Source organism: Crinia signifera, chromosome 2 (assembly GCF_055691185.1).
Source record: "Crinia signifera chromosome 2, ASM5569118v1, whole genome shotgun sequence".
Lineage (NCBI taxonomy): Eukaryota > Metazoa > Chordata > Amphibia > Anura > Myobatrachidae > Crinia > Crinia signifera.
In genome coordinates, this window is record NC_139218.1 from 108,924,626 (window position 1) to 109,068,063 (window position 143,438).

Consider the following 143,438-nt stretch of genomic DNA (forward strand, 5'->3'; position numbering starts at 1 on the left):
GCCTAGCTGGAAAAAAACCCTAACTGACCGGCACCGGGCCAAGGACGGGACAGAGCGACCCAGTCGCAAACACCAAATACACGGGGCCCACAGAATACGACAACTACTCCCCAAAACCAGGGAAAGGTGGAAAAGAGGGGAACCCCTGCCTGACGACACTGGGGAGACAGAGAACTAGAGAGACAGAGAAATGGAGGGAGGAACGCAGAGGAAACAATAGGATAACCTCCCGGGGGGGTAAGGCCACGGCGGGCCAAAGATGTAAAGAGAAATATCACCGGGCTCCCAAAGAGCACTTACGTGACCCACTAAAGATGAGAACCGTGGAATCCCCGAAGGCTCCGACCCGGGATGAGATGGAAACAGGAAACCCAAACGGGACCAGAAGACTAGAGAATCCAGGCACACCAGGAACCAGGCAATCTTCAGGCACGGACAAGAGAACTGGAGACCAGGCAAAACAGGACTACCAGCGACCGGGTATATAAGCTGCAAAGCTATAACCGGCGCCATCTTGGTTGCACACATCCCTTAAAAGGGATGGTGCAGCCTATCAGCGCCCCTTGTGCTGCCGAGCCCCCTGCCTGTAGCGTGGCCGAGCGTAACCCTCCCGGCGTCCCCCGTTGTCTGGCAACCGCTGATCGGCTGCCGGAGGACGCCGGGGAACACGTGACGCGGGACTCCGTCGGGCGGAGGTGACGTCACCCTGCCGGGCGGAAGTCCCGTCCAGACGCTCGGTGGAGCGGGGCGGAAGCGCTGTGTGCGCTGCCCACACAGCCTCCCCCTGCCGTCGAGCGCGAGCGCTCCTGACAGTACCCCCCCCTTGAGGAGGGGTCAACAAACCCCTACCACCGGGTTTGCCAGGAAACTCCCTAAAGAAAATTCTCTTAAGATTGGGAGCATGCAGATCTTCATCCAAGACCCATGATCTCTCCTCCGGACCAAAACCCCTCCAGTGAACAAGAAACTGAAGAGAACCTCTGGAGATCTTGGAGTCCAGTATCTTTTCAACCCAAAACTCTTGCTGTCCCTGAACGGTCACAGGAGAGGACCTAGCAAGAATCGGACGTGGGAACCTCCGTGAAAAGAATACTGGTTTAAGTAAGGATGCATGGAAGGTGCTGGCGATCTTGCGGGAGTTAGGCAGCAGAAGACGAAATGCCACCGGATTCACCCTCTTGACAATCCGATAGGGGCCGATGTACTTCGGCCCTAACCTCGCCGATGGTTGGTGAAGCTTGATGTTACGGGTGGATAACCAAACCCAATCTCCCACCTTAAACCGGCAAGGCCGCCTGGATCTGTCTGCGCACACCTTTACCTTAAGGCCCGCCTCTTTAAGGGCCTCATGGGTTCTCTTCCAAATTCCCCTTAAACGAGCAGCCGCAGAGGTTGGAGGAACAGGGGTTTCCGGTCCAAGAGCATTAGCTCGAGGATGATATCCATACACCACGAAGAAAGGTGAGGCCTTCGAAGCTGAATGGCAAGCGTTATTATACGCAAATTCCGCAAAAGGAAGAAGACCCACCCAATCATTCTGTAATTTGGACACAAAACACCGTAAATATTGTTTTAATGACTGGTTCAAGCGTTCCGTCTGTCCATTTGCCTGTGGGTGGAAAGCAGACGTGAGACTGGTCTTAATTCCAAGAGAGGCGCAAAAGAGTCTCCAGAACTGAGCCACAAACTGTGGACCACGGTCTGACACAATATCTGCGGGTAAGCCATGGAGTTTGAAAATATGTTGAAGGAACAACTCCACCAATTCTTTGGCCGAGGGTAGCTGTTTCAAAGCCACAAAGTGCGCCATTTTGGAAAATCTGTCCACGACCACCCAAATGAGTTGACAATGGGAAGAGACAGGCAAACCAACTATAAAATCCATGGCCAGATGTGACCAAGGCCTGGAAGGAATGGGCAAAGGTAGCAATCTCCCCAGTGGCCGGGCTCTAGGGACTTTAAATCGGGCACACACCGGGCAAGACAGAACAAATTCTCTAGTGTCCCGTGACATCCCTGGCCACCAAACCGACCGGGAGAGAAGATCAAATGTCTTGGCCACCCTAGGATGCCCAGCGACTCTAGACTCATGCAGCTCTGACAATACCTTGCGCCGCAAGGTCTCGGGGATGAATAATCGAGACGCAGGCGTCTGGACTGGCGCTTGGGACTGCGCCTGATGGATGAGATCCATCAAGGACTGATTCAACCCCACAAGGAAAAAAGAAGAGGGCAAAATGGGAATTTTGCTGGTCCTACTCTCGTGTTTGGGAAGAAAACAGCGTGAAAGGGCGTCCGCCTGTATGTTCTTAGAGCCCGGTCTTTAGGAGATAACAAAGTTAAACCGCATAAAGAATAGCGCCCAACGAGCTTGGCGAGCATTGAGTCTCTTGGCAGTCTCGATGTACTGTAAGTTCTTGTGGTCCGTAAGAACTAAGATCTGATGAACCGCACCCTCCAACCAGTGCCGCCATTCATCAAAGGCCCATTTCACTGCCAGCAACTCTCGATTGCCTACATCGTAATTGACCTCGGCGGAAGAAAATTTCCTTGACATATATGCACAAGGATGCAATTCGAGAGATTCAGAGTCCCGTTGAGATAGAACAGCTCCAGCCCCAACCTCGGAGGCATCCACCTCCACAATGAACGGGAGTTCCGGATCTGGGTGTCTCAAAACCGGGGCAGACATGAACGCTTTCTTCAAGGTCTCAAAAGCTTGCACCGCCTTAGGAGACCATGTAGCCGGGTCCGCTCCTTTCTTCGTCAAGGCCACAAGAGGAGCCACAATAGAGGAAAATGACCTGATAAAGCGTCTATAATAATTGGCAAAGCCCAAAAAACGTTGGATGGCCTTCAGATTAGTGGGTCTAACCCAGTTCAAAATGGCTTGGAGTTTCTTCGGATCCATCTGAAATCCTCGGGAAGAGATGATATATCCCAAGAAGGAAACTTGTGGCATCTTGAACTCGCACTTCTCCAACTTGGCGAACAAACGATTCTCCCGCAGTTTCTGCAAGACTTGTCTGACCTGGTTTCTGTGCTCCTCCAAATCCTGAGAAAAAATCAAGATGTCGTCCAGGTAGACGACCACAAATCTACCCAGAAACTCACGGAGGACATCATTGATAAGATCTTGAAAAACGGCGGGGGCATTGGAGAGGCCAAAGGGCATTACTAAGTACTCGTAATGCCCCGTCTGAGTACTAAACGCCGTCTTCCACTCGTCTCCCTCTTTAATCCGTATAAGATTATAAGCCCCTCTGAGATCAATCTTGGTAAAGATGGTGGCAGCACGTAGCTGATCAAAAAGGACCGAAATCAAAGGAAGAGGGTACGTGTTCTTGACAGTAATCTTGTTGAGAGCACGAAAGTCAATACAGGGTCTAAGGGATCCGTCCTTCTTGGCCACAAAGAAGAAACCCGCACTAAGGGGGGACTTAGAGGGTCGGATAAATCCCTTCTGAAGACTCTCCTGCACATAGTCCTCCATGGCCTTCGTCTTGGGAAGGGAAAGGGAATATAATATCCCCTTGGGTAACGGAGCATTGGGAATCAAATTAATAGCACAGTCATAAGAACGATGTGGGGGAAGACTGTCAGCCTCCCCTTTAGAGAACACATCCGCAAAATCCCTATAAGGGGTAGGGACCGAAGAAATTGATACTGAGGCTTGCAACAGAGAAAACTGAATACAATGCTCCGAACAAAAAGGACTCCAGCGGGCAATCTGTCCTGCTTCCCAATCGATAACTGGATTGTGTCTCACCAACCAAGGATGACCTAAAACAATGGGGACCACCGGACACGAAATGAGAAAAAAAGAAATGACCTCAGTATGAGTGAGCCCGACAGTGAGACCCACCGGGGGGGTCTGATAGCAAACTGCCCCATTGGGAAGAATATTCCCGTCAATCCCTCTAAGGGTAATGTGCCCTTCGAGCTTAAGAAAGGGAATACCCAGCCCACGGGCTATCGAAACATCCAAAAAATTCCCGGCCGCCCCGCTATCAAGAAAGGCAGTACCAGAGAAGACCTTTTCAAGAAAGGAAACCTGACAGGGAGCTAAAATCGAGTTTTGGGAGGAGAAAAGCTGCAGGCCTAAGTGAACCTCCTCCTGATTCACTTGGCCTGAGCTTTTACTGGCTTCACTGGACAATTCCGCAGGAGGTGACCCTTCCCTCCGCAATATAGGCACAGGCCCGTACTAAACCGCCGAGCTCTCTCTTCGGCAGGAATACGGGTGGCTCCTACTTGCATAGGCTCTTCGTCCTCGTCAGAAACAGCCGAGACAAAGGGAAGAGGCCTAGCTTGCGCACCCCGCTCTGACCGTCGCTCCCGGAGACGGCGGTCAATTCGGATCGCCAACTCCATGAGTTTATCCAAGGAGTTGGGAACCGGATATTGAATTAGGCTGTCCTTGATGTCATCGGACAGACCGCAACGGAACTGACTCCTGAGAGCCGGGTCATTCCAGCCACAGTCGTTAGACCAACGCCGAAATTCGGTGCAGTACACCTCCGCTGGATTTCTACCCTGCTTGAGAGCCCGCAGGTGAGTCTCTGCAGAGGCCTCCCGATCAGGATCATCGTAAAGGAGTCCTAAGGAGCTAAAGAAATTATCCACTGAGGACAGAGTGGGACTATCAGCGGGTAAACCGAATGCCCAGGTTTGTGGATCGCCTTGTAACAAGGACATAACCAACCCCACCCGCTGGGACTCGGTACCAGAAGACCGGGGTCTAATCCGAAAATATAACTTACAACTCTCCTTGAAGTTAAAGAAGGCCTTACGATCACCAGAAAAACGATCAGGCAAATTCATCTTGGGCTCAGCGGGCCCAGAGTCCGGGGAGCGACCCCGCTGTTCCTGGGAATTCACCTTAAGGGACAACTCCCGCACCATCTGGGTTAACCCCTGGACCTGATCTGCAAACGCCTGCTGTGTTGGATTCATAACGGAAATCCAACCTAAAGTTGCTATATAAGAATACTTTTATATAACCTGTATGGCCGGTTATAATGTCACGATGCCTGGCGAAGCACCCCGTGACGCAGTGGACTGAGTGGGGTGTCACGTTGCCTGGCGAGGCACCACGTGACCTCCCAGACTGCGGAAGATGGACAGATAGGCGTGAGCCCAGCAGCTGGGACCGCTGTTTAGGACGGCCACAGCGAAACCTACTCTGACTCTATTGAGTCCCCCGGGTAGGTGGTAAACCCCTGCAGAGAGTTAGGCTTCGCCTGTAGCCGCCGCGTTCGAATGAGCTGGTTAAGCCGGCTCAGACCCCGATGCAGCCAGGTGTTAGGAAATGACAAGGGGAAAACGACCACCAGGGGGTGACACAAGAGGAAACACTGACTAACGGGCCTAGCTGGAAAAAAACCCTAACTGACCGGCACCGGGCCAAGGACGGGACAGAGCGACCCAGTCGCAAACACCAAATACACGGGGACCACAGAATACGACAACTACTCCCCAAAACCAGGGAAAGGTGGAAAAGAGGGGAACCCCTGCCTGACGACACTGGGGAGACAGAGAACTAGAGAGACAGAGAAATGGAGGGAGGAACGCAGAGGAAACAATAGGATAACCTCCCGGGGGGTAAGGCCACGGCGGGCCAAAGATGTAAAGAGAAATATCACCGGGCTCCCAAAGAGCACTTACGTGAACCACTAAAGATGAGAACCGTGGAATCCCCGCAGGCTCCGACCCGGGATGAGATGGAAACAGGAAACCCAAACGGGACCAGAAGACTAGAGAATCCAGGCACACCAGGAACCAGGCAATCTTCAGGCACGGACAAGAGAACTGGAGACCAGGCAAAACAGGACTACCAGCGACCGGGTATATAAGCTGCAAAGCTATAACCGGCGCCATCTTGGTTGCACACATCCCTTAAAAGGGATGGTGCAGCCTATCAGCGCCCCTTGTGCTGCCGAGCCCCCTGCCTGTAGCGTGGCCGAGCGTAACCCTCCCGGCGTCCCCCGTTGTCTGGCAACCGCTGATCGGCTGCCGGAGGACGCCGGGGAACCTGTGACGCGGGACTCCGTCGGGCGGAGGTGACGTCACCCCGCCGGGCGGAAGTCCCGTCCAGACGCTCGGTGGAGCGGGGCGGAAGCGCTGTGTGCGCTGCCCACACAGCCTCCCCCTGCCGTCGAGCGCGAGCGCTCCTGACAGCGACTCTATCACTTCCAGCACTCGACCAGGTCAGGATTTGACCTCACAGTAAATCCTGAAAGATTTTTATCAAGCAATCCCAAAAATTTCATGATTATACAGTACATGATTACATGTATACACAGTATTATGCACGCTATATACAGTTATTATTCCCGTTATATACAGTTATATTTTTAACAATTACATTCATTATTATACAGTACATGATTATACATAGTATTATGCCCGCTATATACAGTTATTATTCCCGTTATATACAGTTATATTTGTAACAATTACATTCATTATTATATAGTACATGATTATACATAGTATTATGCCTGCTATATACAGTTATTATTCCCGATATATAGTTATATTTTTAACGATTACATTCATGTTATTTTATGACAAAACAAATATATGCGATTATTATAACAAAGGACAGTGTAACCACCTTTTCACCTGCAGGTATGTGGCTACCACATAAATAATACTGATATTATACTTATTTCCTTTAAGGCTCTAAACGAACAGAGGTACAACCGTATTTATAAAAAGGTAAGTTTACTTTCTTAAAGCAATAAGCATAACTTTACAGTGAAAACATTTAAAATTCAATAAATAACTTTTACATAACATACGGCTTCAATTAATGACTTCAACATTAGAACAAGCAGAATATGGGGGGCGTGGCTAGCCGGCCAACAGGGAGGACGAAGAACCCCGTGAGCTCCTTCATAGTGCAGTCTAAAAGGATCTTTCCATCGCCTGCTGCCAAGCCTAAAGTCTCCCCCACAGCGCCCTTGCCTCACCCTACATCCAGAAAGCCGTCGGGCAGTGCTGCGGAGCCGGGGAGTGTATTTATACACTCCTGCGGGTTGCGGCCTAGTCCGGCGACGGGAGCCGCGGCCTCAATTTCTGCGCCGATCGGAAGCCGGAAGGACCTGCGGGCGCCCCTTCTCCACGCCGGGAGCTTCCCCGATACGAGCGGACACCTGGACGGAAGCGGGTGAGTGTCCGGAGTGTGCGCCTGGTGGTAACCTCTGTGCCCCACCGCCCCGTCCCTCACGGAGCTGCTCGGCAGCGGGGGAACCTAGCCACCAATCTACCACCCTATCCCTGGTACCCGCACCTCCCCATACCTGGCCTGAAGCAAAGCACAGCGGAGACCCCATCCATCTCCCTGGTGCAGCAGGACCTGTACCATCTGGGCAGCTCTCCCCCATCAGAGTGCACACACACTCCGGCCGCCATCTTGTCCCCGCAGCTGCATCCATTCAGCCCGCAGCCAGAGTCCTCCACAAGTGCTCCCAAGAGCCCAGGCTCTATTAACCCTGTGCTCCCTCTACTCTCCCATCCCTCTTCAGTATTGAGCTGCCCCAGGTGTACTACACTGGGTGTTGCTCCCCTCCACCACAGCATAAAGCAGCCAGGTACAGAGAGGAGCCCTGGGCCTGCTATATGTTACTCTGCACCTCCTCTGCCTTTCACCAGCTTAAGCTAACCCAGTCTTTCCTGCTGTAAGGCTCACATTATAAGACCGCAGGAACTACAACTATCCATCTGAGCCCTTGCCGCTGTATGCATAACGTACCACTATAGGTTGCACTATGTAGCCTAGATGATGTCCTCCCACCCCCCACGGGTTTAATGCCTATCGGATACATTTAACTGAATATTCACGGGCCTCCGCCTCCAATTCTCCCTACTCTAATTGTTACTTGCTTGGTCATTGTGATATATTACTATGCCCTCCAAGAGATCCAGAGGGGTCCTCCCCCCGAGGGTGACCTTCCCTGCTCAGCAGCCAGCCCCTATTACCAATACACTATCAGGAAATTCTCCAAACCAGCCGCCTAAGTCTACTGCCTCTCACTCCTCCTCGTCTGCCTCGGGATGTGACCCTGAATCTGAGGCTCCTCTCACCGTGAAAACGCTTTATCAAGCTTTGTCCACTCTCAAATCTGAATTGTCACAAGACTTTACAGCTGCTCTTCGAGAGGTCAGGTCTGATGTGAGAGCTATTGGAGAGCGCACCGACCATCTGGAAAAGAAGCTGGAAGAACTAGTTTCTTCCCACAATGACCTCATCACGGCCCATGACCAACAGCAGAGTGACCTTGATGCCTTCAAGGACAAGATTGCAGACATGGAAGACCGTTCTAGACGGAATAACATCAAAATCCGCGGGATCCCTGATTCTGTGGCAAATGATGAACTGGAAGGCTATGCCCTCGCACTATTTCACAAATTGCTCCCTGACCTAGACCGCAGAGATCTCCTGATTGATAGGATTCACCGTTTGCCGAGACCCCGCTCGATTGCCTCCTCACTCCCCAGAGACACCCTTCTGAGGGTTCACTTTTTCACGACAAAGGAGCGCATCCTGAGGGCGGCAAGAGAAGCGGCTGGATCGGATACCCTTGGAGGCCTCCAACTATTCCCTGATTTCTCTGCCCTCACACTTGCCAAGAGAAGAGCCCTATTCCCCATCACATCTGCTTTGCGCTCTCAAGAGATCCCATACAAATGGGGATTCCCTGTTAAATTAATTATCTCCCATGATAGCTCGACTTATACAGTCGCCTCATTGGATGAGGGAGTGAAGCTCCTTCTAGAGTGGGACATATCGGTGGACCTCCCTGCTGGAGCGAAAAAACGCCAACGAATCCCACCAGACTGGGCTGTTACCTGAGTCGCTTCCCCGACTGGAGCTGTCTTGTCTTAATGTGAGTTGGACTTCACTCTGCTGGAACTTTACCTCTAATTGGTTGGGACCCCCCGCCAAGTACTTATGTTTATGTAAGTGTATGATGCTTCCAGTTCAGTTGATTGGAGGCCTTTAATCCTGTATTTTAGACCTTACATACATGTTGAATGTTTCTCTAATGTGCGCTTTGCCTCATGTTGTGCCTTGTTTTCTGTAGGCATATTAGAGTATGTTTATGTATCCTATTCTCTATCGGTTTATTACACTACCCGTGGGTGGCGGCACTACGCCACATGTTACACCCCTCCATAACACTACTGCAAGTTTTCCCTACCCCTGCAGTAGTCACTCCGTCCCGATATACTGGGATGTTTTGGTTTTTTCTATCTCCCATTATTCCCCCTCCCTTTACTACCCTCCCCTTGGTCACCAGTCACTCAAAACAGATTATTAATTCATTATTGTACACCCTCAGCCCTCCAATGTTTACCAGAGGTTACTCGTTATTTTCTATAGAACTGTACCAATTCACTTATGATCCAGATACTCTCTCTTAACGTGAAAGGGCTGAACTCTCCCAACAAAAGGCGAATGGCACTAAAGTTCTTTGCTAAACAGAGAGCGGATATTGTCGCCCTCCAGGAGACCCACTTTTCGTCTCTAAACCCCCCCTTACTTAAAGATAACCAGTATCATGCTGGTTTTTTCGCTAATGGCCCCTTCAAAAGGAACGGAGTTGCAATACTATTTAATAAGTCTCATACTTTTGCATTGAACTCCCAAGTGGCAGATAAAAATGGTCGCTATCTTATCCTGACAGGCTCCCTTGATGATAGAGAAGTCACTTTAGTCTCTGTCTATGCCCCAAACTCAAACCAGGTGTCTTTCCTTCGCAAACTCTTTATAGAAGTTCATAAAGTCCGCAAGGGCCCCCTCCTTTTCCTAGGTGATTTTAACTTAGTATTAGACCCTCAATTGGATAAGTCTTCTAACTCCCCTTCAGTCTCATCCTCCCACCTCAAATCCACTTCATTAGCATTTCGTAAATTACTCACAGAATTTGATTTATACGACATTTGGCGGGTACATAACCCCTCTGGACGGGAATACACTTACCATTCTCCAGTGCATAATACGTATTCCCGTATCGACTATATTTTATCTGACAAATGGACACTTCAGCAGGTGAAAACCAGTGATATCCTCCCCATTACTTGGTCGGACCACGCCCCGATTACTATTCATTGGAATTTGCTGAATCAGTCTCCCCAATACCGCCCCTGGAGATTATCCCCTCACTTACTGACTGACCCGACATCTAAGAAACTAATAGAAGATACTATATCGCAATTTCAACAATGTAACACCCCTCATGACACCTCTATACTGAATCATTGGTGTGCTCTGAAGGCGGTTACTAGAGGGGTTGCTATTCAGGCAGGAGCTAGGCTAAAGAAGGCACATCAGCAAAAAGTTGCCGATCTAGAGGCCTCCATAAAAGATTTAGAGAATCTGAATAAAAAGAACCCCTCCAAGCGGCTCCAAAAGCAACTCACTGAGACTAGAGCCCAGCTCCATAAACTCCTCCTTACACGAGCACAAGCCGCCCTGAACAGACTTAAGCAGAGGTTCTATCTTGTGGGGAATCGAGCTGGGAAAATGCTTGCCCGTAAACTGCGAGTCCAACAATCTAGAAACAGAATACAATACATCAAAACCCCAGCCAATAAGAAACTCTCAAACCCATCCGATATTTCTAACCAATTTGCCTCCTTTTACTCTCAACTCTATAATCTATCGTCAGACGCCACTACTCCCCAGCCCACTCTCCCCACCATTAACTCCTTTCTATCGGACCTTAACCTTCCCTCTATTACTGAAGACCAATTACAGACTTTAAACGCCCCGTGGACCTTATCAGAAATTTGCGAGACCATTAAGTCATTACCTAAAAACAAAGCACCTGGACCAGATGGGTTTACTAATGATTTCTTTGCCCTATTTCACTCCCAACTTGGCCCTATCCTTCTAGAGGTATTTAACGAGATTGCAACTAGTGGTAAAATCCCCGCAGAAATGTTAGAAGCTCAAATCGTCACCATTCCCAAACCGGGGAAAGACCCCTCCTCCTGTCAAAATTATCGCCCCATATCTCTGTTAAACAGTGACATTAAAATCTATGCTAAACTAATTGCCTCTCGCTTGAATGCCCTTCTCCCCTCCCTGATACACCCAGATCAGGTGGGTTTTGTCTCCGGAAGACAGGCATCTGACAATACCCGCAGAGTCTTCGATTTACTTGATTCCCTCCCAAGAGACCAGGGCCTCCTTCTGTTATCGCTCGATGCGGAGAAGGCCTTTGATCGCCTTAACTGGACTTATATGCGCGAAGTCCTTCTGAAATTCGGCTTACGCGACAGGATTCTCTCAGCAATTCTAGCTCTCTACAGTTCCCCATCCGCTAGGGTTTATAGTAATGGCTTTCTGTCCAGCCCCTTCTCGATTTCTAATGGAACTCGCCAGGGATGTCCTCTCTCGCCACTGATCTTTGTACTAGCAATAGAACCATTAGCAGCTAAAATACGCGCAGAGGTTAATTTCCCTGGGATCTCGCTAGGGTCAGCCCCTCATAAGCTTTGCATGTTCGCAGATGATGTTCTCTTGCTGGTCTCTGACCCATTGGTATCTCTCCCATATCTGCATAAAATCTTAGACACATATTCACTGGCGTCCTACTATAAGCTCAATACCTCCAAGACCGATGCTCTCCCTTTAAATTTAGATCACTCTATAGATAAGCTACGCTCCACATATCATTATAATTGGCAAACAACTAAAATCCGATACCTTGGCGTTCAGGTTACTCCATCCTCCTCCTCAACCTTTGAAGCTAACATCCCTGAGCTCCTAAATTCGATTTCTGCCCTGTCTAAATCCTGGCTCAATTATGACATCTCCTGGCTGGGTCGAATAGCGGCATTTAAAATGTCCTTGCTTCCCAAATTGATGTTTATTTTCCGCACCATCCCTTACTCCTTCCCAAAGAAATATCTGAATAAAGCGAATTCTATCATGACCTCCTATATATGGGCATCTCGTCCCCCCAGATTATCTAGAACTAAAATGTGTATGCCCAAAGCACGTGGCGGAATTAATTTACCTAATTTAGCATTATACCATGAAGCGGCTCTATTGGCCCAATTGAGACATTTCTTCTCAGGTTCTTCTAGGGGGAGTTGGGTGGGACTGGAAGAGAGGGCATGCCCTAAATTTCCATTAGGTGACCTGCTCTGGCTACCTCCAGGTTTGCGTCCTAGCTCCCTCAAGCTTCTTCCATCTACTCAAACCTCCCTTGCTATTTGGGATAAATTGACCCATTCCGTTTCTAGCAAATTCCATAATCTACCCTCAATTTCCCTTTACACTGTGGCTCATATCCTCCCTAACTTCAATGCGTCCAAATGGTTTAAACTAGGTATTAAAACGTTAGGAGACCTCTTAAACGGCTCTCTTCTAAGCTCCTTTATGGATCTACAGCATCGTTTCTCAATTCCGGATACGGATAGGTTACAATACTACCAGATTAAACACTGGTGGACCAGCCTCTCTATCTCTTCAGTTACGTTACCACCGATCCTTTCGCGACTAGTCGATAGACTCCTTGGAGATATACACAGAGGAGAGATCTCCTTCTGGTATAAATCCCTTGTAGAACTGATACCCTCCCCTAAGTCTAAGGCACAAGTTAGGTGGGAAACTGATATTGGCCACTCCCTGCAGGAACCTCAATGGGAAAAAGTTTTTACCTCTTCTTATAAAATGTCCAGATGCCTAAACCATTCCGAAATGCACATTAAACTTCTTCATAGATTGTATCTCACACCGGATAGGCTCCACTCGATTTGGCCTTCATGTTCCAAATTTTGCTGGCGACTATGTGGGGAGGTAGGCCACCAGTTCCATGTGTTTTGGTCATGTCCTAGAATTACCCTTTACTGGGAAGCAGTATTCGACCTAATAAACAAGGTCTTAGCCCTATCCCTCTTACCTTCACCCCTCATAGCCCTACTAAACTATCTCCCCAATACAGTGCCCTCCCACCTCCACTACGTATTAGGCCACATTTGTATTGCAGCTCGCGCCGCGCTGGCGCAGTGCTGGAAGCAAGCAATCCCTCCCTCCCATCTTAGAGTTGTGCAGAAAACTCACATACATTTTCTGATGGAAACTGACGACCCCCCAGGTTCCCTCTCTCCCCCTATCTCTACGGCTCGGTGGAACCCCTGGAAAGAATTCTCGAATACGATAAACGGTGCAGAATTAATAAAAAAGAGTATGAAGGATTCCCCTCGCCCCACCACCCCTGACCCACAGTAGGCAAAATGTGATTGCTTTATTCAACTTTAGTTCCTAAGCTACGACAGTACGGTATCTCCCTGTCATGCTAGGCTGTATTGCATCGCCGCTATATTGCTTGACTTGTTATATTATGTACGAAATCAATGGCTATTATTGGTGACCACCCACTCAGCGTTTGAATGCTCGATTATTATTGAACTGTTCCCTTTCCCCTCCTCTTTTCATTTCTGTCTCCCCCCCCCCCCCCCATGTTCAATGTTTATGTTTCCTTTTGTATACACTGAAAATTCCTCAATAAAAATTTATTGAAGTTAAAAAAAAGAACAAGCAGAATATGACTTTACACAGTAACCTTGCATGACATATATATTCAATTAATAACTACACTCTCTATATTTCCTATACATATATTAATGCATGCAATTACACAAAAAGTTACCATGCGCTGGCCAGCATAACAATCACTACATATAAATACACTTGTTGGCGCGCGTTGGGGCCCTTGGACTACTGAAGGTGTGAATGGATTAGTAAGCAACCTGTCTAAATATAAGTCTCTCCGCTGGCCAGGCACAGGGGGGACCCCTTCTGGCTTCTCTTCTCCTCCCCCCCCCCCCCGTGCCTGGCCGCTTGTCTACAGCTCAGATGCTTACAGCTCCAGCTGGCCAGGCACAGGGGGGATCACTGGGGAGAGGTGTATCCAGATCTCCCTCCGTGCTGTATTGACAGCCCTTTTATACTCCTTCAGCAGGGTCAGCTGACCTGTCCCTGAGGCCAGCTGAGCGGGAAAATCAACTGGCTCGAGACACCCTTTCTTTCCTGCCCAGCAACAGCTGTTTTGATTGGTAGCAGATGTTCCCCCCAGTACTCCTTCAGCAGGGTCAGCTGACCTGTCCCTGACCCCTTCTGGCTTCTCTTCTCCTTCCCCCCCCCCCCCCTGTGCCTGGCCGCTTGTCTACAGCTCAGATGCTTACAGCTCCGGCTGGCCAGGCACAGGGGGGAGCACTGGGGAGAGGTGTATCCAGATCTCCCTCCATGCTGTATTGACAGCCCTTTTATACTCCTTCAGCAGGGTCAGCTGACCTGTCCCTGAGGCCAGCTGAGCGGGAAAATCAACTGGCTCGAGACACCCTTTCTTTCCTGCCCAGCAACAGCTGTTTTGATTGGTAGCAGATGTTCCTAGGTGTTCCTAGCACTGTAGAAGTCTATGTCTCTGTCCCTTTGATGTGTGATATTAATCACACAAAGTATTTAAACCACTGAGTTTAGTTACAATAGCCTAGCTTTCCCTTAGATGATTGAAACTTTCTGTGCTTTCCTATAATCGTTTGGCTGTAAGCCCAGGGGGCAATTGCTACATAGTCTCCTGTCCTGTGCAGTAGGAAGCTATTAGGCTATTTCTATTACAGCTCGCTGTCTTTAAGTGGAGCCGATATAAGTGTCCGGGGATCCTATGGTGTTAGAGTGCATAAGCAACATTAGCTCACCCGATCTGGCAGCTGTTATAGGGATGATGCCCGTAAGTCTCTTTCTTGCTTGGCTTTAAGCCTGAAGGTGCCTCCTCCCGTCTCCCGCAGGTAGTACCTGGGTGTAGAGGGGCACAGGCTTTAATGCTGGGCGGTAGGTGGGGAAGCAGTATGTGCCTGCTGGGCAACAGGGCCTCCCTGGCAGGTGGGCTGCGGCTTCACCCTCAGCAGGTTACCTTCCCCACGCCTCCTCCCGTCTCCCGCAGGCAGCGCTGCTAGTGAGGCAGGCGGAGCCCGGGTGTAGAGGGGCGTGGATGGGGCGTCTCACTCTCCTGGCGTCTCAGCTGGTTTGTGGGCGGCTGCAAAGAGGCGGCTCCCTTCCCCTCTTGTCGGCGCCTCTCCTCCTAACTTGTGCGGCGCTGCTGGCAGTGGGCGGCGTCTTCGGATGGACGGCGGCGCTTCCCTCTTGCGGCTGGTGAACTGGTGAGCGGCTCCTCTCCTCGCTTGTCAGCACCTCTCCTCCCATCTCCCGCTGGTGACTGCCTATGTCACCAGGGTGTAGAGGGGGCGTGACAGGGGCAGCGCTTCCCTAGTGCTAAGCGGCGGCTTCTGGCTTCAAACAGCGGCGTTTGGGAACAGCTGGTCAGTGGGCGGTGAGCAGCTCCTTCCCCAACTGGACAGAGCCTTCTGTGATGGGCGTTAGAGGGACGTCCTTCGGCTTCTCCCCGGCAGCAGCGTCTCTGAGGGGCAGCGTCCTGCAGCACCCTGTCAGCGGCTCCTTCAGCGGCTTTCCTTCCAGAGAAGCTTGAAGGCACCCCTTCTGGCTTCTCTTCTCCTTCCCCCCCCCCCCCCCGTGCCTGGCCGCTTGTCTACAGCTCAGATGCTTACAGCTCCAGCTGGCCAGGCACAGGGGGGAGCACTGGGGAGAGGTGTATCCAGATCTCCCTCCATGCTGTATTGACAGCCCTTTTATACTCCTTCAGCAGGGTCAGCTGACCTGTCCCTGAGGCCAGCTGAGCGGGAAAATCAACTGGCTCGAGACACCCTTTCTTTCCTGCCCAGCAACAGCTGTTTTGATTGGTAGCAGATGTTCCTAGGTGTTCCTAGCACTGTAGAAGTCTATGTCTCTGTCCCTTTGATGTGTGATATTAATCACACAAAGTATTTAAACCACTGAGTTTAGTTACAATAGCCAAGCTTTCCCTTAGATGATTGAAACTTTCTGTGCTTTCCTATAATCGTTTGGCTGTAAGCCCAGGGGGCAATTGCTACATAGTCTCCTGTCCTGTGCAGTAGGAAGCTATTAGGCTATTTCTATTACAGCTCGCTGTCTTTAAGTGGAGCCGATATAAGTGTCCGGGGATCCTATGGTGTTAGAGTGCATAAGCAACATTAGCTCACCCGATCTGGCAGCTGTTATAGGGATGATGCCCGTAAGTCTCTTTCTTGCTTGGCTTTAAGCCTGAAGGTGCCTCCTCCCGTCTCCCGCAGGTAGTACCTGGGTGTAGAGGGGCACAGGCTTTAATGCTGGGCGGTAGGTGGGGAAGCAGTATGTGCCTGCTGGGCAACAGGGCCTGGCTGCGGCTTCACCCTCAGCAGGTTACCTTCCCCACGCCTCCTCCCGTCTCCCGCAGGCAGCGCTGCTAGTGAGGCAGGCGGAGCCCGGGTGTAGAGGGGCGTGGATGGGGCGTCTCACTCTCCTGGCGTCTCAGCTGGTTTGTGGGCGGCTGCAAAGAGGCGGCTCCCTTCCCCTCTTGTCGGCGCCTCTCCTCCTAACTTGTGCGGCGCTGCTGGCAGTGGGCGGCGTCTTCGGATGGACGGCGGCGCTTCCCTCTTGCGGCTGGTGAACTGGTGAGCGGCTCCTCTCCTCGCTTGTCAGCACCTCTCCTCCCATCTCCCGCTGGTGACTGCCTATGTCACCAGGGTGTAGAGGGGGCGTGACAGGGGCAGCGCTTCCCTAGTGCTAAGCGGCGGCTTCTGGCTTCAAACAGCGGCGTTTGGGAACAGCTGGTCGGTGGGCGGTGAGCAGCTCCTTCCCCAACTGGACAGAGCCTTCTGTGATGGGCGTTAGAGGGACGTCCTTCGGCTTCTCCCCGGCAGCAGCGTCTCTGAGGGGCAGCGTCCTGCAGCACCCTGTCAGCGGCTTCTTCAGTGGCTTTCCTTCCAGAGAAGCTTGAAGGCACCCCTTCTGGCTTCTCTTCTCCTCCCCCCCCCCCCCGTGCCTGGCCGCTTGTCTACAGCTCAGATGCTTACAGCTCCGGCTGGCCAGGCACAGGGGGGAGCACTGGGGAGAGGTGTATCCAGATCTCCCTCCGTGCTGTATTGACAGCCCTTTTATACTCCTTCAGCAGGGTCAGCTGACCTGTCCCTGAGGCCAGCTGAGCGGGAAAATCAACTGGCTCGAGACACCCTTTCTTTCCTGCCCAGCAACAGCTGTTTTGATTGGTAGCAGATGTTCCTAGGTGTTCCTAGCACTGTAGAAGTCTATGTCTCTGTCCCTTTGATGTGTGATATTAATCACACAAAGTATTTAAACCACTGAGTTTAGTTACAATAGCCTAGCTTTCCCTTAGATGATTGAAACTTTCCGTGCTTTCCTATAATCGTTTGGCTGTAAGCCCAGGGGGCAATTGCTACATAGTCTCCTGTCCTGTGCAGTAGGAAGCTATTAGGCTATTTCTATTACAGCTCGCTGTCTTTAAGTGGAGCCGATATAAGTGTCCGGGGATCCTATGGTGTTAGAGTGCATAAGCAACATTAGCTCACCCGATCTGGCAGCTGTTATAGGGATGATGCCCGTAAGTCTCTTTCTTGCTTGGCTTTAAGCCTGAAGGTGCCTCCTCCCGTCTCCCGCAGGTAGTACCTGGGTGTAGAGGGGCACAGGCTTTAATGCTGGGCGGTAGGTGGGGAAGCAGTATGTGCCTGCTGGGCAACAGGGCTTCCCTGGCAGGTGGGCTGCGGCTTCACCCTCAGCACGTTACCTTCCCCACGCCTCCTCCCGTCTCCCGCAGGCAGCGCTGCTAGTGAGGCAGGCGGAGCCCGGGTGTAGAGGGGCGTGGATGGGGCGTCTCACTCTCCTGGCGTCTCAGCTGGTTTGTGGGCGGCTGCAAAGAGGCGGCTCCCTTCCCCTCTTGTCGGCGCCTCTCCTCCTAACTTGTGCGGCGCTGCTGGCAGTGGGTGGCGTCTTCGGATGGACGGCGGCGCTTCCCTCTTGCGGCTGGTGAACTGGTGAGCGGCTCCTCTCCTCGCTTGTCAGCACCTCTCCTCCCATCTCCCGCTGGTGACTGCCTATGTCACCAGGGTGTAGAGGGGGCGTGACAGGGGCAGCGCTTCCCTAGTGCTAAGCGGCGGCTTCTGGCTTCAAACAGCGGCGTTTGGGAACAGCTGGTCGGTGGGCGGTGAGCAGCTCCTTCCCCAACTGGACAGAGCCTTCTGTGATGGGCATTAGAGGGACGTCCTTCGGCTTCTCCCCGGCAGCAGCGTCTCTGAGGGGCAGCGTCCTGCAGCACCCTGTCAGCGGCTCCTTCAGCGGCTTTCCTTCCAGAGAAGCTTGAAGGCACCCCTTCTGGCTTCTCTTCTCCTTCCCCCCCCCCCCGTGCCTGGCCGCTTGTCTACAGCTCAGATGCTTACAGCTCCGGCTGGCCAGGCACAGGGGGGAGCACTGGGGAGAGGTGTATCCAGATCTCCCTCCGTGCTGTATTGACAGCCCTTTTATACTCCTTCAGCAGGGTCAGCTGACCTGTCCCTGAGGCCAGCTGAGCGGGAAAATCAACTGGCTCGAGACACCCTTTCTTTCCTGCCCAGCAACAGCTGTTTTGATTGGTAGCAGATGTTCCTAGGTGTTCCTAGCACTGTAGAAGTCTACGTCTCTGTCCCTTTGATGTGTGATATTAATCACACAAAGTATTTAAACCACTGAGTTTAGTTACAATAGCCTAGCTTTCCCTTAGATGATTGAAACTTTCCGTGCTTTCCTATAATCGTTTGGCTGTAAGCCCAGGGGGCAATTGCTACATAGTCTCCTGTCCTGTGCAGTAGGAAGCTATTAGGCTATTTCTATTACAGCTCGCTGTCTTTAAGTGGAGCCGATATAAGTGTCCGGGGATCCTATGGTGTTAGAGTGCATAAGCAACATTAGCTCACCCGATCTGGCAGCTGTTATAGGGATGATGCCCGTAAGTCTCTTTCTTGCTTGGCTTTAAGCCTGAAGGTGCCTCCTCCCGTCTCCCGCAGGTAGTACCTGGGTGTAGAGGGGCACAGGCTTTAATGCTGGGCGGTAGGTGGGGAAGCAGTATGTGCCTGCTGGGCAACAGGGCCTCCCTGGCAGGTGGGCTGCGGCTTCACCCTCAGCAGGTTACCTTCCCCACGCCTCCTCCCGTCTCCCGCAGGCAGCGCTGCTAGTGAGGCAGGCGGAGCCCGGGTGTAGAGGGGCGTGGATGGGGCGTCTCACTCTCCTGGCGTCTCAGCTGGTTTGTGGGCGGCTGCAAAGAGGCGGCTCCCTTCCCCTCTTGTCGGCGCCTCTCCTCCTAACTTGTGCGGCGCTGCTGGCAGTGGGCGGCGTCTTCGGATGGACGGCGGCGCTTCCCTCTTGCGGCTGGTGAACTGGTGAGCGGCTCCTCTCCTCGCTTGTCAGCACCTCTCCTCCCATCTCCCGCTGGTGACTGCCTATGTCACCAGGGTGTAGAGGGGGCGTGACAGGGGCAGCGCTTCCCTAGTGCTAAGCGGCGGCTTCTGGCTTCAAACAGCGGCGTTTGGGAACAGCTGGTCGGTGGGCGGTGAGCAGCTCCTTCCCCAACTGGACAGAGCCTTCTGTGATGGGCGTTAGAGGGACGTCCTTCGGCTTCTCCCCGGCAGCAGCGTCTCTGAGGGGCAGCGTCCTGCAGCACCCTGTCAGCGGCTCCTTCAGCGGCTTTCCTTCCAGAGAAGCTTGAAGGCACCCCTTCTGGCTTCTCTTCTCCTCCCCCCCCCCCCCCCGTGCCTGGCCGCTTGTCTACAGCTCAGATGCTTACAGCTCCAGCTGGCCAGGCACAGGGGGGGAGCACTGGGGAGAGGTGTATCCAGATCTCCCTCCGTGCTGTATTGACAGCCCTTTTATAATCCTTCAGCAGGGTCAGCTGACCTGTCCCTGAGGCCAGCTGAGCGGGAAAATCAACTGGCTCGAGACACCCTTTCTTTCCTGCCCAGCAACAGCTGTTTTGATTGGTAGCAGATGTTCCTAGGTGTTCCTAGCACTGTAGAAGTCTATGTCTCTGTCCCTTTGATGTGTGATATTAATCACACAAAGTATTTAAACCACTGAGTTTAGTTACAATAGCCTAGCTTTCCCTTAGATGATTGAAACTTTCTGTGCTTTCCTATAATCGTTTGGCTGTAAGCCCAGGGGGCAATTGCTACATAGTCTCCTGTCCTGTGCAGTAGGAAGCTATTAGGCTATTTCTATTACAGCTCGCTGTCTTTAAGTGGAGCCGATATAAGTGTCCGGGGATCCTATGGTGTTAGAGTGCATAAGCAACATTAGCTCACCCGATCTGGCAGCTGTTATAGGGATGATGCCCGTAAGTCTCTTTCTTGCTTGGCTTTAAGCCTGAAGGTGCCTCCTCCCGTCTCCCGCAGGTAGTACCTGGGTGTAGAGGGGCACAGGCTTTAATGCTGGGCGGTAGGTGGGGAAGCAGTATGTGCCTGCTGGGCAACAGGGCCTCCCTGGCAGGTGGGCTGCGGCTTCACCCTCAGCAGGTTACCTTCCCCACACCTCCTCCCGTCTCCCGCAGGCAGCGCTGCTAGTGAGGCAGGCGGAGCCCGGGTGTAGAGGGGCGTGGATGGGGCGTCTCACTCTCCTGGCGTCTCAGCTGGTTTGTGGGCGGCTGCAAAGAGGCGGCTCCCTTCCCCTCTTGTCGGCGCCTCTCCTCCTAACTTGTGCGGCGCTGCTGGCAGTGGGCGGCGTCTTCGGATGGACGGCGGCGCTTCCCTCTTGCGGCTGGTGAACTGGTGAGCGGCTCCTCTCCTCGCTTGTCAGCACCTCTCCTCCCATCTCCCGCTGGTGACTGCCTATGTCACCAGGGTGTAGAGGGGGCGTGACAGGGGCAGCGCTTCCCTAGTGCTAAGCGGCGGCTTCTGGCTTCAAACAGCGGCGTTTGGGAACAGCTGGTCGGTGGGCGGTGAGCAGCTCCTTCCCCAACTGGACAGAGCCTTCTGTGATGGGCGTTAGAGGGACGTCCTTCGGCTTCTCCCCGGCAGCAGCGTCTCTGAGGGGCAGCGTCCTGCAGCACCCTGTCAGCGGCTCCATCAGCGGCTTTCCTTCCAGAGAAGCTTGAAGGCACCCCTTCTGGCTTCTCTTCTCCTTCCCCCCCCCCGTGCCTGGCCGCTTGTCTACAGCTCAGATGCTTACAGCTCCGGCTGGCCAGGCACAGGGGGGAGCACTGGGGAGAGGTGTATCCAGATCTCCCTCCGTGCTGTATTGACAGCCCTTTTATACTCCTTCAGCAGGGTCAGCTGACCTGTCCCTGAGGCCAGCTGAGCGGGAAAATCAACTGGCTCGAGACACCCTTTCTTTCCTGCCCAGCAACAGCTGTTTTGATTGGTAGCAGATGTTCCTAGGTGTTCCTAGCACTGTAGAAGTCTATGTCTCTGTCCCTTTGATGTGTGATATTAATCACACAAAGTATTTAAACCACTGAGTTTAGTTACAATAGCCTAGCTTTCCCTTAGATGATTGAAACTTTCTGTGCTTTCCTATAATCGTTTGGCTGTAAGCCCAGGGGGCAATTGCTACATAGTCTCCTGTCCTGTGCAGTAGGAAGCTATTAGGCTATTTCTATTACAGCTCGCTGTCTTTAAGTGGAGCCGATATAAGTGTCCGGGGATCCTATGGTGTTAGAGTGCATAAGCAACATTAGCTCACCCGATCTGGCAGCTGTTATAGGGATGATGCCCGTAAGTCTCTTTCTTGCTTGGCTTTAAGCCTGAAGGTGCCTCCTCCCGTCTCCCGCAGGTAGTACCTGGGTGTAGAGGGGCATAGGCTTTAATGCTGGGCGGTAGGTGGGGAAGCAGTATGTGCCTGCTGGGCAACAGGGCCTCCCTGGCAGGTGGGCTGCGGCTTCACCCTCAGCAGGTTACCTTCCCCACGCCTCCTCCCGTCTCCCGCAGGCAGCGCTGCTAGTGAGGCAGGCGGAGCCCGGGTGTAGAGGGGCGTGGATGGGGCGTCTCACTCTCCTGGCGTCTCAGCTGGTTTGTGGGCGGCTGCAAAGAGGCGGCTCCCTTCCCCTCTTGTCGGCGCCTCTCCTCCTAACTTGTGCGGCGCTGCTGGCAGTGGGCGGCGTCTTCGGATGGACGGCGGCGCTTCCCTCTTGCGGCTGGTGAACTGGTGAGCGGCTCCTCTCCTCGCTTGTCAGCACCTCTCCTCCCATCTCCCGCTGGTGACTGCCTATGTCACCAGGGTGTAGAGGGGGCGTGACAGGGGCAGCGCTTCCCTAGTGCTAAGCGGCGGCTTCTGGCTTCAAACAGCGGCGTTTGGGAACAGCTGGTCGGTGGGCGGTGAGCAGCTCCTTCCCCAACTGGACAGAGCCTTCTGTGATTAGCGTTAGAGGGACGTCCTTCGGCTTCTCCCCAGCAGCAGCGTCTCTGAGGGGCAGCGTCCTGCAGCACCCTGTCAGCGGCTCCATCAGCGGCTTTCCTTCCAGAGAAGCTTGAAGGCACCCCTTCTGGCTTCTCTTCTCCTTCCCCCCCCCCCCCGTGCCTGGCCGCTTGTCTACAGCTCAGATGCTTACAGCTCCGGCTGGCCAGGCACAGGGGGGAGCACTGGGGAGAGGTGTATCCAGATCTCCCTCCGTGCTGTATTGACAGCCCTTTTATACTCCTTCAGCAGGGTCAGCTGACCTGTCCCTGAGGCCAGCTGAGCGGGAAAATCAACTGGCTCGAGACACCCTTTCTTTCCTGCCCAGCAACAGCTGTTTTGATTGGTAGCAGATGTTCCTAGGTGTTCCTAGCACTGTAGAAGTCTATGTCTCTGTCCCTTTGATGTGTGATATTAATCACACAAAGTATTTAAACCACTGAGTTTAGTTACAATAGCCTAGCTTTCCCTTAGATGATTGAAACTTTCTGTGCTTTCCTATAATCGTTTGGCTGTAAGCCCAGGGGGCAATTGCTACATAGTCTCCTGTCCTGTGCAGTAGGAAGCTATTAGGCTATTTCTATTACAGCTCGCTGTCTTTAAGTGGAGCCGATATAAGTGTCCGGGGATCCTATGGTGTTAGAGTGCATAAGCAACATTAGCTCACCCGATCTGGCAGCTGTTATAGGGATGATGCCCGTAAGTCTCTTTCTTGCTTGGCTTTAAGCCTGAAGGTGCCTCCTCCCGTCTCCCGCAGGTAGTACCTGGGTGTAGAGGGGCACAGGCTTTAATGCTGGGCGGTAGGTGGGGAAGCAGTATGTGCCTGCTGGGCAACAGGGCCTCCCTGGCAGGTGGGCTGCGGCTTCACCCTCAGCAGGTTACCTTCCCCACGCCTCCTCCCGTCTCCCGCAGGCAGCGCTGCTAGTGAGGCAGGCGGAGCCCGGGTGTAGAGGGGCGTGGATGGGGCGTCTCACTCTCCTGGCGTCTCAGCTGGTTTGTGGGCGGCTGCAAAGAGGCGGCTCCCTTCCCCTCTTGTCGGCGCCTCTCCTCCTAACTTGTGCGGCGCTGCTGGCAGTGGGCGGCGTCTTCGGATGGACGGCGGCGCTTCCCTCTTGCGGCTGGTGAACTGGTGAGCGGCTCCTCTCCTCGCTTGTCAGCACCTCTCCTCCCATCTCCCGCTGGTGACTGCCTATGTCACCAGGGTGTAGAGGGGGCGTGACAGGGGCAGCGCTTCCCTAGTGCTAAGCGGCGGCTTCTGGCTTCAAACAGCGGCGTTTGGGAACAGCTGGTCGGTGGGCGGTGAGCAGCTCCTTCCCCAACTGGACAGAGCCTTCTGTGATGGGCATTAGAGGGACGTCCTTCGGCTTCTCCCCGGCAGCAGCGTCTCTGAGGGGCAGCGTCCTGCAGCACCCTGTCAGCGGCTCCATCAGCGGCTTTCCTTCCAGAGAAGCTTGAAGGCACCCCTTCTGGCTTCTCTTCTCCTTCCCCCCCCCCCGTGCCTGGCTGCTTGTCTACAGCTCAGATGCTTACAGCTCCGGCTGGCCAGGCACAGGGGGGAGCACTGGGGAGAGGTGTATCCAGATCTCCCTCCGTGCTGTATTGACAGCCCTTTTATACTCCTTCAGCAGGGTCAGCTGACCTGTCCCTGAGGCCAGCTGAGCGGGAAAATCAACTGGCTCGAGACACCCTTTCTTTCCTGCCCAGCAACAGCTGTTTTGATTGGTAGCAGATGTTCCTAGGTGTTCCTAGCACTGTAGAAGTCTATGTCTCTGTCCCTTTGATGTGTGATATTAATCACACAAAGTATTTAAACCACTGAGTTTAGTTACAATAGCCTAGCTTTCCCTTAGATGATTGAAACTTTCTGTGCTTTCCTATAATCGTTTGGCTGTAAGCCCAGGGGGCAATTGCTACATAGTCTCCTGTCCTGTGCAGTAGGAAGCTATTAGGCTATTTCTATTACAGCTCGCTGTCTTTAAGTGGAGCCGATATAAGTGTCCGGGGATCCTATGGTGTTAGAGTGCATAAGCAACATTAGCTCACCCGATCTGGCAGCTGTTATAGGGATGATGCCCGTAAGTCTCTTTCTTGCTTGGCTTTAAGCCTGAAGGTGCCTCCTCCCGTCTCCCGCAGGTAGTACCTGGGTGTAGAGGGGCACAGGCTTTAATGCTGGGCGGTAGGTGGGGAAGCAGTATGTGCCTGCTGGGCAACAGGGCCTCCCTGGCAGGTGGGCTGCGGCTTCACCCTCAGCAGGTTACCTTCCCCACGCCTCCTCCCGTCTCCCGCAGGCAGCGCTGCTAGTGAGGCAGGCGGAGCCCGGGTGTAGAGGGGCGTGGATGGGGCGTCTCACTCTCCTGGCGTCTCAGCTGGTTTGTGGGCTTCTGCAAAGAGGCGGCTCCCTTCCCCTCTTGTCGGCGCCTCTCCTCCTAACTTGTGCGGCGCTGCTGGCAGTGGGTGGCGTCTTCGGATGGACGGCGGCGCTTCCCTCTTGCGGCTGGTGAACTGGTGAGCGGCTCCTCTCCTCGCTTGTCAGCACCTCTCCTCCCATCTCCCGCTTGTGACTGCCTATGTCACCAGGGTGTAGAGGGGGCGTGACAGGGGCAGCGCTTCCCTAGTGCTAAGCGGCGGCTTCTGGCTTCAAACAGCGGCGTTTGGGAACAGCTGGTCGGTGGGCGGTGAGCAGCTCCTTCCCCAACTGGACAGAGCCTTCTGTGATGGGCGTTAGAGGGACGTCCTTTGGCTTCTCCCCGGCAGCAGCGTCTCTGAGGGGCAGCGTCCTGCAGCACCCTGTCAGCGGCTCCTTCAGCGGCTTTCCTTCCAGAGAAGCTTGAAGGCACCCCTTCTGGCTTCTCTTCTCCTTCCCCCCCCCCGTGCCTGGCCGCTTGTCTACAGCTCAGATGCTTACAGCTCCGGCTGGCCAGGCACAGGGGGGAGCACTGGGGAGAGGTGTATCCAGATCTCCCTCCGTGCTGTATTGACAGCCCTTTTATACTCCTTCAGCAGGGTCAGCTGACCTGTCCCTGAGGCCAGCTGAGCGGGAAAATCAACTGGCTCGAGACACCCTTTCTTTCCTGCCCAGCAACAGCTGTTTTGATTGGTAGCAGATGTTCCTAGGTGTTCCTAGCACTGTAGAAGTCTATGTCTCTGTCCCTTTGATGTGTGATATTAATCACACAAAGTATTTAAACCACTGAGTTTAGTTACAATAGCCTAGCTTTCCCTTAGATGATTGAAACTTTCTGTGCTTTCCTATAATCGTTTGGCTGTAAGCCCAGGGGGCAATTGCTACATAGTCTCCTGTCCTGTGCAGTAGGAAGCTATTAGGCTATTTCTATTACAGCTCGCTGTCTTTAAGTGGAGCCGATATAAGTGTCCGGGGATCCTATGGTGTTAGAGTGCATAAGCAACATTAGCTCACCCGATCTGGCAGCTGTTATAGGGATGATGCCCGTAAGTCTCTTTCTTGCTTGGCTTTAAGCCTGAAGGTGCCTCCTCCCGTCTCCCGCAGGTAGTACCTGGGTGTAGAGGGGCACAGGCTTTAATGCTGGGCGGTAGGTGGGGAAGCAGTATGTGCCTGCTGGGCAACAGGGCCTCCCTGGCAGGTGGGCTGCGGCTTCACCCTCAGCAGGTTACCATCCCCACGCCTCCTCCCGTCTCCCGCAGGCAGCGCTGCTAGTGAGGCAGGCGGAGCCCGGGTGTAGAGGGGCGTGGATGGGGCGTCTCACTCTCCTGGCATCTCAGCTGGTTTGTGGGCGGCTGCAAAGAGGCGGCTCCCTTCCCCTCTTGTCGGCGCCTCTCCTCCTAACTTGTGCGGCGCTGCTGGCAGTGGGCGGCGTCTTCGGATGGACGGCGGCGCTTCCCTCTTGCGGCTGGTGAACTGGTGAGCGGCTCCTCTCCTCGCTTGTCAGCACCTCTCCTCCCATCTCCCGCTGGTGACTGCCTATGTCACCAGGGTGTAGAGGGGGCGTGACAGGGGCAGCGCTTCCCTAGTGCTAAGCGGCGGCTTCTGGCTTCAAACAGCGGCGTTTGGGAACAGCTGGTCGGTGGGCGGTGAGCAGCTCCTTCCCCAACTGGACAGAGCCTTCTGTGATGGGCGTTAGAGGGACGTCCTTCGGCTTCTCCCCGGCAGCAGCGTCTCTGAGGGGCAGCGTCCTGCAGCACCCTGTCAGCGGCTCCTTCAGCGGCTTTCCTTCCAGAGAAGCTTGAAGGCACCCCTTCTGGCTTCTCTTCTCCTTCCCCCCCCCCCCGTGCCTGGCCGCTTGTCTACAGCTCAGATGCTTACAGCTCCGGCTGGCCAGGCACAGGGGGGAGCACTGGGGAGAGGTGTATCCAGATCTCCCTCCGTGCTGTATTGACAGCCCTTTTATACTCCTTCAGCAGGGTCAGCTGACCTGTCCCTGAGGCCAGCTGAGCGGGAAAATCAACTGGCTCGAGACACCTTTTCTTTCCTGCCCAGTAACAGCTGTTTTGATTGGTAGCAGATGTTCCTAGGTGTTCCTAGCACTGTAGAAGTCTATGTCTCTGTCCCTTTGATGTGTGATATTAATCACACAAAGTATTTAAACCACTGAGTTTAGTTACAATAGCCTAGCTTTCCCTTAGATGATTGAAACTTTCTGTGCTTTCCTATAATCGTTTGGCTGTAAGCCCAGGGGGCAATTGCTACATAGTCTCCTGTCCTGTGCAGTAGGAAGCTATTAGGCTATTTCTATTACAGCTCGCTGTCTTTAAGTGGAGCCGATATAAGTGTCCGGGGATCCTATGGTGTTAGAGTGCATAAGCAACATTAGCTCACCTGATCTGGCAGCTGTTATAGGGATGATGCCCGTAAGTCTCTTTCTTGCTTGGCTTTAAGCCTGAAGGTGCCTCCTCCCGTCTCCCGCAGGTAGTACCTGGGTGTAGAGGGGCACAGGCTTTAATGCTGGGCGGTAGGTGGGGAAGCAGTATGTGCCTGCTGGGCAACAGGGCCTCCCTGGCAGGTGGGCTGCGGCTTCACCCTCAGCAGGTTACCTTCCCCACGCCTCCTCCCGTCTCCCGCAGGCAGCGCTGCTAGTGAGGCAGGCGGAGCCCGGGTGTAGAGGGGCGTGGATGGGGCGTCTCACTCTCCTGGCGTCTCAGCTGGTTTGTGGGCGGCTGCAAAGAGGCGGCTCCCTTCCCCTCTTGTCGGCGCCTCTCCTCCTAACTTGTGCGGCGCTGCTGGCAGTGGGCGGCGTCTTCGGATGGACGGCGGCGCTTCCCTCTTGCGGCTGGTGAACTGGTGAGCGGCTCCTCTCCTCGCTTGTCAGCACCTCTCCTCCCATCTCCCGCTGGTGACTGCCTATGTCACCAGGGTGTAGAGGGGGCGTGACAGGGGCAGCGCTTCCCTAGTGCTAAGCGGCGGCTTCTGGCTTCAAACAGCGGCGTTTGGGAACAGCTGGTCGGTGGGCGATGAGCAGCTCCTTCCCCAACTGGACAGAGCCTTCTGTGATGGGCGTTAGAGGGACATCCTTCGGCTTCTCCCCGGCAGCAGCGTCTCTGAGAGGCAGCGTCCTGCAGCACCCTGTCAGCGGCTCCTTCATCGGCTTTCCTTCCAGAGAAGTTTGAAGGCACCCCTTCTGGCTTCTCTTCTCCTTCCCCCCCCCCCCGTGCCTGGCCGCTTGTCTACAGCTCAGATGCTTACAGCTCCGGCTGGCCAGGCACAGGGGAGAGCACTGGGGAGAGGTGTATCCAGATCTCCCTCCGTGCTGTATTGACAGCCCTTTTATACTCCTTCAGCAGGGTCAGCTGACCTGTCCCTGAGGCCAGCTGAGCGGGAAAATCAACTGGCTCGAGACACCCTTTCTTTCCTGCCCAGCAACAGCTGTTTTGATTGGTAGCAAATGTTCCTAGGTGTTCCTAGCACTGTAGAAGTCTATGTCTCTGTCCCTTTGATGTGTGATATTAATCACACAAAGTATTTAAACCACTGAGTTTAGTTACAATAGCCTAGCTTTCCCTTAGATGATTGAAACTTTCTGTGCTTTCCTATAATCGTTTGGCTGTAAGCCCAGGGGGCAATTGCTACATAGTCTCCTGTCCTGTGCAGTAGGAAGCTATTAGGCTATTTCTATTACAGCTCGCTGTCTTTAAGTGGAGCCGATATAAGTGTCCGGGGATCCTATGGTGTTAGAGTGCATAAGCAACATTAGCTCACCCGATCTGGCAGCTGTTATAGGGATGATGCCCGTAAGTCTCTTTCTTGCTTGGCTTTAAGCCTGAAGGTGCCTCCTCCCGTCTCCCGCAGGTAGTACCTGGGTGTAGAGGGGCACAGGCTTTAATGCTGGGCGGTAGGTGGGGAAGCAGTATGTGCCTGCTGGGCAACAGGGCCTCCCTGGCAGGGGGGCTGCGGCTTCACCCTCAGCAGGTTACCTTCCCCACGCCTCCTCCCGTCTCTCGCAGGCAGCGCTGCTAGTGAGGCAGGCGGAGCCCGGGTGTAGAGGGGCGTGGATGGGGCGTCTCACTCTCCTGGCGTCTCAGCTGGTTTGTGGGCGGCTGCAAAGAGGCAGCTCCCTTCCCCTCTTGTCGGCGCCTCTCCTCCTAACTTGTGCGGCGCTGCTGGCAGTGGGCGGCGTCTTCGGATGGACGGCGGCGCTTCCCTCTTGCGGCTGGTGAACTGGTGAGCGGCTCCTCTCCTCGCTTGTCAGCACCTCTCCTCCCATCTCCCGCTGGTGACTGCCTATGTCACCAGGGTGTAGAGGGGGCGTGACAGGGGCAGCGCTTCCCTAGTGCTAAGCGGCGGCTTCTGGCTTCAAACAGCGGCGTTTGGGAACAGCTGGTCGGTGGGCGGTGAGCAGCTCCTTCCCCAACTGGACAGAGCCTTCTGTGATGGGCGTTAGAGGGACGTCCTTCGGCTTCTCCCCGGCAGCAGCGTCTCTGAGGGGCAGCATCCTGCAGCACCCTGTCAGCGGCTCCTTCAGCGGCTTTCCTTCCAGAGAAGCTTGAAGGCACCCCTTTCTGGCTTCTCTTCTCCTCCCCCCCCCCCCCGTGCCTGGCCGCTTGTCTACAGCTCAGATGCTTACAGCTCCGGCTGGCCAGGCACAGGGGGGAGCACTGGGGAGAGGTGTATCCAGATCTCCCTCCGTGCTGTATTGACAGCCCTTTTATACTCCTTCAGCAGGGTCAGCTGACCTGTCCCTGAGGCCAGCTGAGTGGGAAAATCAACTGGCTCGAGACACCCTTTCTTTCCTGCCCAGCAACAGCTGTTTTGATTGGTAGCAGATGTTCCTAGGTGTTCCTAGCACTGTAGAAGTCTATGTCTCTGTCCCTTTGATGTGTGATATTAATCACACAAAGTATTTAAACCACTGAGTTTAGTTACAAAAGCCTAGCTTTCCCTTAGATGATTGAAACTTTCTGTGCTTTCCTATAATCGTTTGGCTGTAAGCCCAGGGGGCAATTGCTACATAGTCTCCTGTCCTGTGCAGTAGGAAGCTATTAGGCTATTTCTATTACAGCTCGCTGTCTTTAAGTGGAGCCGATATAAGTGTCCGGGGATCCTATGGTGTTAGAGTGCATAAGCAACATTAGCTCACCCGATCTGGCAGCTGTTATAGGGATGATGCCCGTAAGTCTCTTTCTTGCTTGGCTTTAAGCCTGAAGGTGCCTCCTCCCGTCTCCCGCAGGTAGTACCTGGGTGTAGAGGGGCACAGGCTTTAATGCTGGGCGGTAGGTGGGGAAGCAGTATGTGCCTGCTGGGCAACAGGGCCTCCCTGGCAGGTGGGCTGCGGCTTCACCCTCAGCAGGTTACCTTCCCCACGCATCCTCCCGTCTCCCGCAGGCAGCGCTGCTAGTGAGGCAGGCGGAGCCCGGGTGTAGAGGGGCGTGGATGGGGCGTCTCACTCTCCTGGTGTCTCAGCTGGTTTGTGGGCGGCTGCAAAGAGGCGGCTCCCTTCCCCTCTTGTCGGCGCCTCTCCTCCTAACTTGTGCGGCGCTGCTGGCAGTGGGCGGCGTCTTCGGATGGACGGCGGCGCTTCCCTCTTGCGGCTGGTGAACTGGTGAGCGGCTCCTCTCCTCGCTTGTCAGCACCTCTCCTCCCATCTCCCGCTGGTGACTGCCTATGTCACCAGGGTGTAGAGGGGGCGTGACAGGGGCAGCGCTAACCTAGTGCTAAGCGGCGGCTTCTGGCTTCAAACAGCGGCGTTTGGGAACAGCTGGTCGGTGGGCGGTGAGCAGCTCCTTCCCCAACTGGACAGAGCCTTCTGTGATGGGCGTTAGAGGGACGTCCTTCGGCTTCTCCCCGGCAGCAGCGTCTCTGAGGGGCAGCGTCCTGCAGCACCCTGTCAGCGGCTCCTTCAGCGGCTTTCCTTCCAGAGAAGCTTGAAGGCACCCCTTCTGGCTTCTCTTCTCCTTCCCCCCCCCCCCGTGCCTGGCCGCTTGTCTACAGCTCAGATGCTTACAGCTCCGGCTGGCCAGGCACAGGGGGGAGCACTGGGGAGAGGTGTATCCAGATCTCCCTCCGTGCTGTATTGACAGCCCTTTTATACTCCTTCAGCAGGGTCAGCTGACCTGTCCCTGAGGCCAGCTGAGCGGGAAAATCAACTGGCTCGAGACACCCTTTCTTTCCTGCCCAGCAACAGCTGTTTTGATTGGTAGCAGATGTTCCTAGGTGTTCCTAGCACTGTAGAAGTCTATGTCTCTGTCCCTTTGATGTGTGATATTAATCACACAAAGTATTTAAACCACTGAGTTTAGTTACAATAGCCTAGCTTTCCCTTAGATGATTGAAACTTTCTGTGCTTTCCTATAATCGTTTGGCTGTAAGCCCAGGGGGCAATTGCTACATAGTCTCCTGTCCTGTGCAGTAGGAAGCTATTAGGCTATTTCTATTACAGCTCGCTGTCTTTAAGTGGAGTCGATATAAGTGTCCGGGGATCCTATGGTGTTAGAGTGCATAAGCAACATTAGCTCACCCGATCTGGCAGCTGTTATAGGGATGATGCCCGTAAGTCTCTTTCTTGCTTGGCTTTAAGCCTGAAGGTGCCTCCTCCCGTCTCCCGCAGGTAGTACCTGGGTGTAGAGGGGCACAGGCTTTAATGCTGGGCGGTAGGTGGGGAAGCAGTATGTGCCTGCTGGGCAACAGGGCCTCCCTGGCAGGTGGGCTGCGGCTTCACCCTCAGCAGGTTACCTTCCCCACGCCTCCTCCCGTCTCCCGCAGGCAGCGCTGCTAGTGAGGCAGGCGGAGCCCGGGTGTAGAGGGGCGTGGATGGGGCGTCTCACTCTCCTGGCGTCTCAGCTGGTTTGTGGACGGCTGCAAAGAGGCGGCTCCCTTCCCCTCTTGTCGGCGCCTCTCCTCCTAACTTGTGCGGCGCTGCTGGCAGTGGGCGGCGTCTTCGGATGGACGGCGGCGCTTCCCTCTTGCGGCTGGTGAACTGGTAAGCGGCTCCTCTCCTCGCTTGTCAGCACCTCTCCTCCCATCTCCCGCTGGTGACTGCCTATGTCACCAGGGTGTAGAGGGGGCGTGACAGGGGCAGCGCTTCCCTAGTGCTTAGCGGCGGCTTCTGGCTTCAAACAGCGGCGTTTGGGAACAGCTGGTCGGTGGGCGGTGAGCAGCTCCTTCCCCAACTGGACAGAGCCTTCTGTGATGGGCGTTAGAGGGACGTCCTTCGGCTTCTCCCCGGCAGCAGCGTCTCTGAGGGGCAGCGTCCTGCAGCACCCTGTCAGCGGCTCCTTCAGCGGCTTTCCTTCCAGAGAAGCTTGAAGGCACCCCTTCTGGCTTCTCTTCTCCTCCCCCCCCCCCCGTGCCTGGCCGCTTGTCTACAGCTCAGATGCTTACAGCTCCGGCTGGCCAGGCACAGGGGGGAGCACTGGGGAGAGGTGTATCCAGATCTCCCTCCGTGCTGTATTGACAGCCCTTTTATACTCCTTCAGCAGGGTCAGCTGACCTGTCCCTGAGGCCAGCTGAGCGGGAAAATCAACTGGCTCGAGACACCCTTTCTTTCCTGCCCAGCAACAGCTGTTTTGATTGGTAGCAGATGTTCCTAGGTGTTCCTAGCACTGTAGAAGTCTATGTCTCTGTCCCTTTGATGTGTGATATTAATCACACAAAGTATTTAAACCACTGAGTTTAATTACAATAGCCTAGCTTTCCCTTAGATGATTGAAACTTTCTGTGGTTTCCTATAATCGTTTGGCTGTAAGCCCAGGGGGCAATTGCTACATAGTCTCCTGTCCTGTGCAGTAGGAAGCTATTAGGCTATTTCTATTACAGCTCGCTGTCTTTAAGTGGAGCCGATATAAGTGTCCGGGGATCCTATGGTGTTAGAGTGCATAAGCAACATTAGCTCACCCGATCTGGCAGCTGTTATAGGGATGATGCCCGTAAGTCTCTTTCTTGCTTGGCTTTAAGCCTGAAGGTGCCTCCTCCCGTCTCCCGCAGGTAGTACCTGGGTGTAGAGGGGCACAGGCTTTAATGCTGGGCGGTAGGTGGGGAAGCAGTATGTGCCTGCTGGGCAACAGGGCCTCCCTGGCAGGTGGGCTGCGGCTTCACCCTCAGCAGGTTACCTTCCCCACGCCTCCTCCCGTCTCCCGCAGGCAGCGCTGCTAGTGAGGCAGGCGGAGCCCAGGTGTAGAGGGGCGTGGATGGGGCGTCTCACTCTCCTGGCGTCTCAGCTGGTTTGTGGGTGGCTGCAAAGAGGCGGCTCCCTTCCCCTCTTGTCGGCGCCTCTCCTCCTAACTTGTGCGGCGCTGCTGGCAGTGGGCGGCGTCTTCGGATGGACGGCGGCGCTTCCCTCTTGCGGCTGGTGAACTGGTGAGCGGCTCCTCTCCTCGCTTGTCAGCACCTCTTCTCCCATCTCCCGCTGGTGACTGCCTATGTCACCAGGGTGTAGAGGGGGCGTGACAGGGGCAGCGCTTCCCTAGTGCGAAGCGGCGGCTTCTGGCTTCAAACAGCGGCGTTTGGGAACAGCTGGTCGGTGGGCGGTGAGCAGCTCCTTCCCCAACTGGACAGAGCCTTCTGGGATGGGCGTTAGAGGGACGTCCTTCGGCTTCTCCCCGGCAGCAGCGTCTCTGAGGGGCAGCGTCCTGCAGCACCCTGTCAGCGGCTCCTTCAGCGGCTTTCCTTCCAGAGAAGCTTGAAGGCACCCCTTCTGGCTTCTCTTCTCCTTCCCCCCCCCCGTGCCTGGACGCTTGTCTACAGCTCAGATGCTTACAGCTCCGGCTGGCCAGGCACAGGGGGGAGCACTGGGGAGAGGTGTATCCAGATCTCCCTCCGTGCTGTATTGACAGCCCTTTTATACTCCTTCAGCAGGGTCAGCTGACCTGTCCCTGAGGCCAGCTGAGCGGGAAAATCAACTGGCTCGAGACACCCTTTCTTTCCTGCCCAGCAACAGCTGTTTTGATTGGTAGCAGATGTTCCTAGGTGTTCCTAGCACTGTAGAAGTCTATGTCTCTGTCCCTTTGATGTGTGATATTAATCACACAAAGTATTTAAACCACTGAGTTTAGTTACAATAGCCTAGCTTTCCCTTAGATGATTGAAACTTTCTGTGCTTTCCTATAATCGTTTGGCTGTAAGCCCAGGGGGCAATTGCTACATAGTCTCCTGTCCTGTGCAGTAGGAAGCTATTAGGCTATTTCTATTACAGCTCGCTGTCTTTAAGTGGAGCCGATATAAGTGTCCGGGGATCCTATGGTGTTAGAGTGCATAAGCAACATTAGCTCACCCGATCTGGCAGCTGTTATAGGGATGATGCCCGTAAGTCTCTTTCTTGCTTGGCTTTAAGCCTGAAGGTGCCTCCTTCCGTCTCCCGCAGGTAGTACCTGGGTGTAGAGGGGCACAGGCTTTAATGCTGGGCGGTAGGTGGGGAAGCAGTATGTGCCTGCTGGGCAACAGGGCCTCCCTGGCAGGTGGGCTGCGGCTTCACCCTCAGCAGGTTACCTTCCCCACGCCTCCTCCCGTCTCCCGCAGGCAGCGCTGCTAGTGAGGCAGGCGGAGCCCGGGTGTAGAGGGGCGTGGATGGGGCGTCTCACTCTCCTGGCGTCTCAGCTGGTTTGTGGGCGGCTGCAAAGAGGCGGCTCCCTTCCCCTCTTGTCGGCGCCTCTCCTCCTAACTTGTGCGGCGCTGCTGGCAGTGGGCGGCGTCTTCGGATGGACGGCGGCGCTTCCCTCTTGCGGCTGGTGAACTGGTGAGCGGCTCCTCTCCTCGCTTGTCAGCACCTCTCCTCCCATCTCCCGCTGGTGACTGCCTATGTCACTAGGGTGTAGAGGGGGCGTGACAGGGGCAGCGCTTCCCTAGTGCTAAGCGGCGGCTTCTGGCTTCAAACAGCGGCGTTTGGGAACAGCTGGTCGGTGGGCGGTGAGCAGCTCCTTCCCCAACTGGACAGAGCCTTCTGTGATGGGCGTTAGAGGGACGTCCTTCGGCTTCTCCCCGGCAGCAGCGTCTCTGAGGGGCAGCGTCCTGCAGCACCCTGTCAGCGGCTCCTTCAGCGGCTTTCCTTCCAGAGAAGCTTGAAGGCACCCCTTCTGGCTTCTCTTCCCCCCCCCCCCCCCCCCATGCCTGGCCGCTTGTCTACAGCTCAGATGCTTACAGCTCCGGCTGGCCAGGCACAGGGGGGAGCACTGGGGAGAGGTGTATCCAGATCTCCCTCCGTGCTGTATTGACAGCCCTTTTATACTCCTTCAGCAGGGTCAGCTGACCTGTCCCTGAGGCCAGCTGAGCGGGAAAATCAACTGGCTCGAGACACCCTTTCTTTCCTGCCCAGCAACAGCTGTTTTGATTGGTAGCAGATGCATATTACCTCAGGCACTCACAATACACCTGAGTCTGTATGTAAATAAATGTCCTTACAACTTTAAGCTGACAATACTGTTGAATTATTTTTACTGTATTATATTATAAAGCAGGAACAATACTCCAATATATACATTTTTTACTGTTTCACAAGACTCTGTCACGTTTTGTTGTTCATCGAACATTGCCATATATGTACAAGAGCTTACAACATAACTTTTCATTTTCAGAAGTAAATGTAAGGATTTACATTTTACAGAATGTACAAATAAATAAACTATATGTACAAATACACATTAAGATACAACACGTCTCCATCAACTTCAGTGGAAATACAATCACTGATCTGTCTTCACCTCACACATTGACCAATGACAACCTATCAGAGATAAACTCAATATTAACCCCCCTGCATCGGATCACATCTCTGCTTATATATATATATATATCTGTTTAAACCTTTATCAGGGTTACAACAGCTCTTGCTTTAAGAGCTGTCCTTTGCGGTGAGAGTCGCCGGGTCACAGCAGGTCCCGGCGGCTCTCCCCTCCCTCCCACACCCGGCGCTGCTGCGCCGGGCTCTCCTCCTCCCTGCACCCGGAAGAGGATCAGTGCAGGGAGGAGGTCACAAGTCCAGGCAGCACAGCTCTGTGCTGCCCGGACACAGGTGAGGGGGCAATGCGGGGCGGCGGGGGTCCGTGCGGGGCGGCAGTGGGTTCGCGTTAGAAGCCCATTGGCTTCTATGGGGCATCGCCAGATTTTTCTGGCAATGCCACCCGCCGTGGTAACCCAGCAGGGGATGCTTAGAGCATCCCGCAATGCGGTAAAAACCCCGATAATGGGGGTTTTACCGCATTTCCACCTTAGACAATCTCCCCCTGAGGCTTTCAAAAAATGAGAAACAGTGCATATTACGCATCCAACGATCCAGCGACGCTGGCAGACCTCACGGCATGATTCTTCTTCGGGCAGGTAAGTGCTACTCCTGGATGTCATCAAGCAGTCACTTCCTGCCACAGTACTGATTTGCTCATCCCCCTTCTTCTTCTTGGATCCGCGGAGTCCCAAATCAAAATCTCTTTTACACCTATACAAGTGACTCGCGACTCTATCACCTCCAGCACTGGACCAGGTCACGGTTTGACCTCACAGTAAATCCTGAAACATTTTTACCAAGTAATCCCCCAAAATGTCATGATAATACAATACATGATTATACACAGTGTTATGCCCATTATATACAGTTATTATGCCCATTATATACAGTTATATTTTTAACGATTACATTCATGTTATTTTATGACCAAAAAAAAAAAAATTAAGATAATATACATCCCTCCAGCCAAACCCCACTTCTAAGTGCCTAAAACAAGATAGACCCAGAAATGGACACACTTTAAAAATCTGGTTAATGACTACAGGAGCCTCTATATAAACAGACTGAGGCTTTCAAAAAATGAGAAACAGTGCATATTGCCCATCCAACGATCCAGCGACGCTGGCAGACCTTACGGCGTGACCCTTCTTTGGGCACATAAGTGCTACTCCTGGATGTCATCAAGCAGTAACTTACTGCCACAGTACTGTAGGAGCCGGACTGGAGGCAAAGCCTGGGGGTAGGCTCCCCTGACAGGGTTTGTAGGGAGCTGACTAGCTGGACAGTCATAGAAGGGGTGTCTAAGGAGAGGGTCATAAGGGGAGGGGCTTAACGGGGTGTAGTAAGGGTATATAAGCAGAGTGCAGGCAGGAAATAGGGGTTACTGGGAGATTTTTCTGAACAGCTAAGCAGCACTGCATCTCCCATGGCTTCCCCAAACGCTGATGCTGAGGTATCTGCAGCGCTGGCTGCCCTCAGGGAGGCAGCAGGCACCAGAGGGACAGAGTGGCTGCAGCAGCAGATGTCAGGTCTGCTGGGGGGACTGGGAGCAGCAACGCAGGAGGCTGCTCCAGCGGGCGCACGGCCTCGGAGGTCCAGGCCTCCGGAGCGCTTCAGCCCATCCATGTCCCCCAGGGTTCAGCGCCGTTCTAGGAGCCCCGTCAGGGACCCTCCAGGCCAGGCTGCGGGCCGGGCACCTTCCGCCCGCAGGACCAGGTCTGGGAGGAATCCAACATGCAGGCGGAACCCTCCGCGCGGGGGGAACCCCCCCCACGTGCAAGAAGATCCGGCGTCACGTGGGTCTGGACCTGGAGCGGCGGGGCATGCGGGGCATGCTGCTGCCCAGCGCGGGGTGAGTCGTGCCAGGGGGGCAGAAGTACAGGCTGCGGACCGCAGGCCTGGTACACGGAGCGAGAGACGCACAGCTGGCTCCGCCTCCAACGCGGTCACGCCGGCTGGTGCTATACCTGAAGGTCGGGAGGACAGGAGAAGAGAGATGGCAGCGTCAGCAGACGATGGAGAGATACCTGGTCCTTCTTCATCTGGGACCCGTCAGGACACTGGACCTGCGGCTGCTGGGTTCACAGCCCCCAGGCAGCCTGGTGAGTCTGTCTCTATGTCTATTAATGCTTTAGCACAAAGTCAGGGGGGGGGAGGGTTAGCCCCCCAGGGGGAAATGAGCAGGGGCTTTACCGAATTATTGAGTGGTTTTGCAGATTGGCTGGTGGGTTTGCGGCAGGGGGCGGGGCCGTCCCCGGCGGCAGCATGGGCACCGCAGAATTCGGGCACACCAGCTAGCATTAGTGTGCCGGTCAGTAATAGTGTGCCTGTTAGCAGTGGGGTGCCGGTTAGCAGTGGGGTGACGGTTAGCAGTGGGGTGCCGGTTAGCAGTGGGGTGCCGGGGAGCAGCGTGGTGCTGGTATCCGGCGGGGAGCAAAGCAGCAGCAGGGCAGGGGCTGAAGGGGGCAGTGTGGTGACGCAGGATGAGAGTGGGAGGCTTAGTGACACTGCGAAAGGGGAGGTGTATGTATGTTTTGAGGGGCCATTGGGGGCCCACCTGAAGCAGGAGGTGAGGGAGAAGATTTGGAAAGGGGAATATGTGGATATATTTTCATTACTACCCTTAGAGCGTTTTAACCTGGATAGGCCCCGCAAGGAGGAGAAAAAGGAGGAGGAGGAACGGCGGCGGTATCGGCTGATACCGCGGTCATTCACAAATTGGTTACAGGCATTTGCTATTTTAGCTAGTGTGATTGGGGAGAAGGCACCTGACAATTGTTCAGGCTTATTCTGTTACATGGATGCGATAGGAGAGGCATACCGTGTGTACGGGGGCATGTCCTGGCTCAGGTATGATGAGCAGTTTAGGCAGAGGAAGGCGGTTCGCCCCAACATTCGTTGGGATCATAAGGATATTGCTTTATGGTTAAAGGTAACGGCCCCCATAAAAAGTGGGCAGCCCTTTCGTGGGGATGGGGGGGGCCGAGAGAGGCCACAAGCGGGACGGCCATGCAGAAGGGACTCTGCTTTGCCTTCAACGACGGGTCATGCCGGTTTGGAGCAAAATGCAAATTCAAGCATGAATGTTCATCATGTGGAGGGAACCATGGGGCAAATAAATGCTTCAGAGGGAAGTCCCGAGACAGTAGTTCAAAAGGGGGCGACACCAGTTCGGCTGGAAAGGATGCTGGGTTATCTGCGTAGGTATCCTGACCAGCGGACAGCCGCCTTGTTGGAGGAGGGGTTTAGGGAAGGTTTTAAGATACCTTCTGACGTGCAGGTGTCAGGAAGTTTTAGGAGGAATTTGAAGTCGGCTAGGGAGCATCCTGAAGTGGTGCAGGAAAAACTGTTTAAGGAGGTGCAGCTGGGTCGTATGGCTGGACCGTTTAGGGCGGCACCGTGGCCAGATTTGATAGTCTCTCCGTTGGGGGTGGTGCCAAAAAAGGAGGCGAACAAGTTTCGTCTGATACACCATTTATCCTTCCCAAAAGGGGCGTCGGTCAATGATGGCATTGACCCCGACATCTGCTCGGTGGTTTATACATCCTTTGATGCGGCCGTTAAGTGGGTGAAGCGGTTTGGGAAAGGGGCCATGTTGGCAAAGACTGATATTGAATCGGCATTCCGGTTGCTGCCTGTTCATCCAACCAGTTTGCGCTTGTTGGGATGTTGTTGGGATGGGGAGTTTTTTGTTGATCGTTGTGTACCGATGGGGTGCTCCTTGTCGTGTGCTTATTTTGAGGCCTTTAGTTCCTTTTTGGAGTGGGTGGTTGAGGATGTCTCTGGGTGCAGTTCAGTTATTCATTACCTAGATGATTTTTTATGTATTGGTCCCGGGGGGACCGGTGTATGTGATTTATTGTTGAGGACTGTTGAAAGGGTGTCGGCAGACTTTGGGGTCCCGCTTGCTCCGGGAAAGACGGAGGGCCCTGCGACTGTGATCAGTTTTTTGGGTATTGTCATTGATACTGTGAATATGGAGTGTCGCTTGCCTGAGGAAAAGTTACTGGGTTTGAAGGCCGAGGTAGGGAGGGCGTTGCTGTTGAAGAAAATCAGATTGAGGGAATTACAGTCCTTGCTGGGTAAGTTGAATTTTGCGTGTCGCATTATGCCGATGGGCCGCATTTTCAGCAGGAGGCTGGCAGCAGCGACAGCAGGGGTGGTTCTTCCTCATCATTTTGTCAGATTAGGTAGTGAGTTGAAAGGGGACTTGCGGGTGTGGGCATCTTTTCTGGAAACCTTTAATGGCAGGGCGTTGTGGATGTCAGACACGTGCGTGGCTACAGAGCTAGACCTTTTCACAGACGCCGCTGGGAGTGGCGGTTTTGGGGCTTATTGCCAGGGACATTGGTGTGTGGGCCGGTGGCCGGAGTCTTGGGTGCAGAGAGGCTTGGTTAAAAATTTAGCATTGTTGGAATTGTTTCCTATTTTGGTTGCAGTTGTTGTTTGGGGTGAGCTGTTCCGCGATAGGAAGATTTGTTTTTACTGCGATAATTTGGGGGTGGTCATGGCTATTAATCAATTGTCGGCATCTTCACCGCCGGTGGTTACTATTTTGCAGCAGTTGGTATTGGAATGTCTGGCTTTGAATTTGTGGGTTGTGGCTAGGCACGTTCCCGGTGTCTCTAACGGCATTGCGGATTCTTTATCTCGTTCACAGTGGGAACGATTCCGGGAGTTGGCGCCAGAGGCGGACAGGGAGGGGACCGGGTTCCCGAGTCGGCTCTAGGCTCTGCTGGACGGGTAGTCGATCAGCTCATCAGGGAATCCTTGGCCCCAAATACATGGTCGGCATACAATCAGGAATGGCGGAGCTGGTTAGAATGGCGTGAGGTAGTAGGTTTGAAAGAGGATGATGACGAGTTGGCTGTCTTGCTATACATAGGCCATTGTAAGGAGATTGGTTGGTCAGTGGCTAAGATCACGCGCTGTATGGCGGGCTTAGCTTTTGGGTTTCGTGCAGGTGGGAGGCCTGATGTCACAAAGAATTTCCTGATTGCGCAGGCTTTAAAAGGCTGGAGAAAAGGACATGTAGTACAGGATCAGAGAAGGCCGGTGTCCTTCCAGTTGTTGCAGAATATGGGCAGGAAGTTGGGTGAGGTCTGTAGTTCCAATTTCGAGGAAAGGTTGTTCGGGGTAGCCTTTTCGCTTGCCTTCTTCGGGGCACTGCGGATTGGTGAACTCGTGAGTCCAAGCGTCTCCAGGCCGGGAGGTTTGTTAGGGGAGGATGTGGATTTATACTCGGATAGGGTGGAGCTAGTGGTGAGGAGGTCTAAGACGGATCAATTAGGGAGGGGGAAGAAGGTAGTTCTCTTCTCTGTACCGGGCTCAGATATGTGCCCGGTAGCACGGCTGAGGATATTTAAGGAAGTCAGAGTGGGCAGAGAAAGGGATCCTTTGCTGATGCATGCGAATGGGTCCTTTTTATCACGGTTCCAGTTCACAAGCGTGTTTAGAGCAGTCCTGCGGACGTTGGGCCTCAAGGGGGAGGAATACGCGGGTCACTCTTTCCGCATTGGGGCCGCAACTGAGGCTGCTAGGATGGGTTTGGGAGATGAGCTGATTAAGCGCATTGGGCGATGGGAATCGTCTCGTTTTCGTTCATATGTTCGTTTAGGGGATTGTTGAGGCTGATTGTGTTCTTTCTAATTTTAGGGCATCCCCCGTGCCTGATTTGGATTTTAGGACATTCATATGTCTTTTGGGGAGCTTTGCGGGCTGATGTCAGACCGAACGGCCGCCAGCTAGGTTTGGATAGAGAGGAGGCAGTGGTTCGATGGCTGGGGAAGCGCAGTATGGTATGGAGTGGAATGTTACAGGAATTTTACCGTTTTGTTCGGCTCGATAGGGCTCCCGACATATTAGTGTTGCACGTGGGAGGGAATGACCTTGGGAGCAGACCATTTAGGGAGTTGATACGGGATATCAAGTTTGATCTCCTACGTTTATGGGAAATGTTTCCAGAGGTGATCACAGTTTGGTCGGATATTGTGCCGCGCCGTTATTGGAGGGATGCAAGGTCGGCTGACAAGATCAATAAGGCACGGATAAAAGTCAACAGGGCAATTGGGCGTTTTATGGCTAGAAACGGCGCGGTAGTGGTGAGGCACAGGGAACTTGAGTCTGGTGCCGGTGCTTTTTGGAGAGGAGACGGTGTGCATTTGAACGCTGTAGGGATCGATGTTTGGTCCTTGGGACTACAGGAAGGGATAGAAACAGCGTTCCGGATGTGGGGGGGTCGCCCGGGGTCAAGGGCTTAACCCCGTGCTTGGTGGCGGAGGGGGGTCCTCGAGGTTAGTGGCATTGAGGCTTAATTATGCGGCGGGGAGGGCCCCATGAGGGGGCTGGACTCCCCTGGGTGAGGCTAATTAATGAGCACTGGGTGTTGACAATTGGGGCCCTCGAGCCAATCGCTATCGGCTGGGGGTAACAACTCCTGGAAGTGCTTAGAGGTGTGGATTGGTTTATTGAGGGCCTCGGGGACCACCTTCCGTGGGGAATGTTTTTGATTATTGTTAATTTTGTATTGTTTCAATAAAGATGGCTGCTGTGGCCAATTTTATCCAACAAGAGAGTTATGTCATTTGTGGGGGGATAATTGGGCACAGCGATTAGACAATACCCTGTCATGTAGGAGCCGGACTGGAGGCAAAGCCTGGGGGTAGGCTCCCCTGACAGGGTTTGTAGGGAGCTGACTAGCTGGACAGTCATAGAAGGGGTGTCTAAGGAGAGGGTCATAAGGGGAGGGGCTTAACGGGGTGTAGTAAGGGTATATAAGCAGAGTGCAGGCAGGAAATAGGGGTTACTGGGAGATTTTTCTGTACAGCTCCCACCCACCCTCCCTAATTTTATAATTTTTAGGAAGAATTATTGATAGGTTGTCTTTTGTCACAGTGGCCTGTGCGGAGGGGGGTCCTCGAGGTTAGTGGCATTGACGCTTAATTATGCGGCGGGGAGGGCCCCATGAGGGGGCTGGACTCCCCTGGGTGAGGCTAATTAATGAGCACTGGGTGTTGACAATTGGTGCCCTCGAGCCAATCGCTATCGGCTGGGGGTAACAACTCCTGGAAGTGCTTAGAGGTGTGGATTGATTTATTGAGGGCCTCGGGGACCACCTTCCGTGGGGAATGTTTTTGATTATTGTTAATTTTGTATTGTTTTAATAAAGATGGCTGCTGTGGCCAATTTTATCCAACAAGAGAGTTATGTCATTTGTGGGGGGATAATTGGGCACAGCGATTAGACAATACCCTGTCATGATTATTGAGTTGCTCATCCCCCTTCATCCTACCAGGCCTTGGATCCGCGGAGTCCCAAATCAAAATCACTTTTACACCTCTGCAAGTGACTCGCGACTCTATCACTTCCAGCACTCGACCAGGTCAGGATTTGACCTCACAGTAAATCCTGAAAGATTTTTATCAAGCAATCCCAAAAATGTCATGATTATACAGTACATGATTACATGTATACACAGTATTATGCCCGCTATATACAGTTACTATTCCCGTTATATACAGTTATATTTTTAACAATTACATTCATTATTATACAGTACATGATTATACATAGCATTATGCCCGCTATATACAGTTATTATTCCCGTTATATACAGTTATATTTTTAACAATTACATTCATTATTATATAGTACATGATTATACATAGTATTATGCCCGCTATATACAGTTATTATTCCCGACATATAGTTATATTTTTAACGATTACATTCATGTTATTTTATGACAAAACAAATATATGCGATAATTATAGCAAAGGACAGCTCATGCTTTAAGAGCTGTCCTTTGCGGTGAGAGTCGCCGGGTCACAGCAGGTCCCGGCGGCTCTCCCCTCCCTCCCACACCCGGCGCTGCTGCGCCGGGCTCTCCTCCTCCCTGCACCCGGAAGAGGATCAGTGCAGGGAGGAGGTCACAAGTCCAGGCAGCACAGCTCAGTGCTGCCCGGACACAGGTGAGGGGGCAATGCGGGGCGGCGGGGGTCCGTGCTGGGCGGCGGGGGTCCGTGCGGGGCGGCAGTGGGTTCGCGTTAGAAGCCCATTGTCTTCTATGGGGCATTGCCAGATTTTTCTGGCGATGCCACCCGCCGCGGTAACCCAGCGGGGGGATGCTTAGAGCATCCCAAAATGCGGTAAAAACCCAGATAACGGGGTTTTTACCGCATTTTCACCTTAGACAATCTCCCCCTGAGGCTTTCAAAAAATGAGAAACAGTGCATATTACGCATCCAACGATCCAGCGACGCTGGCAGACCTCACGGCATGATTCTTCTTCGGACAGGAAAGTGCTACTCCTGGATGTCATCAAGCAGTCACTTCCTGCCACAGTACTGATTTGCTCATCCCCCTTCTTCTTCTTGGATCCGCGGAGTCCCAAATCAAAATCTCTTTTACACCTATACAAGTGACTCGCGACTCTATCACCTCCAGCACTCGACCAGGTCACGATTTGACCTCACAGTAAATCCTGAAACATTTTTACCAAGCAATCCCCCAAAATGTCATGATAATACAATACATGATTATACACAGTGTTATGCCCATTATATACAGTTATTATGCCCATTATATACAGTTATATTTTTAACGATTACATTTACATTCATGTTATTTTATGACAACAAAAAAAAATTAAGATAATATACATCCCTCCAGCCAAACCCCACTTCTAATTGCCTAAAACAAGATACTGTAGACCCAGAAATGGACACACTTTAAAAATCTGGTTAATGACTACAGGAGCCTCTATATAAACAGACTGAGGCTTTCAAAAAATGAGAAACAGTGCATATTGCCCATCCAACAATCCAGCGACGCTGGCAGACCTTACGGCGTGACCCTTCTTTGGGCACATAAGTGCTACTCCTGGATGTCTTCAAGCAGTAACTTACTGCCACAGTACTGATTATTGAGTTGCTCATCCCCCTTCATCCTACCAGGCCTTGGATCCGCGGAGTCCCAAATCAAAATCACTTTTACACCTCTGCAATTGACTCGCGACTCTATCACTTCCAGCACTCGACCAGGTCAGGATTTGACCTCACAGTAAATCCTGAAAGATTTTTTTCAAGCAATCCCAAAAATGTCATGATTATACAGTACATGATTACATGTATACACAGTATTATGCCCGCTATATACAGTTATTATTTCCGTTATATACAGTTATATTTTTAACAATTACATTCATTATTATACAGTACATTATTATACATAGTATTATGCCCGCTATATACAGTTATTATTCCCGTTATATACAGTTATATTTTTAACAATTACATTTATTATTATATAGTACATGATTATACATAGTATTATGCCCGCTATATACAGTTATTATTCCCGATATATAGTTATATTTTTAACAATTACATTCATGTTATTTTATGACAAAACAAATATATGCGATAATTATAGCAAAGGACAGCTTTTGCTTTAAGAGCTGTCCTTTGCGGTGAGAGTTGCAGGGTCACAGCAGGTCCCGGCAGCTCTCCCCTCCCTCCCAAACCCGGCGCTGTTGCGCCGGGCTCTCCTCCTCCCTGCACCCAGAAGAGGATCAGTGCCGGGAGGAGGTCACAAGTCCAGGCAGCACAGCTCTGTGCTGCCCGGACACAGGTGAGGGGGCAATGCGGGGCGGCGGGGGTCCGTGCTGGGCGGCGGGGGTCCGTGCGGGGCGGCAGTGGGTTCGCGTTAGAAGCCCATTGGCTTCTATGGGGCATCGCCAGATTTTTCTGGCGATGCCACCCGCCGCGGTAACCCAGCGGGGGATGCTTAGAGCATCCCGCAATGCGGTAAAAACCCAGATAATGGGGGTTTTACCGCATTTCCACCTTAGACAATCTCCCCCTGAGGCTTTCAAAAAATGAGAAACAGTGCATATTACGCATCCAACGATCCAGCGACGCTGGCAGACCTCACGGCATGATTCTTCTTCGGGCAGGTAAGTGCTACTCCTGGATGTCATCAAGCAGTCACTTCCTGCCACAGTACTGATTTGCTCATCCCCCTTCTTCTTCTTGGATCCGCGGAGTCCCAAATCAAAATCTCTTTTACACCTATACAAGTGACTCGCGACTCTATCACCTCCAGCACTCGACCAGGTCACGATTTGACCTCCCAGTAAATCCTGAAACATTTTTACCAAGCAATCCCCCAAAATGTCATGATAATACAATACATGATTATACACAGTGTTTTGCCCATTATATACAGTTATTATGCCCATTATATACAGTTATATTTTTAACGATTACATTCATGTTATTTTATGACAAAAAAAGATAATATACATCCCTCCAGCCAAACCCCACTTCTAAGTGCCTAAAACAAGATAGACCCAGAAATGGACACAAAAATCTGGTTAATGACTACAGGAGCCTCTATATAAACAGACTAAGGCTTTAAAAAAATGAGAAACAGTGCATATTGCCCATCCAACGATCCAGCGACGCTGGCAGACCTTACGGCGTGACCCTTCTTTGGGCACATAAGTGCTACTCCTGGATGTCATCAAGCAGTAACTTACTGCCACAGTACTGATTATTGAGTTGCTCATCCCCCTTCATCCTACCAGGCCTTGGATCCGCCGAGTCCCAAATCAAAATCACTTTTACACCTCTGCAAGTGACTCGCGACTCTATCCCTTCCAGCACTCGACCAGGTCAGGATTTGACCTCACGGTAAATCCTGAAAGATTTTTATCAAGCAATCCCAAAAATGTCATGATTATACAGTACATGATTACATGTATACACAGTATTATGCCCGCTATATACAGTTATTATTCCCGTTATATACAGTTATATTTTTAACAATTACATTAATTATTATACAGTACATGATTATACATAGTATTATGCCCGCTATATACAGTTATTATTCCCATTATATACAGTTATATTTTTAACAATTACATTCATTATTATATAGTACATGATTATACATAGTATTATGCCCGCTATATACAGTTATTATTCCCGATATATAGTTATATTTTTAACGAATACATTCATGTTATATTATGACAAAACAAATATATGCGATAATTATAGCAAAGGACAGCTCTTGCTTTAAGAGCTGTCCTTTGCGGTGAGAGTCGCCGGGTCACAGCAGGTCCCGGCGGCTCTCCCCTCCCTCCCACACCCGGCGCTGCTGCGCCGGTCTCTCCTCCTCCCTGCACCCGGAAGAGGATTAGTGCAGGGAGGAGGTCACAAGTCCAGGCAGCACAGCTCTGTGCTGCCCGGACACAGGTGAGGGGGCAATGCGGGGCGGCGGGGGTCCGTGCTGGGCAGTGGGTTCGCGTTAGAAGCCCATTGGCTTCTATGGGGCATCGCCAGATTTTTCAGGCGATGCCACCCGCCGCGGTAACCCAGCGGGGGATGCTTATAGCATCCCAATATGCGGTAAAAACCCAGATAACGGGGTTTTTACCTTAGACAATCTCCCCCTGAGGCTTTCAAAAAATGAGAAACAGTGCATATTACGCATCCAACGATCCAGCGACGCTGGCAGACCTCACGGCATGATTCTTCTTCGGGCAGGTAAGTGCTACTCCTGGATGTCATCAAGCAGTCACTTCTTGCCACAGTACTGATTTGCTCATCCCCCTTCTTCTTCTTGGATCCGCGGAGTCCCAAATCAAAATCTCTTTTACACCTATACAAGTGACTCGCGACTCTATCACCTCCAGCACTCGACCAGGTCACGATTTGACCTCACAGTAAATCCTGAAACATTTTTACCAAGCAATCCCCCAAAATGTCATAATAATACAATACATAATTATACACAGAGTTTTGCCCATTATATACAGTTATTATGCCCATTATATACAGTTATATTTTTAACGATTACATTCATGTTATTTTATGACAAAAAAAAATTAATTAAGATAATATACATCCCTCCAGCCAAACCCAACTTCTAAGTGCCTAAAACAAGATAGACCCAGAAATGGACACAAAAATCTGGTTAATGACTACAGGAGCCTCTATATAAACAGACTAAGGCTTTCAAAAAATGAGAAACAGTGCATATTGCCCATCCAACGATCCAGCGACGCTGGCAGACCTTACGGCGTGACCCTTCTTTGGGCACATAAGTGCTACTCCTGGATGTCATCAAGCAGTAACTTACTGCCACAGTACTGATTATTGAGTTGCTCATCCCCCTTCATCCTACCAGGCCTTGGATCCGCGGAGTCCCAAATCAAAATCACTTTTACACCTCTGCAAGTGACTCGCGACTCTATCCCTTCCAGCACTCGACCAGGTCAGGATTTGACCTCACGGTAAATCCTGAAAGATTTTTATCAAGCAATCCCAAAAATGTCATGATTATACAGTACATGATTACATGTATACACAGTATTATGCCCGCTATATACAGTTATTATTCCCGTTATATACAGTTATATTTTTAACAATTACATCAATTATTATACAGTACATGATTATACATAGTATTATGCCCACTATATACAGTTATTATTCCCATTATATACAGTTAAATTTTTAACAATTACATTCATTATTATATAGTACATGATTATACATAGTATTATGCCCGCTATATACAGTTATTATTCCCGATATATAGTTATATTTTTAACGATTACATTCATGTTATATTATGACAAAACAAATATATGCGATAATTATAGCAAAGGACAGCTCTTGCTTTAAGAGCTGTCCTTTGCGGTGAGAGTCGCCGGGTCACAGCAGGTCCCGGCGGCTCTCCCCTCCCTCCCACACCCGGCGCTGCTGCGCCGGGCTCTCCTCCTCCCTGCACCCGGAAGAGGATCAGTGCAGGGAGGAGGTCACAAGTCCAGGCAGCACAGCTCTGTGCTGCCCGGACACAGGTGAGGGGGCAATGCGGGGCGGCGGGGGTCCGTGCTGGGCGGTGGGGGTCCGTGCGGGGCGGCAGTGGGTTCGCGTTAGAAGCCCATTGGCTTCTATGGGGCATCGCCAGATTTTTCAGGCGATGCCACCCGCCGCGGTAACCCAGCGGGGGATGCTTTTAGCATCCCAATATGCGGTAAAAACCCAGATAACGGGGTTTTTACCTTAGACAATCTCCCCCTGAGGCTTTCAAAAAATGAGAAACAGTGCATATTACGCATCCAACGATCCAGCGACGCTGGCAGACCTCACGGCATGATTCTTCTTCGGGCAGGTAAGTGCTACTCCTGGATGTCATCAAGCAGTCACTTCCTGCCACAGTACTGATTCCTCATCCCCCTTCTTCTTCTTCTTGGATCCGCGGAGTCCCAAATCAAAATCTCTTTTACACCTATACAAGTGACTCGCGACTCTATCACCTCCAGCACTCGACCAGGTCACGATTTGACCTCACAGTAAATCCTGAAACATTTTTACCAAGCAATCCCCCAAAATGTCATGATAATACAATACATGATTATACACAGTGTTTTGCCCATTATATACAGTTATTATGCCCATTATATACAGTTATATTTTTAACGATTACATTCATGTTATTTTATGACAAAAAAAAAAAATTAAGATAATATACATCCCTCCAGCCAAACCCCACTTCTAAGTGCCTAAAACAAGATAGACCCAGAAATGGACACACTTTAAAAATCTGGTTAATGACTACAGGAGCCTCTATATAAACAGACTAAGGCTTTCAAAAAATGAGAAACAGTGCATATTGCCCATCCAACGATCCAGCGACGCTGGCAGACCTTACGGCGTGACCCTTCTTTGGGCACATAAGTGCTACTCCTGGATGTCATCAGGCAGTAACTTACTGCCACAGTACTGATTATTGAGTTGCTCATCCCCCTTCATCCTACCAGGCCTTGGATCTGCGGAGTCCCAAATCAAAATCACTTTTACACTTCTGCAAGTGACTCGCGACTCTATCCCTTCCAGCACTCGACCAGGTCAGGATTTGACCTCACGGTAAATCCTGAAAGATTTTTATCAAGCAATCCCAAAAATGTCATGATTATACAGTACATGATTACATGTATACACAGTATTATGCCCGCTATATACAGTTATTATTCCCGTTATATACAGTTATATTTTTAACAATTACATTAATTATTATACAGTACATGATTATACATAGTATTATGCCCGCTATATACAGTTATTATTCCCATTATATACAGTTATATTTTTAACAATTACATTCATTATTATATAGTACATGATTATACATAGTATTATGCCCGCTATATACAGTTATTATTCCCGATATATAGTTATATTTTTAACGAATACATTCATGTTATATTATGACAAAACAAATATATGCGATAATTATAGCAAAGGACAGCTCTTGCTTTAAGAGCTGTCCTTTGCGGTGAGAGTCGCCGGGTCACAGCAGGTCCCGGCGGCTCTCCCCTCCCTCCCACACCCGGCGCTGCTGCGCCGGGCTCTCCTCCTCCCTGCACCCGGAAGAGGATCAGTGCAGGGAGGAGGTCACAAGTCCAGGCAGCACAGCTCTGTGCTGCCCGGACACAGGTGAGGGGGCAATACGGGGCGGCGGGGGTCCGTGCTGGGCGGTGGGGGTCCGTGCGGGGCGGCAGTGGGTTCGCGTTAGAAGCCCATTGGCTTCTATGGGGCATCGCCAGATTTTTCAGGCGATGCCACCCGCCGCGGTAACCCAGCGGGGGATGCTTTTAGCATCCCAATATGCGGTAAAAACCCAGATAACGGGGTTTTTACCTTAGACAATCTCCCCCTGAGGCTTTCAAAAAATGAGAAACAGTGCATATTACGCATCCAACGATCCAGCGACGCTGGCAGACCTCACGGCATGATTCTTCTTCGGGCAGGTAAGTGCTACTCCTGGATGTCATCAAGCAGTCACTTCCTGCCACAGTACTGATTCCTCATCCCCCTTCTTCTTCTTCTTGGATCCGCGGAGTCCCAAATCAAAATCTCTTTTACACCTATACAAGTGACTCGCGACTCTATCACCTCCAGCACTCGACCAGGTCACGATTTGACCTCACAGTAAATCCTGAAACATTTTTACCAAGCAATCCCCCAAAATGTCATGATAATACAATACATGATTATACACAGTGTTTTGCCCATTATATACAGTTATTATGCCCATTATATACAGTTATATTTTTAATGATTACATTCATGTTATTTTATGACAAAAACAAAAAATTAAGATAATATACATCCCTCCAGCCAAACCCCACTTCTAAGTGCCTAAAACAAGATAGACCCAGAAATGGACACACTTTAAAAATCTGGTTAATGACTACAGGAGCCTCTATATAAACAGACTAAGGCTTTCAAAAAATGAGAAACAGTGCATATTGCCCATCCAACGATCCAGCGACGCTGGCAGACCTTACGGCGTGACCCTTCTTTGGGCACATAAGTGCTACTCCTGGATGTCATCAAGCAGTAACTTACTGCCACAGTACTGATTATTGAGTTGCTCATCCCCCTTCATCCTACCAGGCCTTGGATCCGCGGAGTCCCAAATCAAAATCACTTTTACACTTCTGCAAGTGACTCGCGACTCTATCCCTTCCAGCACTCGACCAGGTCAGGATTTGACCTCACGGTAAATCCTGAAAGATTTTTATCAAGCAATCCCAAAAATGTCATGATTATACAGTACATGATTACATGTATACACAGTATTATGCCCGCTATATACAGTTATTATTCCCGTTATATACAGTTATATTTTTAACAATTACATTAATTATTATACAGTACATGATTATACATAGTATTATGCCCGCTATATACAGTTATTATTCCCATTATATACAGTTATATTTTTAACAATTACATTCATTATTATATAGTACATGATTATACATAGTATTATGCCCGCTATATACAGTTATTATTCCCGATATATAGTTATATTTTTAACGAATACATTCATGTTATATTATGACAAAACAAATATATGCGATAATTATAGCAAATGACAGCTCTTGCTTTAAGATGGTGAGAGTCGCCGGGTCACAGCAGGTCCCGGCGGCTCTCCCCTCCCTCCCACACCCGGCGCTGCTGCGCCGGGCTCTCCTCCTCCCTGCACCCGGAAGAGGATCAGTGCAGGGAGGAGGTCACAAGTCCCGGCAGCACAGCTCTGTGCTGCCCGGACACAGGTGAGGGGGCAATGCGGGGCGGCGGGGGTCCGTGCTGGGCGGTGGGGGTCCGTGCGGGGCGGCAGTGGGTTCGCGTTAGAAGCCCATTGGCTTCTATGGGGCATCGCCAGATTTTTCAGGCGATGCCACCCGCCGCGGTAACCCAGCGGGGGATGCTTATAGCATCCCAATATGCGGTAAAAACCCAGATAACGGGGTTTTTACCTTAGACAATCTCCCCCTGAGGCTTTCAAAAAATGAGAAACAGTGCATATTACGCATCCAACGATCCAGCGACGCTGGCAGACCTCACGGCATGATTCTTCTTCGGGCAGGTAAGTGCTACTCCTGGATGTCATCAAGCAGTCACTTCCTGCCACAGTACTGATTTGCTCATCCCCCTTCTTCTTCTTGGATCCGCGGAGTCCCAAATCAAAATCTCTTTTACACCTATACAAGTGACTCGCGACTCTATCACCTCCAGCACTCGACCAGGTCACGATTTGACCTCACAGTAAATCCTGAAACATTTTTACCAAGCAGTCCCCCAAAATGTCATGATAATACAATGCATGATTATACACAGTGTTTTGCCCATTATATACAGTTATTATGCCCATTATATACAGTTATATTTTTAACGATTACATTCATGTTATTTTATGACAAAAAAAAATTAATTAAGATAATATACATCCCTCCAGCCAAACCCCACTTCTAAGTGCCTAAAACAAGATAGACCCAGAAATGGACACAAAAATCTGGTTAATGACTGCAGGAGCCTCTATATAAACAGACTAAGGCTTTCAAAAAATGAGAAACAGTGCATATTGCCCATTCAACGATCCAGCGACGCTGGCAGACCTTATGGCGTGACCCTTCTTTGGGCACATAAGTGCTACTCCTGGATGTCATCAAGCAGTAACTTACTGCCACAGTACTGATTATTGAGTTGCTCATCCCCCTTCATCCTACCAGGTCTTGGATCCGCGGAGTCCCAAATCAAAATCACTTTTACACCTCTGCAAGTGACTCGCGACTCTATCCCTTCCAGCACTCGACCAGGTCAGGATTTGACCTCACGGTAAATCCTGAAAGATTTTTATCAAGCAATCCCAAAAATGTCATGATTATACAGTACATGATTACATGTATACACAGTATTATGCCCGCTATATACAGTTATTATTCCCGTTATATACAGTTATATTTTTAACAATTACATTAATTATTATACAGTACATGATTATACATAGTATTATGCCCGCTATATACAGTTATTATTCCCATTATATACAGTTATATTTTTAACAATTACATTCATTATTATATAGTACATGATTATACATAGTATTATGCCCGCTATATACAGTTATTATTCCCGATATATAGTTATATTTTTAACGATTACATTCATGTTATATTATGACAAAACAAATATATGCGATAATTATACCAAAGGACAGCTCTTGCTTTAAGAGCTGTCCTTTGCGGTGAGAGTCGCCGGGTCACAGCAGGTCCCGGCGGCTCTCCCCTCCCTCCCACACCCGGCGCTGCTGCGCCGGGCTCTCCTCCTCCCTGCACCCGGAAGAGGATCAGTGCAGGGAGGAGGTCACAAGTCCAGGCAGCACAGCTCTGTGCTGCCCGGACACAGGTGAGGGGGCAATGCGGGGCGGCGGGGGTCCGTGCTGGGCGGTGGGGGTCCGTGCGGGGCGGCAGTGGGTTCGAGTTATAAGCCCATTGGCTTCTATGGGGCATCGCCAGATTTTTCAGGCGATGCCACCCGCCGCGGTAACCCAGCGGGGGATGCTTATAGCATCCCAATATGCGGTAAAAACCCAGATAACGGGGTTTTTACCTTAGACAATCTCCCCCTGAGGCTTTCAAAAAATGAGAAACAGTGCATATTACACATCCAACGATCCAGCGACGCTGGCAGACCTCACGGCATGATTCTTCTTCGGGCAGGTAAGTGCTACTCCTGGATGTCATCAAGCAGTCACTTCCTGCCACAGTACTGATTTGCTCATCCCCCTTCTTCTTCTTGGATCCGCGGAGTCCCAAATCAAAATCTCTTTTACACCTATACAAGTGACTCGCGATTCTATCACCTCCAGCACTCGACCAGGTCACGATTTGACCTCACAGTAAATCCTGAAACATTTTTACCAAGCAATCCCCCAAAATGTCATGATAATACAATACATGATTATACACAGTGTTTTGCCCATTATATACAGTTATTATGCCCATTATATACAGTTATATTTTTAACGATTACATTCATGTTATTTTATGACAAAAAAAAAAAATTAAGATAATATACATCCCTCCAGCCAAACCCCACTTCTAAGTGCCTAAAACAAGATAGACCCAGAAATGGACACACTTTAAAAATCTGGTTAATGACTACAGGAGCCTCTATATAAACAGACTAAGGCTTTCAAAAAATGAGAAACAGTGCATATTGCCCATCCAACGATCCAGCGACGCTGGCAGACCTTACGGCGTGACCCTTCTTTGGGCACATAAGTGCTACTCCTGGATGTCATCAAGCAGTAACTTACTGCCACAGTACTGATTATTGAGTTGCTCATCCCCCTTCATCCTACCAGGCCTTGGATCCGCGGAGTCCCAAATCAAAATCACTTTTACACTTCTGCAAGTGACTCGCGACTCTATCCCTTCCAGCACTCGACCAGGTCAGGATTTGACCTCACGGTAAATCCTGAAAGATTTTTATCAAGCAATCCCAAAAATGTCATGATTATACAGTACATGATTACATGTATACACAGTATTATGCCCGCTATATACAGTTATTATTCCCGTTATATACAGTTATATTTTTAACAATTACATTAATTATTATACAGTACATGATTATACATAGTATTATGCCCGCTATATACAGTTATTATTCCCATTATATACAGTTATATTTTTAACAATTACATTCATTATTATATAGTACATGATTATACATAGTATTATGCCCGCTATATACAGTTATTATTCCCGATATATAGTTATATTTTTAACGAATACATTCATGTTATATTATGACAAAACAAATATATGCGATAATTATAGCAAATGACAGCTCTTGCTTTAAGATGGTGAGAGTCGCCGGGTCACAGCAGGTCCCGGCGGCTCTCCCCTCCCTCCCACACCCGGCGCTGCTGCGCCGGGCTCTCCTCCTCCCTGCACCCGGAAGAGGATCAGTGCAGGGAGGAGGTCACAAGTCCCGGCAGCACAGCTCTGTGCTGCCCGGACACAGGTGAGGGGGCAATGCGGGGCGGCGGGGGTCCGTGCTGGGCGGTGGGGGTCCGTGCGGGGCGGCAGTGGGTTCGCGTTAGAAGCCCATTGGCTTCTATGGGGCATCGCCAGATTTTTCAGGCGATGCCACCCGCCGCGGTAACCCAGCGGGGGATGCTTATAGCATCCCAATATGCGGTAAAAACCCAGATAACGGGGTTTTTACCTTAGACAATCTCCCCCTGAGGCTTTCAAAAAATGAGAAACAGTGCATATTACGCATCCAACGATCCAGCGACGCTGGCAGACCTCACGGCATGATTCTTCTTCGGGCAGGTAAGTGCTACTCCTGGATGTCATCAAGCAGTCACTTCCTGCCACAGTACTGATTTGCTCATCCCCCTTCTTCTTCTTGGATCCGCGGAGTCCCAAATCAAAATCTCTTTTACACCTATACAAGTGACTCGCGACTCTATCACCTCCAGCACTCGACCAGGTCACGATTTGACCTCACAGTAAATCCTGAAACATTTTTACCAAGCAGTCCCCCAAAATGTCATGATAATACAATGCATGATTATACACAGTGTTTTGCCCATTATATACAGTTATTATGCCCATTATATACAGTTATATTTTTAACGATTACATTCATGTTATTTTATGACAAAAAAAAATTAATTAAGATAATATACATCCCTCCAGCCAAACCCCACTTCTAAGTGCCTAAAACAAGATAGACCCAGAAATGGACACAAAAATCTGGTTAATGACTGCAGGAGCCTCTATATAAACAGACTAAGGCTTTCAAAAAATGAGAAACAGTGCATATTGCCCATTCAACGATCCAGCGACGCTGGCAGACCTTATGGCGTGACCCTTCTTTGGGCACATAAGTGCTACTCCTGGATGTCATCAAGCAGTAACTTACTGCCACAGTACTGATTATTGAGTTGCTCATCCCCCTTCATCCTACCAGGTCTTGGATCCGCGGAGTCCCAAATCAAAATCACTTTTACACCTCTGCAAGTGACTCGCGACTCTATCCCTTCCAGCACTCGACCAGGTCAGGATTTGACCTCACGGTAAATCCTGAAAGATTTTTATCAAGCAATCCCAAAAATGTCATGATTATACAGTACATGATTACATGTATACACAGTATTATGCCCGCTATATACAGTTATTATTCCCGTTATATACAGTTATATTTTTAACAATTACATTAATTATTATACAGTACATGATTATACATAGTATTATGCCCGCTATATACAGTTATTATTCCCATTATATACAGTTATATTTTTAACAATTACATTCATTATTATATAGTACATGATTATACATAGTATTATGCCCGCTATATACAGTTATTATTCCCGATATATAGTTATATTTTTAACGATTACATTCATGTTATATTATGACAAAACAAATATATGCGATAATTATACCAAAGGACAGCTCTTGCTTTAAGAGCTGTCCTTTGCGGTGAGAGTCGCCGGGTCACAGCAGGTCCCGGCGGCTCTCCCCTCCCTCCCACACCCGGCGCTGCTGCGCCGGGCTCTCCTCCTCCCTGCACCCGGAAGAGGATCAGTGCAGGGAGGAGGTCACAAGTCCAGGCAGCACAGCTCTGTGCTGCCCGGACACAGGTGAGGGGGCAATGCGGGGCGGCGGGGGTCCGTGCTGGGCGGTGGGGGTCCGTGCGGGGCGGCAGTGGGTTCGCGTTATAAGCCCATTGGCTTCTATGGGGCATCGCCAGATTTTTCAGGCGATGCCACCCGCCGCGGTAACCCAGCGGGGGATGCTTATAGCATCCCAATATGCGGTAAAAACCCAGATAACGGGGATTTACCTTAGACAATCTCCCCCTGAGGCTTTCAAAAAATGAGAAACAGTGCATATTACACATCCAACGATCCAGCGACGCTGGCAGACCTCACGGCATGATTCTTCTTCGGGCAGGTAAGTGCTACTCCTGGATGTCATCAAGCAGTCACTTCCTGCCACAGTACTGATTTGCTCATCCCCCTTCTTCTTCTTGGATCCGCGGAGTCCCAAATCAAAATCTCTTTTACACCTATACAAGTGACTCGCGATTCTATCACCTCCAGCACTCGACCAGGTCACGATTTGACCTCACAGTAAATCCTGAAACATTTTTACCAAGCAATCCCCCAAAATGTCATGATAATACAATACATGATTATACACAGTGTTTTGCCCATTATATACAGTTATTATGCCCATTATATACAGTTATATTTTTAACGATTACATTCATGTTATTTTATGACAAAAAAAAAAAAATTAAGATAATATACATCCCTCCAGCCAAACCCCACTTCTAAGTGCCTAAAACAAGATAGACCCAGAAATGGACACACTTTAAAAATCTGGTTAATGACTACAGGAGCCTCTATATATACAGACTAAGGCTTTCAAAAAATGAGAAACAGTGCATATTGCCCATCCAACGATCCAGCGACGCTGGCAGACCTTACGGCGTGACCCTTCTTTGGGCACATAAGTGCTACTCCTGGATGTCATCAAGCAGTAACTTACTGCCACAGTACTGATTATTGAGTTGCTCATCCCCCTTCATCCTACCAGGCCTTGGATCCGCGGAGTCCCAAATCAAAATCACTTTTACACCTCTGCAAGTGACTCGCGACTCTATCCCTTCCAGCACTCGACCAGGTCAGGATTTGACCTCACGGTAAATCCTGAAAGATTTTTATCAAGCAATCCCAAAAATGTCATGATTATACAGTACATGATTACATGTATACACAGTATTATGCCCGCTATATACAGTTATTATTCCCGTTATATACAGTTATATTTTTAACAATTACATTAATTATTATACAGTACATGATTATACATAGTATTATGCCCGCTATATACAGTTATTATTCCCGTTATATACAGTTATATTTTTAACAATTACATTCATTATTATATAGTACATGATTATACATAGTATTATGCCCGCTATATACAGTTATTATTCCCGATATATAGTTATATTTTTAACGATTACATTCATGTTATATTATGACAAAACAAATATATGCGATAATTATAGCAAAGGACAGCTCTTGCTTTAAGAGCTGTCCTTTGCGGTGAGAGTCGCCGGGTCACAGCAGGTCCCGGCGGCTCTCCCCTCCCTCCCACACCCGGCGCTGCTGTGCCGGGCTCTCCTCCTCCCTGAACCCGGAAGAGGATCAGTGCAGGGAGGAGGTCACAAGTCCAGGCAGCACAGCTCTGTGCTGCCCGGACACAGGTGAGGGGGCAATGCGGGGCGGTGGGGGTCCATGCTGGGCGGTGGGGGTCCGTGCGGGGCGGCATTGGGTTCGCGTTAGAAGCCCATTGGCTTCTATGTGGCATAGCCAGATTTTTCAGGCGATGCCACCCGCCGCGGGAACCCAGCGGGGGATGCTTAGAGCATCCCGCAATGCGGTAAAAACCCCGATAACGGGGTTTTTACCTTAGACAATCTCCCCCTGTGGCTTTCAAAAAATGAGAAACAGTGCATATTACGCATCCAACGATCCAGCGACGCTGGCAGACCTCACGGCATGATTCTTCTTCGGGCAGGAAAGTGCTGCTCCTGGATGTCATCAAGCAGTCACTTCCTGCCACAGTACTGATTTGCTCATCCCCCTTCTTCTTCTTGGATCCGCGGAGTCCCAAATCAAAATCTCTTTTACACCTATACAAGTGACTCGCGACTCTATCACCTCCAGCACTCGACCAGGTCACGATTTGACCTCGCAGTAAATCCTGAAACATTTTTACCAAGCAATCCCCCAAAATGTCATGATAATACAATACATGATTATACACAGTGTTATGCCCATTATATACAGTTATTATGCCCATTATATACACATACATATTATATAGGCACAGGGGGGAGCACTGGGGAGATGTGTATCCAGATCTCCCTCCGTGCTGTATTGACAGCCCTTTTATACTCCTTCAGCAGGGTCAGCTGACCTGTCCCTGAGGCCAGCTGAGCGGGAAAATCAACTGGCTCGAGACACCCTTTCTTTCCTGCCCAGCAACAGCTGTTTTGATTGGTAGCAGATGTTCCTAGGTGTTCCTAGCACTGTAGAAGTCTATGTCTCTGTCCCTTTGATGTGTGATATTAATCACACAAAGTATTTAAACCACTGAGTTTAGTTACAATAGCCTAGCTTTCCCTTAGATGATTGAAACTTTCTGTGCTTTCCTATAATCGTTTGGCTGTAAGCCCAGGGGGCAATTGCTACATAGTCTCCTGTCCTGTGCAGTAGGAAGCTATTAGGCTATTTCTATTACAGCTCGCTGTCTTTAAGTGGAGCCGATATAAGTGTCCGGGAATCCTATGGTGTTAGAGTGCATAAGCAACATTAGCTCACCCGATCTGGCAGCTGTTATAGGGATGATGCCCGTAAGTCTCTTTCTTGCTTGGCTTTAAGCCTGAAGGTGCCTCCTCCCGTCTCCCGCAGGTAGTACCTGAGTGTAGAGGGGCACAGGCTTTAATGCTGGGCGGTAGGTGGGGAAGCAGTATGTGCCTGCTGGGCAACAGGGCCTCCCTGGCAGGTGGGCTGCAGCTTCACCCTCAGCAGGTTACCTTCCCCACGCCTCCTCCCGTCTCCCGCAGGCAGCGCTGCTAGTGAGGCAGGCGGAGCCCTGGTGTAGAGGGGCGTGGATGGGGCGTCTCACTCTCCTGGCGTCTCAGCTGGTTTGTGGGCGGCTGCAAAGAGGCGGCTCCCTTCCCCTCTTGTCGGCGCCTCTCCTCCTAACTTGTGCGGCGCTGCTGGCAGTGGGCGGCGTCTTCGGATGGACGGCGGCGCTTCCCTCTTGCGGCTGGTGAACTGGTGAGCGGCTCCTCTCCTCGCTTGTCAGCACCTCTCCTCCCATCTCCCGCTGGTGACTGCCTATGTCACCAGGGTGTAGAGGGGGCGTGACAGGGGCAGCGCTTCCCTAGTGCTAAGCGGCGGCTTCTGGCTTCAAACAGCGGCGTTTGGGAACAGCTGGTCGGTGGGCGGTGAGCAGCTCCTTCCCCAACTGGACAGAGCCTTCTGTGATGGGCGTTAGAGGGACGTCCTTCGGCTTCTCCTCGGCAGCAGCGTCTCTGAGGGGCAGCGTCCTGCAGCACCCTGTCAGCGGCTCCTTCAGCGGCTTTCCTTCCAGAGAAGCTTGAAGGCACCCCTTCTGGCTTCTCTTCTCCTTCCCCCCCCCCCCCCCCCGTGCCTGGCCGCTTGTCTACAGCTCAGATGCTTACAGCTCCGGCTGGCCAGGCACAGGGGGGAGCACTGGGGAGAGGTGTATCCAGATCTCCCTCCGTGCTGTATTGACAGCCCTTTTATACTCCTTCAGCAGGGTCAGCTGACCTGTCCCTGAGGCCAGCTGAGCGGGAAAATCAACTGGCTCGAGACACCCTTTCTTTCCTGCCCAGCAACAGCTGTTTTGATTGGTAGCAGATGTTCCTAGGTGTTCCTAGCACTGTAGAAGTCTATGTCTCTGTCCCTTTGATGTGTGATATTAATCACACAAAGTATTTAAACCACTGAGTTTAGTTACAATAGCCTAGCTTTCCCTTAGATGATTGAAACTTTCTGTGCTTTCCTATAATCGTTTGGCTGTAAGCCCAGGGGGCAATTGCTACATAGTCTCCTGTCCTGTGCAGTAGGAAGCTATTAGGCTATTTCTATTACAGCTCGCTGTCTTTAAGTGGAGCCGATATAAGTGTCCGGGGATCCTATGGTGTTAGAGTGCATAAGCAACATTAGCTCACCCGATCTGGCAGCTGTTATAGGGATGATGCCCGTAAGTCTCTTTCTTGCTTGGCTTTAAGCCTGAAGGTGCCTCCTCCCGTCTCCCGCAGGTAGTACCTGGGTGTAGAGGGGCACAGGCTTTAATGCTGGGCGGTAGGTGGGGAAGCAGTATGTGCCTGCTGGGCAACAGGGCCTCCCTGGCAGGTGGGCTGCGGCTTCACCCTCAGCAGGTTACCTTCCCCACGCCTCCTCCCGTCTCCCGCAGGCAGCGCTGCTAGTGAGGCAGGCGGAGCCCGGGTGTAGAGGGGCGTGGATGGGGCGTCTCACTCTCCTGGCGTCTCAGCTGGTTTGTGGGCGGCTGCAAAGAGGCGGCTCCCTTCCCCTCTTGTCGGCGCCTCTCCTCCTAACTTGTGCGGCGCTGCTGGCAGTGGGCGGCGTCTTCGGATGGACGGCGGCGCTTCCCTCTTGCGGCTGGTGAACTGGTGAGCGGCTCCTCTCCTCGCTTGTCAGCACCTCTCCTCCCATCTCCCGCTGGTGACTGCCTATGTCACCAGGGTGTAGAGGGGGCGTGACAGGGGCAGCGCTTCCCTAGTGCTAAGCGGCGGCTTCTAGCTTCAAACAGCGGCGTTTGGGAACAGCTGGTCGGTGGGCGGTGAGCAGCTCCTTCCCCAACTGGACAGAGCCTTCTGTGATGGGCGTTAGAGGGACGTCCTTCGGCTTCTCCCCGGCAGCAGCGTCTCTGAGGGGCAGCGTCCTGCAGCACCCTGTCAGCGGCTCCTTCAGCGGCTTTCCTTCCAGAGAAGCTTGAAGGCACCCCTTCTGGCTTCTCTTCTCCTTCCCCCCCCCCCGTGCCTGGCCGCTTGTCTACAGCTCAGATGCTTACAGCTCCGGCTGGCCAGGCACAGGGGGGAGCACTGGCGAGAGGTGTATCCAGATCTCCCTCCGTGCTGTATTGACAGCCCTTTTATACTCCTTCAGCAGGGTCAGCTGACCTGTCCCTGAGGCCAGCTGAGCGGGAAAATCAACTGGCTCGAGACACCCTTTCTTTCCTGCCCAGCAACAGCTGTTTTGATTGGTAGCAGATGTTCCTAGGTGTTCCTAGCACTGTAGAAGTCTATGTCTCTGTCCCTTTGATGTGTGATATTAATCACACAAAGTATTTAAACCACTGAGTTTAGTTACAATAGCCTAGCTTTCCCTTAGATGATTGAAACTTTCTGTGCTTTCCTATAATCGTTTGGCTGTAAACCCAGGGGGCAATTGCTACATAGTCTCCTGTCCTGTGCAGTAGGAAGCTATTAGGCTATTTCTATTACAGCTCGCTGTCTTTAAGTGGAGCCGATATAAGTGTCCGGGGATCCTATGGTGTTAGAGTGCATAAGCAACATTAGCTCACCCGATCTGGCAGCTGTTATAGGGATGATGCCCGTAAGTCTCTTTCTTGCTTGGCTTTAAGCCTGAAGGTGCCTCCTCCCGTCTCCCGCAGGTAGTACCTGGGTGTAGAGGGGCACAGGCTTTAATGCTGGGCGGTAGGTGGGGAAGCAGTATGTGCCTGCTGGGCAACAGGGCCTCCCTGGCAGGTGGGCTGCGGCTTCACCCTCAGCAGGTTACCTTCCCCACGCCTCCTCCCGTCTCCCGCAGGCAGCGCTGCTAGTGAGGCAGGCGGAGCCCGGGTGTAGAGGGGCGTGGATGGGGCGTCTCACTCTCCTGGCGTCTCAGCTGGTTTGTGGGCGGCTGCAAAGAGGCGGCTCCCTTCCCCTCTTGTCGGCGCCTCTCCTCCTAACTTGTGCGGCGCTGCTGGCAGTGGGCGGCGTCTTCGGATGGACGGCGGCGCTTCCCTCTTGCGGCTGGTGAACTGGTGAGTGGCTCCTCTCCTCGCTTGTCAGCACCTCTCCTCCCATCTCCCGCTGGTGACTGCCTATGTCACCAGGGTGTAGAGGGGGCGTGACAGGGGCAGCGCTTCCCTAGTGCTAAGCGGCGGCTTCTGGCTTCAAACAGCGGCGTTTGGGAACAGCTGGTCGGTGGGCGGTGAGCAGCTCCTTCCCCAACTGGACAGAGCCTTCTGTGATGGGCGTTAGAGTGACGTCCTTCGGCTTCTCCCCGGCAGCAGCGTCTCTGAGGGGCAGCGTCCTGCAGCACCCTGTCAGCGGCTCCTTCAGCGGCTTTCCTTCCAGAGAAGCTTGAAGGCACCCCTTCTGGCTTCTCTTCTCGTTCCCCCCCCCCCCGTGCCTGGCCGCTTGTCTACAGCTCAGATGCTTACAGCTCCGGCTGGCCAGGCACAGGGGGGAGCACTGGGGAGAGGTGTATCCAGATCTCCCTCTGTGCTGTATTGACAGCCCTTTTATACTCCTTCAGCAGGGTCAGCTGACCTGTCCCTGAGGCCAGCTGAGCGGGAAAATCAACTGGCTCGAGACACCCTTTCTTTCCTGCCCAGCAACAGCTGTTTTGATTGGTAGCAGATGTTCCTAGGTGTTCCTAGCACTGTAGAAGTCTATGTCTCTGTCCCTTTGATGTGTGATATTAATCACACAAAGTATTTAAACAACTGAGTTTAGTTACAATAGCCTAGCTTTCCCTTAGATGATTGAAACTTTCTGTGCTTTCCTATAATCGTTTGTCTGTAAGCCCAGGGGGCAATTGCTACATAGTCTCCTGTCCTGTGCAGTAGGAAGCTATTAGGCTATTTCTATTACAGCTCGCTGTCTTTAAGTGGAGCCGATATAAGTGTCCGGGGATCCTATGGTGTTAGAGTGCATAAGCAACATTAGCTCACCCGATCTGGCAGCTGTTATAGGGATGATGCCCGTAAGTCTCTTTCTTGCTTGGCTTTAAGCCTGAAGGTGCCTCCTCCCGTCTCCGGCAGGTAGTACCTGGGTGTAGAGGGGCACAGGCTTTAATGCTGGGCGGTAGGTGGGGAAGCAGTATGTGCCTGCTGGGCAACAGGGCCTCCCTGGCAGGTGGGCTGCGGCTTCACCCTCAGCAGGTTACCTTCCCCACGCCTCCTCCCGTCTCCCGCAGGCAGCCCTGCTAGTGAGGCAGGCGGAGCCCGGGTGTAGAGGGGCGTGGATGGGGCGTCTCACTCTCCTGGCGTCTCAGCTGGTTTGTGGGCGGCTGCAAAGAGGCGGCTCCCTTCCCCTCTTGTCGGTGCCTCTCCTCCTAACTTGTGCGGCGCTGCTGGCAGTGGGTGGCATCTTCGGATGGACGGCGGCGCTTCCCTCTTGCGGCTGGTGAACTGGTGAGTGGCTCCTCTCCTCGCTTGTCAGCACCTCTCCTCCCATCTCCCGCTGGTGACTGCCTATGTCACCAGGGTGTAGAGGGGGCGTGACAGGGGCAGCGCTTCCCTAGTACTAAGCGGCGGCTTCTGGCTTCAAACAGCGGCGTTTGGGAACAGCTGGTCGGTGGGCGGTGAGCAGCTCCTTCCCCAACTGGACAGAGCCTTCTGTGATGGGCGTTAGAGGGACGTCCTTCGGCTTCTCCCCGGCAGCAGCGTCTCTGAGGGGCAGCGTCCTGCAGCACCCTGTCAGCGGCTCCTTCAGCGGCTTTCCTTCCAGAGAAGCTTGAAGGCACCCCTTCTGGCTTCTCTTCTCCTCCTCCCCCCCCCCGTGCCTGGCCGCTTGTCTACAGCTCAGATGCTTACAGCTCCGGCTGGCCAGGCACAGGGGGGAGCACTGGGGAGAGGTGTATCCAGATCTCCCTCCGTGCTGTATTGACAGCCCTTTTATACTCCTTCAGCAGGGTCAGCTGACCTGTCCCTGAGGCCAGCTGAGCGGGAAAATCAACTGGCTCGAGACACCCTTTCTTTCCTGCCCAGCAACAGCTGTTTTGATTGGTAGCAGATGTTCCTAGGTGTTCCTAGCACTGTAGAAGTCTATGTCTCTGTCCCTTTGATGTGTGATATTAATCACACAAAGTATTTAAACCACTGAGTTTAGTTACAATAGCCTAGCTTTCCCTTAGATGATTGAAACTTTCTGTGCTTTCCTATAATCGTTTGGCTGTAAGCCCAGGGGGCAATTGCTACAGAGTCTCCTGTCCTGTGCAGTAGGAAGCTATTAGGCTATTTCTATTACAGCTCGCTGTCTTTAAGTGGAGCCGATATAAGTGTCCGGGGATCCTATGGTGTTAGAGTGCATAAGCAACATTAGCTCACCCGATCTGGCAGCTGTTATAGGGATGATGCCCGTAAGTCTCTTTCTTGCTTGGCTTTAAGCCTGAAGGTGCCTCCTCCCGTCTCCCGCAGGTAGTACCTGGGTGTAGAGGGGCACAGGCTTTAATGCTGGGCGGTAGGTGGGGAAGCAGTATGTGCCTGCTGGGCAACAGGGCCTCCCTGGCAGGTGGGCTGCGGCTTCACCCTCAGCAGGTTACCTTCCCCACGCCTCCTCCCGTCTCCCGCAGGCAGCGCTGCTAGTGAGGCAGGCGGAGCCCGGGTGTAGAGGGGCGTGGATGGGGCGTCTCACTCTCCTGGCGTCTCAGCTGGTTTGTGGGCGGCTGCAAAGAGGCGGCTCCCTTCCCCTCTTGTCGGCGCCTCTCCTCCTAACTTGTGCGGCGCTGCTGGCAGTGGGCGGCGTCTTCGGATGGACGGCGGCGCTTCCCTCTTGCGGCTGGTGAACTGGTGAGCGGCTCCTCTCCTCGCTTGTCAGCACCTCTCCTCCCATCTCCCGCTGGTGACTGCCTATGTCACCAGGGTGTAGAGGGGGCGTGACAGGGGCAGCGCTTCCCTAGTGCTAAGCGGCGGCTTCTGGCTTCAAACAGCGGCGTTTGGGAACAGCTGGTCGGTGGGCGGTGAGCAGCTCCTTCCCCAACTGGACAGAGCCTTCTGTGATGGGCGTTAGAGGGACGTCCTTCGGCTTCTCCCCGGCAGCAGCGTCTCTGAGGGGCAGCGTCCTGCAGCACCCTGTCAGCGGCTCCTTCAGCGGCTTTCCTTCCAGAGAAGCTTGAAGGCACCCCTTCTGGCTTCTCTTCTCCTTCCCCCCCCCCCCCGTGCCTGGCCGCTTGTCTACAGCTCAGATGCTTACAGCTCCGGCTGGCCAGGCACAGGGGGGAGCACTGGGGAGAGGTGTATCCAGATCTCCCTCCGTGCTGTATTGACAGCCCTTTTATACTCCTTCAGCAGGGTCAGCTGACCTGTCCCTGAGGCCAGCTGAGCGGGAAAATCAACTGGCTCGAGACACCCTTTCTTTCCTGCCCAGCAACAGCTGTTTTGATTGGTAGCAGATGTTCCTAGGTGTTCCTAGCACTGTAGAAGTCTATGTCTCTGTCCCTTTGATGTGTGATATTAATCACACAAAGTATTTAAACCACTGAGTTTAGTTACAATAGCCTAACTTTCCCTTAGATGATTGAAACTTTCTGTGCTTTCCTATAATCGTTTGGCTGTAAGCCCAGGGGGCAATTGCTACATAGTCTCCTGTCCTGTGCAGTAGGAAGCTATTAGGCTATTTCTATTACAGCTCGCTGTCTTTAAGTGGAGCCGATATAAGTGTCCGGGGATCCTATGGTGTTAGAGTGCATAAGCAACATTAGCTCACCCGATCTGGCAGCTGTTATAGGGATGATGCCCGTAAGTCTCTTTCTTGCTTGGCTTTAAGCCTGAAGGTGCCTCCTCCCGTCTCCCGCAGGTAGTACCTGGGTGTAGAGGGGCACAGGCTTTAATGCTGGGCGGTAGGTGGGGAAGCAGTATGTGCCTGCTGGGCAACAGGGCCTCCCTGGCAGGTGGGCTGCGGCTTCACCCTCAGCAGGTTACCTTCCCCACGCCTCCTCCCGTCTCCCGCAGGCAGCGCTGCTAGTGAGGCAGGCGGAGCCCGGGTGTAGAGGGGCGTGGATGGGGCGTCTCACTCTCCTGGCGTCTCAGCTGGTTTGTGGGCGGCTGCAAAGAGGCGGCTCCCTTCCCCTCTTGTCGGCGCCTCTCCTCCTAACTTGTGCGGCGCTGCTGGCAGTGGGCGGCGTCTTCGGATGGACGGCGGCGCTTCCCTCTTGCGGCTGGTGAACTGGTGAGCGGCTCCTCTCCTCGCTTGTCAGCACCTCTCCTCCCATCTCCCGCTGGTGACTGCCTATGTCACCAGGGTGTAGAGGGGGCGTGACAGGGGCAGCGCTTCCCTAGTGCTAAGCGGCGGCTTCTGGCTTCAAACAGCGGCGTTTGGGAACAGCTGGTCCGTGGGCGGTGAGCAGCTCCTTCCCCAACTGGACAGAGCCTTCTGTGATGGGAGTTAGAGGGACGTCCTTCGGCTTCTCCCCGGCAGCAGCGTCTCTGAGGGGCAGCGTCCTGCAGCACCCTGTCAGCGGCTCCTTCAGCGGCTTTCCTTCCAGAGAAGCTTGAAGGCACCCCTTCTGGCTTCTCTTCTCCTCCCCCCCCCCCCCCGTGCCTGGCCGCTTGTCTACAGCTCAGATGCTTACAGCTCCGGCTGGCCAGGCACAGGGGGGAGCACTGGGGAGAGGTGTATCCAGATCTCCCTCCGTGCTGTATTGACAGCCCTTTTATACTCCTTCAGCAGGGTCAGCTGACCTGTCCCTGAGGCCAGCTGAGCGGGAAAATCAACTGGCTCGAGACACCCTTTCTTTCCTGCCCAGCAACAGCTGTTTTGATTGGTAGCAGATGTTCCTAGGTGTTCCTAGCACTGTAGAAGTCTATGTCTCTGTCCCTTTGATGTGTGATATTAATCACACAAAGTATTTAAACCACTGAGTTTAGTTACAATAGCCTAGCTTTCCCTTAGATGATTGAAACTTTCTGTGCTTTCCTATAATCGTTTGGCTGTAAGCCCAGGGGGCAATTGCTACATAGTCTCCTGTCCTGTGCAGTAGGAAGCTATTAGGCTATTTCTATTACAGCTCGCTGTCTTTAAGTGGAGCCGATATAAGTGTCCGGGGATCCTATGGTGTTAGAGTGCATAAGCAACATTAGCTCACCCGATCTGGCAGCTGTTATAGGGATGATGCCCGTAAGTCTCTTTCTTGCTTGGCTTTAAGCCTGAAGGTGCCTCCTCCCGTCTCCCACAGGTAGTACCTGGGTGTAGAGGGGCACAGGCTTTAATGCTGGGCGGTAGGTGGGGAAGCAGTATGTGCCTGCTGGGCAACAGGGCCTCCCTGGCAGGTGGGCTGCGGCTTCACCCTCAGCAGGTTACCTTCCCCACGCCTCCTCCCGTCTCCCGCAGGCAGCGCTGCTAGTGAGGCAGGCGGAGCCCGGGTGTAGAGGGGCGTGGATGGGGCGTCTCACTCTCCTGGCGTCTCAGCTGGTTTGTGGGCGGCTGCAAAGAGGCGGCTCCCTTCCCCTCTTGTCGGTGCCTCTCCTCCTAACTTGTGCGGCGCTGCTGGCAGTGGGCGGCGTCTTCGGATGGACGGCGGCGCTTCCCTCTTGCGGCTGGTGAACTGGTGAGCGGCTCCTCTCCTCGCTTGTCAGCACCTCTCCTCCCATCTCCCGCTGGTGACTGCCTATGTCACCAGGGTGTAGAGGGGGCGTGACAGGGGCAGCGCTTCCCTAGTGCTAAGCGGCGGCTTCTGGCTTCAAACAGCGGCGTTTGGGAACAGCTGGTCGGTGGGCGGTGAGCAGCTCCTTCCCCAACTGGACAGAGCCTTCTGTGATGGGCGTTAGAGGGACGTCCTTCGGCTTCTCCCCGGCAGCAGCGTCTCTGAGGGGCAGCGTCCTGCAGCACCCTGTCAGCGGCTCCTTCAGCGGCTTTCCTTCCAGAGAAGCTTAAAGGCACCCCTTCTGGCTTCTCTTCTCCTCCCCCCCCCCCCGTGCCTGGCCGCTTGTCTACAGCTCAGATGCTTACAGCTCCGGCTGGCCAGGCACAGGGGGGAGCACTGGGGAGAGGTGTATCCAGATCTCCCTCCGTGCTGTATTGACAGCCCTTTTATACTCCTTCAGCAGGGTCAGCTGACCTGTCCCTGAGGCCAGCTGAGCGGGAAAATCAACTGGCTCGAGACACCCTTTCTTTCCTGCCCAGCAACAGCTGTTTTGATTGGTAGCAGATGTTCCTAGGTGTTCCTAGCACTGTAGAAGTCTATGTCTCTGTCCCTTTGATGTGTGATATTAATCACACAAAGTATTTAAACCACTGAGTTTAGTTACAATAGCCTAGCTTTCCCTTAGATGATTGAAACTTTCTGTGCTTTCCTATAATCGTTTGGCTGTAAGCCCAGGGGGCAATTGCTACATAGTCTCCTGTCCTGTGCAGTAGGAAGCTATTAGGCTATTTCTATTACAGCTCGCTGTCTTTAAGTGGAGCCGATATAAGTGTCCGGGGATCCTATGGTGTTAGAGTGCATAAGCAACATTAGCTCACCCGATCTGGCAGCTGTTATAGGGATGATGCCCGTAAGTCTCTTTCTTGCTTGGCTTTAAGCCTGAAGGTGCCTCCTCCCGTCTCCCGCAGGTAGTACCTGGGTGTAGAGGGGCACAGGCTTTAATGCTGGGCGGTAGGTGGGGAAGCAGTATGTGCCTGCTGGGCAACAGGGCCTCCCTGGCAGGTGGGCAGCGGCTTCACCCTCAGCAGGTTACCTTCCCCACGCCTCCTCCCGTCTCCCGCAGGCAGCGCTGCTAGTGAGGCAGGCGGAGCCCGGGTGTAGAGGGGCGTGGATGGGGTGTCTCACTCTCCTGGCGTCTCAGCTGGTTTGTGGGCGGCTGCAAAGAGGCGGCTCCCTTCCCCTCTTGTCGGCGCCTCTCCTCCTAACTTGTGCGGCGCTGCTGGCAGTGGGCGGCGTCTTCGGATGTACGGCGGCGCTTCCCTCTTGCGGCTGGTGAACTGGTGAGCGGCTCCTCTCCTCGCTTGTCAGCACCTCTCCTCCCATCTCCCGCTGGTGACTGCCTATGTCACCAGGGTGTAGAGGGGGCGTGACAGGGGCAGCGCTTCCCTAGTGCTAAGCGGCGGCTTCTGGCTTCAAACAGCGGCGTTTGGGAACAGCTGGTCGGTGGGCGGTGAGCAGCTCCTTCCCCAACTGGACAGAGCCTTCTGTGATGGGCGTTAGAGGGACGTCCTTCGGCTTCTCCCCGGCAGCAGCGTCTCTGAGGGGCAGCGTCCTGCAGCACCCTGTCAGCGGCTCCTTCAGCGGCTTTCCTTCCAGAGAAGCTTGAAGGCACCCCTTCTGGCTTCTCTTCTCCTCCCCCCCCCCCCCGTGCCTGGCTGCTTTTCTACAGCTCAGATGCTTACAGCTCCGGCTGGCCAGGCACAGGGGGGAGCACTGGGGAGAGGTGTATCCAGATCTCCCTCCGTGCTGTATTGACAGCCCTTTTATACTCCTTCAGCAGGGTCAGCTGACCTGTCCCTGAGGCCAGCTGAGCGGGAAAATCAACTGGCTCGAGACACCCTTTCTTTCCTGCCCAGCAACAGCTGTTTTGATTGGTAGCAGATGTTCCTAGGTGTTCCTAGCACTGTAGAAGTCTATGTCTCTGTCCCTTTGATGTGTGATATTAATCACACAAAGTATTTAAACCACTGAGTTTAGTTACAATAGCCTAGCTTTCCCTTAGATGATTGAAACTTTCTGTGCTTTCCTATAATCGTTTGGCTGTAAGCCCAGGGGGCAATTGCTACATAGTCTCCTGTCCTGTGCAGTAGGAAGCTATTAGGCTATTTCTATTACAGCTCGCTGTCTTTAAGTGGAGCCGATATAAGTGTCCGGGGATCCTATGGTGTTAGAGTGCATAAGCAACATTAGCTCACCCGATCTGGCAGCTGTTATAGGGATGATGCCCGTAAGTCTCTTTCTTGCTTGGCTTTAAGCCTGAAGGTGCCTCCTCCCGTCTCCCGCAGGTAGTACCTGGGTGTAGAGGGGCACAGGCTTTAATGCTGGGCGGTAGGTGGGGAAGCAGTATGTGCCTGCTGGGCAACAGGGCCTCCCTGGCAGGTGGGCTGCGGCTTCACCCTCAGCAGGTTACCTTCCCCACGCCTCCTCCCGTCTCCCGCAGGCAGCGCTGCTAGTGAGGCAGGCGGAGCCCGGGTGTAGAGGGGCGTGGATGGGGCGTCTCACTCTCCTGGCGTCTCAGCTGGTTTGTGGGCGGCTGCAAAGAGGCGGCTCCCTTCCCCTCTTGTCGGCGCCTCTCCTCCTAACTTGTGCGGCGCTGCTGGCAGTGGGCGGCGTCTTCGGATGGACGGCGGCGCTTCCCTCTTGCGGCTGGTGAACTGGTGAGCGGCTCCTCTCCTCGCTTGTCAGCACCTCTCCTCCCATCTCCCGCTGGTGACTGCCTATGTCACCAGGGTGTAGAGGGGGCGTGACAGGGGCAGCGCTTCCCTAGTGCTAAGCGGCGGCTTCTGGCTTCAAACAGCGGCGTTTGGGAACAGCTGGTCGGTGGGCGGTGAGCAGCTCCTTCCCCAACTGGACAGAGCCTTCTGTGATGGGCGTTAGAGGGACGTCCTTCGGCTTCTCCCCGGCAGCAGCGTCTCTGAGGGGCAGCGTCCTGCAGCACCCTGTCAGCGGCTCCTTCAGCGGCTTTCCTTCCAGAGAAGCTTGAAGGCACCCCTTCTGGCTTCTCTTCTCCTTCCCCCCCCCCCCCCCCCCGTGCCTGGCCGCTTGTCTACAGCTCAGATGCTTACAGCTCCGGCTGGCCAGGCACAGGGGGGAGCACTGGGGAGAGGTGTATCCAGATCTCCCTCCGTGCTGTATTGACAGCCCTTTTATACTCCTTCAGCAGGGTCAGCTGACCTGTCCCTGAGGCCAGCTGAGCGGGAAAATCAACTGGCTCGAGACACCCTTTCTTTCCTGCCCAGCAACAGCTGTTTTGATTGGTAGCAGATGTTCCTAGGTGTTCCTAGCACTGTAGAAGTCTATGTCTCTGTCCCTTTGATGTGTGATATTAATCACACAAAGTATTTAAACCACTGAGTTTAGTTACAATAGCCTAGCTTTCCCTTAGATGATTGAAACTTTCTGTGCTTTCCTATAATCGTTTGGCTGTAAGCCCAGGGGGCAATTGCTACATAGTCTCCTGTCCTGTGCAGTAGGAAGCTATTAGGCTATTTCTATTACAGCTCGCTGTCTTTAAGTGGAGCCGATATAAGTGTCTGGGGATCCTATGGTGTTAGAGTGCATAAGCAACATTAGCTCACCCGATCTGGCTGCTGTTATAGGGATGATGCCCGTAAGTCTCTTTCTTGCTTGGCTTTAAGCCTGAAGGTGCCTCCTCCCGTCTCCCGCAGGTAGTACCTGGGTGTAGAGGGGCACAGGCTTTAATGCTGAGCGGTAGGTGGGGAAGCAGTATGTGCCTGCTGGGCAACAGGGCCTCCCTGGCAGGTGGGCTGCGGCTTCACCCTCAGCAGGTTACCTTCCCCACGCCTCCTCCCGTCTCCCGCAGGCAGCGCTGCTAGTGAGGCAGGCGGAGCCCGGGTGTAGAGGGGCGTGGATGGGGCGTCTCACTCTCCTGGCGTCTCAGCTGGTTTGTGGGCGGCTGCAAAGAGGCGGCTCCCTTCCCCTCTTGTCGGCGCCTCTCCTCCTAACTTGTGCGGCGCTGCTGGCAGTGGGCGGCGTCTTCGGATGGACGGCGGCGCTTCCCTCTTGCGGCTGGTGAACTGGTGAGCGGCTCCTCTCCTCGCTTGTCAGCACCTCTCCTCCCATCTCCCGCTGGTGACTGCCTATGTCACCAGGGTGTAGAGGGGGCGTGACAGGGGCAGCGCTTCCCTAGTGCTAAGCGGCGGCTTCTGGCTTCAAACAGCGGCGTTTGGGAACAGCTGGTCGGTGGGCGGTGAGCAGCTCCTTCCCCAACTGGACAGAGCCTTCTGTGATGGGCGTTAGAGGGACGTCCTTCGGCTTCTCCCCGGCAGCAGCGTCTCTGAGGGGCAGCGTCCTGCAGCACCCTGTCAGCGGCTCCTTCAGCGGCTTTCCTTCCAGAGAAGCTTGAAGGCACCCCTTCTGGCTTCTCTTCTCCTTCCCCCCCCCCCCCCCGTGCCTGGCCGCTTGTCTACAGCTCAGATGCTTACAGCTCCGGCTGGCCAGGCACAGGGGGGAGCACTGGGGAGAGGTGTATCCAGATCTCCCTCCGTGCTGTATTGACAGCCCTTTTATACTCCTTCAGCAGGGTCAGCTGACCTGTCCCTGAGGCCAGCTGAGCGGGAAAATCAACTGGCTCGAGACACCCTTTCTTTCCTGCCCAGCAACAGCTGTTTTGATTGGTAGCAGATGTTCCTAGGTGTTCCTAGCACTGTAGAAGTCTATGTCTCTGTCCCTTTGATGTGTGATATTAATCACACAAAGTATTTAAACCACTGAGTTTAGTTACAATAGCTTAGCTTTCCCTTAGATGATTGAAACTTTCTGTGCTTTCCTATAATTGTTTGGCTGTAAGCCCAGGGGGCAATTGCTACATAGTCTCCTGTCCTGTGCAGTAGGAAGCTATTAGGCTATTTCTATTACAGCTCGCTGTCTTTAAGTGGAGCCGATATAAGTGTCCGGGGATCCTATGGTGTTAGAGTGCATTAGCAACATTAGCTCACCCGATCTGGCAGCTGTTATAGGGATGATGCCCGTAAGTCTCTTTCTTGCTTGGCTTTAAGCCTGAAGGTGCCTCCTCCCGTCTCCCGCAGGTAGTACCTGGGTGTAGAGGGGAACAGGCTTTAATGCTGGGCGGTAGGTGGGGAAGCAGTATGTGCCTGCTGGGCAACAGGGCCTCCCTGGCAGGTGGGCTGCGGCTTCACCCTCAGCAGGTTACCTTCCCCACGCCTCCTCCCGTCTCCCGCAGGCAGCGCTGCTAGTGAGGCAGGCGGAGCCCGGGTGTAGAGGGGCGTGGATGGGGCGTCTCACTCTCCTGGCGTCTCAGCTGGTTTGTGGGCGGCTGCAAAGAGGCGGCTCCCTTCCCCTCTTGTCGGCGCCTCTCCTCCTAACTTGTGCGGCGCTGCTGGCAGTGGGCGGCGTCTTCGGATGGACAGCGGCGCTTCCCTCTTGCGGCTGGTGAACTGGTGAGCGGCTCCTCTCCTTGCTTGTCAGCACCTCTCCTCCCATCTCCCGCTGGTGACTGCCTATGTCATCAGGGTGTAGAGGGGGCGTGACAGGGGCAGCGCTTCCCTAGTGCTAAGCGGCGGCTTCTGGCTTCAAACAGCGGCGTTTGGGAACAGCTGGTCGGTGGGCGGTGAGCAGCTCCTTCCCCAACTGGACAGAGCCTTCTGTGATGGGCGTTAGAGGGACGTCCTTCGGCTTCTCCCCGGCAGCAGCGTCTCTGAGGGGCAGCGTCCTGCAGCACCCTGTCAGCGGCTCCTTCAGCGGCTTTCCTTCCAGAGAAGCTTGAAGGCACCCCTTCTGGCTTCTCTTCTCCTTCCCCCCCCCCCGTGCCTGGCCGCTTGTCTACAGCTCAGATGCTTACAGCTCCAGCTGGCCAGGCACAGGGGGGAGCACTGGGGAGAGGTGTATCCAGATCTCCCTCCGTGCTGTATTGACAGCCCTTTTATACTCCTTCAGCAGGGTCAGCTGACCTGTCCCTGAGGCCAGCTGAGCGGGAAAATCAACTGGCTCGAGACACCCTTTCTTTCCTGCCCAGCAACAGCTGTTTTGATTGGTAGCAGATGTTCCTAGGTGTTCCTAGCACTGTAGAAGTCTATGTCTCTGTCCCTTTGATGTGTGATATTAATCACACAAAGTATTTAAACCACTGAGTTTAGTTACAATAGCCTAGCTTTCCCTTAGATGATTGAAACTTTCTGTGCTTTCCTATAATCGTTTGGCTGTAAGCCCAGGGGGCAATTGCTACATAGTCTCCTGTCCTGTGCAGTAGGAAGCTATTAGGCTATTTCTATTACAGCTCGCTGTCTTTAAGTGGAGCCGATATAAGTGTCTGGGGATCCTATGGTGTTAGAGTGCATAAGCAACATTAGCTCACCCGATCTGGCTGCTGTTATAGGGATGATGCCCGTAAGTCTCTTTCTTGCTTGGCTTTAAGCCTGAAGGTGCCTCCTCCCGTCTCCCACAGGTAGTACCTGGGTGTAGAGGGGCACAGGCTTTAATGCTGAGCGGTAGGTGGGGAAGCAGTATGTGCCTGCTGGGCAACAGGGCCTCCCTGGCAGGTGGGCTGCGGCTTCACCCTCAGCAGGTTACCTTCCCCACGCCTCCTCCCGTCTCCCGCAGGCAGCGCTGCTAGTGAGGCAGGCGGAGCCCGGGTGTAGAGGGGCGTGGATTGGGCGTCTCACTCTCCTGGCGTCTCAGCTGGTTTGTGGGCGGCTGCAAAGAGGCGGCTCCCTTCCCCTCTTGTCGGCGCCTCTCCTCCTAACTTGTGCGGCGCTGCTGGCAGTGGGCGGCGTCTTCGGATGGACGGCGGCGCTTCCCTCTTGCGGCTGGTGAACTGGTGAGCGGCTCCTCTCCTCGCTTGTCAGCACCTCTCCTCCCATCTCCCGCTGGTGACTGCCTATGTCACCAGGGTGTAGAGGGGGCGTGACAGGGGCAGCGCTTCCCTAGTGCTAAGCGGCGGCTTCTGGCTTCAAACAGCGGCGTTTGGGAACAGCTGGTCGGTGGGCGGTGAGCAGCTCCTTCCCCAACTGGACAGAGCCTTCTGTGATGGGCGTTAGAGGGACGTCCTTCGGCTTCTCCCCGGCAGCAGCGTCTCTGAGGGGCAGCGTCCTGCAGCACCCTGTCAGCGGCTCCTTCAGCGGCTTTCCTTCCAGAGAAGCTTGAAGGCACCCCTTCTGGCTTCTCTTCTCCTTCCCCCCCCCCCCCCCGTGCCTGGCCGCTTGTCTACAGCTCAGATGCTTACAGCTCCGGCTGGCCAGGCACAGGGGGGAGCACTGGGGAGAGGTGTATCCAGATCTCCCTCCGTGCTGTATTGACAGCCCTTTTATACTCCTTCAGCAGGGTCAGCTGACCTGTCCCTGAGGCCAGCTGAGCGGGAAAATCAACTGGCTCGAGACACCCTTTCTTTCCTGCCCAGCAACAGCTGTTTTGATTGGTAGCAGATGTTCCTAGGTGTTCCTAGCACTGTAGAAGTCTATGTCTCTGTCCCTTTGATGTGTGATATTAATCACACAAAGTATTTAAACCACTGAGTTTAGTTACAATAGCCTAGCTTTCCCTTAGATGATTGAAACTTTCTGTGCTTTCCTATAATCGTTTGGCTGTAAGCCCAGGGGGCAATTGCTACATAGTCTCCTGTCCTGTGCAGTAGGAAGCTATTAGGCTATTTCTATTACAGCTCGCTGTCTTTAAGTGGAGCCGATATAAGTGTCTGGGGATCCTATGGTGTTAGAGTGCATAAGCAACATTAGCTCACCCGATCTGGCTGCTGTTATAGGGATGATGCCCGTAAGTCTCTTTCTTGCTTGGCTTTAAGCCTGAAGGTGCCTCCTCCCGTCTCCCGCAGGTAGTACCTGGGTGTAGAGGGGCACAGGCTTTAATGCTGAGCGGTAGGTGGGGAAGCAGTATGTGCCTGCTGGGCAACAGGGCCTCCCTGGCAGGTGGGCTGCGGCTTCACCCTCAGCAGGTTACCTTCCCCACGCCTCCTCCCGTCTCCCGCAGGCAGCGCTGCTAGTGAGGCAGGCGGAGCCCGGGTGTAGAGGGGCGTGGATGGGGCGTCTCACTCTCCTGGCGTCTCAGCTGGTTTGTGGGCGGCTGCAAAGAGGCGGCTCCCTTCCCCTCTTGTCGGCGCCTCTCCTCCTAACTTGTGCGGCGCTGCTGGCAGTGGGCGGCGTCTTCGGATGGACGGCGGCGCTTCCCTCTTGCGGCTGGTGAACTGGTGAGCGGCTCCTCTCCTCGCTTGTCAGCATCTCTCCTCCCATCTCCCGCTGGTGACTGCCTATGTCACCAGGGTGTAGAGGGGGCGTGACAGGGGCAGCGCTTCCCTAGTGCTAAGCGGCGGCTTCTGGCTTCAAACAGCGGCGTTTGGGAACAGCTGGTCGGTGGGCGGTGAGCAGCTCCTTCCCCAACTGGACAGAGCCTTCTGTGATGGGCGTTAGAGGGACGTCCTTCGGCTTCTCCCCGGCAGCAGCGTCTCTGAGGGGCAGCGTCCTGCAGCACCCTGTCAGCGGCTCCTTCAGCGGCTTTCCTTCCAGAGAAGCTTGAAGGCACCCCTTCTGGCTTCTCTTCTCCTTCCCCCCCCCCCCCGTGCCTGGCCGCTTGTCTACAGCTCAGATGCTTACAGCTCCGGCTGGCCAGGCACAGGGGGGAGCACTGGGGAGAGGTGTATCCAGATCTCCCTCCGTGCTGTATTGACAGCCCTTTTATACTCCTTCAGCAGGGTCAGCTGACCTGTCCCTGAGGCCAGCTGAGCGGGAAAATCAACTGGCTCGAGACACCCTTTCTTTCCTGCCCAGCAACAGCTGTTTTGATTGGTAGCAGATGTTCCTAGGTGTTCCTAGCACTGTAGAAGTCTATGTCTCTGTCCCTTTGATGTGTGATATTAATCACACAAAGTATTTAAACCACTGAGTTTAGTTACAATAGCTTAGCTTTCCCTTAGATGATTGAAACTTTCTGTGCTTTCCTATAATTGTTTGGCTGTAAGCCCAGGGGGCAATTGCTACATAGTCTCCTGTCCTGTGCAGTAGGAAGCTATTAGGCTATTTCTATTACAGCTCGCTGTCTTTAAGTGGAGCCGATATAAGTGTCCGGGGATCCTATGGTGTTAGAGTGCATTAGCAACATTAGCTCACCCGATCTGGCAGCTGTTATAGGGATGATGCCCGTAAGTCTCTTTCTTGCTTGGCTTTAAGCCTGAAGGTGCCTCCTCCCGTCTCCCGCAGGTAGTACCTGGGTGTAGAGGGGAACAGGCTTTAATGCTGGGCGGTAGGTGGGGAAGCAGTATGTGCCTGCTGGGCAACAGGGCCTCCCTGGCAGGTGGGCTGCGGCTTCACCCTCAGCAGGTTACCTTCCCCACGCCTCCTCCCGTCTCCCGCAGGCAGCGCTGCTAGTGAGGCAGGCGGAGCCCGGGTGTAGAGGGGCGTGGATGGGGCGTCTCACTCTCCTGGCATCTCAGCTGGTTTGTGGGCGGCTGCAAAGAGGCGGCTCCCTTCCCCTCTTGTCGGCGCCTCTCCTCCTAACTTGTGCGGCGCTGCTGGCAGTGGGCGGCGTCTTCGGATGGACGGCGGCGCTTCCCTCTTGCGGCTGGTGAACTGGTGAGCGGCTCCTCTCCTTGCTTGTCAGCACCTCTCCTCCCATCTCCCGCTGGTGACTGCCTATGTCATCAGGGTGTAGAGGGGGCGTGACAGGGGCAGCGCTTCCCTAGTGCTAAGCGGCGGCTTCTGGCTTCAAACAGCGGCGTTTGGGAACAGCTGGTCGGTGGGCGGTGAGCAGCTCCTTCCCCAACTGGACAGAGCCTTCTGTGATGGGCGTTAGAGGGACGTCCTTCGGCTTCTCCCCGGCAGCAGCGTCTCTGAGGGGCAGCGTCCTGCAGCACCCTGTCAGCGGCTCCTTCAGCGGCTTTCCTTCCAGAGAAGCTTGAAGGCACCCCTTCTGGCTTCTCTTCTCCTTCCCCCCCCCCCCGTGCCTGGCCGCTTGTCTACAGCTCAGATGCTTACAGCTCCAGCTGGCCAGGCACAGGGGGGAGCACTGGGGAGAGGTGTATCCAGATCTCCCTCCGTGCTGTATTGACAGCCCTTTTATACTCCTTCAGCAGGGTCAGCTGACCTGTCCCTGAGGCCAGCTGAGCGGGAAAATCAACTGGCTCGAGACACCCTTTCTTTCCTGCCCAGCAACAGCTGTTTTGATTGGTAGCAGATGTTCCTAGGTGTTCCTAGCACTGTAGAAGTCTATGTCTCTGTCCCTTTGATGTGTGATATTAATCACACAAAGTATTTAAACCACTGAGTTTAGTTACAATAGCCTAGCTTTCCCTTAGATGATTGAAACTTTCTGTGCTTTCCTATAATCGTTTGGCTGTAAGCCCAGGGGGCAATTGCTACATAGTCTCCTGTCCTGTGCAGTAGGAAGCTATTAGGCTATTTCTATTACAGCTCGCTGTCTTTAAGTGGAGCCGATATAAGTGTCTGGGGATCCTATGGTGTTAGAGTGCATAAGCAACATTAGCTCACCCGATCTGGCTGCTGTTATAGGGATGATGCCCGTAAGTCTCTTTCTTGCTTGGCTTTAAGCCTGAAGGTGCCTCCTCCCGTCTCCCACAGGTAGTACCTGGGTGTAGAGGGGCACAGGCTTTAATGCTGAGCGGTAGGTGGGGAAGCAGTATGTGCCTGCTGGGCAACAGGGCCTCCCTGGCAGGTGGGCTGCGGCTTCACCCTCAGCAGGTTACCTTCCCCACGCCTCCTCCCGTCTCCCGCAGGCAGCGCTGCTAGTGAGGCAGGCGGAGCCCGGGTGTAGAGGGGCGTGGATGGGGCGTCTCACTCTCCTGGCGTCTCAGCTGGTTTGTGGGCGGCTGCAAAGAGGCGGCTCCCTTCCCCTCTTGTCGGCGCCTCTCCTCCTAACTTGTGCGGCGCTGCTGGCAGTGGGCGGCGTCTTCGGATGGACGGCGGCGCTTCCCTCTTGCGGCTGGTGAACTGGTGAGCGGCTCCTCTCCTCGCTTGTCAGCACCTCTCCTCCCATCTCCCGCTGGTGACTGCCTATGTCACCAGGGTGTAGAGGGGGCGTGACAGGGGCAGCGCTTCCCTAGTGCTAAGCGGCGGCTTCTGGCTTCAAACAGCGGCGTTTGGGAACAGCTGGTCGGTGGGCGGTGAGCAGCTCCTTCCCCAACTGGACAGAGCCTTCTGTGATGGGCGTTAGAGGGACGTCCTTCGGCTTCTCCCCGGCAGCAGCGTCTCTGAGGGGCAGCGTCCTGCAGCACCCTGTCAGCGGCTCCTTCAGCGGCTTTCCTTCCAGAGAAGCTTGAAGGCACCCCTTCTGGCTTCTCTTCTCCTCCCCCCCCCCCCCCGTGCCTGGCCGCTTGTCTACAGCTCAGATGCTTACAGCTCCGGCTGGCCAGGCACAGGGGGGAACACTGGGGAGAGGTGTATCCAGATCTCCCTCCGTGCTGTATTGACAGCCCTTTTATACTCCTTCAGCAGGGTCAGCTGACCTGTCCCTGAGGCCAGCTGAGCGGGAAAATCAACTGGCTCGAGACACCCTTTCTTTCCTGCCCAGCAACAGCTGTTTTGATTGGTAGCAGATGTTCCTAGGTGTTCCTAGCACTGTAGAAGTCTATGTCTCTGTCCCTTTGATGTGTGATATTAATCACACAAAGTATTTAAACCACTGAGTTTAGTTACAATAGCCTAGCTTTCCCTTAGATGATTGAAACTTTCTGTGCTTTCCTATAATCGTTTGGCTGTAAGCCCAGGGGGCAATTGCTACATAGTCTCCTGTCCTGTGCAGTAGGAAGCTATTAGGCTATTTCTATTACAGCTCGCTGTCTTTAAGTGGAGCCGATATAAGTGTCTGGGGATCCTATGGTGTTAGAGTGCATAAGCAACATTAGCTCACCCGATCTGGCTGCTGTTATAGGGATGATGCCCGTAAGTCTCTTTCTTGCTTGGCTTTAAGCCTGAAGGTGCCTCCTCCCGTCTCCCGCAGGTAGTACCTGGGTGTAGAGGGGCACAGGCTTTAATGCTGAGCGGTAGGTGGGGAAGCAGTATGTGCCTGCTGGGCAACAGGGCCTCCCTGGCAGGTGGGCTGCGGCTTCACCCTCAGCAGGTTACCTTCCCCACGCCTCCTCCCGTCTCCCGCAGGCAGCGCTGCTAGTGAGGCAGGCGGAGCCCGGGTGTAGAGGGGCGTGGATGGGGCGTCTCACTCTCCTGGCGTCTCAGCTGGTTTGTGGGCGGCTGCAAAGAGGCGGCTCCCTTCCCCTCTTGTCGGCGCCTCTCCTCCTAACTTGTGCGGCGCTGCTGGCAGTGGGCGGCGTCTTCGGATGGACGGCGGCGCTTCCCTCTTGCGGCTGGTGAACTGGTGAGCGGCTCCTCTCCTCGCTTGTCAGCACCTCTCCTCCCATCTCCCGCTGGTGACTGCCTATGTCACCAGGGTGTAGAGGGGGCGTGACAGGGGCAGCGCTTCCCTAGTGCTAAGCGGCGGCTTCTGGCTTCAAACAGCGGCGTTTGGGAACAGCTGGTCGGTGGGCGGTGAGCAGCTCCTTCCCCAACTGGACAGAGCCTTCTGTGATGGGCGTTAGAGGGACGTCCTTCGGCTTCTCCCCGGCAGCAGCGTCTCTGAGGGGCAGCGTCCTGCAGCACCCTGTCAGCGGCTCCTTCAGCGGCTTTCCTTCCAGAGAAGCTTGAAGGCACCCCTTCTGGCTTCTCTTCTCCTCCCCCCCCCCCCCCGTGCCTGGCCGCTTGTCTACAGCTCAGATGCTTACAGCTCCGGCTGGCCAGGCACAGGGGGGAACACTGGGGAGAGGTGTATCCAGATCTCCCTCCGTGCTGTATTGACAGCCCTTTTATACTCCTTCAGCAGGGTCAGCTGACCTGTCCCTGAGGCCAGCTGAGCGGGAAAATCAACTGGCTCGAGACACCCTTTCTTTCCTGCCCAGCAACAGCTGTTTTGATTGGTAGCAGATGTTCCTAGGTGTTCCTAGCACTGTAGAAGTCTATGTCTCTGTCCCTTTGATGTGTGATATTAATCACACAAAGTATTTAAACCACTGAGTTTAGTTACAATAGCCTAGCTTTCCCTTAGATGATTGAAACTTTCTGTGCTTTCCTATAATCGTTTGGCTGTAAGCCCAGGGGGCAATTGCTACATAGTCTCCTGTCCTGTGCAGTAGGAAGCTATTAGGCTATTTCTATTACAGCTCGCTGTCTTTAAGTGGAGCCGATATAAGTGTCTGGGGATCCTATGGTGTTAGAGTGCATAAGCAACATTAGCTCACCCGATCTGGCTGCTGTTATAGGGATGATGCCCGTAAGTCTCTTTCTTGCTTGGCTTTAAGCCTGAAGGTGCCTCCTCCCGTCTCCCGCAGGTAGTACCTGGGTGTAGAGGGGCACAGGCTTTAATGCTGAGCGGTAGGTGGGGAAGCAGTATGTGCCTGCTGGGCAACAGGGCCTCCCTGGCAGGTGGGCTGCGGCTTCACCCTCAGCAGGTTACCTTCCCCACGCCTCCTCCCGTCTCCCGCAGGCAGCGCTGCTAGTGAGGCAGGCGGAGCCCGGGTGTAGAGGGGCGTGGATGGGGCGTCTCACTCTCCTGGCGTCTCAGCTGGTTTGTGGGCGGCTGCAAAGAGGCGGCTCCCTTCCCCTCTTGTCGGCGCCTCTCCTCCTAACTTGTGCGGCGCTGCTGGCAGTGGGCGGCGTCTTCGGATGGACGGCGGCGCTTCCCTCTTGCGGCTGGTGAACTGGTGAGCGGCTCCTCTCCTCGCTTGTCAGCACCTCTCCTCCCATCTCCCGCTGGTGACTGCCTATGTCACCAGGGTGTAGAGGGGGCGTGACAGGGGCAGCGCTTCCCTAGTGCTAAGCGGCGGCTTCTGGCTTCAAACAGCGGCGTTTGGGAACAGCTGGTCGGTGGGCGGTGAGCAGCTCCTTCCCCAACTGGACAGAGCCTTCTGTGATGGGCGTTAGAGGGACGTCCTTCGGCTTCTCCCCGGCAGCAGCGTCTCTGAGGGGCAGCGTCCTGCAGCACCCTGTCAGCGGCTCCTTCAGCGGCTTTCCTTCCAGAGAAGCTTGAAGGCACCCCTTCTGGCTTCTCTTCTCCTTCCCCCCCCCCCCGTGCCTGGCCGCTTGTCTACAGCTCAGATGCTTACAGCTCCGGCTGGCCAGGCACAGGGGGGAACACTGGGGAGAGGTGTATCCAGATCTCCCTCCGTGCTGTATTGACAGCCCTTTTATACTCCTTCAGCAGGGTCAGCTGACCTGTCCCTGAGGCCAGCTGAGCGGGAAAATCAACTGGCTCGAGACACCCTTTCTTTCCTGCCCAGCAACAGCTGTTTTGATTGGTAGCAGATGTTCCTAGGTGTTCCTAGCACTGTAGAAGTCTATGTCTCTGTCCCTTTGATGTGTGATATTAATCACACAAAGTATTTAAACCACTGAGTTTATTTACAATAGCCTAGCTTTCCCTTAGATGATTGAAACTTTCTGTGCTTTCCTATAATCGTTTGGCTGTAAGCCCAGGGGGCAATTGCTACATAGTCTCCTGTCCTGTGCAGTAGGAAGCTATTAGGCTATTTCTATTACAGCTCGCTGTCTTTAAGTGGAGCCGATATAAGTGTCCGGGGATCCTATGGTGTTAGAGTGCATAAGCAACATTAGCTCACCCGATCTGGCAGCTGTTATAGGGATGATGCCCGTAAGTCTCTTTCTTGCTTGGCTTTAAGCCTGAAGGTGCCTCCTCCCGTCTCCCGCAGGTAGTACCTGGGTGTAGAGGGGAACAGGCTTTAATGCTGGGCGGTAGGTGGGGAAGCAGTATGTGCCTGCTGGGCAACAGGGCCTCCCTGGCAGGTGGGCTGCGGCTTCACCCTCAGCAGGGTACCTTCCCCACGCCTCCTCCCGTCTCCCGCAGGCAGCGCTGCTAGTGAGGCAGGCGGAGCCCGGGTGTAGAGGGGCGTGGATGGGGCGTCTCACTCTCCTGGCGTCTCAGCTGGTTTGTGGGCGGCTGCAAAGAGGCGGCTCCCTTCCCCTCTTGTCGGCGCCTCTCCTCCTAACTTGTGCGGCGCTGCTGGCAGTGGGCGGCGTCTTCGGATGGACGGCGGCGCTTCCCTCTTGCGGCTGGTGAACTGGTGAGCGGCTCCTCTCCTCGCTTGTCAGCACCTCTCCTACCATCTCCCGCTGTTGACTGCCTATGTCACCAGGGTGTAGAGGGGGCGTGACAGGGGCAGCGCTTCCCTAGTGCTAAGCGGCGGCTTCTGGCTTCAAACAGCGGCGTTTGGGAACAGCTGGTCGGTGGGCGGTGAGCAGCTCCTTCCCCAACTGGACAGAGCCTTCTGTGATGGGCGTTAGAGGGACGTCCTTCGGCTTCTCCCCGGCAGCAGCGTCTCTGAGGGGCAGCGTCCTGCAGCACCCTGTCAGCGGCTCCTTCAGCGGCTTTCCTTCCAGAGAAGCTTGAAGGCACCCCTTCTGGCTTCTCTTCTCCTTCCCCCCCCCCCCCCGTGCCTGGCCGCTTGTCTACAGCTCAGATGCTTACCCTTCCGGCTGGCCAGGCACAGGGGGGAGCACTGGGGAGAGGTGTATCCAGATCTCCCTCCGTGCTGTATTGACAGCCCTTTTATACTCCTTCAGCAGGGTCAGCTGACCTGTCCCTGAGGCCAGCTGAGCGGGAAAATCAACTGGCTCGAGACACCCTTTCTTTCCTGCCCAGCAACAGCTGTTTTGATTGGTAGCAGATGTTCCTAGGTGTTCCTAGCACTGTAGAAGTCTATGTCTCTGTCCCTTTGATGTGTGATATTAATCACACAAAGTATTTAAACCACTGAGTTTAGTTACAATAGCCTAGCTTTCCCTTAGATGATTGAAACTTTCTGTGCTTTCCTATAATCGTTTGGCTGTAAGCCCAGGGGGCAATTGCTACATAGTCTCCTGTCCTGTGCAGTAGGAAGCTATTAGGCTATTTCTATTACAGCTCGCTGTCTTTAAGTGGAGCCGATATAAGTGTCCGGGGATCCTATGGTGTTAGAGTGCATAAGCAACATTAGCTCACCCGATCTGGCAGCTGTTATAGGGATGATGCCCGTAAGTCTCTTTCTTGCTTGGCTTTAAGCCTGAAGGTGCCTCCTCCCATCTCCCGCAGGTAGTACCTGGGTGTAGAGGGGCACAGGCTTTAATGCTGGGCGGTAGGTGGGGAAGCAGTATGTGCCTGCTGGGCAACAGGGCCTCCCTGGCAGGTGGGCTGCGGCTTCACCCTCAGCAGGTTACCTTCCCCACGCCTCCTCCCGTCTCCCGCAGGCAGCGCTGCTAGTGAGGCAGGCGGAGCCCGGGTGTAGAGGGGCGTGGATGGGGCGTCTCACTCTCCTGGCGTCTCAGCTGGTTTGTGGGCGGCTGCAAAGAGGCGGCTCCCTTCCCCTCTTGTCGGCGCCTCTCCTCCTAACTTGTGCGGCGCTGCTGGCAGTGGGCGGCGTCTTCGGATGGACGGCGGCGCTTCCCTCTTGCGGCTGGTGAACTGGTGAGCGGCTCCTCTCCTCGCTTGTCAGCACCTCTCCTCCCATCTCCCGCTGGTGACTGCCTATGTCACCAGGGTGTAGAGGGGGCGTGACAGGGGCAGCGCTTCCCTAGTGCTAAGCGGCGGCTTCTGGCTTCAAACAGCGGCGTTTGGGAACAGCTGGTCGGTGGGCGGTGAGCAGCTCCTTCCCCAACTGGACAGAGCCTTCTGTGATGGGCGTTAGAGGGACGTCCTTCGGCTTCTCCCCGGCAGCAGTGTCTCTGAGGGGCAGCGTCCTGCAGCACCCTGTCAGCGGCTCCTTCAGCGGCTTTCCTTCCAGAGAAGCTTGAAGGCACCCCTTCTGGCTTCTCTTCTCCTCCCCCCCCCCCCCCCGTGCCTGGCCGCTTGTCTACAGCTCAGATGCTTACAGCTCCGGCTGGCCAGGCACAGGGGGGAGCACTGGGGAGAGGTGTATCCAGATGTCCCTCCGTGCTGTATTGACAGCCCTTTTATACTCCTTCAGCAGGGTCAGCTGACCTGTCCCTGAGGCCAGCTGAGCGGGAAAATCAACTGGCTCGAGACACCCTTTCTTTCCTGCCCAGCAACAGCTGTTTTGATTGGTAGCAGATGCATATTACCTCAGGCACTCACAATACACCTGAGTCTGTATGTAAATAAATGTCCTTACAACTTTAAGCTGACAATACTGTTGAATTATTTTCACTGTATTATATTATAAAGCAGGAACAATACTCCAATATATACATTTTTTACTGTTTCACAAGACTCTGTCACGTTTTGTTGTTCATCGAACATTGCCATATATGTACAAGAGCTTACAACATAACTTTTCATTTTCAGAAGTAAATGTAAGGATTTACATTTCACAGAATGTACAAATAAATAAACTATATGTACAAATACACATTAAGATACAACACGTCTCCATCAACTTCAGTGGAAATACAATCACTGATCTGTCTTCACCTCACACATTGACCAATGACAACCTATCAGAGATAAACTCAATATTAACCCCCCTGCATCGGATCACATCTCTGCTTATATATATATCTGTTTAAACCTTTATCAGGGTTACAACAGCTCTTGCTTTAAGAGCTGTCCTTTGCGGTGAGAGTCGCCGGGTCACAGCAGGTCCCGGCGGCTCTCCCCTCCCTCCCACACCCGGCGCTGCTGCGCCGGGCTCTCCTCCTCCCTGCACCCGGAAGAGGATCAGTGCAGGGAGGAGGTCAAAAGTCCAGGCAGCACAGCTCTGTGCTGCCCGGACACAGGTGAGGGGGCAATGCGGGGCGGCGGGGGTCCGTGCGGGGCGGCAGTGGGTTCGCGTTAGAAGCCCATTGGCTTCTATGGGGCATCGCCAGATTTTTCTGGCGATGCCACCCGCCGTGGTAACCCAGCGGGGGATGCTTAGAGCATCCCGCAATGCGGTAAAAACCCCGATAATGGGGGTTTTACCGCATTTCCACCTTAGACAATCTCCCCCTGAGGCTTTCAAAAAATGAGAAACAGTGCATATTACGCATCCAACGATCCAGCGACGCTGGCAGACCTCACGGCATGATTCTTCTTCGGGCAGGTAAGTGCTACTCCTGGATGTCATCAAGCAGTCACTTCCTGCCACAGTACTGATTTGCTCATCCCCCTTCTTCTTCTTGGATCCGCGGAGTCCCAAATCAAAATCTCTTTTACACCTATACAAGTGACTCGCGACTCTATCACCTCCAGCACTGGACCAGGTCACGGTTTGACCTCACAGTAAATCCTGAAACATTTTTACCAAGTAATCCCCCAAAATGTCATGATAATACAATACATGATTATACACAGTGTTATGCCCATTATATACAGTTATTATGCCCATTATATACAGTTATATTTTTAACGATTACATTCATGTTATTTTATGACCAAAAAAATAAAAATTAAGATAATATACATCCCTCCAGCCAAACCCCACTTCTAAGTGCCTAAAACAAGATAGACCCAGAAATGGACACACTTTAAAAATCTGGTTAATGACTACAGGAGCCTCTATATAAACAGACTGAGGCTTTCAAAAAATGAGAAACAGCGCATATTGCCCATCCAACGATCCAGCGACGCTGGCAGACCTTACGGCGTGACCCTTCTTTGGGCACATAAGTGCTTCTCCTGGATGTCATCAAGCAGTAACTTACTGCCACAGTACTGATTATTGAGTTGCTCATCCCCCTTCATCCTACCAGGCCTTGGATCCGCGGAGTCCCAAATCAAAATCACTTTTACACCTCTGCAAGTGACTCGCGACTCTATCACTTCCAGCACTCGACCAGGTCAGGATTTGACCTCACAGTAAATCCTGAAAGATTTTTATCAAGCAATCCCAAAAATGTCATGATTATACAGTACATGATTACATGTATACACAGTATTATGCCCGCTATATACAGTTACTATTCCCGTTATATACAGTTATATTTTTAACAAATACATTCATTATTATACAGTACATGATTATACATAGCATTATGCCCGCTATATACAGTTATTATTCCCGTTATATACAGTTATATTTTTAACAATTACATTCATTATTATATAGTACATGATTATACATAGTATTATGCCCGCTATATACAGTTATTATTCCCGACATATAGTTATATTTTTAACGATTACATTCATGTTATTTTATGACAAAACAAATATATGCGATAATTATAGCAAAGGACAGCTCTTGCTTTAAGAGCTGTCCTTTGCGGTGAGAGTCGCCGGGTCACAGCAGGTCCCGGCGGCTCTCCCCTCCCTCCCACACCCGGCGCTGCTGCGCCGGGCTCTCCTCCTCCCTGCACCCGGAAGAGGATCAGTGCAGGGAGGAGGTCACAAGTCCAGGCAGCACAGCTCAGTGCTGCCCGGACACAGGTGAGGGGGCAATGCGGGGCGGCGGGGGTCCGTGCTGGGCGGCGGGGGTCCGTGCGGGGCGGCAGTGGGTTCGCGTTAGAAGCCCATTGTCTTCTATGGGGCATTGCCAGATTTTTCTGGCGATGCCACCCGCCGCGGTAACCCAGCGGGGGATGCTTAGAGCATCCCGAAATGCGGTAAAAACCCAGATAACGGGGTTTTTACCGCATTTTCACCTTAGACAATCTCCCCCTGAGTCTTTCAAAAAATGAGAAACAGTGCATATTACGCATCCAACGATCCAGCGACGCTGGCAGACCTCACGGCATGATTCTTCTTCGGACAGGTAAGTGCTACTCCTGGATGTCATCAAGCAGTCACTTCCTGCCACAGTACTGATTTGCTCATCCCCCTTCTACTTCTTGGATCCGCGGAGTCCCAAATCAAAATCTCTTTTACACCTATACAAGTGACTCGCGACTCTATCACCTCCAGCACTCGACCAGGTCACGATTTGACCTCACAGTAAATCCTGAAACATTTTTACCAAGCAATCCCCCAAAATGTCATGATAATACAATACATGATTATACACAGTGTTATGCCCATTATATACAGTTATTATGCCCATTATATACAGTTATATTTTTAACGATTACATTTACATTCATGTTATTTTATGACAAAAAAAAAAAATTATGATAATATACATCCCTCCAGCCAAACCCCACTTCTAATTGCCTAAAACAAGATAGACCCAGAAATGGACACACTTTAAAAATCTGGTTAATGACTACAGGAGCCTCTATATAAACAGACTGAGGCTTTCAAAAAATGAGAAACAGTGCATATTGCCCATCCAACGATCCAGCGACGCTGGCAGACCTTACGGCGTGACCCTTCTTTGGGCACATAAGTGCTACTCCTGGATGTCTTCAAGCAGTAACTTACTGCCACAGTACTGATTATTGAGTTGCTCATCCCCCTTCATCCTACCAGGCCTTGGATCCGCAGAGTCCCAAATCAAAATCACTTTTACACCTCTGCAATTGACTCGCGACTCTATCACTTCCAGCACTCGACCAGGTCAGGATTTGACCTCACAGTAAATCCTGAAAGATTTTTTTCAAGCAATCCCAAAAATGTCATGATTATACAGTACATGATTACATGTATACACAGTATTATGCCCGCTATATACAGTTATTATTCCCGTTATATACAGTTATATTTTTAACAATTACATTCATTATTATATAGTACATGATTATACATAGTATTATGCCCGCTATATACAGTTATTATTCCCAATATATAGTTATATTTTTAACGATTACATTCATGTTATATTATGACAAAACAAATATATGCGATAATTATAGCAAAGGACAGCTCTTGCTTTAAGAGCTGTCCTTTGCGGTGAGAGTCGCCGGGTCACAGCAGGTCCCGGCGGCTCTCCCCTCCCTCCCACACCCGGCGCTGCTGCGCCGGGCTCTCCTCCTCCCTGCACCCGGAAGAGGAGGTCACAAGTCCCGGCAGCACAGCTCTGTGCTGCCCGGACACAGGTGAGGGGGCAATGCGGGGTGGCGGGGGTCCGTGCTGGGCGGTGGGGGTCCGTGCGGGGCGGCAGTGGGTTCGCGTTAGAAGCCCATTGGCTTCTATGGGGCATCGCCAGATTTTTCAGGCGATGCCACCCGCCGCGGTAACCCAGCGGGGGATGCTTATAGCATCCCAATATGCGGTAAAAACCCAGATAACGGGGTTTTTACCTTAGACAATCTCCCCCTGAGGCTTTCAAAAAATGAGAAACAGTGCATATTACGCATCCAACGATCCAGCGACGCTGGCAGACCTCACGGCATGATTCTTCTTCGGGCAGGTAAGTGCTACTCCTGGATGTCATCAAGCAGTCACTTCCTGCCACAGTACTGATTTGCTCATCCCCCTTCTTCTTCTTGGATCCGCGGAGTCCCAAATCAAAATCTCTTTTACACCTATACAAGTGACTCGCGACTCTATCACCTCCAGCACTCGACCAGGTCACGATTTGACCTCACAGTAAATCCTGAAACATTTTTACCAAGCAATCCCCCAAAATGTCATGATAATACAATGCATGATTATACACAGTGTTTTGCCCATTATATACAGTTATTATGCCCATTATATACAGTTATATTTTTAACGATTACATTCATGTTATTTTATGACAAAAAAAAAATATTAAGATAATATACATCCCTCCAGCCAAACCCCACTTCTAAGTGCCTAAAACAAGATAGACCCAGAAATGGACACACTTTAAAAATCTGGTTAATGACTACAGGAGCCTCTATATATACAGACTAAGGCTTTCAAAAAATGAGAAACAGTGCATATTGCCCATCCAACGATCCAGCGACGCTGGCAGACCTTACGGCGTGACCCTTCTTTGGGCACATAAGTGCTACTCCTGGATGTCATCAAGCAGTAACTTACTGCCACAGTACTGATCATTGAGTTGCTCATCCCCCTTCATCCTACCAGGCCTTGGATCCGCGGAGTCCCAAATCAAAATCACTTTTACACTTCTGCAAGTGACTCGCGACTCTATTCCTTCCAGCACTCGACCAGGTCAGGATTTGACCTCACGGTAAATCCTGAAAGATTTTTATCAAGCAATCCCAAAAATGTCATGATTATACAGTACATGATTACATGTATACACAGTATTATGCCCGCTATATACAGTTATTATTCCCGTTATATACAGTTATATTTTTAACAATTACATTCATTATTATATAGTACATGATTATACATAGTATTATGCCCGCTATATACAGTTATTATTCCCGATATATAGTTATATTTTTAACGAATACATTCATGTTATATTATGACAAAACAAATATATGCGATAATTATAGCAAAGGACAGCTCTTGCTTTAAGAGCTGTCCTTTGCGGTAAGAGTCGCCGGGTCACAGCAGGTCCCGGCGGCTCTCCCCTCCCTCCCACACCCGGCGCTGCTGCGCCGGGCTCTCCTCCTCCCTGCACCCGGAAGAGGATCAGTGCAGGGAGGAGGTCACAAGTCCCGGCAGCACAGCTCTGTGCTGCCCGGACACAGGTGAGCGGGCAATGCGGGGCGGCAGGGGTCCGTGCTGGGCGGTGGGGGTCCGTGCGGGGCGGCAGTGGGTTCGCGTTAGAAGCCCATTGGCTTCTATGGGGCATCGCCAGATTTTTCAGGCGATGCCACCCGCCGCGGTAACCCAGCGGGGGATGCTTATAGCATCCCAATATGCGGTAAAAACCCAGATAACGGGGTTTTTACCTTAGACAATCTCCCCCTGAGGCTTTCAAAAAATGAGAAACAGTGCATATTACGCATCCAACGATCCAGCGACGCTGGCAGACCTCACGGCATGATTCTTCTTCGGGCAGGTAAGTGCTACTCCTGGATGTCATCAAGCAGTCACTTCCTGCCACAGTACTGATTTGCTCATCCCCCTTCTTCTTCTTGGATCCGCGGAGTCCCAAATCAAAATCTCTTTTACACCTATACAAGTGACTCGCGACTCTATCACCTCCAGCACTCGACCAGGTCATGATTTGACCTCACAGTAAATCCTGAAACATTTTTACCAAGCAATCCCCCAAAATGTCATGATAATACAATACATGATTATACACAGTGTTTTGCCCATTATATACAGTTATTATGCCCATTATATACAGTTATATTTTTAACGATTACATTCATGTTATTTTATGACAAAAAAAAAAATTAAGATAATATACATCCCTCCAGCCAAACCCCACTTCTAAGTGCCTAAAACAAGATAGACCCAGAAATGGACACACTTTAAAAATCTGGTTAATGACTACAGGAGCCTCTATATAAACAGACTAAGGCTTTCAAAAAATGAGAAACAGTGCATATTGCCCATCCAACGATCCAGCGACGCTGGCAGACCTTACGGCGTGACCCTTCTTTGGGCACATAAGTGCTACTCCTGGATGTCATCAAGCAGTAACTTACTGCCACAGTACTGATTATTGAGTTGCTCATCCCCCTTCATCCTACCAGGCCTTGGATCCGCGGAGTCCCAAATCAAAATCACTTTTACACTTCTGCAAGTGACTCGCGACTCTATCCCTTCCAGCACTCGACCAGGTCAGGATTTGACCTCACGGTAAATCCTGAAAGATTTTAATCAAGCAATCCCAAAAATGTCATGAATATACAGTACATGATTACATGTATACACAGTATTATGCCCGCTATATACAGTTATTATTTCCGTTATATACAGTTATATTTTTAACAATTACATTCATTATTATACAGTACATTATTATACATAGTATTATGCCCGCTATATACAGTTATTATTCCCGTTATATACAGTTATATTTTTAACAATTACATTCATTATTATATAGAACATGATTATACATAGTATTATGCCCGCTATATACAGTTATTATTCCCGATATATAGTTATATTTTTAACAATTACATTCATGTTATTTTATGACAAAACAAATATATGCGATAATTATAGCAAAGGACAGCTTTTGCTTTAAGAGCTGTCCTTTGCGTTGAGAGTCGCAGGGTCACAGCAGGTCCCGGCAGCTCTCCCCTCCCTCCCAAACCCGGCGCTGTTGCGCCGGGCTCTCCTCCTCCCTGCACCCAGAAGAGGATCAGTGCCGGGAGGAGGTCACAAGTCCAGGCAGCACAGCTCTGTGCTGCCCGGACACAGGTGAGGGGGCAATGCGGGGCGGCGGGGGTCCGTGCTGGGCGGCGGGGGTCCGTGCGGGGCGGCAGTGGGTTCGCGTTAGAAGCCCATTGGCTTCTATGGGGCATCGCCAGATTTTTCTGGCGATGCCACCCGCCGCGGTAACCCAGCGGGGGATGCTTAGAGCATCCCGCAATGCGGTAAAAACCCCGATAATGGGGGTTTTACCACATTTCCACCTTAGACAATCTCCCCCTGAGGCTTTCAAAAAATGAGAAACAGTGCATATTACGCATCCAACGATCCAGCGACGCTGGCAGACCTCACGGCATGATTCTTCTTCGGGCAGGTAAGTGCTACTCCTGGATGTCATCAAGCAGTCACTTCCTGCCACAGTACTGATTTGCTCATCCCCCTTCTTCTTCTTGGATCCGTGGAGTCCCAAATCAAAATCTCTTTTACACCTATACAAGTGACTCGCGACTCTATCACCTCCAGCACTCGACCAGGTCACGATTTGACATCACAGTAAATCCTGAAACATTTTTACCAAGCAATCCCCCAAAATGTCATGATAATACAATACATAATTATACACAGAGTTTTGCCCATTATATACAGTTATTATGCCCATTATATACAGTTATATTTTTAACGATTACATTCATGTTATTTTATGACAAAAAAAAATAAATTAAGATAATATACATCCCTCCAGCCGAACCCCACTTCTAAGTGCCTAAAACAAGATAGACCCAGAAATGGACACACTTTAAAAATCTGGTTAATGACTACAGGAGCCTCTATATAAACAGACTAAGGCTTTCAAAAAATGAGAAACAGTGCATATTGCCCATCCAACGATCCAGCGACGCTGGCAGACCTTACGGCGTGACCCTTCTTTGGGCACATAAGTGCTACTCCTGGATGTCATCAAGCAGTAACTTACTGCCACAGTACTGATTATTGAGTTGCTCATCCCCCTTCATCCTACCAGGCCTTGGATCCGCGGAGTCCCAAATCAAAATCACTTTTACACCTCTGCAAGTGACTCGCGACTCTATCCCTTCCAGCACTCGACCAGGTCAGGATTTGACCTCACGGTAAATCCTGAAAGATTTTTATCAAGCAATCCCAAAAATGTCATGATTATACAGTACATGATTACATGTATACACAGTATTATGCCCGCTATATACAGTTATTATTTCCGTTATATACAGTTATATTTTTAACAATTACATTCATTATTATACAGTACATGATTATACATAGTATTATGCCCGCTATATACAGTTATTATTCCCGTTATATACAGTTATATTTTTAACAATTACATTCATTATTATATAGTACATGATTATACATAGTATTATGCCCGCTATATACAGTTATTATTCCCGATATATAGTTATATTTTTAACGATTACATTCATGTTATTTTATGACAAAACAAATATATGCGATAATTATAGCAAAGTACAGCTCTTGCTTTAAGAGCTGTCCTTTGCGGTGAGAGTAGCAGGGTCACAGCAGGTCCCGGCAGCTCTCCCCTCCCTCCCACACCCGGCGCTGTTGCGCCGGGCTCTCCTCCTCCCTGCACCCAGAAGAGGATCAGTGCCGGGAGGAGGTCACAAGTCCAGGCAGCACAGCTCTGTGCTGCCCGGACACAGGTGAGGGGGCAATGCGGGGCGGCGGGGGTCCGTGCTGGGCGGCGAGGGTCAGTGCGGGGCGGCAGTGGGTTCGCGTTAGAAGCCCATTGGCTTCTATGGGGCATCGCCAGATTTTTTTGGCGATGCCACCCGCAGCGGTAACCCAGCGGGGGATGCTTAGAGCATCCCGCAATGCGGTAAAAACCCCGATAATGGGGGTTTTACCGCATTTCCACCTTAGACAATCTCCCCCTGAGGCTTTCAAAAAATGAGAAACAGTGCATATTACGCATCCAACGATCCAGCGACGCTGGCAGACCTCACGGCATGATTCTTCTTCGGGCAGGTAAGTGCTACTCCTGGATGTCATCAAGCAGTCACTTCCTGCCACAGTACTGATTTGCTCATCCCCCTTCTTCTTCTTGGATCCGCGGAGTCCCAAATCAAAATCTCTTTTACACCTATACAAGTGACTCGCGACTCTATCACCTCCAGGACTCGACCAGGTCACGATTTGACCTCACAGTAAATCCTGAAACATTTTTACCAAGCAATCCCCCAAAATGTCATGATAATACAATACATGATTATACACAGAGTTTTGCCCATTATATACAGTTATTATGCCCATTATATACAGTTATATTTTTAACGATTACATTCATGTTATTTTATGACAAAAAAAAAAAAATTAAGATAATATACATCCCTCCAGCCAAACCCCACTTCTAAGTGCCTAAAACAAGATAGACCCAGAAATGGACACACTTTAAAAATCTGGTTAATGACTACAGGAGCCTCTATATAAACAGACTAAGGCTTTCAAAAAATGAGAAACAGTGCATATTGCCCATCCAACGATCCAGCGACGCTGGCAGACCTTACGGTGTGACCCTTCTTTGGGCACATAAGTGCTACTCCTGGATGTCATCAAGCAGTAACTTACTGCCACAGTACTGATTATTGAGTTGCTCATCCCATTTCATCCTACCAGGCCTTGGATCCGCGGAGTCCCAAATCAAAATCACTTTTACACCTCTGCAAGTGACTCGCGACTCTATCCCTTCGAGCACTCGACCAGGTCAGGATTTGACCTCATGGTAAATCCTGAAAGATTTTAATCAAGCAATCCCAAAAATGTCATGAATATACAGTACATGATTACATGTATACACAGTATTATGCCCGCTATATACAGTTATTATTTCCGTTATATACAGTTATATTTTTAACAATTACATTCATTATTATACAGTACATTATTATACATAGTATTATGCCCGCTATATACAGTTATTATTCCCGTTATATACAGTTATATTTTTAACAATTACATTCATTATTATATAGTACATGATTATACATAGTATTATGCCCGCTATATACAGTTATTATTCCCGATATATAGTTATATTTTTAACAATTACATTCATGTTATTTTATGACAAAACAAATATATGCGATAATTATAGCAAAGGACAGCTTTTGCTTTAAGAGCTGTCCTTTGCGGTGAGAGTCGCAGGGTCACAGCAGGTCCCGGCAGCTCTCCCCTCCCTCCCAAACCCGGCGCTGTTGCGCCGGGCTCTCCTCCTCCCTGCACCCAGAAGAGGATCAGTGCCGGGAGGAGGTCACAAGTCCAGGCAGCACAGCTCTGTGCTGCCCGGACACAGGTGAGGGGGCAATGCGGGGCGGCGGGGGTCCGTGCTGGGCGGCGGGGGTCCGTGCGGGGCGGCAATGGGTTCGCATTAGAAGCCCATTGGCTTCTATGGGGCATCGCCAGATTTTTCTGGCGATGCCACCCGCCGCGGTAACCCAGCGGGGGATGCTTAGAGCATCCCGCAATGCGGTAAAAACCCCGATAATGGGGGTTTTACCGCATTTCCACCTTAGACAATCTCCCCCTGAGGCTTTCAAAAAATGAGAAACAGTGCATATTACGCATCCAACGATCCAGCGACGCTGGCAGACCTCACGGCATGATTCTTCTTCGGGCAGGTAAGTGCTACTCCTGTATGTCATCAAGCAGTCACTTCCTGCCACAGTACTGATTTGCTCATCCCCCTTCTTCTTCTTGGATCCGCGGAGTCCCAAATCAAAATCTCTTTTACACCTATACAAGTGACTCGCGACTCTATCACCTCCAGCACTCGACCAGGTCACGATTTGACCTCACAGTAAATCCTGAAACATTTTTACCAAGCAATCCCCCAAAATGTCATGATAATACAATACATGATTATACACAGTGTTATGCCCATTATATACAGTTATTATGCCCATTATATACAGTTATATTTTTAACAATTACATTCATGTTATTTTATGACAAAAAAAAAATATTAAGATAATATACATCCCTCCAGCCAAACCCCACTTCTAAGTGCCTAAAACAAGATAGACCCAGAAATGGACACACTTTAAAAATCTGGTTAATGACTACAGGAGCCTCTATATAAACAGACTGAGGCTTTCAAAAAATGAGAAACAGTGCATATTGCCCATCCAACGATCCAGCGACGCTGGCAGACCTTACGGCATGACCCTTCTTTGGGCACATAAGTGCTACTCCTGGATGTCATCAAGCAGTAACTTACTGCCACAGTACTGATTATTGAGTTGCTCATCCCCCTTCATCCTACCAGGCCTTGGATCCGCGGAGTCCCAAATCAATTTCACTTTTACACCTCTGCAAGTGACTTGTGACTCTATCACTTCCAGCACTCGACCAGGTCAGGATTTGACCTCACAGTAAATCCTGAAAGATTTTTATCAAGCAATTCCAAAAATGTCATGATTATACAGTACATGATTACATGTATACACAGTATTATGCCCGCTATATACAATTATTATTTCCGTTATATACAGTTATATTTTTAACAATTACATTCATTATTATACAGTACATGATTATACATAGTATTATGCCGGCTATATACAGTTATTATTCCCGTTATATACAGTTATATTTTTAAAAATTACATTCATTATTATACAATACATGATTATACATAGTATTATGCCCGCTATATACAGTTATTATTCCCGTTATATACAGTTATATTTTTAACAATTACATTCATTATTATACAGTACATGATTATACATAGTATTATGCCCGCTATATACAGTTATTATTCCCGTTATATACAGTTATATTTTTAACAATTACATTCATTATTATATAGTACATGATTATACATAGTATTATGCCCGCTATATACAGTTATTATTCCCGATATATAGTTATATTTTTAACGATTACATTCATGTTATTTTATGACAAAACAAATATATGCGATAATTATAGCAAAGGACAGCTCTTGCTTTAAGAGCTGTCCTTTGCGGTGAGAGTCGCCGGGTCACAGCAGTTCCCGGCGGCTCTCCCCTCCCTCCCACACCTGGCGCTGCTGCGCCGGGCTCTCCTCCTCCCTGCACCCGGAAGAGGATCAGTGCCGGGAGGAGGTCACAAGTCCAGGCAGCACAGCTCTGTGCTGCCCGGACACAGGTGAGGGGGCAATGCGGGGCGGCGGGGGTCCGTGCGGGGCGGCAGAGGGTTTGCGTTAGAAGCCCATTGGCTTCTATGGGGCATCGCCAGATTTTTCTGGCGATGCCACCCACCGCGGTAACCCAGCGGGGGATGCTTAGAGCATCCCAATATGCGGTAAAAACCCAGATAACGGGGTTTTTACCTTAGACAATCTCCCCCTGAGGCTTTCAAAAAATGAGAAACAGTGCATATTACGCATCCAACGATCCAGCGACGCTGGCAGACCTCACGGCATGATTCTTCTTCGGGCAGGTAAGTGCTACTCCTGGATGTCATCAAGCAGTCACTTCCTGCCACAGTACTGATTTGCTCATCCCCCTTCTTCTTCTTGGATCCGCGGAGTCCCAAATCAAATTCTCTTTTACACCTATACAAGTGACTCGCGACTCTATCACCTCCAGCACTCGACCAGGTCACGATTTGACCTCACAGTAAATCCTGAAACATTTTTACCAAGCAATCCCCCAAAATGTCATGATAATACAATACATGATTATACACAGTGTTATGCCCATTATATACAGTTATTATGCCCATTATATACAGTTATATTTTCAACGATTACATTCATGTTATTTTATGGAAAAAAAAAAAAATTAAGATAATATACATCCCTCCAGCCAAACCCCACTTCTAAGTGCCTAAAACAAGATAGACCCAGAAATGGACACACTTTAACCCCTTCCCGACACATGACGTATATATACGTCATGTGTCGGCTGCGGGGGAATCAAGCCAGCTCACGGAGTGAGCTGGCTTGAAAGAGAGCAGGTAATGGCTGTATATTACAGCCAGGTACCTGCTCTCACGGCCACGAGTGGCGAGTTCGCCGATCGTGGCCGTTTAACCCTTTAAGCACCGCGGGCAAAGCGCCCGCAGTGCTTAAATAGCTGATCGGAGGGGGGCAACCCCCTCCGGCGCCGATCGGGGCCCCCCGCGGCGAGATCGGAGGGTGCCGATCGGTTGCCATGGCATCCAGGGGTCTAATGTAGACCCCTGTGCTGGCCGTGTCAGCATTCCTATTACATCCTGCCTGAGGCAGGATGTAATAGGAAGTGCTGAAAATCACTATGTTCAGCCATAGAGCTCTATGGCTGAACCTAGTAAAGGCGATCGCGCCCCCTAGTGGTCAAGTACACTAGGGGGCCTTGTAGTAAAAGTAAAAAAAAAAAAAAAAATAAGTTTAAAAAAAAAAAAAAAAAAAAAAATATTTAAAGTTCAAATCACCCCCCTTTCCCCATTTCACAAATAAAAATAAATAAAAAATAAAAAAATAAACATATTTGGTATCGCCGCGTTCCTAAAAGTCCGATCTATTAAAATATAACATTAGTTATCCCGCACGGTTAAAGGCGTAAACGGAAAATAATTCCCAACGCCAAAACTACGTTTTTTGGTCGCATCGCCTACCCAAAAAAAAATAACTAAAAGAGATCAGAAAGTCGCCCATATCCCATAATGGTATGATTTAAAAAGTACACTTCAGCCCGCAAAAAATGAGCCCTCAGCCAGGTCCGTAGGTGGAAAAATAAAAAAGTTATAAGCCGCAGAACATGGCGACGCGACGCAAATTAGAAAAACCGTAAAAGTTTCTATTTTTTTTTTTAGTGGTAAAACATAACGAAAACTATATAAGTTTGGTATCACCGGAATCGTAACGACCCATAGAATAAAGATAACCCATCATTTTAAACGAACTATGAACTCCAAAAAAAACGTAACCAGCGCAAAATTGTGGAATTGCGTTTTTTTTCTTTTTTACCCCACATTGAATTATTTCCTGATTCCCCAGAATATTATACGGTATAGTAAATGGTACCATTAAAAAGTACAACTTGTCCCGCAAAAAAAAAGCCCTCATGTGTCTATATAGCCGAAAAATTAAAAAAGTTACGCTTATTTGAACGCGAGGAGAAAAAAAAAAAATTAACAAAAAAGGCCTCGTCGGGAAGGGGTTAAAAATCTGGTTAATGACTACAGGAGCCTCTATATAAACAGACTGAGGCTTTCAAAAAATGAGAAACAGTGCATATTGCCTATCCAACGATCCAGCGACGCTGGCAGACCTTACGGCGTGACCCTTCTTTGGGCACATAAGTGCTACTCCTGGATGTCATCAAGCAGTAACTTACTGCCACAGTACTGATTATTGAGTTGCTCATCCCCCTTCATCCTACCAGGCCTTGGATCCGCGGAGTCCCAAATCAAAATCACTTTTACACCTCTGCAAGTGACTTGTGACTCTATCACTTCCAGCACTCGACCAGGTCAGGATTTGACCTCACAGTAAATCCTGAAAGATTTTTATCAAGCAATTCCAAAAATGTCATGATTATACAGTACATGATTACATGTATACACAGTATTATGCCCGCTATATACAATTATTATTTCCGTTATATACAGTTATATTTTTAACAATTACATTCATTATTATACAGTACATGATTATACATAGTATTATGCCGGCTATATACAGTTATTATTCCCGTTATATACAGTTATATTTTTAACAATTACATTCATTATTATATAGTACATGATTATACGTAGTATTATGCCCGCTATATACAGTTATTATTCCCGATATATAGTTATATTTTTAACGATTACATTCATGTTATTTTATGACAAAACAAATATAGGCGATAATTATAGCAAAGGACAGCTCTTGCTTTAAGAGCTGTCCTTTGCGGTGAGAGTCGCCGGGTCACAGCAGGTCCCGGCGGCTCTCGCCTCCCTCCCACACCCGGCGCTGCTACGCCGGGCTCTCCTCCTCCCTGCACCCGGAAGAAGATCAGTGCAGGGAGGAGGTCACAAGTCCAGGCAGCACAGCTCTGTGCTGCCCGGACACAGGTGAGGGGGCAATGCGGGGCGGCGGGGGACCGTGCTGGGTGGCGGGGGTGCGTGCGGGGTGGCGGGGGTCCGTGCTGGGCGGCGGGGGTCCGTGCGGGGCGGCAGTGGGTTCGCGTTAGAAGCCCATTGGCTTCTATGGGGCATCGCCAGATTTTTCTGGCGATGCCACCCGCCGCGGTAACCCAGCGGGGGATGCTTAGAGCATCCCGAAATGCGGTAAAAACCCCGATAACGGGGTTTTTACCGCATTTTCACTTTAGACAATCTCCCCCTGAGGCTTTCAAAAAATGAGAAACAGTGCATATTACGCATCCAACGATCCAGCGATGCTGGCAGACCTCACGGCGTGATTCTTCTTCGGGCAGGTAAGTGCTACTCCTGGATGTCATCAAGCAGTCACTTCCTGCCACAGTACTGCTTATTGATTTGCTCATCCCCCTTCTTCTTCTTGGATCCGCGGAGTCCCAAATCAAAATCTCTTTTACACCTATACAAGTGACTCGCGACTCTATCACCTCCAGCACTCGACCAGGTCACGATTTGACCTCACAGTAAATCCTGAAACATTTTTACCAAGCAATCCCCCAAAATGTCATGATAATACAATACATGATTATACACAGTGTTTTGCCCATTATATACAGTTATTATGCCCATTATATACAGTTATATTTTTAACGATTACATTCATGTTATTTTATGACAAAAAAAAAAAATTAAGATAATATACATCCCTCCAGCCAAACCCCACTTCTAAGTGCCTAAAACAAGATAGACCCAGAAATGGACACACTTTAAAAATCTGGTTAATGACTACAGGAGCCTCTATATAAACAGACTAAGGCTTTCAAAAAAATGAGAAACAGTGCATATTGCCCATCCAACGATCCAGCGACGCTGGCAGACCTTACGGCGTGACCCTTCTTTGGGCACATAAGTGCTACTCCTGGATGTTATCAAGCAGTAACTTACTGCCACAGTACTGATTATTGAGTTGCTCATCCCCCTTCATCCTACCAGGCCTTGGATCCGCGGAGTCCCAAATCAAAATCACTTTTACACCTCTGCAAGTGACTCGCGACTCTATCCCTTCCAGCACTCGACCAGGTCAGGATTTGACCTCACGGTAAATCCTGAAAGATTTTTATCAAGCAATCCCAAAAATGTCATGATTATACAGTACATGATTACATGTATACACAGTATTATGCCCGCTATATACAGTTATTATTCCCGTTATATACAGTTATATTTTTAACAATTACATTAATTATTATACAGTACATGATTATACATAGTATTATGCCCGCTATATACAGTTATTATTCCCGTTATATACAGTTATATTTTTAACAATTACATTCATTATTATATAGTACATGATTATACATAGTATTATGCCCGCTATATACAGTTATTATTCCCGATATATAGTTATATTTTTAACGATTACATTCATGTTATATTATGACAAAACAAATATATGCGATAATTATAGCAAAGGACAGCTCTTGCTTTAAGAGCTGTCCTTTGCGGTGAGAGTCTCCGGGTCACAGCAGGTCCCGGCGGCTCTCCCCTCCCTCCCACACCCGGCGCTGCTGTGCCGGGCTCTCCTCCTCCCTGAACCCGGAAGAGGATCAGTGCAGGGAGGAGGTCACAAGTCCAGGCACAGCTCTGTGCTGCCCGGACACAGGTGAGGGGGCAATGCGGGGCGGCGGGGGTCCATGCTGGGCGGTGGGGGTCCGTGCGGGGCGGCATTGGGTTCGCGTTAGAAGCCCATTGGCTTCTATGGGGCATAGCCAGATTTTTCAGGCGATGCCACCCGCCGCGGGAACCCAGCGCGGGATGCTTAGAGCATCCCGCAATGCGGTAAAAACCCCGATAACGGGGTTTTTACCTTAGACAATCTCCCCCTGAGGCTTTCAAAAAATGAGAAACAGTGCATATTACGCATCCAACGATCCAGCGACGCTGGCAGACCTCACGGCATGATTCTTCTTCGGGCAGGAAAGTGCTGCTCCTGGATGTCATCAAGCAGTCACTTCCGCCCACAGTACTGATTTGCTCATCATCTTCTTCTTCTTGGATCCGCGGAGTCCCAAATCAAAATCTCTTTTACACCTATACAAGTGAATCGCGACTCTATCACCTCCAGCACTCGAGCAGGTCACGATTTGACCTCGCAGTAAATCCTGAAACATTTTTACCAAGCAATCCCCCAAAATGTCATGATAATACAATACATGATTATACACAGTGTTATGCCCATTATATACAGTTATTATGCCCATTATATACACATACATATTATATAGGCACAGGGGGGAGCACTGGGGAGAGGTGTATCCAGATCTCCCTCCGTGCTGTATTGACAGCCCTTTTATACTCCTTCAGCAGGGTCAGCTGACCTGTCCCTGAGGCCAGCTGAGCGGGAAAATCAACTGGCTCGAGACACCCTTTCTTTCCTGCCCAGCAACAGCTGTTTTGATTGGTAGCAGATGTTCCTAGGTGTTCCTAGCACTGTAGAAGTCTATGTCTCTGTCCCTTTGATGTGTGATATTAATCACACAAAGTATTTAAACCACTGAGTTTAGTTACAATAGCCTAGCTTTCCCTTAGATGATTGAAACTTTCTGTGCTTTCCTATAATCGTTTGGCTGTAAGCCCAGGGGCAATTGCTACATAGTCTCCTGTCCTGTGCAGTAGGAAGCTATTAGGCTATTTCTATTACAGCTCGCTGTCTTTAAGTGGAGCCGATATAAGTGTCCGGGGATCCTATGGTGTTAGAGTGCATAAGCAACATTAGCTCACCCGATCTGGCAGCTGTTATAGGGATGATGCCCGTAAGTCTCTTTCTTGCTTGGCTTTAAGCCTGAAGGTGCCTCCTCCCGTCTCCCGCAGGTAGTACCTGGGTGTAGAGGAGCACAGGCTTTAATGCTGGGCGGTAGGTGGGGAAGCAGTATGTGCCTGCTGGGCAACAGGGCCTCCCTGGCAGGTGGGCTGCGGCTTCACCCTCAGCAGGTTACCTTCCCCACGCCTCCTCCCGTCTCCCGCAGGCAGCGCTGCTAGTGAGGCAGGCGGAGCCCGGGTGTAGAGGGGCGTGGATGGGCGTCTCACTCTCCTGGCGTCTCAGCTGGTTTGTGGGCAGCTGCAAAGAGGTGGCTCCCTTCCCCTCTTGTCGGCGCCTCTCCTCTTAACTTGTGCGGCGCTGCTGGCAGTGGGCGGCGTCTTCGGATGGACGGCGGCGCTTCCCTCTTGCGGCTGGTGAACTGGTGAGCGGCTCCTCTCCTCGCTTGTCAGCACCTCTCCTCCCATCTCCCGCTGGTGACTGCCTATGTCACCAGGGTGTAGAGGGGGCGTGACAGGGGCAGCGCTTCCCTAGTGCTAAGCGGCGGCTTCTGGCTTCAAACAGCGGCGTTTGGGAACAGCTGGTCGGTGGGCGGTGAGCAGCTCCTTCCCCAACTGGACAGAGCCTTCTGTGATGGTCGTTAGAGGGACGTCCTTCGGCTTCTCCTCGGCAGCAGCGTCTCTGAGGGGCAGCGTCCTGCAGCACCCTGTCAGCGGCTCCTTCAGCGGCTTTCCTTCCAGAGAAGCTTGAAGGCACCCCTTCTGGCTTCTCTTCTCCTTCCCCCCCCCCCCCGTGCCTGGCCGCTTGTCTACAGCTCAGATGCTTACAGCTCCGGCTGGCCAGGCACAGGGGGGAGCACTGGGGAGAGGTGTATCCAGATCTCCCTCCGTGCTGTATTGACAGCCCTTTTATACTCCTTCAGCAGGGTCAGCTGACCTGTCTCTGAGGCCAGCTGAGCGGGAAAATCAACTGGCTCGAGACACCCTTTCTTTCCTGCCCAGCAACAGCTGTTTTGATTGGTAGCAGATGTTCCTAGGTGTTCCTAGCACTGTAGAAGTCTATGTCTCTGTCCCTTTGATGTGTGATATTAATCACACAAAGTATTTAAACCACTGAGTTTAGTTACAATAGCCTAGCTTTCCCTTAGATGATTGAAACTTTCTGTGCTTTCCTATAATCGTTTGGCTGTAAGCCCAGGGGGCAATTGCTACATAGTCTCCTGTCCTGTGCAGTAGGAAGCTATTAGGCTATTTCTATTACAGCTCGCTGTCTTTAAGTGGAGCCGATATAAGTGTCCGGGGATCCTATGGTGTTAGAGTGCATAAGCAACATTAGCTCACCCGATCTGGCAGCTGTTATAGGGATGATGCCCGTAAGTCTCTTTCTTGCTTGGCTTTAAGCCTGAAGGTGCCTCCTCCCGTCTCCCGCAGGTAGTACCTGGGTGTAGAGGAGCACAGGCTTTAATGCTGGGCGGTAGGTGGGGAAGCAGTATGTGCCTGCTGGGCAACAGGGCCTCCCTGGCAGGTGGGCTGCGGCTTCACCCTCAGCAGGTTACCTTCCCCACGCCTCCTCCCGTTTCCCGCAGGCAGCGCTGCTAGTGAGGCAGGCGGAGCCCGGGTGTAGAGGGGCGTGGATGGGGCGTCTCACTCTCCTGGCGTCTCAGCTGGTTTGTGGGCAGCTGCAAAGAGGCGGCTCCCTTCCCCTCTTGTCGGCGCCTCTCCTCTTAACTTGTGCGGCGCTGCTGGCAGTGGGCGGCGTCTTCGGATGGACGGCGGCGCTTCCCTCTTGCGGCTGGTGAACTGGTGAGCGGCTCCTCTCCTCGCTTGTCAGCACCTCTCCTCCCATCTCCCGCTGGTGACTGCCTATGTCACCAGGGTGTAGAGGGGGCGTGACAGGGGCAGCGCTTCCCTAGTGCTAAGCGGCGGCTTCTGGCTTCAAACAGCGGCGTTTGGGAACAGCTGGTCGGTGGGCGGTGAGCAGCTCCTTCCCCAACTGGACAGAGCCTTCTGTGATGGGAGTTAGAGGGACGTCCTTCGGCTTCTCCCCGGCAGCAGCGGCTCTGAGGGGCAGCGTCCTGCAGCACCCTGTCAGCGGCTCCTTCAGCGGCTTTCCTTCCAGAGAAGCTTGAAGGCACCCCTTCTGGCTTCTCTTCTCCTTCCCCCCCCCCCCCATGCCTGGCCGCTTGTCTACAGCTCAGATGCTTACAGCTCCGGCTGGCCAGGCACAGGGGGGAGCACTGGGGAGAGGTGTATCCAGATCTCCCTCCGTGCTGTATTGACAGCCCTTTTATACTCCTTCAGCAGGGTCAGCTGACCTGTCCCTGAGGCCAGCTGAGCGGGAAAATCAACTGGCTCTAGACACCCTTTCTTTCCTGCCCAGCAACAGCTGTTTTGATTGGTAGCAGATGTTCCTAGGTGTTCCTAGCACTGTAGAAGTCTATGTCTCTGTCCCTTTGATGTGTGATATTAATCACACAAAGTATTTAAACCACTGAGTTTAGTTACAATAGCCTAGCTTTCCCTTAGATGATTGAAACTTTCTGTGCTTTCCTATAATCGTTTGGCTGTAAGCCCAGGGGGCAATTGCTACATAGTCTCCTGTCCTGTGCAGTAGGAAGCTATTAGGCTATTTCTATTACAGCTCGCTGTCTTTAAGTGGAGCCGATATAAGTGTCCGGGGATCCTATGGTGTTAGAGTGCATAAGCAACATTAGCTCACCCGATCTGGCAGCTGTTATAGGGATGATGCCCGTAAGTCTCTTTCTTGCTTGGCTTTAAGCCTGAAGGTGCCTCCTCCCGTCTCCCGCAGGTAGTACCTGGGTGTAGAGGGGCACAGGCTTTAATGCTGGGCGGTAGGTGGGGAAGCAGTATGTGCCTGCTGGGCAACAGGGCCTCCCTGGCAGGTGGGCTGCGGCTTCACCCTCAGCAGGTTACCTTCCCCACGCCTCCTCCCGTCTCCCGCAGGCAGCGCTGCTAGTGAGGCAGGCGGAGCCCGGGTGTAGAGGGGCGTGGATGGGGCGTCTCACTCTCCTGGCGTCTCAGCTGGTTTGTGGGCGGCTGCAAAGAGGCGGCTCCCTTCCCCTCTTGTCGGTGCCTCTCCTCCTAACTTGTGCGGCGCTGCTGGCAGTGGGCGGCGTCTTCGGATGGACGGCGGCGCTTCCCTCTTGCGGCTGGTGAACTGGTGAGCGGCTCCTCTCCTCGCTTGTCAGCACCTCTCCCCCCATCTCCCGCTGGTGACTGCCTATGTCACCAGGGTGTAGAGGGGGCGTGACAGGGGCAGCGCTTCCCTAGTGCTAAGCGGCGGCTTCTGGCTTCAAACAGCGGCGTTTGGGAACAGCTGGTCGGTGGGCGGTGAGCAGCTCCTTCCCCAACTGGACAGAGCCTTCTGTGATGGGCGTTAGAGGGACGTCCTTCGGCTCCTCCCCGGCAGCAGCGTCTCTGAGGGGCAGCGTCCTGCAGCACCCTGTCAGCGGCTCCTTCAGCGGATTTCCTTCCAGAGAAGCTTAAAGGCACCCCTTCTGGCTTCTCTTCTCCTCCCCCCCCCCCCGTGCCTGGCCGCTTGTCTACAGCTCAGATGCTTACAGCTCCGGCTGGCCAGGCACAGGGGGGAGCACTGGGGAGAGGTGTATCCAGATCTCCCTCCGTGCTGTATTGACAGCCCTTTTATACTCCTTCAGCAGGGTCAGCTGACCTGTCCCTGAGGCCAGCTGAGCGGGAAAATCAACTGGCTCGAGACACCCTTTCTTTCCTGCCCAGCAACAGCTGTTTTGATTGGTAGCAGATGTTCCTAGGTGTTCCTAGCACTGTAGAAGTCTATGTCTCTGTCCCTTTGATGTGTGATATTAATCACACAAAGTATTTAAACCACTGAGTTTAGTTACAATAGCCTAGCTTTCCCTTAGATGATTGAAACTTTCTGTGCTTTCATATAATCGTTTGGCTGTAAGCCCAGGGGGCAATTGCTACATAGTCTCCTGTCCTGTGCAGTAGGAAGCTATTAGGCTATTTCTATTACAGCTCGCTGTCTTTAAGTGGAGCCGATATAAGTGTCCGGGGATCCTATGGTGTTAGAGTGCATAAGCAACATTAGCTCACCCGATCTGGCAGCTGTTATAGGGATGATGCCCGTAAGTCTCTTTCTTGCTTGGCTTTAAGCCTGAAGGTGCCTCCTCCCGTCTCCCGCAGGTAGTACCTGGGTGTAGAGGGGCACAGGCTTTAATGCTGGGCGGTAGGTGGGGAAGCAGTATGTGCCTGCTGGGCAACAGGGCCTCCCTGGCAGGTGGGCTGCGGCTTTACCCTCAGCAGGTTACCTTCCCCACGCCTCCTCCCGTCTCCCGCAGGCAGCGCTGCTAGTGAGGCAGGCGGAGCCCGGGTGTAGAGGGGCGTGGATGGGGCGTCTCACTCTCCTGGCGTCTCAGCTGGTTTGTGGGCGGCTGCAAAGAGGCGGCTCCCTTCCCCTCTTGTCGGCGCCTCTCCTCCTAACTTGTGCGGCGCTGCTGGCAGTGGGCGGCGTCTTCGGATGGACGGCGGCGCTTCCCTCTTGCGGCTGGTGAACTGGTGAGCGGCTCCTCTCCTCGCTTGTCAGCACCTCTCCTCCCATCTCCCGCTGGTGACTGCCTATGTCACCAGGGTGTAGAGGGGGCGTGACAGGGGCAGCGCTTCCCTAGTGCTAAGCGGCGGCTTCTGGCTTCAAACAGCGGCGTTTGGGAACAGCTGGTCGGTGGGCGGTGAGCAGCTCCTTCCCCAACTGGACAGAGCCTTCTGTGATGGGTGTTAGAGGGACGTCCTTCGGCTTCTCCCCGGCAGCAGCGTCTCTGAGGGGCAGCGTCCTGCAGCACCCTGTCAGCGGCTCCTTCAGCGGCTTTCCTTCCAGAGAAGCTTGAAGGCACCCCTTCTGGCTTCTCTTCTCCTTCCCCCCCCCCCCGTGCCTGGCCGCTTGTCTACAGCTCAGATGCTTACAGCTCCGGCTGGCCAGGCACAGGGGGGAGCACTGGGGAGAGGTGTATCCAGATCTCCCTCCGTGCTGTATTGACAGCCCTTTTATACTCCTTCAGCAGGGTCAGCTGACCTGTCCCTGAGGCCAGCTGAGCGGGAAAATCAACTGGCTCGAGACACCCTTTCTTTCCTGCCCAGCAACAGCTGTTTTGATTGGTAGCAGATGTTCCTAGGTGTTCCTAGCACTGTAGAAGTCTATGTCTCTGTCCCTTTGATGTGTGATATTAATCACACAAAGTATTTAAACCACTGAGTTTAGTTACAATAGCCTAGCTTTCCCTTAGATGATTGAAACTTTCTGTGCTTTCCTATAATCGTTTGGCTGTAAGCCCAGGGGGCAATTGCTACATAGTCTCCTGTCCTGTGCAGTAGGAAGCTATTAGGCTATTTCTATTACAGCTCGCTGTCTTTAAGTGGAGCCGATATAAGTGTCCGGGGATCCTATGGTGTTAGAGTGCATAAGCAACATTAGCTCACCCGATCTGGCAGCTGTTATAGGGATGATGCCCGTAAGTCTCTTTCTTGCTTGGCTTTAAGCCTGAAGGTGCCTCCTCCCGTCTCCCGCAGGTAGTACCTGGGTGTAGAGGGGCACAGGCTTTAATGCTGGGCGGTAGGTGGGGAAGCAGTATGTGCCTGCTGGGCAACAGGGCCTCCCTGGCAGGTGGGCTGCGGCTTCACCCTCAGCAGGTTACCTTCCCCACGCCTCCTCCCGTCTCCCGCAGGCAGCGCTGCTAGTGAGGCAGGCGGAGCCCGGGTGTAGAGGGGCGTGGATGGGGCGTCTCACTCTCCTGGCGTCTCAGCTGGTTTGTGGGCGGCTGCAAAGAGGCGGCTCCCTTCCCCTCTTGTCGGCGCCTCTCCTCCTAACTTGTGCGGCGCTGCTGGCAGTGGGCGGCGTCTTCGGATGGACGGCGGCGCTTCCCTCTTGCGGCTGGTGAACTGGTGAGCGGCTCCTCTCCTCGCTTGTCAGCACCTCTCCTCCCATCTCCCGCTGGTGACTGCCTATGTCACCAGGGTGTAGAGGGGGCGTGACAGGGGCAGCGCTTCCCTAGTGCTAAGCGGCGGCTTCTGGCTTCAAACAGCGGCGTTTGGGAACAGCTGGTCGGTGGGCGGTGAGCAGCTCCTTCCCCAACTGGACAGAGCCTTCTGTGATGGGCGTTAGAGGGACGTCCTTCGGCTTCTCTCCGGCAGCAGCGTCTCTGAGGGGCAGCGTCCTGCAGCACCCTGTCAGCGGCTCCTTCAGCGGCTTTCCTTCCAGAGAAGCTTGAAGGCACCCCTTCTGGCTTCTCTTCTCCTCCCCCCCCCCCCCCCGTGCCTGGCCGCTTGTCTACAGCTCAGATGCTTACAGCTCCGGCTGGCCAGGCACAGGGGGGAGCACTGGGGAGAGGTGTATCCAGATCTCCCTCCGTGCTGTATTGACAGCCCTTTTATACTCCTTCAGCAGGGTCAGCTGACCTGTCCCTGAGGCCAGCTGAGCGGGAAAATCAACTGGCTCGAGACACCCTTTCTTTCCTGCCCAGCAACAGCTGTTTTGATTGGTAGCAGATGTTCCTAGGTGTTCCTAGCACTGTAGAAGTCTATGTCTCTGTCCCTTTGATGTGTGATATTAATCACACAAAGTATTTAAACCACTGAGTTTAGTTACAATAGCCTAGCTTTCCCTTAGATGATTGAAACTTTCTGTGCTTTCCTATAATCGTTTGGCTGTAAGCCCAGGGGGCAATTGCTACATAGTCTCCTGTCCTGTGCAGTAGGAAGCTATTAGGCTATTTCTATTACAGCTCGCTGTCTTTAAGTGGAGCCGATATAAGTGTCCGGGGATCCTATGGTGTTAGAGTGCATAAGCAACATTAGCTCACCCGATCTGGCAGCTGTTATAGGGATGATGCCCGTAAGTCTCTTTCTTGCTTGGCTTTAAGCCTGAAGGTGCCTCCTCCCGTCTCCCGCAGGTAGTACCTGGGTGTAGAGGGGCACAGGCTTTAATGCTGGGCGGTAGGTGGGGAAGCAGTATGTGCCTGCTGGGCAACAGGGCCTCCCTGGCAGGTGGGCTGCGGCTTCACCCTCAGCAGGTTACCTTCCCCACGCCTCCTCCCGTCTCCCGCAGGCAGCGCTGCTAGTGAGGCAGGCGGAGCCCGGGTGTAGAGGGGCGTGGATGGGGTGTCTCACTCTCCTGGCGTCTCAGCTGGTTTGTGGGCGGCTGCAAAGAGACGGCTCCCTTCCCCTCTTGTCGGCGCCTCTCCTCCTAACTTGTGCGGCGCTGCTGGCAGTGGGCGGCGTCTTCGGATGGACGGCGGCGCTTCCCTCTTGCGGCTGGTGAACTGGTGAGCGGCTCCTCTCCTCGCTTGTCAGCACCTCTCCTCCCATCTCCCGCTGGTGACTGCCTATGTCACCAGGGTGTAGAGGGGGCGTGACAGGGGCAGCGCTTCCCTAGTGCTAAGCGGCGGCTTCTGGCTTCAAACAGCGGCGTTTGGGAACAGCTGGTCGGTGGGCGGTGAGCAGCTCCTTCCCCAACTGGACAGAGCCTTCTGTGATGGGCGTTAGAGGGACGTCCTTCGGCTTCTCCCCGGCAGCAGCGTCTCTGAGGGGCAGCGTCCTGCAGCACCCTGTCAGCGGCTCCTTCAGCGGCTTTCCTTCCAGAGAAGCTTGAAGGCACCCCTTCTGGCTTCTCTTCTCCTCCCCCCCCCCCCCCCCGTGCCTGGCCGCTTGTCTACAGCTCAGATGCTTACAGCTCCGGCTGGCCAGGCACAGGGGGGAGCACTGGGGAGAGGTGTATCCAGATCTCCCTCCGTGCTGTATTGACAGCCCTTTTATACTCCTTCAGCAGGGTCAGCTGACCTGTCCCTGAGGCCAGCTAAGCGGGAAAATCAACTGGCTCGAGACACCCTTTCTTTCCTGCCCAGCAACAGCTGTTTTGATTGGTAGCAGATGTTCCTAGGTGTTCCTAGCACTGTAGAAGTCTATGTCTCTGTCCCTTTGATGTGTGATATTAATCACACAAAGTATTTAAACCACTGAGTTTAGTTACAATAGCCTAGCTTTCCCTTAGATGATTGAAACTTTCTGTGCTTTCCTATAATCGTTTGGCTGTAAGCCCAGGGGGCAATTGCTACATAGTCTCCTGTCCTGTGCAGTAGGAAGCTATTAGGCTATTTCTATTACAGCTCGCTGTCTTTAAGTGGAGCCGATATAAGTGTCCGGGGATCCTATGGTGTTAGAGTGCATAAGCAACATTAGCTCACCCGATCTGGCAGCTGTTATAGGGATGATGCCCGTAAGTCTCTTTCTTGCTTGGCTTTAAGCCTGAAGGTGCCTCCTCCCGTCTCCCGCAGGTAGTACCTGGGTGTAGAGGGGCACAGGCTTTAATGCTGGGCGGTAGGTGGGGAAGCAGTATGTGCCTGCTGGGCAACAGGGCCTCCCTGGCAGGTGGGCTGCGGCTTCACCCTCAGCAGGTTACCTTCCCCACGCCTCCTCCCGTCTCCCGCAGGCAGCGCTGCTAGTGAGGCAGGCGGAGCCCGGGTGTAGAGGGGCGTGGATGGGGCGTCTCACTCTCCTGGCGTCTCAGCTGGTTTGTGGGCGGCTGCAAAGAGGCGGCTCCCTTCCCCTCTTGTCGGCGCCTCTCCTCCTAACTTGTGCGGCGCTGCTGGCAGTGGGCGGCGTCTTCGGATGGACGGCGGCGCTTCCCTCTTGCGGCTGGTGAACTGGTGAGCGGCTCCTCTCCTCGCTTGTCAGCACCTCTCCTCCCATCTCCCGCTGGTGACTGCCTATGTCACCAGGGTGTAGAGGGGGCGTGACAGGGGCAGCGCTTCCCTAGTGCTAAGCGGCGGCTTCTGGCTTCAAACAGCGGCGTTTGGGAACAGCTGGTCGGTGGGCGGTGAGCAGCTCCTTCCCCAACTGGACAGAGCCTTCTGTGATGGGCGTTAGAGGGACGTCCTTCGGCTTCTCTCCGGCAGCAGCGTCTCTGAGGGGCAGCGTCCTGCAGCACCCTGTCAGCGGCTCCTTCAGCGGCTTTCCTTCCAGAGAAGCTTGAAGGCACCCCTTCTGGCTTCTCTTCTCCTCCCCCCCCCCCCCCCCGTGCCTGGCCGCTTGTCTACAGCTCAGATGCTTACAGCTCCGGCTGGCCAGGCACAGGGGGGAGCACTGGGGAGAGGTGTATCCAGATCTCCCTCCGTGCTGTATTGACAGCCCTTTTATACTCCTTCAGCAGGGTCAGCTGACCTGTCCCTGAGGCCAGCTGAGCGGGAAAATCAACTGGCTCGAGACACCCTTTCTTTCCTGCCCAGCAACAGCTGTTTTGATTGGTAGCAGATGTTCCTAGGTGTTCCTAGCACTGTAGAAGTCTATGTCTCTGTCCCTTTGATGTGTGATATTAATCACACAAAGTATTTAAACCACTGAGTTTAGTTACAATAGCCTAGCTTTCCCTTAGATGATTGAAACTTTCTGTGCTTTCCTATAATCGTTTGGCTGTAAGCCCAGGGGGCAATTGCTACATAGTCTCCTGTCCTGTGCAGTAGGAAGCTATTAGGCTATTTCTATTACAGCTCGCTGTCTTTAAGTGGAGCCGATATAAGTGTCCGGGGATCCTATGGTGTTAGAGTGCATAAGCAACATTAGCTCACCCGATCTGGCAGCTGTTATAGGGATGATGCCCGTAAGTCTCTTTCTTGCTTGGCTTTAAGCCTGAAGGTGCCTCCTCCCGTCTCCCGCAGGTAGTACCTGGGTGTAGAGGGGCACAGGCTTTAATGCTGGGCGGTAGGTGGGGAAGCAGTATGTGCCTGCTGGGCAACAGGGCCTCCCTGGCAGGTGGGCTGCGGCTTCACCCTCAGCAGGTTACCTTCCCCACGCCTCCTCCCGTCTCCCGCAGGCAGCGCTGCTAGTGAGGCAGGCGGAGCCCGGGTGTAGAGGGGCGTGGATGGGGCGTCTCACTCTCCTGGCGTCTCAGCTGGTTTGTGGGCGGCTGCAAAGAGGCGGCTCCCTTCCCCTCTTGTCGGCGCCTCTCCTCCTAACTTGTGCGGCGCTGCTGGCAGTGGGCGGCGTCTTCGGATGGACGGCGGCGCTTCCCTCTTGCGGCTGGTGAACTGGTGAGCGGCTCCTCTCCTCGCTTGTCAGCACCTCTCCTCCCATCTCCCGCTGGTGACTGCCTATGTCACCAGGGTGTAGAGGGGGCGTGACAGGGGCAGCGCTTCCCTAGTGCTAAGCGGCGGCTTCTGGCTTCAAACAGCGGCGTTTGGGAACAGCTGGTCGGTGGGCGGAGAGCAGCTCCTTCCCCAACTGGACAGAGCCTTCTGTGATGGGCGTTAGAGGGACGTCCTTCGGCTTCTCCCCGGCAGCAGCGTCTCTGAGGGGCAGCGTCCTGCAGCACCCTGTCAGCGGCTCCTTCAGCGGCTTTCCTTCCAGAGAAGCTTGAAGGCACCCCTTCTGGCTTCTCTTCTCCTCCCCCCCCCCCCCGTGCCTGGCCGCTTGTCTACAGCTCAGATGCTTACAGCTCCGGCTGGCCAGGCACAGGGGGGAGCACTGGGGAGAGGTGTATCCAGATCTCCCTCCGTGCTGTATTGACAGCCCTTTTATACTCCTTCAGCAGGGTCAGCTGACCTGTCCCTGAGGCCAGCTGAGCGGGAAAATCAACTGGCTCGAGACACCCTTTCTTTCCTGCCCAGCAACAGCTGTTTTGATTGGTAGCAGACGTTCCTAGGTGTTCCTAGCACTGTAGAAGTCTATGTCTCTGTCCCTTTGATGTGTGATATTAATCACACAAAGTATTTAAACCACTGAGTTTAGTTACAATAGCCTAGCTTTCCCTTAGATGATTGAAACTTTCTGTGCTTTCCTATAATCGTTTGGCTGTAAGCCCAGGGGGCAATTGCTACATAGGGGGAAATTTACCAATATGAAAAACCTAGTTTTTCGTATTGGTTGTTTCCCTACGACTGCATACGACTGTTTAAGTCGTATGCAAAGTCGTGTTCCGGAGGGGGATTTACAAAGCAGTCAGATACGACTGCTTTGTAACCCTCCGATGGTGTAATGATTCGTATTAGCGGCCGTATATACGGCCGCTAATACGAATTATTTCTAGCAGTCTGCACGGATCAAGTCAGATCCGTGCAGGCTGCAAGGTGTAAAAAAAAATAGAAAAATAAATAAATTAAAAAAAAAAACGGCGTGGGGTCCCCCCCACAGCCATAACCAGCACCAGGCTGAAGGAGCCGGGGCCGGTAATTAAAAATCAGGGAGCCCGACAAATAGGGGTTCCCCGATTTTTAACAACCAGCCCCAGGCTCCAGGTCCGGGGCTGGTTCCCAAAATACGGGGGACAAAATGAGTAGGGGTCCCCCGTATTTTAAGAACCAGCCCCAGGCACAACCAGCCGGCAGGGTAATGTCACAGCCGGGGGACACTTATAATATAAGGTCCCGCGGCCAAAACATTCTCCCTACCGACCAGTCAGCCTGGCCAGGGGCCCTGGGGGAGTGGGGACCCCCCCAATGAAGGGGTCCCCCCCCTCCAGGACTTACCTGACCAGGCTGAAGCCTGGTGCTGTCCTCGATGCCCCTGGGCGGTGGGCATCGAGCTGATAAATGTTGTAAAAAATAGATAAACCATTGTTTTTTACTGTGGCACTACAAGTGCCAGCAAGCCTCCCCAGCAAGCTGGGACTTGGAGAACCACAAGTCCCAGCCTGCTGGGCATTAAAGGGCCCGCTGGCACTTGTAGTTCTACAGTTAAAAAAATAGTGCACAAAACACACTGACACACTTTTAAAATAAAACTTTATTACACACAAAGCCCACACATACTGATACTTACCTATCTTCTTCCCATAGGTCGCCCTGATGTCCTGTGTCGGCGTCTTCTGGTCCTGTGTCGTCTTCTTCCTCCATGTCGACGTCGCTGTCGGCGATGGTGTCCCCGTCCGGATCCGAAGAAATCCATTTGGGAAGCTGTGGAAGGAAACCATACTCACCTGTCCCAGCGCGACGTAGTCCAGGTAAGGGTCTTTGCAAAAAAATAAACCGAAAACCCCGAAACCAAACCGGACACGACGGAGACGCACGGTGTGTTTACATCGTGCGGCTCCGCCTCCCGAATGCCGCTATTGGCCGCCTTGCGGCCTAGCGGCCAATAGCGGCATTCGGGAGGCGGAGCCGCACGATGTAAACAAACACACGTGCGTCTCCGTCGTGTCCGGTTTGGTTTCGGGGTTTTCGGTTTATTTTTTTGCAAAGACCCTTACCTGGACTACGTCGCGCTGGGACAGGTGAGTATGGTTTCCTTCCACAGCTTCCCAAATGGATTTCTTCGGATCCGGACGGGGACACCATCGCCGACAGCGACGTCGACATGGAGGAAGAAGACGACACAGGACCAGAAGACGCCGACACAGGACATCAGGGCGACCTATGGGAAGAAGATAGGTAAGTATCAGTATGTGTGGGCTTTGTGTGTAATAAAGTTTTATTTTAAAAGTGTGTCAGTGTGTTTTGTGCACTATTTTTTTAACTGTAGAACTACAGGTGCCAGCGGGCCCTTTAATGCCCAGCAGGCTGGGACTTGTGGTTCTCCAAGTCCCAGCTTGCTGGGGAGGCTTGCTGGCACTTGTAGTGCCACAGTAAAAAACAATGGTTTATCTATTTTTTACAACATTTATCAGCTCGATGCCCACCGCCCAGGGGCATCGAGGACAGCACCAGGCTTCAGCCTGGTCAGGTAAGTCCTGGAGGGGGGGGACCCCTTCATTGGGGGGGTCCCCACTCCCCCAGGGCCCCTGGCCAGGCTGACTGGTCGGTAGGGAGAATGTTTTGGCCGCGGGACCTTATATTATAAGTGTCCCCCGGCTGTGACATTACCCTGCCGGCTGGTTGTGCCTGGGGCTGGTTCTTAAAATACGGGGGACCCCTACTCATTTTGTCCCCCGTATTTTGGGAACCAGCCCCGGACCTGGAGCCTGGGGCTGGTTGTTAAAAATCGGGGAACCCCTATTTGTCGGGCTCCCTGATTTTTAATTACCGGCCCCGGCTCCTTCAGCCTGGTGCTGGTTATGGCTGTGGGGGGGACCCCACGCCGTTTTTTTTTTTAATTTATTTATTTTTTCTATTTTTTTACACTGTAGCCTGCACGGATCTGACTGATCCGTGCAGGCTAAAACGCAAATAGAACAGGAAAATGGTGTTCTATTTTCCTGTCGTATTTGCGTGGGTGTTTCACACCACTAAGCAGCCGTATTGTCAGTACGGCTGCTTAGTAAATCAAAAACCACCATTCTTTTGAATGGTGATTTCTGTCGTATCCTATCGATGGTGTAGGGCATTCGTATTTGTAACTACAAATACGAATGTTCCATCTTTAGGACTACGAATTGTTGTATTTTTGGGATTGTAAATCCCGAAAATACAAATTCGTAAAAAAAAGGTGTATTTCTCCCTACGAATACACCTTTTTTCTACGAATCCATTTTGGTAAATGTCCCCCATAGTCTCCTGTCCTGTGCAGTAGGAAGCTATTAGGCTATTTCTATTACAGCTCGCTGTCTTTAAGTGGAGCCGATATAAGTGTCCGGGGATCCTATGGTGTTAGAGTGCATAAGCAACATTAGCTCACCCGATCTGGCAGCTGTTATAGGGATGATGCCCGTAAGTCTCTTTCTTGCTTGGCTTTAAGCCTGAAGGTGCCTCCTCCCGTCTCCCACAGGTAGTACCTGGGTGTAGAGGGGCACAGGCTTTAATGCTGGGCGGTAGGTGGGGAAGCAGTATGTGCCTGCTGGGCAACAGGGCCTCCCTGGCAGGTGGGCTGCGGCTTCACCCTCAGCAGGTTACCTTACCCACGCCTCCTCCCGTCTCCCGCAGGCAGCGCTGCTAGTGAGGCAGGCGGAGCCCGGGTGTAGAAGGGCGTGGATGGGGCGTCTCACTCTCCTGGCGTCTCAGCTGGTTTGTGGGCGGCTGCAAAGAGGCGGCTCCCTTCCCCTCTTGTCGGCGCCTCTCCTCCTAACTTGTGCGGCGCTGCTGGCAGTGGGCGGCGTCTTCGGATGGACGGCGGCGCTTCCCTCTTGCGGCTGGTGAACTGGTGAGCGGCTCCTCTCCTCGCTTGTCAGCACCTCTCCTCCCATCTCCCGCTGGTGACTGCCTATGTCACCAGGGTGTAGAGGGGGCGTGACAGGGGCAGCGCTTCCCTAGTGCTAAGTGGCGGCTTCTGGCTTCAAACAGCGGCGTGTGGGAACAGCTGGTCGGTGGGCGGTGAGCAGCTCCTTCCCCAACTGGACAGAGCCTTCTGTGATGGGCGTTAGAGGGACGTCCTTCGGCTTCTCCCCGGCAGCAGCGTCTCTGAGGGGCAGCGTCCTGCAGCACCCTGTCAGCGGCTCCTTCAGCAGCTTTCCTTCCAGAGAAGCTTGAAGGCACCCCTTCTGGCTTCTCTTCTCCTTCCCCCCCCCCGTGCCTGGCCGCTTGTCTACAGCTCAGATGCTTACAGCTCCGGCTGGCCAGGCACAGGGGGGAGCACTGGGGAGAGGTGTATCCAGATCTCCCTCCGTGCTGTATTGACAGCCCTTTTATACTCCTTCAGCAGGGTCAGCTGACCTGTCCCTGAGGCCAGCTGAGCGGGAAAATCAACTGGCTCGAGACACCCTTTCTTTCCTGCCCAGCAACAGCTGTTTTGATTGGTAGCAGATGTTCCTAGGTGTTCCTAGCACTGTAGAAGTCTATGTCTCTGTCCCTTTGATGTGTGATATTAATCACACAAAGTATTTAAACCACTGAGTTTAGTTACAATAGCCTAGCTTTCCCTTAGATGATTGAAACTTTCTGTGCTTTCCTATAATCGTTTGGCTGTAAGCCCAGGGGGCAATTGCTACATAGTCTCCTGTCCTGTGCAGTAGGAAGCTATTAGGCTATTTCTATTACAGCTCGCTGTCTTTAAGTGGAGCCGATATAAGTGTCCGGGGATCCTATGGTGTTAGAGTGCATAAGCAACATTAGCTCACCCGATCTGGCAGCTGTTATAGGGATGATGCCCGTAAGTCTCTTTCTTGCTTGGCTTTAAGCCTGAAGGTGCCTCCTCCCGTCTCCCGCAGGTAGTACCTGGGTGTAGAGGGGCACAGGCTTTAATGCTGGGCGGTAGGTGGGGAAGCAGTATGTGCCTGCTGGGCAACAGGGCCTCCCTGGCAGGTGGGCTGCGGCTTCACCCTCAGCAGGTTACCTTCCCCACGCCTCCTCCCGTCTCCCGCAGGCAGCGCTGCTAGTGAGGCAGGCGGAGCCCGGGTGTAGAGGGGCGTGGATGGGGCGTCTCACTCTCCTGGCGTCTCAGCTGGTTTGTGGGCGGCTGCAAAGAGGCGGCTCCCTTCCCCTCTTGTCGACGCCTCTCCTCCTAACTTGTGCGGCGCTGCTGGCAGTGGGCGGCGTCTTCGGATGGACGGCGGCGCTTCCCTCTTGCGGCTGGTGAACTGGTGAGCGGCTCCTCTCCTCGCTTGTCAGCACCTCTCCTCCCATCTCCCGCTGGTGACTGCCTATGTCACCAGGGTGTAGAGGGGGCGTGACAGGGGCAGCGCTTCCCTAGTGCTAAGCGGCGGCTTCTGGCTTCAAACAGCGGCGTTTGGGAACAGCTGGTCGGTGGGCGGTGAGCAGCTCCTTCCCCAACTGGACAGAGCCTTCTGTGATGGGCGTTAGAGGGACGTCCTTCGGCTTCTCCCCGGCAGCAGCGTCTCTGAGGGGCAGCGTCCTGCAGCACCCTGTCAGCGGCTCCTTCAGCGGCTTTCCTTCCAGAGAAGCTTGAAGGCACCCCTTCTGGCTTCTCTTCTCCTTCCCCCCCCCCCCCCCCCGTGCCTGGCCGCTTGTCTACAGCTCAGATGCTTACAGCTCCGGCTGGCCAGGCACAGGGGGGAGCACTGGGGAGAGGTGTATCCAGATCTCCCTCCGTGCTGTATTGACAGCCCTTTTATACTCCTTCAGCAGGGTCAGCTGACCTGTCCCTGAGGCCAGCTGAGCGGGAAAATCAACTGGCTCGAGACACCCTTTCTTTCCTGCCCAGCAACAGCTGTTTTGATTGGTAGCAGATGTTCCTAGGTGTTCCTAGCACTGTAGAAGTCTATGTCTCTGTCCCTTTGATGTGTGATATTAATCACACAAAGTATTTAAACCACTGAGTTTAGTTACAATAGCCTAGCTTTCCCTTAGATGATTGAAACTTTCTGTGCTTTCCTATAATCGTTTGGCTGTAAGCCCAGGGGGCAATTGCTACATAGTCTCCTGTCCTGTGCAGTAGGAAGCTATTAGGCTATTTCTATTACAGCTCGCTGTCTTTAAGTGGAGCCGATATAAGTGTCCGTGGATCCTATGGTGTTAGAGTGCATAAGCAACATTAGCTCACCCGATCTGGCAGCTGTTATAGGGATGATGCCTGTAAGTCTCTTTCTTGCTTGGCTTTAAGCCTGAAGGTGCCTCCTCCCGTCTCCCGCAGGTAGTACCTGGGTGTAGAGGGGCACAGGCTTTAATGCTGGGCGGTAGGTGGGGAAGCAGTATGTGCCTGCTGGGCAACAGGGCCTCCCTGGCAGGTGGGCTGCGGCTTCACCCTCAGCAGGTTACCTTCCCCACGCCTCCTCCCGTCTCCCGCAGGCAGCGCTGCTAGTGAGGCAGGCGGAGCCCGGGTGTAGAGGGGCGTGGATGGGGTGTCTCACTCTCCTGGCGTCTCAGCTGGTTTGTGGGCGGCTGCAAAGAGGCGGCTCCCTTCCCCTCTTGTCGGCGCCTCTCCTCCTAACTTGTGCGGCGCTGCTGGCAGTGGGCGGCGTCTTCGGATGGACGGCGGCGCTTCCCTCTTGCGGCTGGTGAACTGGTGAGCGGCTCCTCTCCTCGCTTGTCAGCACCTCTCCTCCCATCTCCCGCTGGTGACTGCCTATGTCACCAGGGTGTAGAGGGGGCGTGACAGGGGCAGCGCTTCCCTAGTGCTAAGCGGCGGCTTCTGGCTTCAAACAGCGGCGTTTGGGAACAGCTGGTCGGTGGGTGGTGAGCAGCTCCTTCCCCAACTGGACAGAGCCTTCTGTGATGGGCGTTAGAGGGACGTCCTTCGGCTTCTCCCCGGCAGCAGCATCTCTGAGGGGCAGCGTCCTGCAGCACCCTGTCAGCGGCTCCTTCAGCGGCTTTCCTTCCAGAGAAGCTTGAAGGCACCCCTTCTGGCTTCTCTTCTCCTCCCCCCCCCCCCCCCCGTGCCTGGCCGCTTGTCTACAGCTCAGATGCTTACAGATCCGGCTGGCCAGGCACAGGGGGGAGCACTGGGGAGAGGTGTATCCAGATCTCCGTCCGTGCTGTATTGACAGCCCTTTTATACTCCTTCAGCAGGGTCAGCTGACCTGTCCCTGAGGCCAGCTGAGCGGGAAAATCAACTGGCTTGAGACACCCTTTCTTTCCTGCCCAGCAACAGCTGTTTTGATTGGTAGCAGATGTTCCTAGGTGTTCCTAGCACTGTAGAAGTCTATGTCTCTGTCCCTTTGATGTGTGATATTAATCACACAAAGTATTTAAACCACTGAGTTTAGTTACAATAGCCTAGCTTTCCCTTAGATGATTGAAACTTTCTGTGCTTTCCTATAATCGTTTGGCTGTAAGCCCAGGGGGCAATTGCTACATAGTCTCCTGTCCTGTGCAGTAGGAAGCTATTAGGCTATTTCTATTACAGCTCGCTGTCTTTAAATGGAGCCGATATAAGTGTCCGGGGATCCTATGGTGTTAGAGTGCATAAGCAACATTAGCTCACCCGATCTGGCAGCTGTTATAGGGATGATGCCCGTAAGTCTCTTTCTTGCTTGGCTTTAAGCCTGAAGGTGCCTCCTCCCGTCTCCCGCAGGTAGTACCTGGGTGTAGAGGGGCACAGGCTTTAATGCTGAGCGGTAGGTGGGGAAGCAGTATGTGCCTGCTGGGCAACAGGGCCTCCCTGGCAGGTGGGCTGCGGCTTCACCCTCAGCAGGTTACCTTCCCCACGCCTCCTCCCGTCTCCCGCAGGCAGCGCTGCTAGTGAGGCAGGCGGAGCCCGGGTGTAGAGGGGCGTGGATGGGGCGTCTCACTCTCCTGGCGTCTCAGCTGGTTTGTGGGCGGCTGCAAAGAGGCGGCTCCCTTCCCCTCTTGTCGGCGCCTCTCCTCCTAACTTGTGCGGCGCTGCTGGCAGTGGGCGGCGTCTTCGGATGGACGGCGGCGCTTCCCTCTTGCGGCTGGTGAACTGGTGAGCGGCTCCTCTCCTCGCTTGTCAGCACCTCTCCTCCCATCTCCCGCTGGTGACTGCCTATGTCACCAGGGTGTAGAGGGGGCGTGACAGGGGCAGCGCTTCCCTAGTGCTAAGCGGCGGCTTCTGGCTTCAAACAGCGGCGTTTGGGAACAGCTGGTCGGTGGGCGGTGAGCAGCTCCTTCCCCAACTGGACAGAGCCTTCTGTGATGGGCGTTAGAGGGACGTCCTTCGGCTTCTCCCCGGCAGCAGCGTCTCTGAGGGGCAGCGTCCTGCAGCACCCTGTCAGCGGCTCCTTCAGCGGCTTTCCTTCCAGAGAAGCTTGAAGGCACCCCTTCTGGCTTCTCTTCTCCTTCCCCCCCCCCCCCCGTGCCTGGCCGCTTGTCTACAGCTCAGATGCTTACAGCTCCGGCTGGCCAGGCACAGGGGGGAGCACTGGGGAGAGGTGTATCCAGATCTCCCTCCATGCTGTATTGACAGCCCTTTTATACTCCTTCAGCAGGGTCAGCTGACCTGTCCCTGAGGCCAGCTGAGCGGGAAAATCAACTGGCTTGAGACACCCTTTCTTTCCTGCCCAGCAACAGCTGTTTTGATTGGTAGCAGATGTTCCTAGGTGTTCCTAGCACTGTAGAAGTCTATGTCTCTGTCCCTTTGATGTGTGATATTAATCACACAAAGTATTTAAACCACTGAGTTTAGTTACAATAGCCTAGCTTTCCCTTAGATGATTGAAACTTTCTGTGCTTTCCTATAATCGTTTGGCTGTAAGCCCAGGGGGCAATTGCTACATAGTCTCCTGTCCTGTGCAGTAGGAAGCTATTAGGCTATTTCTATTACAGCTCGCTGTCTTTAAGTGGAGCCGATATAAGTGTCCGGGGATCCTATGGTGTTAGAGTGCATAAGCAACATTAGCTCACCCGATCTGGCAGCTGTTATAGGGATGATGCCCGTAAGTCTCTTTCTTGCTTGGCTTTAAGCCTGAAGGTGCCTCCTCCCGTCTCCCGCAGGTAGTACCTGGGTGTAGAGGGGCACAGGCTTTAATGCTGGGCGGTAGGTGGGGAAGCAGTATGTGCCTGCTGGGCAACAGGGCCTCCCTGGCAGGTGGGCTGCGGCTTCACCCTCAGCAGGTTACCTTCCCCACGCCTCCTCCCGTCTCCCGCAGGCAGCGCTGCTAGTGAGGCAGGCGGAGCCCGGGTGTAGAGGGGCGTGGATGGGGCGTCTCACTCTCCTGGCGTCTCAGCTGGTTTGTGGGCGGCTGCAAAGAGGCGGCTCCCTTCCCCTCTTGTCGGCGCCTCTCCTCCTAACTTGTGCGGCGCTGCTGGCAGTGGGCGGCGTCTTCGGATGGACGGCGGCGCTTCCCTCTTGCGGCTGGTGAACTGGTGAGCGGCTCCTCTCCTCGCTTGTCAGCACCTCTCCTCCCATCTCCCGCTGGTGACTGCCTATGTCACCAGGGTGTAGAGGGGGCGTGACAGGGGCAGCGCTTCCCTAGTGCTAAGCGGCGGCTTCTGGCTTCAAACAGCGGCGTTTGGGAACAGCTGGTCGGTGGGCGGTGAGCAGCTCCTTCCCCAACTGGACAGAGCCTTCTGTGATGGGCGTTAGAGGGACGTCCTTCGGCTTCTCCCCGGCAGCAGCGTCTCTGAGGGGCAGCGTCCTGCAGCACCCTGTCAGCGGCTCCTTCAGCGGCTTTCCTTCCAGAGAAGCTTGAAGGCACCCCTTCTGGCTTCTCTTCTCCTTCCCCCCCCCCCCCCCGTGCCTGGCCGCTTGTCTACAGCTCAGATGCTTACAGCTCCGGCTGGCCAGGCACAGGGGGGAGCACTGGGGAGAGGTGTATCCAGATCTCCCTCCATGCTGTATTGACAGCCCTTTTATACTCCTTCAGCAGGGTCAGCTGACCTGTCCCTGAGGCCAGCTGAGCGGGAAAATCAACTGGCTCGAGACACCCTTTCTTTCCTGCCCAGCAACAGCTGTTTTGATTGGTAGCAGATGTTCCTAGGTGTTCCTAGCACTGTAGAAGTCTATGTCTCTGTCCCTTTGATGTGTGATATTAATCACACAAAGTATTTAAACCACTGAGTTTAGTTACAATAGCCTAGCTTTCACTTAGATGATTGAAACTTTCTGTGCTTTCCTATAATTGTTTGGCTGTAAGCCCAGGGGGCAATTGCTACATAGTCTCCTGTCCTGTGCAGTAGGAAGCTATTAGGCTATTTCTATTACAGCTCGCTGTCTTTAAGTGGAGCCGATATAAGTGTCCGGGGATCCTATGGTGTTAGAGTGCATAAGCAACATTAGCTCACCCGATCTGGCAGCTGTTATAGGGATGATGCCCGTAAGTCTCTTTCTTGCTTGGCTTTAAGCCTGAAGGTGCCTCCTCCCGTCTCCCGCAGGTAGTACCTGGGTGTAGAGGGGCACAGGCTTTAATGCTGGGCGGTAGGTGGGGAAGCAGTATGTGCCTGCTGGGCAACAGGGCCTCCCTGGCAGGTGGGCTGCGGCTTCACCCTCAGCAGGTTACCTTCCCCACGCCTCCTCCCGTCTCCCGCAGGCAGCGCTGCTAGTGAGGCAGGCGGAGCCCGGGTGTAGAGGGGCGTGGATGGGGCGTCTCACTCTCCTGGCGTCTCAGCTGGTTTGTGGGCGGCTGCAAAGAGGCGGCTCCCTTCCCCTCTTGTCGGCGCCTCTCCTCCTAACTTGTGCGGCGCTGCTGGCAGTGGGCGGCGTCTTCGGATGGACGGCGGCGCTTCCCTCTTGCGGCTGGTGAACTGGTGAGCGGCTCCTCTCCTCGCTTGTCAGCACCTCTCCTCCCATCTCCCGCTGGTGACTGCCTATGTCACCAGGGTGTAGAGGGGGCGTGACAGGGGCAGCGCTTCCCTAGTGCTAAGCGGCGGCTTCTGGATTCAAACAGCGGCGTTTGGGAACAGCTGGTCGGTGGGCGGTGAGCAGCTCCTTCCCCAACTGGACAGAGCCTTCTGTTATGGGCGTTAGAGGGACGTCCTTCGGCTTCTCCCCGGCAGCAGCGTCTCTGAGGGGCAGCGTCCTGCAGCACCCTGTCAGCGGCTCCTTCAGCGGCTTTCCTTCCAGAGAAGCTTGAAGGCACCCCTTCTGGCTTCTCTTCTCCTCCCCCCCCCCCCCCGTGCCTGGCCGCTTGTCTACAGCTCAGATGCTTACAGCTCCGGCTGGCCAGGCACAGGGGGGAGCACTGGGGAGAGGTGTATCCAGATCTCCCTCCGTGCTGTATTGACAGCCCTTTTATACTCCTTCAGCAGGGTCAGCTGACCTGTCCCTGAGGCCAGCTGAGCGGGAAAATCAACTGGCTCGAGACACCCTTTCTTTCCTGCCCAGCAACAGCTGTTTTGATTGGTAGCAGATGTTCCTAGGTGTTCCTAGCACTGTAGAAGTCTATGTCTCTGTCCCTTTGATGTGTGATATTAATCACACAAAGTATTTAAACCACTGAGTTTAGTTACAATAGCCTAGCTTTCCCTTAGATGATTGAAACTTTCTGTGCTTTTCTATAATCGTTTGGCTGTAAGCCCAGGGGGCAATTGCTACATAGTCTCCTGTCCTGTGCAGTAGGAAGCTATTAGGCTATTTCTATTACAGCTCGCTGTCTTTAAGTAGAGCCGATATAAGTGTCCGGGGATCCTATGGTGTTAGAGTGCATAAGCAACATTAGCTCACCCGATCTGGCAGCTGTTATAGGGATGATGCCCGTAAGTCTCTTTCTTGCTTGGCTTTAAGCCTGAAGGTGCCTCCTCCCGTCTCCCGCAGGTAGTACCTGGGTGTAGAGGGGCACAGGCTTTAATGCTGGGCGGTAGGTGGGGAAGCAGTATGTGCCTGCTGGGCAACAGGGCCTCCCTGGCAGGTGGGCTGCGGCTTCACCCTCAGCAGGTTACCTTCCCCACGCCTCCTCCCGTCTCCCGCAGGCAGCGCTGCTAGTGAGGCAGGCGGAGCCCGGGTGTAGAGGGTCGTGGATGGGGCGTCTCACTCTCCTGGCATCTCAGCTGGTTTGTGGGCGGCTGCAAAGAGGCGGCTCCCTTCCCCTCTTGTCGGCGCCTCTCCTCCTAACTTGTGCGGCGCTGCTGGCAGTGGGCGGCGTCTTCGGATGGACGGCGGCGCTTCCCTCTTGCGGCTGGTGAACTGGTGAGCGGCTCCTCTCCTCGCTTGTCAGCACCTCTCCTCCCATCTCCCGCTGGTGACTGCCTATGTCACCAGGGTGTAGAGGGGGCGTGACAGGGGCAGCGCTTCCCTAGTGCTAAGCGGCGGCTTCTGGCTTCAAACAGCGGCGTTTGGGAACAGCTGGTCGGTGGGCGGTGAGCAGCTCCTTCCCCAACTGGACAGAGCCTTCTGTGATGGGCGTTAGAGGGACGTCCTTCGGCTTCTCCCCGGCAGCAGCGTCTCTGAGGGGCAGCGTCCTGCAGCACCCTGTCAGCGGCTCCTTCAGCGGCTTTCCTTCCAGAGAAGCTTGAAGGCACCCCTTCTGGCTTCTCTTCTCCTCCCCCCCCCCCCCCGTGCCTGGCTGCTTGTCTACAGCTCAGATGCTTACAGCTCCGGCTGGCCAGGCACAGGGGGGAGCACTGGGGAGAGGTGTATCCAGATCTCCCTCCGTGCTGTATTGACAGCCCTTTTATACTCCTTCAGCAGGGTCAGCTGACCTGTCCCTGAGGCCAGCTGAGCGGGAAAATCAACTGGCTCGAGACACCCTTTCTTTCCTGCCCAGCAACAGCTGTTTTGATTGGTAGCAGATGTTCCTAGGTGTTCCTAGCACTGTAGAAGTCTATGTCTCTGTCCCTTTGATGTGTGATATTAATCACACAAAGTATTTAAACCACTGAGTTTAGTTACAATAGCCTAGCTTTCCCTTAGATGATTAAAACTTTCTGTGCTTTCCTATAATCGTTTGGCTGTAAGCCCAGGGGGCAATTGCTACATAGTCTCCTGTCCTGTGCAGTAGGAAGCTATTAGGCTATTTCTATTACAGCTCGCTGTCTTTAAGTGGAGCCGATATAAGTGTCCGGGGATCCTATGGTGTTAGAGTGCATAAGCAACATTAGCTCACCCGATCTGGCAGCTGTTATAGGGATGATGCCCGTAAGTCTCTTTCTTGCTTGGCTTTAAGCCTGAAGGTGCCTCCTCCCGTCTCCCGCAGGTAGTACCTGGGTGTAGAGGGGCACAGGCTTTAATGCTGAGCGGTAGGTGGGGAAGCAGTATGTGCCTGCTGGGCAACAGGGCCTCCCTGGCCGGTGGGCTGCGGCTTCACCCTCAGCAGGTTACCTTCCCCACGCCTCCTCCCGTCTCCCGCAGGCAGCGCTGCTAGTGAGGCAGGCGGAGCCCGGGTGTAGAGGGGCGTGGATGTGGCGTCTCACTCTCCTGGCGTCTCAGCTGGTTTGTGGGCGGCTGCAAAGAGGCGGCTCCCTTCCCCTCTTGTCGGCGCCTCTCCTCCTAACTTGTGCGGCGCTGCTGGCAGTGGGCGGCGTCTTCGGATGGACGGCGGCGCTTCCCTCTTGCGGCTGGTGAACTGGTGAGCGGCTCCTCTCCTCGCTTGTCAGCACCTCTCCTCCCATCTCCCGCTGGTGACTGCCTATGTCACCAGGGTGTAGAGGGGGCGTGACAGGGGCAGCGCTTCCCTAGTGCTAAGCGGCGGCTTCTGGCTTCAAACAGCGGCGTTTGGGAACAGCTGGTCGGTGGGCGGTGAGCAGCTCCTTCCCCAACTGGACAGAGCCTTCTGTGATGGGCGTTAGAGGGACGGCCTTCGGCTTCTCCCCGGCAGCCGCGTCTCTGAGGGGCAGCGTCCTGCAGCACCCTGTCAGCGGCTCCTTCAGCGGCTTTCCTTCCAGAGAAGCTTGAAGGCACCCCTTCTGGCTTCTCTTCTCCTTCCCCCCCCCCGTGCCTGGCCGCTTGTCTACAGCTCAGATGCTTACAGCTCCGGCTGGCCAGGAACATGGGGGGAGCACTGGGGAGAGGTGTATCCAGATCTCCCTCCATGCTGTATTGACAGCCCTTTTATACTCCTTCAGCAGGGTCAGCTGACCTGTCCCTGAGGCCAGCTGAGCGGGAAAATCAACTGGCTCGAGACACCCTTTCTTTCCTGCCCAGCAACAGCTGTTTTGATTGGTAGCAGATGTTCCTAGGTGTTCCTAGCACTGTAGAAGTCTATGTCTCTGTCCCTTTGATGTGTGATATTAATCACACAAAGTATTTAAACCACTGAGTTTAGTTACAATAGCCTAGCTTTCCCTTAGATGATTGAAACTTTCTGTGCTTTCCTATAATTGTTTGGCTGTAAGCCCAGGGGGCAATTGCTACATAGTCTCCTGTCCTGTGCAGTAGGAAGCTATTAGGCTATTTCTATTACAGCTCGCTGTCTTTAAGTGGAGCCGATATAAGTGTCCGGGGATCCTATGGTGTTAGAGTGCATAAGCAACATTAGCTCACCCGATCTGGCAGCTGTTATAGGGATGATGCCCGTAAGTCTCTTTCTTGCTTGGCTTTAAGCCTGAAGGTGCCTCCTCCCGTCTCCCGCAGGTAGTACCTGGGTGTAGAGGGGCACAGGCTTTAATGCTGGGCGGTAGGTGGGGAAGCAGTATGTGCCTGCTGGGCAACAGGGCCTCCCTGGCAGGTGGGCTGCGGCTTCACCCTCAGCAGGTTACCTTCCCCACGCCTCCTCCCGTCTCCCGCAGGCAGCGCTGCTAGTGAGGCAGGCGGAGCCCGGGTGTAGAGGGGCGTGGATGGGGCGTCTCACTCTCCTGGCGTCTCAGCTGGTTTGTGGGCGGCTGCAAAGAGGCGGCTCCCTTCCCCTCTTGTCGGCGCCTGTCCTCCTAACTTGTGCGGCGCTGCTGGCAGTGGGCGGCGTCTTCGGATGGACGGCGGCGCTTCCCTCTTGCGGCTGGTGAACTGGTGAGCGGCTCCTCTCCTCGCTTGTCAGCACCTCTCCTCCCATCTCCCGCTGGTGACTGCCTATGTCACCAGGGTGTAGAGGGGGCGTGACAGGGGCAGCGCTTCCCTAGTGCTAAGCGGCGGCTTCTGGCTTCAAACAGCGGCGTTTGGGAACAGCTGGTCGGTGGGCGGTGAGCAGCTCCTTCCCCAACTGGACAGAGCCTTCTGTTATGGGCGTTAGAGGGACGTCCTTCGGCTTCTCCCCGGCAGCAGCGTCTCTGAGGGGCAGCGTCCTGCAGCACCCTGTCAGCGGCTCCTTCAGCGGCTTTCCTTCCAGAGAAGCTTGAAGGCACCCCTTCTGGCTTCTCTTCTCCTTCCCCCCCCCCGTGCCTGGCCGCTTGTCTACAGCTCAGATGCTTACAGCTCCGGCTGGCCAGGCACAGGGGGGAGCACTGGGGAGAGGTGTATCCAGATCTCCCTCCGTGCTGTATTGACAGCCCTTTTATACTCCTTCAGCAGGGTCAGCTGACCTGTCCCTGAGGCCAGCTGAGCGGGAAAATCAACTGGCTCGAGACACCCTTTCTTTCCTGCCCAGCAACAGCTGTTTTGATTGGTAGCAGATGTTCCTAGGTGTTCCTAGCACTGTAGAAGTCTATGTCTCTGTCCCTTTGATGTGTGATATTAATCACACAAAGTATTTAAACCACTGAGTTTAGTTACAATAGCCTAGCTTTCCCTTAGATGATTGAAACTTTCTGTGCTATCCTATAATCGTTTGGCTGTAAGCCCAGGGGGCAATTGCTACATAGTCTCCTGTCCTGTGCAGTAGGAAGCTATTAGGCTATTTCTATTACAGCTCGCTGTCTTTAAGTGGAGCCGATATAAGTGTCCGGGGATCCTATGGTGTTAGAGTGCATAAGCAACATTAGCTCACCCGATCTGGCAGCTGTTATAGGGATGATGCCCGTAAGTCTCTTTCTTGCTTGGCTTTAAGCCTGAAGGTGCCTCCTCCCGTCTCCCGCAGGTAGTACCTGGGTGTAGAGGGGCACAGGCTTTAATGCTGGGCGGTAGGTGGGGAAGCAGTATGTGCCTGCTGGGCAACAGGGCCTCCCTGGCAGGTGGGCTGCGGCTTCACCCTCAGCAGGTTACCTTCCCCACGCCTCCTCCCGTCTCCCGCAGGCAGCGCTGCTAGTGAGGCAGGCGGAGCCCGGGTGTAGAGGGGCGTGGATGGGGCGTCTCACTCTCCTGGCGTCTCAGCTGGTTTGTGGGCGGCTGCAAAGAGGCGGCTCCCTTCCCCTCTTGTCGGCGCCTCTCCTCCTAACTTGTGCGGCGCTGCTGGCAGTGGGCGGCGTCTTCGGATGGACGGCGGCGCTTCCCTCTTGCGGCTGGTGAACTGGTGAGCGGCTCCTCTCCTCGCTTGTCAGCACCTCTCCTCCCATCTCCCGCTGGTGACTGCCTATGTCACCAGGGTGTAGAGGGGGCGTGACAGGGGCAGCGCTTCCCTAGTGCTAAGCGGCGGCTTCTGGCTTCAAACAGCGGCGTTTGGGAACAGCTGGTCGGTGGGCGGAGAGCAGCTCCTTCCCCAACTGGACAGAGCCTTCTGTGATGGGCGTTAGAGGGACGTCCTTCGGCTTCTCCCCGGCAGCAGCGTCTCTGAGGGGCAGCGTCCTGCAGCACCCTGTCAGCGGCTCCTTCAGCGGCTTTCCTTCCAGAGAAGCTTGAAGGCACCCCTTCTGGCTTCTCTTCTCCTCCCCCCCCCCCCCCGTGCCTGGCCGCTTGTCTACAGCTCAGATGCTTACAGCTCCGGCTGGCCAGGCACAGGGGGGAGCACTGGGGAGAGGTGTATCCAGATCTCCCTCCGTGCTGTATTGACAGCCCTTTTATACTCCTTCAGCAGGGTCAGCTGACCTGTCCCTGAGGCCAGCTGAGCGGGAAAATCAACTGGCTCGAGACACCCTTTCTTTCCTGCCCAGCAACAGCTGTTTTGATTGGTAGCAGACGTTCCTAGGTGTTCCTAGCACTGTAGAAGTCTATGTCTCTGTCCCTTTGATGTGTGATATTAATCACACAAAGTATTTAAACCACTGAGTTTAGTTACAATAGCCTAGCTTTCCCTTAGATGATTGAAACTTTCTGTGCTTTCCTATAATCGTTTGGCTGTAAGCCCAGGGGGCAATTGCTACATAGTCTCCTGTCCTGTGCAGTAGGAAGCTATTAGGCTATTTCTATTACAGCTCGCTGTCTTTAAGTGGAGCCGATATAAGTGTCCGGGGATCCTATGGTGTTAGAGTGCATAAGCAACATTAGCTCACCCGATCTGGCAGCTGTTATAGGGATGATGCCCGTAAGTCTCTTTCTTGCTTGGCTTTAAGCCTGAAGGTGCCTCCTCCCGTCTCCCACAGGTAGTACCTGGGTGTAGAGGGGCACAGGCTTTAATGCTGGGCGGTAGGTGGGGAAGCAGTATGTGCCTGCTGGGCAACGGGGCCTTCCTGGCAGGTGGGCTGCGGCTTCACCCTCAGCAGGTTACCTTACCCACGCCTCCTCCCGTCTCCCGCAGGCAGCGCTGCTAGTGAGGCAGGCGGAGCCCGGGTGTAGAAGGGCGTGGATGGGGCGTCTCACTCTCCTGGCGTCTCAGCTGGTTTGTGGGCGGCTGCAAAGAGGCGGCTCCCTTCCCCTCTTGTCGGCGCCTCTCCTCCTAACTTGTGCGGCGCTGCTGGCAGTGGGCGGCGTCTTCGGATGGACGGCGGCGCTTCCCTCTTGCGGCTGGTGAACTGGTGAGCGGCTCCTCTCCTCGCTTGTCAGCACCTCTCCTCCCATCTCCCGCTGGTGACTGCCTATGTCACCAGGGTGTAGAGGGGGCGTGACAGGGGCAGCGCTTCCCTAGTGCTAAGTGGCGGCTTCTGGCTTCAAACAGCGGCGTGTGGGAACAGCTGGTCGGTGGGCGGTGAGCAGCTCCTTCCCCAACTGGACAGAGCCTTCTGTGATGGGCGTTAGAGGGACGTCCTTCGGCTTCTCCCCGGCAGCAGCGTCTCTGAGGGGCAGCGTCCTGCAGCACCCTGTCAGCGGCTCCTTCAGCGGCTTTCCTTCCAGAGAAGCTTGAAGGCACCCCTTCTGGCTTCTCTTCTCCTTCCCCCCCCCCGTGCCTGGCCGCTTGTCTACAGCTCAGATGCTTACAGCTCCGGCTGGCCAGGCACAGGGGGGAGCACTGGGGAGAGTATCCAGATCTCCCTCCGTGCTGTATTGACAGCCCTTTTATACTCCTTCAGCAGGGTCAGCTGACCTGTCCCTGAGGCCAGCTGAGCGGGAAAATCAACTGGCTCGAGACACCCTTTCTTTCCTGCCCAGCAACAGCTGTTTTGATTGGTAGCAGATGTTCCTAGGTGTTCCTAGCACTGTAGAAGTCTATGTCTCTGTCCCTTTGATGTGTGATATTAATCACACAAAGTATTTAAACCACTGAGTTTAGTTACAATAGCCTAGCTTTCCCTTAGATGATTGAAACTTTCTGTGCTTTCCTATAATCGTTTGGCTGTAAGCCCAGGGGGCAATTGCTACATAGTCTCCTGTCCTGTGCAGTAGGAAGCTATTAGGCTATTTCTATTACAGCTCGCTGTCTTTAAGTGGAGCCGATATAAGTGTCCGGGGATCCTATGGTGTTAGAGTGCATAAGCAACATTAGCTCACCCGATCTGGCAGCTGTTATAGGGATGATGCCCGTAAGTCTCTTTCTTGCTTGGCTTTAAGCCTGAAGGTGCCTCCTCCCGTCTCCCGCAGGTAGTACCTGGGTGTAGAGGGGCACAGGCTTTAATGCTGGGCGGTAGGTGGGGAAGCAGTATGTGCCTGCTGGGCAACAGGGCCTCCCTGGCAGGTGGGCTGCGGCTTCACCCTCAGCAGGTTACCTTCCCCACGCCTCCTCCCGTCTCCCGCAGGCAGCGCTGCTAGTGAGGCAGGCGGAGCCCGGGTGTAGAGGGGCGTGGATGGGGCGTCTCACTCTCCTGGCGTCTCAGCTGGTTTGTGGGCGGCTGCAAAGAGGCGGCTCCCTTCCCCTCTTGTCGGCGCCTCTCCTCCTAACTTGTGCGGCGCTGCTGGCAGTGGGCGGCGTCTTCGGATGGACGGCGGCGCTTCCCTCTTGCGGCTGGTGAACTGGTGAGCGGCTCCTCTCCTCGCTTGTCAGCACCTCTCCTCCCATCTCCCGCTGGTGACTGCCTATGTCACCAGGGTGTAGAGGGGGCGTGACAGGGGCAGCGCTTCCCTAGTGCTAAGCGGCGGCTTCTGGCTTCAAACAGCGGCGTTTGGGAACAGCTGGTCGGTGGGCGGTGAGCAGCTCCTTCCCCAACTGGACAGAGCCTTCTGTGATGGGCGTTAGAGGGACGTCCTTCTTCTTCTCCCCGGCAGCAGCGTCTCTGAGGGGCAGCGTCCTGCAGCACCCTGTCAGCGGCTCCTTCAGCGGCTTTCCTTCCAGAGAAGCTTGAAGGCACCCCTTCTGGCTTCTCTTCTCCTCCCCCCCCCCCCCCCGTGCCTGGCCGCTTGTCTACAGCTCAGATGCTTACAGCTCCGGCTGGCCAGGCACAGGGGGGAGCACTGGGGAGAGGTGTATCCAGATCTCCCTCCGTGCTGTATTGACAGCCCTTTTATACTCCTTCAGCAGGGTCAGCTGACCTGTCCCTGAGGCCAGCTGAGCGGGAAAATCAACTGGCTCGAGACACCCTTTCTTTCCTGCCCAGCAACAGCTGTTTTGATTGGTAGCAGATGTTCCTAGGTGTTCCTAGCACTGTAGAAGTCTATGTCTCTGTCCCTTTGATGTGTGATATTAATCACACAAAGTATTTAAACCACTGAGTTTAGTTACAATAGCCTAGCTTTCCCTTAGATGATTAAAACTTTCTGTGCTTTCCTATAATCGTTTGGCTGTAAGCCCAGGGGGCAATTGCTACATAGTCTCCTGTCCTGTGCAGTAGGAAGCTATTAGGCTAATTCTATTACAGCTCGCTGTCTTTAAGTGGAGCCGATATAAGTGTGCGGGGATCCTATGGTGTTAGAGTGCATAAGCAACATTAGCTCACCCGATCTGGCAGCTGTTATAGGGATGATGCCCGTAAGTCTCTTTCTTGCTTGGCTTTAAGCCTGAAGGTGCCTCCTCCCGTCTCCCGCAGGTAGTACCTGGGTGTAGAGGGGCACAGGCTTTAATGCTGGGCGGTAGGTGGGGAAGCAGTATGTGCCTGCTGGGCAACAGGGCCTCCCTGGCAGGTGGGCTGCGGCTTCACCCTCAGCAGGTTACCTTCCCCACGCCTCCTCCCGTCTCCCGCAGGCAGCGCTGCTAGTGAGGCAGGCGGAGTCCGGGTGTAGAGGGGCGTGGATGGGGCGTCTCACTCTCCTGGCGTCTCAGCTGGTTTGTGGGCGGCTGCAAAGAGGCGGCTCCCTTCCCCTCTTGTCGGCGCCTCTCCTCCTAACTTGTGCGGCGCTGCTGGCAGTGGGCGGCGTCTTCGGATGGACGGCGGCGCTTCCCTCTTGCGGCTGGTGAACTGGTGAGCGGCTCCTCTCCTCGCTTGTCAGCACCTCTCCTCCCATCTCCCGCTGGTGACTGCCTATGTCACCAGGGTGTAGAGGGGGCGTGACAGGGGCAGCGCTTCCCTAGTGCTAAGCGGCGGCTTCTGGCTTCAAACAATGGCGTTTGGGAACAGCTGGTCGGTGGGCGGTGAGCAGCTCCTTCCCCAACTGGACTGAGCCTTTTGTGATGGGCGTTAGAGGGACGTCCTTCGGCTTCTCCTCGGCAGCAGCGTCTCTGAGGGGCAGCGTCCTGCAGCACCCTGTCAGCGGCTCCTTCAGCGGCTTTCCTTCCAGAGAAGCTTGAAGGCACCCCTTCTGGCTTCTCTTCTCCTTCCCCCCCCCCCGTGCCTGGCCGCTTGTCTACAGCTCAGATGCTTACACATCCGGCTGGCCAGGCACTTGGGGGAGCACTGGGGAGAGGTGTATCCAGATCTCCCTCCGTGCTGTATTGACAGGCCTTTTATACTCCTTCAGCAGGGTCAGCTGACCTGTCCCTGAGGCCAGCTGAGCGGGAAAATCAACTGGCTCGAGACACCCTTTCTTTCCTGCCCAGCAACAGCTGTTTTGATTGGTAGCAGATGTTCCTAGGTGTTCCTAGCACTGTAGAAGTCTATGTCTCTGTCCCTTTGATGTGTGATATTAATCACACAAAGTATTTAAACCACTGAGTTTAGTTACAATAGCCTAGCTTTCCCTTAGATGATTGAAACTTTCTGTGCTTTCCTATAATCGTTTGGCTGTAAGCCCAGGGGGCAATTGCTACATAGTCTCCTGTCCTGTGCAGTAGGAAGCTATTAGGCTATTTCTATTACAGCTCGCTGTCTTTAAGTGGAGCCGATATAAGTGTCCGGGGATCCTATGGTGTTAGAGTGCATAAGCAACATTAGCTCACCCGATCTGGCAGCTGTTATAGGGATGATGCCCGTAAGTCTCTTTCTTGCTTGGCTTTAAGCCTCAAGGTGCCTCCTCCCGTCTCCCGCAGGTAGTACCTGGGTGTAGAGGGGCACAGGCTTTAATGCTGAGCGGTAGGTGGGGAAGCATATGTGCCTGCTGGGCAACAGGGCCTCCCTGGCTGGTGGGCTGCGGCTTCACCCTCAGCAGGTTACCTTCCCCACGCCTCCACCCGTCTCCCGCAGGCAGCGCTGCTAGTGAGGCAGGCGGAGCACGGGTGTAGAGGGGCGTGGATGGGGCGTCTCACTCTCCTGGCGTCTCAGCTGGTTTGTGGGCGGCTGCAAAGAGGCGGCTCCCTTCCCCTCTTGTCGGCGCCTCTCCTCCTCACTTGTGCGGCGCTGCTGGCAGTGGGCGGCGTCTTCGGATGGACGGCGGCGCTTCCCTCTTGCGGCTGGTGAACTGGTGAGCGGCTCCTCTCCTCGCTTGTCAGCACCTCTCCTCCCATCTCCCGCTGGTGACTGCCTATGTCACCAGGGTGTAGAGGGGGCGTGACAGGGGCAGCGCTTCCCTAGTGCTAAGCGGCGGCTTCTGGCTTCAAACAGCGGCGTTTGGGAACAGCTGGTCGGTGGGCGGTGAGCAGCTCCTTCCCCAACTGGACAGAGCCTTCTGTGATGGGCGTTAGAGGGACGTCCTTCGGCTTCTCCCCGGCAGCAGCGTCTCTGAGGGGCAGCATCCTGCAGCACCCTGTCAGCAGCTCCTTCAGCGGCTTTCCTTCCAGAGAAGCTTGAAGGCACCCCTTCTGGCTTCTCTTCTCCTTCCCCCCCCCCCCCCCCGTGCCTGGCCGCTTGTCTACAGCTCAGATGCTTACAGCTCCGGCTGGCCAGGCACAGGGGGGAGCACTGGGGAGAGGTGTATCCAGATCTCCCTCCGTGCTGTATTGACAGCCCTTTTATACTCCTTCAGCAGGGTCAGCTGACCCGTCCCTGAGGCCAGCTGAGCGGGAAAATCAACTGGCTCGAGACACCCTTTCTTTCCTGCCCAGCAACAGCTGTTTTGATTGGTAGCAGATGTTCCTAGGTGTTCCTAGCACTGTAGAAGTCTATGTCTCTGTCCCTTTGATGTGTGATATTAATCACACAAAGTATTTAAACCACTGAGTTTAGTTACAATAGCCTAGCTTTCCCTTAGATGATTGAAACTTTCTGTGCTTTCCTATAATCGTTTGGCTGTAAGCCCAGGGGGCAATTGCTTCATAGTCTCCTGTCCTGTGCAGTAGGAAGCTATTAGGCTATTTCTATTACAGCTCGCTGTCTTTAAGTGGAGCCGATATAAGTGTCCGGGGATACTATGGTGTTAGAGTGCATAAGCAACATTAGCTCACCCGATCTGGCAGCTGTTATAGGGATGATGCCCATAAGTCTCTTTCTTGCTTGGCTTTAAGCCTGAAGGTGCCTCCTCCCGTCTCCCGCAGGTAGTACCTGGGTGTAGAGGGGCACAGGCTTTAATGCTGGGCGGTAGGTGGGGAAGCAGTATGTGCCTGCTGGGCAACAGGGCCTCCCTGGCAGGTGGGCTGCGGCTTCACCCTCAGCAGGTTACCTTCCCCACGCCTCCTCCCGTCTCCCGCAGGCAGCGCTGCTAGTGAGGCAGGCGGAGCCCGGGTGTAGAGGGGCGTGGATGGGGCGTCTCACTCTCCTGGCGTCTCAGCTGGTTTGTGGGCGGCTGCAAAGAGGCGGCTCCCTTCCCCTCTTGTCGGCGCCTCTCCTCCTAACTTGTGCGGCGCTGCTGGCAGTGGGCGGCGTCTTCGGATGGATGGCGGCGCTTCCCTCTTGCGGCTGGTGAACTGGTGAGCGGCTCCTCTCCTCGCTTGTCAGCACCTCTCCTCCCATCTCCCGCTGGTGACTGCCTATGTCACCAGGGTGTAGAGGGGGCGTGACAGGGGCAGCGCTTCCCTAGTGCTAAGCGGCGGCTTCTGGCTTCAAACAGCGGCGTTTGGGAACAGCTGGTCGGTGGGCGGTGAGCAGCTCCTTCCCCAACTGGACAGAGCCTTCTGTGATGGGCGTTAGAGGGACGTCCTTCGGCTTCTCCCCGGCAGCAGCGTCTCTGAGGGGCAGCATCCTGCAGCACCCTGTCAGCGGCTCCTTCAGCGGCTTTCCTTCCAGAGAAGCTTGAAGGCACCCCTTCTGGCTTCTCTTCTCCTCCCCCCCCCCCCCCCGTGCCTGGCCGCTTGTCTACAGCTCAGATGCTTACAGCTCCGGCTGGCCAGGCACAGGGGGGAGCACTGGGGAGAGGTGTATCCAGATCTCCCTCCGTGCTGTATTGACAGCCCTTTTATACTCCTTCAGCAGGGTCAGCTGACCTGTCCCTGAGGCCAGCTGAGCGGGAAAATCAACTGGCTCGAGACACCCTTTCTTTCCTGCCCAGCAAAGGCTGTTTTGATTGGTAGCAGATGCATATTACCTCAGGCACTCACAATACACCTGAGTCTGTATGTAAATAAATGTCCTTACACCTTTAAGCTGACAATACTGTTGAATTATTTTCACTGTATTATATTATAAAGCAGGAACAATACTCCAATATATACATTTTTTACTGTTTCACAAGACTCTGCCACGTTTTGTTGTTCATCGAACATTGCCATATATGTACAAGAGCTTACAACATAACTTTTCATTTTCAGAAGTAAATGTAAGGATTTACATTTCACAGAATGTACAAATAAATAAACTATATGTACAAATACACATTAAGATACAACACGTCTCCATCAACTTCAGTGGAAATACAATCACTGATCTGTCTTCACCTCACACATTGACCAATGACAACCTATCAGAGATAAACTCAATATTAACCCCCCTGCATCGGATCACATCTCTGCTTATATATATATATATATATATATATATATATATATATATATATATATATCTGTTTAAACCTTTATCAGGGTTACAACAGCTCTTGCTTTAAGAGCTGTCCTTTGCGGTGAGAGTCGCCGGGTCACAGCAGGTCCCGGCGGCTCTCCCCTCCCTCCCACACCCGGCGCTGCTGCGCCGGGCTCTCCTCCTCCCTGCACCCGGAAGAGGATCAGTGCAGGGAGGAGGTCACAAGTCCAGGCAGCACAGCTCTGTGCTGCCCGGACACAGGTGAGGGGGCAATGCGGGGTGGCGGGGGTCCGTGCGGGGCGGCAGTGGGTTCGCGTTAGAAGCCCATTGGCATCTATGGGGCATCGCCAGATTTTTCTGGCGATGCCACCCGCCGTGGTAACCCAGCGGGGGATGCTTAGAGCATCCCGCAATGCGGTAAAAACCCAGATAATGGGGGTTTTACCGCATTTCCACCTTAGACAATCTCCCCCTGAGGCTTTCAAAAAATGAGAAACAGTGCATATTACGCATCCAACGATCCAGCGACGCTGGCAGACCTCACGGCATGATTCTTCTTCGGGCAGGTAAGTGCTACTCCTGGATGTCATCAAGCAGTCACTTCCTGCCACAGTACTGATTTGCTCATCCCCCTTCTTCTTCTTGGATCCGCGGAGTCCCAAATCAAAATCTCTTTTACACCTATACAAGTGACTCGCGACTCTATCACCTCCAGCACTCGACCAGGTCACGGTTTGACCTCACAGTAAATCCTGAAACATTTTTACCAAGTAATCCCCCAAAATGTCATGATAATATAATACATGATTATACACAGTGTTATGCCCATTATATACAGTTATATTTTTAACGATTACATTCATGTTATTTTATGACCAAAAAAAAAAAAAATGAAGATAATATACATCCCTCCAGCCAAACCCCACTTCTAAGTGCCTAAAACAAGATAGACCCAGAAATGGACAAACTTTAAAAATCTGGTTAATGACTACAGGAGCCTCTATATAAACAGACTGAGGCTTTCAAAAAATGAGAAACAGTGCATATTGCCCATCCAACGATCCAGCGACGCTGGCAGACCTTACGGCGTGACCCTTCTTTGGGCACATAAGTGCTACTCCTGGATGTCATCAAGCAGTAACTTACTGCCACAGTACTGATTATTGAGTTGCTCATCCCCCTTCATCCTACCAGGCCTTGGATCCGCGGAGTCCCAAATCAAAATCACTTTTACACCTCTGCAAGTGACTCGCGACTCTATCACTTCCAGCACTCGACCAGGTCAGGATTTGACCTCACAGTAAATCCTGAAAGATTTTTATCAAGCAATCCCAAAAATGTCATGATTATACAGTACATGATTACATGTATACACAGTATTATGCCCGCTATATACAGTTATTATTCCCGTTATATACAGTTATATTTTTAACAGTTACATTCATTATTATATAGTACATGATTATACATAGTATTATGCCCGCTATATACAGTTATTATTCCCGACATATAGTTATATTTTTAACGATTACATTCATGTTATTTTATGACAAAACAAATATATGCGATAATTATAGCAAAGGACAGCTCTTGCTTTAAGAGCTGTCCTTTGCGGTGAGAGTCGCCGGGTCACAGCAGGTCCCGGCGGCTCTCCCCTCCCTCCCACACCCGGCGCTGCTGCGCCGGGCTCTCCTCCTCCCTGCACCCGGAAGAGGATCAGTGCAGGGAGGAGGTCACAAGTCCAGGCAGCACAGCTCAGTGCTGCCCGGACACAGGTGAGGGGGCAATGCGAGGCGGCGGGGGTCCGTGCTGGGCGGCGGGGGTCCGTGCAGGGCGGCAGTGGGTTCGCGTTAGAAGCCCATTGGCTTCTATGGGGCATTGCCAGATTTTTCTGGCGATGCCACCCGCCGCGGTAACCCAGCGGGGGATGCTTAAAGCATTCCGAAATGCGGTAAAAACCCAGATAACGGGGTTTTTACCGCATTTTCACCTTAGAAAATCTCCCCCTGAGGCTTTCAAAAAATGAGAAACAGTGCATATTACGCATCCAACGATCCAGCGACGCTGGCAGACCTCACGGCATGATTCTTCTTCGGGCAGGTAAGTGCTACTCCTGGATGTCATCAAGCAGTCACTTCCTGCCACAGTACTGATTTGCTCATCCCCCTTCTTCTTCTTGGATCCGCGGAGTCCCAAATCAAAATCTCTTTTACACCTATACAAGTGACTCGCGACTCTATCACCTCCAGCACTCGACCAGGTCACGATTTGACCTCACAGTAAATCCTGAAACATTTTTACCAAGCAATCCCCCAAAATGTCATGATAATACAATACATGATTATACACAGTGTTATGCCCATTATATACAGTTATTATGCCCATTATATACAGTTATATTTTTAACGATTACATTCATGTTATTTTATGACAAAAAAAAAAATTAAGATAATATACATCCCTCCAGCCAAACCCCACTTCTAAGTGCCTAAAACAAGATAGACCCAGAAATGGACACACTTTAAAAATCTGGTTAATGACTACAGGAGCCTCTATATAAACAGACTGAGGCTTTCAAAAAATGAGAAACAGTGCATATTGCCCATCCAACGATCCAGCGTTGCTGGCAGACCTTACGGCGTGACCCTTCTTTGGGCACATAACTGCTACTCCTGGACAGGGGCGTAACTACCATAGGTGCAGGGGGTGCAGCTGCTATGGGGCCCAGAGCTGAAGGGGGCCCATCTTTGCTCTCAAACTAATATGTTTTGCATACATTTATCACCATCAGTTGTTAAACAGGGGCCTACGAATATCTAGTTACGCCTCTGCTCCTGGATGTCATCAAGCAGTAACTTACTGCCACAGTACTGATTATTGAGTTGCTCATCCCCCTTCATCCTACCAGACCTTGGATCCGCGGAGTCCCAAATCAAAATCACTTTTACACCTCTGCAAGTGACTCGCGACTCTATCACTTCCAGCACTCGACCAGGTCAGGATTTGACCTCACAGTAAATCCTGAAAGATTTTTATCAAGCAATCCCAAAAATGTCATGATTATACAGTACATGATTACATGTATACACAGTATTATGCCCGCTATATACAGTTATTATTCCCGTTATATACAGTTATATTTTTAACAATTACATTCATTATTATACAGTACATGATTATACATAGCATTATGCCCGCTATATACAGTTATTATTCCCGTTATATACAGTTATATTTTTAACAATTACATTCATTATTATATAGTACATGATTATACATAGTATTATGCCCGCTATATACAGGTATTATTCCCGACATATAGTTATATTTTTAACGATTAGATTCATGTTATTTTATGACAAAACAAATATATGCGATAATTATAGCAAAGGACAGCTCTTGCTGTAAGAGCTGTCCTTTGCGGTGAGAGTCGCCGGGTCACAGCAGGTCCCGGCGGCTTTCCCCTCCCTCCCACACCCGGCGCTGCTGCGCCGGGCTCTCCTCCTCCCTGCACCCGGAAGAGGATCAGTGCAGGGAGGAGGTCACAAGTCCAGGCAGCACAGCTCAGTGCTGCCCGGACACAGGTGAGGGGGCAATGCGAGGCGGCGGGGGTCCGTGCTGGGCGGCGGGGGTTCGTGCGGGGCGGCAGTGGGTTCGCGTTAGAAGCCCATTGGCTTCTATGGGGCATTGCCAGATTTTTCTGGCGATGCCACCCGCCGCGGTAACCCAGCGGGGGATGAATAGAGCATCCCGAAATGCGGTAAAAACCCAGATAACGGGGTTTTTACCGCATTTTCACCTTAGACAATCTACCCCTGAGGCTTTCAAAAAATGAGAAACAGTGCATATTACGCATCCAACGATCCAGCGACGCTGGCAGACCTCACGGCATGATTCTTCTTCGGGCAGGTAAGTGCTACTCCTGGATGTCATCAAGCAGTCACTTCCTGCCACAGTACTGATTTGCTCATCCCCCTTCTTCTTCTTGGATCCGCGTAGTCCCAAATCAAAATCTCTTTTACACCTATACAAGTGACTCGCGACTCTATCACCTCCAGCACTCGACCAGGTCACGATTTGACCTCACAGTAAATCCTGAAACATTTTTACCAAGCAATCCCCCAAAATGTCATGATAATACAATACATGATTATACACAGTGTTATGCCCATTATATACAGTTATTATGCCCATTATATACAGTTATATTTTTAACGAATACATTCATGTTATTTTATGACAAAAAAAAAAAAATTAAGATAATATACATCCCTCCAGCCAAACCCCACTTCTAAGTGCCTAAAACAAGATAGACCCAGAAATGGACACACTTTAAAAATCTGGTTAATGACTACAGGAGCCTCTATATAAACAGACTGAGGCTTTCAAAAAATGAGAAACAGTGCATATTGCCCATCCAACGATCCAGCGACGCTGGCAGACCTTACGGCGTGACCCTTCTTTGGGCACATAAGTGCTACTCCTGGATGTGTTCAAGCAGTAACTTACTGCCACAGTACTGATTATTGAGTTGCTCATCCCCCATCATCCTACCAGGCCTTGGATCCGCGAAGTCCCAAATCAAAATCACTTTTACACCTCTGCAATTGACTCGCGACTCTATCACTTCCAGCACTCGACCAGGTCAGGATTTGACCTCACAGTAAATCCTGAAAGATTTTTTTCAAGCAATCCCAAAAATGTCATGATTATACAGTACATGATTACATGTATACACAGTATTATGCCCGCTATATACAGTTATTATTCCCGTTATATACAGTTATATTTTTAACAATTACATTCATTATTATACAGTACATGATTATACATAGCATTATGCCCGCTATATACAGTTATTATTCCCGTTATATACAGTTATATTTTTAACAATTACATTCATTATTATATAGTACATGATTATACATAGTATTATGCCCGCTATATACAGGTATTATTCCCGACATATAGTTTTATTTTTAACGATTAGATTCATGTTATTTTATGACAAAACAAATATATGCGATAATTATAGCAAAGGACAGCTCTTGCTGTAAGAGCTGTCCTTTGCGGTGAGAGTCGCCGGGTCACAGCAGGTCCCGGCGGCTTTCCCCTCCCTCCCACACCCGGCGCTGCTGCGCCGGGCTCTCCTCCTCCCTGCACCCGGAAGAGGATCAGTGCAGGGAGGAGGTCACAAGTCCAGGCAGCACAGCTCAGTGCTGCCCGGACACAGGTGAGGGGGCAATGCGAGGCGGCGGGGGTCCGTGCTGGGCGGCGGGGGTTCGTGCGGGGCGGCAGTGGGTTCGCGTTAGAAGCCCATTGGCTTCTATGGGGCATTGCCAGATTTTTCTGGCGATGCCACCCGCCGCGGTAACCCAGCGGGGGATGAATAGAGCATCCCGAAATGCGGTAAAAACCCAGATAACGGGGTTTTTACCGCATTTTCACCTTAGACAATCTACCCCTGAGGCTTTCAAAAAATGAGAAACAGTGCATATTACGCATCCAACGATCCAGCGACGCTGGCAGACCTCACGGCATGATTCTTCTTCGGGCAGGTAAGTGCTACTCCTGGATGTCATCAAGCAGTCACTTCCTGCCACAGTACTGATTTGCTCATCCCCCTTCTTCTTCTTGGATCCGCGTAGTCCCAAATCAAAATCTCTTTTACACCTATACAAGTGACTCGCGACTCTATCACCTCCAGCACTCGACCAGGTCACGATTTGACCTCACAGTAAATCCTGAAACATTTTTACCAAGCAATCCCCCAAAATGTCATGATAATACAATACATGATTATACACAGTGTTATGCCCATTATATACAGTTATTATGCCCATTATATACAGTTATATTTTTAACGAATACATTCATGTTATTTTATGACAAAAAAAAAAAAATTAAGATAATATACATCCCTCCAGCCAAACCCCACTTCTAAGTGCCTAAAACAAGATAGACCCAGAAATGGACACACTTTAAAAATCTGGTTAATGACTACAGGAGCCTCTATATAAACAGACTGAGGCTTTCAAAAAATGAGAAACAGTGCATATTGCC